Here is a 117,152-nt window from a genome sequence, read left to right as displayed (position 1 = left end):
AACCTAACCCTAAGTGTGATATAATACAGAGACTAAGTCGGCTAAGTTAATATAGAAACCCTAAGGAAGAACATAATTCACAATTAAACCAGTATAATAAATTAATTAATACTTAACTAAACCATATTACGATTAATTCAATTGCATGAAACAATAATTTGTACAAAACAATTAATTCTATTTACAGAAACAAGTAATACTATTTAAAGAACAATTACTTCACAATTACAATTAAGTCAATTAAACTATTAAAGAAACACATATGCACCTAAACAATTAAAAATGAAATTTAAACAATAAATTAAATACTAATTAAAATCCAATTAATTAAAATAATAAGCAGTTATACTATTAAATAAACACATACGCACTTAAACAATTAAAAATGCAAGTTAAACAATAAATTAAATACCAAGACAATCCTTTTAAAATTAGGGGTATTACACCTACCCTGAAAAAGAATTTTCCTCACTAGATCATCAAAGCCTCCAACTTCCGGCCTCCTCTGTAACTTTCGAACCTCTCCTTGTCTATTCATCTCGGCTCTTACTCTCTCTCTCTCTTTCTGCTCATTCTGTCTTTCTCAGCACACTCTCTCTATGTTCTCTAATTTATCTGACTTTCCCTCTCTATTTGCTTTCTCTCTCTCTCTAATTCCTCTTCTCTATATTTTTTCTATACTTAGTGTACACAATAGCTGAACAAATAATTCAAATCCGCCGACCTCAGCCAACAAACTCACGTGTATAAAGCACAATTTTGGCCCAAAAAGTCTTTAGTGGACCCCCCACTATCACCATCATCTTATCTTCTCATCATCTCGCTACAACACCCATTATCTAACCACTGACTATCACTCCAAAGCTTACAACCCACGTGAAGAAATTAAAAGCAAAAGAAATGTTGCTAAACAAAAATCCTTGAGGACCCGCCACCCATAAATTCCCATTTTCTTCTCTCATTTTCCCATTGCTGGCAGTGCATGGCAGCCCATCACTTTCTCTCTCTTCATCACTTCACCACCTTCGGCTGATGCATGCACTAAATGATACCCCACAAATATATATATATATATATATATATATATATATATATATGTATATACAAAAAACCAAATTCAACCCAAACATCATCTAGTGGTGGACCCCACTTCATTACCATTTCTATCTTTCTTCTCCTATTTCGACACCTGTTTGCATTCTTCATTACCAGTATATATGTTGCTACATATCAAGCATCCAACAATGAAACCCACTAATTTAATGAATAAAAACAATAAATACACAAAGAACAATTACTAAGCATACAAAATAATAATAACCCAAGTTTAATCCTTATAAATTCTCCAATTAAATAATCAATCTCCAATTTAAAATTAAAATGATTAATTTTGTCAACTAAAAATCATAGGATAAATATAATTTAAATTCCTAAAAATTCGGGTCATCATAATCTCCACCACTTAAAACGAATTTCATCCCCGAAATTCAGATCCAACAATTCCCGCATACTCGAAAACAATGAATCCCAACTTATCCCGTAAAGAATACACAAAACGTTAGACAAGGAATTTTGTTTGTCGTACAATCAAGCTCAAACTCAAATCTACACATCCCTATCAGACCAAGCACTCGCTATCTAACGCATAACTACATCATCACATAATTGCACCACCAACTACCAACCACACTATATGACAATCATCATACTAAACTGCTACAAGATGGCTAAATAACAAATCTCCCAACGACTATATAATCATAGAGTCACTAGAATAATAAAACGTATTATCCTGTACCCAGGACCTAAATCCTTAAAATGAGATCTTTAATAATCAACGGATTGGACACTTGGTCCTATCTAACACACCTCGTCACGCGAAACAATTCATTTGAATCTAGGAAATACCATTATCTTAAACGAAGGTCTTTGTCAGACCATTTCTACACTATCACACCGACATAAAGCATAACACCGTGCTCTCACTGTCCATGATAAATCGAGACAATCATTGACCTTTGACCTGACATTGTGCCAAAGAGGGACTGATTCAGGAATAATGGTTAGCCAAGCCATTCTCATCATCGATCCGATCTCAACACAGACATCGTTCATGTCCTTAGGTCCAAACCTCAAACACAATCTCACACAGTCCACAAAACAACAATGAGATCTACTCACTATCAATCTATCGCTCTACATAACCTCAACAACTATACAGTCATATACCTATTCTAAGAATCCCAATCATGCCTTAATCACACAATCATAACAATTTAAAAGTAACACGGCATCAAGTCCCACAATCATCGACCAACATAAAAGCTCTCTAATCTCCTCATAATACCTATACCAAGTAAATAACTCTGTAACATTACTCGATTCAATTCTTACCTCATCAAAACACACAATGCGACTATCTTATGCCTGAGATCTCAAAACCAATTTCAATCTTTCCTATTATTCCTTAACAGAATCCCACATTCACTTTCTCTAATCACGTAGTTTTAAGGCGATATCGACATTTGTCCTTAAGACACTGCTCAAATCAGACATCTATAAAAACATCCAAGTACATAACTCACATCACAACACCTAATCATCCTCGAACTTACAGTCACGACACATCCCCAAGCAATCACTGCTAGTACCAAACACCTGAAACACACAATCTCTATTCGACAACTCGTGCCTCACACACCACCGCTTAAAACCACTCTCAAAACAAGCACTACTAAAAACCAAAGACTTCATCTCCCTCTGTGGAAGTGAGTCAACCAGATCAACCAAACCTTTACCGGTGAACTCTAATAGCATAACAACCCACACACGGGTCAGCTCATCTGCGAACGCATACAACTCTTAAAATGGAGGACAAGACATACGATAAACGACGTCCTTATTAGGACCAAAAAGGGTAATGAACCCCACTCTCATAAGAGACTTACAACTCATACCTGAATGCATTTGACATGCTGTTACATGCTGCTCACCAATCGTCCAACCGTGGACACCCAATCTCACCTGAGAAGAACTGAACTCCTTATACACAAGGAGAAAAACCAACTAAATACCCGTATGGAACTATAAACTTAATCTAGGAAATCTCACCACTAACGGACCATCATACATAATTAACACTGGAACCTCGCATACGCCACCCTGTAACACCCATGCTAACCAAAACCAATCAGATAAAAACACCAATTGCTCACAGCGAACTAACACTAGGAATGATCACAGTATGTTGGACACTGTGTCCCATGCTATTTAGAATCAGTCACTCCCAAATGACAACCTTTAAGCCATAAAAAGACATTTTACCACCCATTCCATCTCTTCCTTCCCCGGCAATATTGCCTTGAACACCATGCACATAAGACTCGTGACCTCAAGCATAGCAACCCACTAACTCGTTAACTCAAGCATAGCAACCCACTAACTCGTTAAAAGAAAAAGGTGTCTATCTGGCAAAATCATCCTCACTGGCTCTAAAAACCAATCAGTCCCCAATCGCCTCAACCGATGCACACAACTATATCACCTACTTGATAACACACAACAAACAGCTCATACTCTCTAATCCACCCTTGGATCATACCTTAAACTATTCTACTCACAATACTAAGACATCACATCACAACACCTCTACTACCATCATCCTTGAATAACAACTCGAACTCATGTCCCACCGACTCAACAGGCTTCCGCCAAGCGATCCAGCATAAGCATCCCTAGGATAACACCATCACAACAAGAAAGTATGCCTCACTCTTGATACCTTTTAGACAGCCGTGCCAACGCAAAACCCCGCTCATCAACCGAGCCATGCAACCGACTCAACGAGAGTAGATTACCCATATCACACTCCCGTAGTTTCCCAGAATGGGAATCACCTCTCAACTAACCGCAACCAACACACTTTCTTAGACCGCACCAGAACACCCGCAATACACATCTACAACCCATAGACTATATTCGTGACTCAAACAACTTCTGTCACACCAATCAAGACCAGTTTGAAAAGAATCTCTGCATCAAACCGTGACCCATATCACAAACACTAACCTCCTAAGGTCATACTTTTCTCCCACGAAACCCTCACTCGCACACCTGACCTCTATGGTCACATGAACCTATCCACCGATACATGAAACTTACACACAACAAGGGCACCATGCCATGAAATATGAACCCGCTCTAAAGTCGTGCTCTAAGCACCGCACAAAATGCAACTAAGAAGATCAGGATGACTACACGCCAAATAGTTCAATCCACGAGCTAGAAGCCCACGCCATTAGTTTAACAAGAACCGACACCCAAACAACTCTAGAGCAGCCGAGCTACTCGCCTACTCAAGTCAAAACTTACACAACCCTCAATGCCGTGACAAGTACCCACCGTACTAGCAACCATCCCAATGCTTAACCGTGTAACCACATAAGAATATAGACATATACATATACATATACAAAATGAATGAAAACCACAATGCTACACAAAACATGTTTACATATACCATGCTTATTACTTGTCACATTAGCATTTAAATTAGAACTGCACACGCCTTGCCTACCACTTTTCGTCACCATACTCCTCATACACAATCAACATGCTTTCCCTTTTTCTTTTTCTTTTTCACATTTCATTTACACGGTTAGATCATCTAACTATTCCTTGTACAAGGCCATGTAACATAAACTTTAGCATATAAACATATAAACATGAAACACATAGCAAGGAAGCATGTCTTTCAAAACTGTAAACACATAAACATGTAAACAAGTAGACAGCTAAGCATGCTTTTCAATTAAAAAAACACTTTAGCAAATAGCCACATAAATGATACAAATGACTTCCCACACAACCCTAGGTAGGCCTCTACCTGTCGTCCTAATGGTATTTGAGCCATTGCTCTGATACCAATTTTGTAACGACCAGAACCCGAGGGTCTGAATCGCTAACCGGGTCTTTACCCAACCCGAGATCAACTAAGGACTCTACCGTCCTTTTCTATGTCAATACATAATATACATGTCATCCAAGGGTTTATAAATAATAATAATAATAAATAAATAAATAATAAAATGAGATCATAGCTATAAAGTATGTCAAAACGGTTTATTGACCCATTGAACCCTGTGGGGGAGCGTCGTCTGCCACTTCCTGTCCGTGTCTTGAAAAATGTTAAATATAAGGGGTGAGCAAATTACTCAGTAGGAAGTGCCTAAGACACACCTCTTATGACCCTGTAAATCCACATAGAGAATAGAAAACATGAGAACGAGATCATATCTCGGGAGTCAAGTAAAACCACTATATCATCAACAAACATACATATATCAACCAACTACCAAATGCACCAAGTATGCCAATGATGCACCATGCCATGCAATGTCACTCCCCATTTCCGAAACAATACCGATTCAAGTTCCAAACCGTTAGTGTCAAGGTGTCACGAAAGGGGGATTGGCTAACTATCCACGACCACAAGGCACCTCCAAGCCATCGCATCCGACCTAGTTAACTCAATCCCTAGTCCTCTCCATATTACACTAACACCACGGACCACTAGGCATCTCCTAGGCGTCCAGTTTTCACAAACACTTTCCAAAACAATTTTCCCAAAATTATTTCATTTCGTTTCAAAACAAATTTTCCCTATCTTGCCCAATGCAATGCATGAATGCTTTATGCTTTGATCACCATATCATGTCAAGTTCACAATTCCATATAATTCATCTATATCTCATTTGCATGCTTTTGGGAAAATTAAATTAATAAACTCTTAATTAACAATTTTGACAACATAGTATTTGACATTAAAGTATTCAAGTGCATATAATCAAAATCAATAAACAATACAAGAAATTTTTATCACTTTCAACACATTATACACCTTGTCATACTCATTATACATAAAATATCTATAACCATAAACAATACTCATAATTTAGTAACAACTTAACAACTTTTATAAGAAAACTCACAAAAGTCAAAGAAAATTGTGAATTAGAAACTCCTACCCTGAAAAAGAATTTTCCTCACTAGATCATCAAAGCCTCCAACTTCCGGCCTCCTCTGTAACTTTCGGACCTCTCCCTATTTGTTCATCTTAGCTCTCACTCACTCTCTCTCTCTGCTCATTCTATCTTTCTCAGCTCACTCTCTTTATGTTCTCTAATTTATCTGACTTTCCCTCTCTATTTGCTCTCTCTTTCTAATTCCTCTTCTCTATATTTTTTCTATACTTAGTGTACACAATACCTAAACAAATAATGCAAATCTGCCGACCTCAGCCAACAAACTCACGTGTATAAAGCACAATTTTGGCCCAAAAAGTCTTTAGTGGACCCCCCCCACTATCACCATCATCTTATCTTCTCATCATCTCGTTACAACACCTATCACCTAACCACTATCACTCCAAAGCTTACAACCCACATGAAGAAATCAGAAGCAAAAGAAATGTTGCCAAACAAAAATCCTTGTAGGACCCTCCACCCACAAATTCCCATTTTCTTCTCTCATTTTCCCACGACTGGCAGTGCATGGCAGCCCATCACTTTCTCTCTCTTCATCACTTAACCACCTTCGGCTGATGCATACACCAAATGATACACCACAAATATATATATATATATATATATACAAAAAATCAAATTCAACCCAAACATCATTTAGTGGTGGACCCCACTTCATTACCATTTCAATCTTTCTTCTCCTATTTTGACACCAGTTTGCATTCTTCATTACCAATATATACGTTGCTACATATCAAGCATCCAATAAAGAAACCCACTAATTTAATGAATAAAAACAATAAATCCACAAAGAACTATTACTAAGGACACAAATTAATAATAACCCAAGTTTAATCCTTATAAACTCTCCAATTAAATAATCAATCTCCAATTGAAAATTAAAATGATTAATTTTGTCAACTAAAAATCATGGGATAAATATAATTTAAATTCCTAAAAATTCGGGTCACCACACATTAAAATGACCATACAATATTCTCTCTCTGCTGCTACGTTTTCTCTCTCCCTCTCTAGTTTCTGTTTTCTTTTTCTTTTTTCTTTTTTTACACTGAAGTCTTGATTTCTCCTTCATCATTGGGAATTTTTGGGTGCCGTTTGCGGCAAATCGAAGAGTTCAGTGAGATCTTCAAGTGAGTGTAAGCAATTTCAATTTTGGTGCACTGTAGGGATTTTGAATTTTTGGCTCACTTTGGGGATTTTGTGGCTTTTCTACAATTAAGAGATAGGAATGCTCTAATTCATATTTTCTTTGATCTTTTGAGAGTTTACCCCTTTAATTTGATTCTAAGCATGTTTGATTTTACCAATTTTTCCTATGTTGTTGTTGTTGTGGGTAATTAAGGTCATGGATGTATTATATGTGTTAATTAAACCAATGATTATGATTTATATACTTGGTGGTGAAGATACATGCCTAGTATTGACATTTTAGGTGCCCCATGATTTTTAATTGTTAAGAAAGGTGATGTTGAAATTATGAAAATAAATGTTAGGATTTCCCTTAATAATGTGATCATGATGTAGATGGAATGTATGGGATTTATTGTAAATTTTTCTTGAGAAATTGCCATGATGCTAGATATATGATGTGTATCTCTACGTGTGTTATGTGTAAATAATATATGTGTGTATGATTTGTTGATTGGATATAGAAAACATACTTTTGTGATTATGTCCTTGTTTAATATGTGTAATTGTAGAAATTTTGTTGACTGAAAGCATGTTATAAATTCATGAGAAAATTCTTCTTTAGTATGGAACGTTGTTAAGGTTTAATGATGTGAAAATTATGGTAAATTATGAAACATGAAGCATGCATGCATCCATTGGGAGAGAAAAAGGGGAAAAGTACTTTTTTAAAAACCAATGAAATTATTTTGCGGAAAAGTCTTTGAAAAGTGTTTGTGAAAACTCGGATGCTGATAAGCACCGAATATTGCATATTCAAACGCCCTTATTTGCATTAGTTAAGTCCATTAGATGACGATAATGTATAGGTTTGCTTTATTTGTTTATTTTCGTCTACTTTCAGGTTGGTTCCCCCAAATGTAGCTAAAAGAACGGTTTTGACAATCTATTGATGAAGTAGGCGCGTTGTTGCTAGGGACCATCTTTTGGGGCAAGCCTCTTGGTCATTGTATGTGTAAAGTTAGTGGCATAATGCTTAGAATGGCAACCATGTCAACAGACCGGCTCGGAGTGGCTCACGAGAAGTTTCTTGATTTTGCAGCCACAAGGCTCCGCGGGCGCCCGCCGTTCCACCGCGGGCGCTCGCCAATCATGCCAGTAGGTCACCTTTCTCCGCGAGGCCCCGCAGTGCTCGCGGGCTCCCGCCGCCAGCTCCGTGGGCCCCCGCCAAAACCACCAGTAGTCACCCTCGGATTTTAAAGACCCAGGGGCACCCGCCAGCACCCCGCGGGCCCGCTAATCTGCAGAAAACAGATTACCTACCCCTGTTTTTGGGCTGTATTTTGTCCCCTATGCATTTTTTGTGGTCCTTATTGCTTCTAAGGTAGTTAGAACTTGGGATTGTGTGGTGAGAGGGAGGATTTTGGCTTGATAAAAGAAAGGAAGCATGTATTATTCCGTATCTGATATTTTTGCTAAGTTTAGAAAGAGAAATATTGAGTCATTGAGGGTTTGGAGTCTTGGAGCCCTTAAGCATGAAAATGGAAGGGAATATCTCTCCTTCTCCTTCATCCATTACTCATATGGGTAACTAACTCCCTTTCTAGGGAGGTGATGAAGCCCTACATTATAAGCATGCTCTAGCTTTTGGTTTATTTTGGGGAAAATGATGTATATATGTGACTACTTCATAATCTAGAGGTTACATGTGATGTAATGAATCTAATTTCTTATAAATGATTATGATGAATGTATTATCTTGTCTTAGATCTTATTTTCTCATGATTGTATGGCTTGCATTTTCATAGTGACAATGGAAATGAGATTGTGAAATGGATTTCTTGGCATGTTGTATAAGAATCTTAATATTCCATAGCTTAGGACCTCCTTTGATGGACTATTCTTGACTCTTGACTTCGTGTACTCTTCCATAGCTTAGGAACTCCTTTGATAGACTATTCTTGACTCTTGACTTCATGTGCTCTTACCATGTGATTAAAGGCTTGATAATCTCTAGCTTAGCAAGCGTGTTTAAGGCTACACCCTAGTTTAGGTAGTTCAAGCATGTGTAACTTTGATAGGTTATTCTTGCCATTAATTTCATGAATTTCTTGAAGGAATGTAGCAATTTTGTGTTGTAGCATTTCATAGTCACATATTTGTGTTGTTTCCCCTAAGTTTACCTCAATTAGCATGCTTATAAGGTAGATAGTGGATTCACTTCCCTAGTCTTCTCTACTTATATCTCTTTCCTCTAAGTTTCTTGTAAATTATTGCTTTAAGCACATTTTAATTTCAAGTGACAAACCAAACAAAACTATACCCCTTTTCATCATTTCAAAAGTGATTTAAAACCTCGATTGCCATAAACTAGCAGTCCCAGTGGTTCGACTTACCCGACCAATAGCCCTATTTTACAATGATTTGTGCTATTGCAAATGTTGATGTATAATTGACAATCGATCAGATGCCTAGGAGGCGCCTAGTGGTCCGTGGTGTTAGTGTGGTCTAAAGAGGGGACTAGGGAGAGACCCTAGTGTGGTTGAGCTAACCAGGCCAGATGCGACGCCTTGAAGGTGCCTTGTGGTCGTGGATGGTTAGCCAATCTCTCTTTCGTGATGCTTTGGAGGTGCTTTGGGTCGAATTACACTAACGGTTTGGAAGTTGAAACGGTATGGTTTCAGAAACGGGGAGTGACATTGCATGGCATAGCATATCATTGGCATACGTGGTGCATTTGGTAATTGGTTGAGATATGTATGTTTGTTGATGATGCAGTGGTTTTACTTGACTCTCGAGATATGATCCCGTTCTCCTACTTTCTATTCTCTATACGGATTCACGGGGTCATAAAAGGTGTGTCTTTGACATTTTCTACTGGGCAATTTGCTCACCCCTTATATTTAACATTTTTCAGGACACAGACGGGAAGTGGCGGACGACACTCCTCCATAGGGTTCGATAGGTTAGTAAATCGTTTTGACATACTTCATAGCTATGATCTTATTTTATTATTATTATTTATTATTATTATTATTATTTATATAAACCCTGGGATGACACGTATATTATGTAATAACATGGGACAGGATGGTAGTGTCCTTAGTTAACCTCGGGTTCGGGTAAGGACCCGTTTAGCGATTCGAACCCCTGGGTTCGGGTCGTTACAATTGACAACACTCTTTAAAAAGTTTCTCGAGGAGATTATTTCCTACTCATCCCTATGGCATCAATGTGATGATGTGACGTTAAGGAAGGGTTTTCCCCTGAATGAATTCGAGGGGAGCATATTCTTGTAGGGTATAGGTCATATATACTCTTGGAGGATTCACTTAAGTGAATGTCGTCGTGAGGCCGTGACCGCAGGAGTTGGGCTGTTCCCTAGAGCTTTCATGAGAATCAAGATACCAGCGCATGGCCATTAATCACGCTAATCAGCCAAACCAAGTCTATTGTCAATACTATGTGTGTGGTATGTTGAAGTTTGGCTCAAGGAACCGAATTCAAGACTTAGTTCATTCAAGTTCCTCAAATGGAGACTATCACACTAAGTGTAGGTTTAAGCCCAGAAAGCACCTATATCGATTGCATAGTATAAAGTTGCTTAATTATATATTTTACTTATTTTATTAAAATAGGTGGAGATTATTGGGTAATATTTTAATAAAATTAATAAATATATTAATTTATATATTAAGTTACATTATATTAAATAATATTTAATAGAATGATTTATTATATTTATTGATGAAATAATTATATTTAAATTCTCTATTTATGTTGCTATAACCGTTACATTCTTTTACATAAATAGGTTATATGTTTATCATTCTAAAGGGGCGGAGTTTGGATATGTATATCTAATATGAATGAGACTCTAAAAGAATAGGTTTCCATCTATCTATTATACTATTCCATATATGTAGTATACTGTACTTGAGAGTATTTTACCTATTGAGTTTATGAGCAACTAGACTTATATAGACTTGGTCCTAGTCTTCCTATGGTCGTGCACATGGAGGAGAAGCCGCTGCTAGCTGATTGGGTTGTATCTTGGAGCTGACTAGTTTCACCAATACCCGCACGAAGGGAAGGACTATCAGCTTTAGGTCAATGTGTCTACACATGCCTCAACAATCAGGCCAGTACTTTCTTACCTATTTTATTATTATCATTGTACTTCTTAATTTATATTTTTGAGCTAATATTACATTATATTGCTGAATTATTTATCTTGTTAATTTCATGTTTACTATTATATCCATATTGTTCAAATGACGCATTATTCAATTTAATGAAAGAATTGTTCTTAGATTATTCGGATTGGTGTCATTGTACTTCATATTTTTCTATAAATATGTGGAATTTCCACAACACTTCTCACTTTTGTACTTTGAACATGTAAATGGGGTGATCAATTTTGACTAAGTGTATGCTATGAAATCAATGGGGGAAAGAGTGGAATGGTGGTAAATTGATAAGTAAATGAATAATTTAAGCGAATCTTTCCAAATAGGATTTACAAAATAAATTTGATTGATAGGGCAGAAGTTTGGGAATCAGTAAAGTATGTTTGAGTGTTGACGTGGAGCTTGATGAGCTGAAAGACAGACGATCAGATTGTGAGGAGCGTGCTTTAGGATACCTAAACATGGACTTTATAAGCAGCTAAGTAAGGGAAAGGTTTAAATGGTTAGGCTTATTGAAAAAATCCTTTCAATGGCATCTACCAGGACTAGTGCTTTTAGTTTTCTTGAAGGTGAAGGGAAAAGACAAAAGGGGCATGGAAGATTGTTTTCAATCCACTAAGATGCACCTGCTGCTGTTGATGCTGAAGCTTTACCATCAACCGATTCCCTAGCGCCAGAACAATCAGAAAAAGGCAACCCGGAAAAGCCAAAGTCTGCTGCATCCAAGGGACACCATTGCAAAAAATCATATGCTTTTGAGGCTCGTCATTTTATGATATTGGTTGAATCTGAAGCTTTTACAAGCTTTCTTACTAATGTCCTTGAATGAGTCACAAAGGAGAAAGAAATGAAGAGTTCATCGCCAAGGTAACAAACTGGAGCACGTGATTCAGAATGATGAAACTGCATCCTGAAGCGCCCACTGATCAGGCTGCGGGGAAGGAATGGAACTCTCCAGCAAGATATCCAACTGACAATAAGATAGAGGTAGAATAAAAAGGGAAAACCATACTGGTTACTTTTGTAGAGATATTAATAGTTGTGCAATCTTAATCTACTACAACTATTGGTGGTCACTTATTTTAATATGTTTAGCATTCTTGGATAAACTGAAAGCCATATACTTTTATTCGAAGCAGCATACACTTGATAGGTTTGTAACCTAACCCAAAAAAAGAACAAGGAAATCTAGGGCAAACATTGAAACCCAACCCATATATAAATTACACAAAAACTTGGACTAAAGATTGGGAAGGGGCCGCGCGAACGTAGGCCCCCACTATCACAAATTATGACGTAGGCTCCACCACTTGAGTAGACCTTAGGCGAGCACCCCTCCTGAGTGCAATGGAGGTCACCAACCTAGACCATAAGCCTTATTGATCGCCCATTGATCCCGTCCAGGTAAGTATGTTGTCCGTTATGCTTTCAACTTAATATATAGGACTCTTTAGATACCTCACATTTATGTTTTCTCGATGTGGGACTACAAAACCAAACATTATCCCACGAGTGTTTGTTGCCAATGCATAGGTTAGTGTGGTTATGTCTCAGAAGGCATACTTAAGCTGTTGCAAACAGAATTGGATATACAGTTGAGACAATGATGGAGACCCTTTTCAAGACTAATCATTTCTATGAAGCTTTTTCAATCAATGAGGACCAAAATGATTGATGATTTGGGTTTATCAACGACTTGTAATCATTTGGATGTGTAAAAAAAAAAAAAGTATGGTTGGGCAAGCTCATTTGGTGTTTGAGAAAATGCATAAGAGAGGGATTGAAGCTGATAATTTGACATTGGGGTCACTAATTTGTGGGGTATTGACAAAGGCTCGAGTTAGAGAGGCTTATGAGATTATGGAAGGGATTGAGAAACCATATATAAGTGTGTGTTTCATGGATTGTGATCAAAGGGCTTTTGAAGTTGAGAAGGGCAAGTGAAGTTGTTGGCGGTTTAGTAAAGGCATGGATGTCTTTAGAAGCAACAAAGTATGTGGAGAGAGTGATGAATTGTTCCTAGGTTTGAATACAATAGATTTTTGCATTATTATTCAAACGAGGAACGGGTGATTATGTTTGAGGAGGTGGCGAAGAAATTGAGAGAGGTTTGGTTGTTTGATTTAGCAGAAATATTTGCGAGATATGGGGAGAAAATGGCAAGTAGAGATAGGAGGAGATACAGGGCAATTGAACAATGAGAAGAGCTTCCAAGTACCCAATTATGGCAATTATGGGTGGGACTATGATGCTTCTAATGGATCAATGTTTATAGATTTATGTTTATGCTGGAGCAGGGGAGTAACCTGTTCTTCAAGTTATACTAATTATTGAGCATTATTTGGATTTTAGAAACTGACTATAGAATAGAAAATAAATGCAATATTTAAATAGGAAATCTATAATAGTAGCAAATTGCTTACTATATATATACACATTGAATTGTCAACAGTTCTATCAGTTATAGAATTGATATATGACACACACACACACATATATATATATATTTTAATAAAAAAGACAAATGGTGAGATTTTAAGTTTTAATTGAAGGACGTTACATCTCATTTTGATGTCTATATTAATTGGTAATTGAGTCCTTAATTCATTTATGCACATGTAACTTATCACACCATAAAGTACATATCAATGCCATTTTTTACTCTCGCATTTATACAATAGAATATGAAAACTGATAAATATATGATTTTATCACGAGGTACAATGCCGAAGAACCTTGAGATTACAACGGAAAATTTAGCTATTGAAGAACAAGAACAAGAAAAGGAAAATGTATGCTCTTTAAAGAATTACCAATTATTGTATTGCACACATTAGTAGCCGTTAAAATCAATGAAGATTGCTTTTACGACAAACGTTCTAAAAGGAAAGAGAATTACTGGTTTTGGTTACATGGCTGTGAATACATATTTACTTGGTTGACTAATTCATAGCATAGAATGTACTAGACGTTTATATAGCTTTAATCAAATTTTATATTAATTGATTAATGTTATTAACTGCTGTTTACTGCACCTAGCTGTTGTTACCTATAATACATATGTTTACATTTTTATGCTAATTGCATATCTGCCATTTCCACAACAAGAAGTAGTTCTCATAACAACTCAAGTGAAGAGAATATCTAAGGGAAATAAATCACATTAGAGAAGGTTTTGTTAAACCCAGTTTTATGTCATCAATTCATTGTTCTACAATGGTAATTCGGTTTCATTGTTTCTGTATTACATTCCCCTGTAACAGTAAAATAGCAATAAATTTACTTAAGCAAAATCTTTTAAGCAATCGTCAATAGGCCATAATTGCACTATCCAACAACTAGTTAGCATCAAAGAATTATCTAATCTCATTAGATACTTACCAGCATTTACATTGACCTCTTTTCCACATTCTTATCCAATTGTCTAACACCCTCCAAACACGCCCTTCAGATCCTGAATGTAACCCACTATCCGAAAATTCAGCAATAGCATCCGAGAAAACTTTATCTTTTGAGCTGTTCGATCTTTCACCAACTCCACCACTGGTGAACTCTTTACTACTACCCTTCTCAATGTTTGGACCTTAAGAACCAATTAGTAGACAACAAACACATGTTTCTTCAAGAAATAATCAAACAAAGAAAGGAATTCATGAAACAACAATTATCACCTGGGTTATGGCTATTTCATCGGAGAGGTTCAATTGCCCGTTTCTCCTCCTATCTTTAGTTGCCATTTTCTCCCCATATCTCGCAAAAGTGTCTGCTAAATCAAACAACCCAACTTCTCTCAATGTCTTCGCCACCTCTTCAAACATGATCACCGCTTCTTCATTTGAATAATGATGCAAAAATCTATTTTTATCAAACCTAGGAACCTAAAGTCCTCTCTCCACATACTTTGTTGCTTCGAAAGACTTCCCTGCCTTCACAAAACCGCCAACAAAAATGGTGTCAAAATTCAGTAGTGGGTCTGATCCCTTCCTCCCACTCTTCCCTAGATGCCCTTGCAGTAACATTATACTATATATGTATGCATTGTAGCCTCTCTTTTATCATCTCTCCAAACACTTGAGATGCCTCTCAACTTCAAAAGCCCCTTGATCAATCCATGATACACACTTATATCCGGTTTCTTAATCCATTCCACAATCTTATAAGCCTCTCTAACTCTACTAGCCTTTGTCAATAGCCCATAAATTAATGACCCCGATGTCAAATTATCCGATTCAATCCCTCTCTTATGCATTTCTTCAAACACCAAATGGGCTTGCCCAAGCTTTCTTTTTTTACACATCCAATTGATCACAGCCCAGTACGTTGATAAACATAAATCATCCATCCTTTTTATCCTCATTGATTGAAAAAACCTGAATGCTTCGTCGAGTTGATTAGTCTTGAAAAGGGTCTCTCCATCATTTCTTCAACCATCTCAGTATCCGCCTGGAACCCTTCAGAAGCCCCAACCAACCAAGATAAGAAGAAGATATGCATTCAACATATCTTCAAGGGTCTCTCCATCATTTCTTCGAGCTTGCTTTTGTATTAGTATTTGACAATAACAAAGGGTAAGGGCCCGTTTGGCATGCACTTTATTTTAGGCGTTATGTTTTTGGCTAAAACGGAAACAGTGTTTTTGTTGTAGAAGTGTTTTAAAAAAAAAATTGGAAGCACGTTTGGGGACGATATTTTGTTGTGGAAATGTCGAGTCGTGTTGCGCTATTGTTATAGTTTTGGGCCATGAACAATTGTTAAAACAAGAAAAAAATAACTTTTTGGTGTTTTGGTTTTGGGTCACTGTTCACGAAGTATTTTAGCACTCTGTAAAATAAAATAAGGCTGCATCGAACATGCTTTTGATATCAAAATCGATACTGTAGCAACCCAAAAACAAAAAACGATTTTAACAAAACGCATGTCAAACGGGGCCTAAGCTTACACAGGTGAAGTGATCCGTCCTGATGTTCTCTTGTCCCACATCGGGAAAAATAAGTTGGAGTTATCTCGACAAGCCTATATAATGAGTGAAAGCCAAGGACCAACATACTTACCTGGACCGGATCTATGGTGATCAATGAGGCCCATGGTCTAGGTTGGTGACCTCCATTGCACTCAGGAGGGGTGCCTGTCTAAGGTCTACTCAAGTAATAGAGCCTACGTTATAATTTGTGGTAGTAGAGGCTTGCGTTCGCGCAGCCCCTGTCCAATTATTAAAGCCCAAGTCTTTTAAACTGTTTTGTTTGTGTTAGTCTGTAGACAAAGCCCAGTGTATATCCTATATAGCGTTTATTGGTTGGATTATATGGTAAGGCCCATTCTTCCTGTCTTGGTTATATGGGTTTGGACCTACGAATTGATATTTAAGATTTTGTATTTATTATTTTTGGTAAAAAGAAAATTGATTAGTGTTCAACATTGCTCCATTTAAATTAAGTAACTAATGGTGTTTCTATTTTGTTATAATTACTCTATTATGAAAACTCCTCATTGTGAATCCACCCCTTTTTTGAATTTTGAAAACTCAAACTTACAAATGAGAATATACCCGAGTCCTTTTGTAATTTGTTGTAACATGAAAATTTTCCATTAATTTTTAAAAATAAATTAAAATTTAGCTTACTTAGCAATCCTATGGACACTTCGAGGTGATAACAGGGGCGGCCGCCTAAGGCCCCAGCCAATAAAAAGGCCCCAAAATATTATAGTTACCGTGTATATGATATATTATAGTATTTGTTTCCTTATTGAATACTAATTCTAAAAAATTTATATTCTAAAATAACTCTTCTTTTTTTGTTCTCTCTCATTATATTCACGCCTTTTTAATGGAGAGAGAAATTATTTATCACCTAAAATATCTCATTTTTTTTTATTTATCCCCTAAAATATTTTTTTTACACAATTATTTATTTTTTATTTTTTACACCAGCACTATATATATTTAATATTTTTTGGGTAAGTTGCACCACAATAAATATTTAGCCGTTGGGGAAGCGAAGAAACTTTCCATATTCTCTTTTCTAGATTTTTATTTTTTTTATTTATTTATCTTTTCTCATTATGATTTTTCTCGTCTCTCAGCCATCTCAACAAGTTACTTACAACTTACAAGTCATCTCCTTTTTCAGTCTTCTCTCGTTACAACTTCGCAATTTTCTTTTTTCTCGACTCAATATTCATTAGTCTCAAATCTCAATTTGAACGCACTTTTCTTTTATTGAAGAATTTGTAACAGTATTGAATTGGGACTTTCTAAATCAGGTTATATTGTTATTTTTTCTTTAATTATTTTTTAGTTTTACTAACTTTTGTTATTATAAATTTGTATATATTTATATTTTTCATATATTTGTATATTTGTTTGAGAGTTGTGACTCTTGTGACTATTTTTACCCATATTTTTTAATATATATGCTAGAATGTATGAATCCAAATTTGAAAAACTTTAAAAAAGAAAAGAAAGAACAATAGATAAACTAATTCAATTTCAAAAGGGAGTTATTGATAAATTTGTTATAACTAATAATCAAAACCTAACAAAAAATTTAGATGAAAGTCTAGCAAATCAACAATCAAATCATCTAAAATAATTAGAAGATTAGACAATAGTGAAAAGAATTAGAAGATTATACAATAGTGAAAGAAAAAAATACCAAAGTGACTTATTCACAATAAAATCATATGTACAATCAACTATGTCACAAGAAAGATTAAATGGATTGGATATATTGTCTATTGAAAAAGATATTTTAACCACACTTAAATATAAGAATTAAATTAGTAAGTTTGCATCTCAAAAAGGAAAAAAAAAATTTTAATTAATTATTATTTAATAATCAATATATTGCATATTAGGATATGAAAAGGGCCGCTTTTTATTTTTTGCCTAAGGCCCCGAGTTACATCGAGCCGCCCCTGGGTGATAAGATAAGCTTCACCAACATTAGACCGAACTGTAATAAGAAAAATGGTGCAATCTATGGCCTCTTTTTGTACAAGGCCGTCATCTTTCTCTCCTCAATCCATGTTACATACATATATATACATACATATCATCCCTTTTATATTTTAACAATTTCCTTACAGTGCCCTATTTATGAACAAAGCAAAACAGAGTGCCCCAAAACCCCTCCGCAAAATGGGAGATGCATATGCAGATAAGTTTGAAAAGTTGCGAAACTAGACTTTTTGCATTGCCACATAATGCCAAAGAAAATAATAATAATAATAAAACACTCTTGGAAAAAGTGGTACAAATTGCAAAATGTGCACATCTAATATTTAAACACCGGAAAATATTAATTATATATTTACACATCAATTTAAAGAATATAGGAAAATTGGATATGGTTAAGTTGTTTATTGAATTTAATAAGTCTAGCTTGATTTTTTAACATTGGTAACTATATATATACACATAAGCAGCATTTTTAATTACGAGAATATTGAGACTTTTGTATCATACATTAGATTCTTTCACAAACATATATAGCCTGAGAGATTGTTGTGATAACTTTATAAATTGTGTTGATCTTTAAAAGTTGCTCCATAAATTTGCATATTTTTATATATTCCAGTAGATTTTGTTCAACGCATAGTTGTGGATGTAGAATGTGAGATAGGGTTGTGGGGGCACATTGCATTACACGACAATGCCAGTGGTGGGCTAATGTCCCCACTCACATATTTTCCCTTCAGAATCTTCTCAATTTGAAAAATGTATTTCTCTTTTATATAAATACGGGAAATGACTAAATGCATGAAGACACTATGTCTTCCACAAAGGTAGACTGACCGTGATCATATTATGCTATTGCTTAAAAAAAACCTTTGCATACATATTTGATTGGTAGGTTCACTAAATGTGAACTCCTCGTGGGTTCATTTTGGATGCATTCGTAGAATTCCACAACTTTGGCCAAACTCATGTCTTACATTTTACTAGTTATCTGACTTTATTGACAGGTTTAAGTAGATCCTATAGTAAGACTGGTATGTGGTCTATTTTATCTAATCACGATAAATTAATATATATATATATTCTTCAAATGATTACAAGTACGTTGATAAACCCAAATCATCAATCATTTTGGTCCTCATTGATCGAAAAAGCTTCAATGCATCACAAAATTGATTAGTCTTGAAAAGGGTCTCCATCATTGTCTCAACGATCTATCCAATTCTGTTTGCAACAGCTTAAGTATGCCTTCTGAGACATAACCACACTATCCTATGCATTGGCAACAAACACTGGTGGGATAATGTTTGGTTCTGTAGTCCCACATTGGGAAAACATAAATGTGAGGTATCTAAAGAGTCCTATATATTAAGTTGAAAGCCTAAGACACATCATACTTACCTGGAGGAGATCAATGGGCGATCAATAATGCCTATGGTCTAGGGTGGTGACCTCCATTGCACTCAGGAGGGGTGCCCGCCTATGGTCTACTCAAATAGTGGAGCCTACGTCATAATTTGTGGGGCCTGCATTCGTGCGACCTTGCCCAATCATTAGTCCAAGTTTTTTATTTATATGGGTTGAGTTTTTGCCCTAGATTTGCTTCTTTTGGGTTAGGTTACAAACATATATAAAGGCCATGATCTATTATGCTCTGGGCTAAAACATATAAAAATAAGTGACAACGAATGAAACCAAAGTTTGATGTTGGGTTTTGATTGTTCTGGCACTTGGGAATCAGTTGATGGTAAAGCTTCAGCGTCAATGACCGGATTGAAAACAATGATCCATACACAAATAAAAGCTATTAAACATTTATTTCAAGAGTCAAGTATCAGATCAAAGTAATTATGCAAAACAAACAACAAAGACATGAATTACGGACCTAAAGGGAAAAGGACATTTGTGTGTGTGGGTTCATGTGTTTACTGTTTAGTGGAGCTAATCCACAGCTGCACTTGAGATTGCCAGTGCTATATAAATAAAACTAAGCTGAAAGTATAAAAAGACTCGAATGAATTTAGGCCATCTAAATTGACGGTGTGCGTGTGTATTCGTGCTATTTGTTGAATGTGATCGTCATGATTTTTTGCAAGTAGATGTGGGTTCCTTATCTCCTTTGTGAACTTCATGCACAAAAAGTAACCTTGCTTATAGAGAATCAAGAACAAATATTCAAACTTCTGTCCTTCAGCAAATAACGTGGTTTTGGTAAAAGGTTAAACATAGTCTATTTTCTCATGTAGAGAAACATTTGGTTACCCCATTGATTCCAATCTTTCCCCCGTTGATTTCATAGCATACACTTTGGTAAAAATTGATCACCACAGTTACATGTTCAAATTACAAAAGTGAGATGCTTTGGTAGTTGCAGTTCTCATAACAACTCAAGTGAAGAGAATACCTAAAGGAAATAAATCAGATTAGAGACGTTTTGTTAAACCCCCTTTTAATGTCAATTCATTTATGCCAAGGAATTTTGATGACTATTGTTCTACAATGGTATTTCATTTTCATTTTTTCTATATTACATTCCCCTCTAAAACTAAAACAGCAATAAATTAACTTCGGCTGTATTTGGCGGCATGGAATTGGAATTGGAATTGGTTGAATTGGTGAAAATTTTGCTTCAATTTTCCAAGTTGCTTTTCTCCAATTCCAATTCTAATTTCATGCCTTCCAAGCATAGCCTTAAGCAAAATCTTTTAAGCAATCCTACTACCCAAAAACTAGTTAGCATCAAAGAATTATATAATCTCACTTAGGCTCCGTTTGTTTCGACATAAAATATTCTTTTTGAAAAATATTTTTTTTTTCCAGGTAAAATGTTCTTTTATTTTTACTTTGTCGGTGTTTGGTAAAGGTCTACGTCGAAGAAATGAGGTCGAGTCCATTGGACGGGGTATGTAAAATAACTTGCCGAAAATTGATGAATAAGTTATTTTTGTTAAATTTTAATATTTTTTTTCTTCGTAAACATTTTACGACAAACAAACACCAGAAAATAAAAAAATATTTTCTAAAAAATATTTTACGTCCAAACAAATAAAACCTAAATGCTTACCAGCATTTGGATTGACCTTTAGTGATTTGGTTGCTATCAAGATCACCATCCACATTCTTATCCAATTCTCTAACACCCTCCAAACACACTTCAAATCCTAAATGAAACCCACTATCTAAAAATTTAGCACAGCATCCAAAAAAACTTTATCTTCTGAGCTATATCATCTTTCACCATGGCACTAGGGCTGCAACTTGGGCTGGCTAACCCAGCCTAACCTAATCCCAACCCAGAAATTTTGAAATTTGGGCTTAAAATCCACAAATCGGGCTCATGTTCGGGTTGGGTTTTGTCAAAACGCAAACATGTTCAAGTTGGGTTCAGACTCAACCCGAACCCAACCCAAAATAAAAGAAAATTTTAATTTTTTTTCTCCTTTCTCTCTCCTCTCTCTTCTTTCTCTTTCTCTTTTTCTCTACCGCTGTTGTCATCCATCGCCCTTAGCTGCTGATCCACCGCCGCCGTCGTCCCTCTGCTGCCGCTGCCATCGCCGCCGTCACTTCCAACAATTAAAACAAAACCCATACTGTAACAACCCGAACCCGATGGTCCGAATCGCTATCCGGGTCCTTACCCGAACCCGAGGTCAACAAAAGACGTTACCAGTCTTTCCTATGGCAATACATAATATATGTGTCCTCTAAGGGTTTATAAATAATAATAATAATAATAATAATAATAATATGTGATCATAGCTACAAAATAGGTCAAACAGTCCACTAACCCATCAAAACCTGTAGAGGAATGTCGTCCGCCACTTCCTTTCCCAAATCTGAAAAAGGTTAAAATAATGGGGTGAGTATAAGCTCAATAGGAGGTGTCTAAGACACACCTCTTATGACCCCATGAATCCACGTATAGAATAGAAATCAAGAGAACGGGATCATACTATACCGGGGATACAATCCATAACCATAATGTGAAATATAACCACAATTGTCATCAAAGTCATAAGTATACCATGTATGACAATAAAGTGCAATGCCATGCCCATGTCGCTCCCCTTATCCGAAACATCTCCGTTTCAACTTCCAAACCGTTAGTGTAATTCAACCCAAGGCACCTCCAAGGCATCACGAAAGGAGGATTGGCTATCTATCCACGACCACAAGGCACCTCAAGGTGTCACATCCGTCCCAGTTAACTCAACCACACTCCCTTCTAGATTACACTAACACCACGGACCACTAGGCGCCTCATAGGTGTCCGGTTTTCGCAAACACATTCCAAAAAAATTTCCCAAAAAAAAAATTAATTTCATTTGTTTTCTTAAACACTTTTTCCCTTTCTCTTTTATTCCCAATGGATGCATGAATGCTTCATGCTTCTAAGCACAATTCAACAATAAAATTCTACATATTCTTCTACATCATCATCATTTTATTATTATATTATTATTATTTTTTGGTAGGAAATTCCAAACAATTATTTCACAACCACAACATCAATTTCCATAGTAGTTGAGAATTCACAAGTCACACAATATACCAAAATTAAGCATACTTCTTCCAAATAATGTAAATAGCCATGTATATAACCCAATTAGCATGTAAAACACATTTGTCATTTTGAGCACATACAACCACAATAGCAATGGATAAGATAATTAAAATTAAGCATGTTTAAGGTCAAATTAAAAAGGAAAATTCACAAAAATCTAAGAAGTCATGGATTAGAACATTCCTACCTCAATTTTGTAGAAAACCCTCAAATGGGTCCAAATTTTCCGAATTCCTAGGATGTACCAAAACTGAAATTGCTTACACTCATTTGAAGATCTCACCGAGCTCTTCGATTTGCCGCAAATGGCACCCAAAAATTCTCACCGGTTGAAGATTAATCAAGAGTTGAAGTTTTGAATGAAAAAGAAAATAAAAATGAAAATAAAGAGAGGAAATGAGAGAATTGCCAAGGAGAGAGAGAGAGTTAGAGAGTGAAAAGTGAGGCCAAAATGCCTTTTTACCACAAATGAATAAAGTGGTGGGTCCCACCATTTTTTTTTCCATCTAATACATATATATATATATATAAGTCATAACATCATATTCTCCCCAACTTTAAAAGATTTCGTCCCCGAAATCTACCTTCCTTAAAGAATGAGGCCCACAGCCACACACCTTTCTGAAAAACACCTTATCAAACCATAAGACTAGAAACTCAACAACCTTATTGTCTTTGACCTGGCACCAATAGGCAATCACACACTACTGCCAGAAGGACCCAATGCTCACCACCCTATGAGGGTACTCACCGTTCACAACATCATACACAAAACCTGCTGGATTTAACACTCGACTTAAAACCAACACTAGTCCCCTCTACACTACTACACAAGACTTCGGAGCCCGAAAGAAGAATGGTCACAAGACCCCTGAACATGACAATATCCTAACTTAACTCATCGTTTAAAAGATACACAAAATCCCGGACAAGGAACCCTATCAATCTTACAATCAAGCTCAAACTCAAACCTACATGTCACAGTCAAACCAATACTCACCATCTAATACACATCTACACCATCACATAATCTTACCAACGACTACTACCCCCACTATACGATAATCATTACACCTACAACCTCTTAGCAGTTGTAAAGAAAAAGGGGGGCAAGCTTGAGAGTTGAGAGATAGCGACTGAAGCTTGCGAACAGCAAACTTGAACTGGAACTGCGGGCGATGGAAATTGAAAGATATGGGTTTTGATTTTTTGAACAATCTTAAATGATATGCCGATATGGGTTTTGATGTAGGTAATAGGTTTTGACCTTTTGATTCTTGCAGACAGATAGATAAACTAAAATATATGGGCTTTGAACTTCTGATTCTTGTAGATCTTGTAGTTTGCAGTTGCAGAGAGAGAGAGAGAGTTGAGAATGAGACCAAAGATGGAAGCGATTGGGGAGGCTGAAATGATTTGCCCTAAAAAATATTTAGCATTTTAATAAAAATATAATCAAATATGTATATATATATATATATATATATAATATAAATTTTCGGGGGAAAAAAATTACCAAAAAAAAAAAAAAAAAAAAAAAAGAAAGAAAAAAAACCTCAGCCCGTCAACCCAACCTGACCAGCCCAAAAATATTCGGGCTGGGTTTTGACCATAACCCATGTTGGGTACAATTCGGGCTGGCACAACCCAACCCGATTCGGGTTGAGGTTGAGGTTGGGTTGGGATTGGGCTAGGTTGGGCCAGCCCAACTTGCAGCCCTAACCATTACTGAACTCTTTACTACTACTCTTCACAATGTTTGGACCTTTAACAGTCAATATATAAACAATAAACAAATGCTACTGCAAGAAAAAATCAAATAAAGAAAGAGAATTAATGAAACAAGAATTATCACCTGAGTTATGCCTATCTTTTTCATCAGAGAGGTTCAATTGCCCTGTTTCTCCTCCTATCTCGAGTTGCCATTTTCTACCCATATCTCGCAAATATATATGCTAAATCAAATAACCCACAACCTCTCTCATTTTTTTCTCCACCTCCTCAAACATAATCACCTCTTCTTCATTTGAATAATAATGCAAAAATATATTGTAATAAAACCTAGTAAGCTCAAGTCCTCTATTCATCACTCTCTCCACATACTTTATTGCATCTAAAGACTTCCCCACCTTCACTAAACCGACAACAAACATGGTGTCAAAATGCACATTTGAATGTTATATGGATTCCGAAGTCGTCATGCCTAATCACACCAAACCGACAACAAATATGCATTCATTTACAATAATGACTTCCATTTAAGTTCGTGTATAAAAAAAATTTCACAATTTAAGTTCACATCATGCCTAATCACAACCCTAACACCTCTCCAGTGAACAACAAACATAAAGGTACTAAGGTAGAAGTTCCATCACCAAAAAGAAAAAAAAAAAAAAAAAAAAGTGAAACATCAGATGAATAATAGACAAAAAATGAAAAAGAAACAATTAAAATCAATAATATCCAACAAGTTCCCCTACATTTTAATAGATTTTCAAAAGGACCACCCTTAATTAAGGGAGAAATAGCTTTGACCTTAGTCATTAATCTATGGCATCTTGAACTCCTGACTTGGTTCTATTCAAGTGGTGGAACCTACGTCATAATTTATGGTAGTAGGGGCCTGCGTTCAAGCAGTCCCTGCCCAATATCTAAAGCCCAAACACTTGCTCATCTGCTGGTCCTCAAAGCTTAAAAGTATTTTTCTATATTTCTTGTGTTGAACCTCTAAAGATCTCTGCTTCTATGTTCTAGTCTATTTACAAATTAATTGGTTTTTTCTTTTGTTCATTACATAAGAGAAGAAACATATATGAGATGAGGAAACTAAGTTTCTAATGTCAACCAACAAAGCCTGGAACATTATTGCAACTTAACATCCCCCGGTCTTCTACTGCCATCTCTTATAGTAGAGCACCACTTCTTCTCCGTCTGAACTTCGGAAATCAAAATCAAACGATGTATGTTTTATGTCTTATTGCTTGTTCTATTGGTAAATTCTTTTACAAGCCAAATCAAAGGTTTTAATAACTTCCTTTCTAGGAGGCTGCCATCCATGAACAGAATGAATTGTAGTAGGGCTAGAGATAGTCTGACGTGGATCCAATTTCCTCTAAGCATCCAAAAAATCGCAGAAGTGGGAGACAATTCGACCAACCACAAAACTAGGTTGCCACAACTCTCCATCAAATGAAAAATGATTACGAAATGCCATGGTATTAGAAGTGGCAGAAATCGATCCCAAACTCTTCTACACACTCTCCAATCTATCCAGTTCTCTTTGTAACTACTTAACTATTGTATTATCAGACATCACCATATTAACCTATTGAATGTTCCTTCTGAAGTCCCACATCGGGAAAACATAAGTAGGAGTTACATTGAGAGCTCTATATAACAAATTGAAAGCATATGGTATAACATACTTATCTGAACGGGGCCAATGGGTCTTCAAGATGGCCCATAGCCTAGATTGGTGACCTCCATTGCACTTAGGAGGGGTGTCCATCTAAAGTCTACCCAAGTGGTGGAGCCTACGTTATAATTTGTGATAGTGGGGGCCTGCGTTCGCGCGGCCCCTTCCCAATTAGCTCAAGTTTTTAAAATAATTCCAGTTTTAGTTGTCCAACAAGATGTCTGTGTTTTTTTTTTTTTTTTTTTTATCTGCAATCTGAGCTCTGACTCAAAATTCCCTTGATTCATAAATAGCCAAGTCTTGAATTCTAAAAACAAGAGTATGGTGTAAGATAATGAACAATAACCTTTTTTATTAACTACCTTATGTCATTGAAAAATAAATAAAATAGATTAAATTTTTAGTTGATTATGATGGTCACCAAAACCCAAAGATTTTTAAAAGGACCACTATAATTAAAAGAGAAAGAACTTTGACCTTGAATCTCAGAAAGCTCTGCTTTTGACCTGCACGGGAAGAGCAACAAATGATACTTGTCAACACCAAAATTTCAACCCCACATATAACAACAAAGACTAACAAACAAATGAGCAATGCATATGCAAATTTGAAAACATAATTTCGGAAAGCCCCAAAAAATCAGAAGAGCAAAAAGCAAACTAAGCAAGACCCATCAATAGTAGAATTTTCCAACTAACAGATAATGAACCTTTAGAAGAAAGAATAAACTCACAAAAAGTTTAGCATAATATAAGAATAAAGTATATATAAAACATGACTGAGGAATAAGTTTTATTGAATAACTTAAGCAATAAACCAACAATCAAATAAACTCAAACGCACCAATATGTGATTGAATCCGTGTACAACATCTCTTGGGTGCCTCCAAAATGACCTAGTCATGACGAGTAAGGTGTGATACCCCTCAAATCTGAGACATGGGTTGATCAGGCCCAGGCCCAAACCCGAGAGAATATTAAACAATCAATATATAACTGAACACAGAATACAAAGTGAAATAAGAAAAAAATAATAATAAACTGAAGGAATGCTAATTTAAAATCCTCAAAATAAAATTATTAAAATTCGATACTCCAAAACTCCATAAGTTTAACAACTCGGGAATCCATCCAATGGACCCCTTATTAAAAATCCCAATAGAAACTAAAACATCAGAAAATAGAATCTAAAGCTAAACATAGAAAGGATTCCTACGTAGTCAGAGGAATGAATGTCTGTAATCGCACTGCACGTCCAAGCTCTAAACCTCGAATTGACGAACACCTAAAAAATAAAAGAGTGGGTCAGGCCTACATGCAAGTCCTATTCTACTACAATCCATACAGTAATTCGATACGCAGATACATCCTAGATAACCCAACAATATCTAGAGTAGTCCATATGTATATCTAGTACACACTATAGGACGCTCGCTAGTCCAATAGGTCTGTCTCATCCTGAGTAGAGATACCATGCAAATCGCATAATGTGGTCATGTGTACCTAGACCTACCAGGGAACAACACCTATGTCCAGTTATTCATCCTAGGCAATATACGCACCCTAACCATGGTCCTGAGACTCAAGCTCATACCATGACACCATATAATAAATATATAAAGTCCGCACTCCTCCTAATACAAAATACCATCCATCTGTGTCGTGGTCTGATATATGTATAATCATCCGTCCTGAAACCACATTAAGTCATTCAACTATTTTGTTGACATGACACAAGTAGGTGATGGACTTAACCTATATGGTTAATCCATACCTTAATCCAAATTAGGTAGGACTTAGTATTTGAACTAGTCCATACCTAGTATGTCACCGGCCCATATCGGTACATACAATCCTTTAGTTGACAAAACAGTAATAGATACTTATCAACCATAATCCAGAATTAGCATAAATATAGTCCAACATGTATATGGCCAATTAATGCATTTAGTATAAGATTTAGAAATCACATTCCAGTTCTTTATATAAACGAAATAAGACTGCACAATTAACTCCTCCAAATAGTACCACAATTGATGCAACAATCAGTGGACGTAAGCATCAATTAATTCCAACTAACCATGCTTGTTTTTCCAGATAAATAACTATATGCTTGTAACACAGCTGAGACATGTTTAATGATTTTAAATTATGCAAAGTATCCAAATTGTTTTGGAAAAATAGTAAAAACAGTAATCCAGTTTCAATTCCTTCATCCAATGTTCCACAAACAGGTTTATTGTTGAACCTTATATTATTGCATGCTTCAACATAATAAATTCAAAATGCTTCCCAAGAGTTTTTACAAGTCTATAACAAGTATATAACCCATTCACAGCCACTGGAACCTTTTAAACCAACCCCTACTGTCCAACTCAAGCCCAGAACATGAAAAATCAAGAAAAATAGGGTAGAGCAGCCTCCTAAAACAAAGGAGCCAGCTCTCCCCTTGGTAGAGCTACCTCCACCTCATGTGGAGCCAACTCTACCCCTTGTAGAGCCGGCTCTCCAAGCCCTAGAGCCGGCTCCTTCTTTTGGTGAGCCGGCTCTCCTCCTTTGAGAGCCTTATCCCCTAACCTATTTGTCTTCTTCGCCTCTGGCGAAGTTCAAAGTCACTGTACAGTTTTTATAACTTATTTCAAGGTTCAATTGATGTCCTAGAATTAATTATAAGTATGCATCCAATCCCAAATATACCAAGGTTAAGCAAGATTAAAACCAATGCAAATAGATTCTTAAGCGAGAACAACTTTCAACACAAAACAGATTTATGCAACGATTTAAAAGTTGATTCAAACATGCTTACAAGATTAATATTAACTTTAATTTAATCTATTTTAATACTTGATTAATCCCTGGAGTCTAACTAGGCATGCACAGAACACGAATTAAAGGGAAGGAATAGAATAGAGACTTGCCTTGAGTTTCAGTTTTCAAACTCTAAACCACAGTCTCTGAAGCTTTCGTCCACGTCCGAAACTCCTGTTCTACACCTCCGGTGCACTTGGTTCAACCCAAAAGCACTCTATGATACCCCTCGGATCCGAGACACAGGTTAATCAGGCCCAGGCCCAAACCCAGGGGAAATATCAAACAATTAATATTTTAATGAACACAGAATATAATATGGAATAATAAAAAGTAAATAAAATGGCTGAAAAGAACTCTAGCTGAAAATCCTTAAAATAATAATATAAAATCCAAACTCCAAAACCTCCAATTAATTGACAATTCGGGAATCCATCTAGTGGACCCCTAACTAAAAATCCCAACTATAAATGAATCCATTGAAATAAAAATCCAAAATTGATAAGTAAGTAGTCCTACGTAGTCGGTGGAATAGAAGTCTGTATCTGCTTTGCACGACCAACCTCTAACCCTGGAACTGACGAGCACCTGAAAAATAAAGAGTGGGTCAGGCCCACATGCAAGTCCTGATCTACTACGATCCAAACAAGAATCCGATACGCAAATACATCTTAGATAGACTCAACAATATCTAGAGTAGTCCATATATATATATTACACACTATAGGACGCTCACTAGTCCAATAGGTCTGTCTCAGCCTGAGTAGAGATACCATGCAAATCGCACATTACGTGGTTATGCATACCTAGACCTACCAGGGAACAGCAACTACTGTCTAGCTATCCATCCTAGGCGATATACGCACCCTAACCATGGTCATGAGACTCAAGCTCATACCATGGCATCATAACATAAATATATAAAATTCGTGTCCTCCTAATACAGAATATCATCCATCTGATGTAGTGGCGTGATATATGTACAACAATTCATCCCAGAAATCCAATTATATCATTCAGTTATTTATTGATCTGTCACTCACAGAAGTCAAACTTAACTTTTATTGTTAATCCGAACTTCAATCCAGATTAGGTAGGCTTGTTGTCTGAACCAATCCATACCTAGTATGCCACCGTCCCATACCGGTGCATACCATCCTCCAGTTAACATAGTTGACAAAAATAGTATAATTATCTATCAACAACATTCCAAAATACTCAAAAGTATAGTTTAACTTGTGAGTCACTAAACCATGCCTCCACTGAAAATTCAGAATTCAAGTTTCAGTCCATTAGATTGATAAAACAGGTTTATGCAATTTGCTTCTCCAAATAGTACCATAACTGGTGCATTTATATACAGATTTAAGCATCAGTTTATTCTAACAAAGCATACACATTATTAATTAAAAATATACTTTAAAACACAGCTATAAAACATGATTCAAAATTTAAGATCACGCAAAGCATCAAATCTCCTCCAAACAGTGTAATAACAGATGAGATATATAACAGATTTAATTATCAGTTAATCCCAACCAAGCATACATGTAATTACACAATAGAATGCTTATAACTCAGCTACAAAACATGATTCAAAACTTAAGATCATGCAAAGGCATTAAATTTCCAAAACAGTCTGCATTTCAAGTCAGTTGCTCAATCTTCCACATACAGACCTTTGTTCAAACTTATGTTAATTCTGTCATAAAATCCTGAATGTAAGCTTGCTTCCCAATCTTTTTATAAGTCTTAAACAATGTATTAAATCACCTAGAAGCCTTTAAACAATTTTAGGAAACACAGTCCCAGCCAAACAAAACATAAAAAACTCAGTTCTACGCAATTTTAAGAGAAAGAGAAGGCTCTGAGTTTCAGAGAGCCTTCTCCAAACAAGGAGAGCCGGTTCCCCTTCCTTGGGAGCCAGCTCTAGATGGTTGAGAGCCAGCTCTCAACCTTAGAGAGCTGGCTCTTGTGTTTTGGGAGCAGGCTCCCTCCATCTTTGGAGCCTGCTATCACTTCTAAGAGTCGTGGCTATTTTCTGTTGTCTTCTCCGACTCTGGTGGTTTCCAGTCTTTCAATTTAGTTTTATTATATGTTTTAAGGTCCTATCCTCCTCCTAAATTGATCACAAAGCAAAGTTATACATCTATGAATTGAATTACAGATCAATGTTTTAAGCAACGATAAACATATAAAAACTGAACTTGTAAAAACTGAGAAACAGATTATAATCCAATGATGTTAGAAACTAATTTAACATGTTTAAACAATGTAATTAAAACTTAGTTTAATTCCTAGAGTCTAACTAAGCATGCACAGAACACAAATTCCTAGGAAAGAGAAGAACAGAACTTGCCTTTTCAGAGTTGAAACACAAATTCCACGTCTTTGAGTTTTCCCTTGCTCTGCTTTGCTATGCCCCCTTGCTCACTCTCTGTTTCTTAGCAGTCCCTTGTGTTGCATACATAAACTTATGTATTTCTAAAACCCTAAACCCCAGTAAGCGTATGTTTTTATGGGCTTAGACATTAACCCTAATCCATACATAACTCGGCCCGTAGAACAATCTAGGTTAAATTACAATGTCGACTGAGCTTAAACCTAATATAACTCTATGTGTCACCTTCCATACAGTCATGTGGAAACAAAATTAACTATAAATAAAACAATTCATTTTAAACAATTAAAGTAAACTCATTAAACCATTTAAGTTAAGTAAATTAAGTTAAGTAAAGCAAACCAACTAAATAATTAATTTTAATTACAACAATTAAATAAATTAAACAAATGAAATTAAAACAAGTAAGTAATCAAATACAACTAAAACAATTAAATCAAACCAAAGAATTAAAACAAGTAAGGAATCAAATGCAACTAAAACAATTAAAACAATGAAAAGAAATAATCAAAAGCAATTTTAAACAATAAATTAAATACCAGGACTATCCTTTTGAAATTAGGGGTATTACATTCTTCCCCCCTAACAAAAGGAATTCTGTCCTCAGAATTCGCTCTTACTGTCTTCCAAAATTTCAGGAAATTGCGAGCGAATGACGTCCTCCCATTCCCAAGTAGACTCAGCCTCATTGTGATGACTCCACTGGATACGAACTAAAGGAATAACCTTATTACGAAAGATTTGATTCCGATGGTCGACAATCCGATATGGTGGCTCCAAATAAGTTGCATCCGGCTGCAACTCAATCTCCCCAACATCGATATGCTGATATCGATCTTTATCTCGTATAAATTTCCGCAACATGGAAACATGAAAGACGTTGTGTACGCGATCCAAATTATCCGGAAGTGCCAACCGATAAGCAACAGCTCCAACTCAATCCGTAATCATGAATGGAACGATAAACCGGGGTGACAACTTCCCCTTTCTTCCCAAAGTGCATTACACCCTTCATAGGCGACACCTTGAGTAGAACCTGGAACTCCAAAGCACGTGTGCGACGATCCACATAACTCTTCTGCCTACTCTGGGTAGTGTGCATGTGATCCCTAATAAGAGCTATCTTCTCAGAAGTATCCTTGATGAACTCAGGACCCAAGAATCTGCTCTCGCCAACCTCTATCCAACAAACAGGCGATCGACACGGTTGGCCATATAACGCCTCAAATGATGCCATCCCAATAGTCTTCTAAAAACTATTGTTATAAGTAAATTCCACAAGCAGTAAGTAATCCTCCCAGTGGCCCTTGAAATCAAGAACACACAACCGAAGCATATCCTCCATGATCTGATTCACCCTCTTAGTCTGTCCATCAGTTTGAGGATGATAAGCAGTACTAAAGTGCAACTCTGCACCCAAAGCCTGCTGGAAACTCTTCCAGAATCCAGAAACAAAGCTCGAATCCCTGTCTGATATAATAGACAATGGAATGCCATGTAACTTCACAATCTCGGTAATGTAAAGTTTTGCCAACTGCTCCGAAGTGAAGTCAGTATGAATAGGTAAGAAATGAGCTGATTTCGTCAGTCTATCCATGATAACCCAAATAAAGTTGTGACCCTTGAAAGAGTTTGGCAATCCCTCTACAAAATCCATAGAAATGCTCTCCCATTTCCACTCCGATATCGGCAATGGTTATAGAGCTCCTGGCGGCCTCTGATGATTAATTTTGACCATCTGACAAGTACTACATCATGAGACAAAAAGAGCAATGTCCATCTTCATACCTGCCCACTAAAACTGCCGCTTAATATCCTGATACATCTTGTCACCTCCTAGATGAACAGAAAACTTAGAGTGGTGAGTCTCAATCATCACATCCTTCCTCAAATCATCAGCAGAAGGTACCACCAAATAGCCCTTGTACCTCAAACCTCCATCAGTCCCAACATAGTAAAATGGAACCTTTCTGGAAGCTATCTTTGCAACCTTGTCAATGCACTGCTGATCCGTGAGTTGTGCCTTCAAAACCTTGTGAATGATAGAAGGTATAACTACCATACAAGCCATGAAAGCATCCAACAACTCATCCACCGTCCTCAAAGCATTCCACTCAGTAGTGAATAAAGCAGAAAGACTACCAACAGGTCGGTGATTGAGTGCATCCGCCATCACATTTGCTTTCCCTATATGGTACTGTATAGAAAAGTGATAGTCTTTCACAAACTCCAACCACTTGCGATGTCTCATATTCAGCTCCCGCTGAATGAACAAATACTGCAGACTCTTATGATTGCTGAATAATCTGAAGGACTCACCCAATAGATAATGCCTCCAAATACATAAAGCAAAGACCACAACTGCCAACTCCAAATCATGTGTTAGATAATTAAGCTCGTGAGGCTTAAGCTTCCGAGATCCATACGAAATCGGTCGCTCCTCCTGCATCAAAACACATCCAAGACCCTGTAAAAAAGCATCTGTGTAAACTAGATACTCTATTCCACTCTGTGGGGTAGACAAAACCAGTGCAGAAGTCAACTTAGTCTTCAGCTCATCAAAAGCTTTTTGACAATGTTCATCCCACACAAACCGTACATCCTTCTTAGTCAGATGAGTGAGTGGTCCTGCTATCTTTGAGAACCCCTGGATAAACCTCCTGTAATATCCTGCCAAACCGAGAAAACTCTGAATCTCGGTAGGTGATATAGGCTGTCCCCACTCAACCACCGCTGAAACCTTGGCAGGATCCATCGCTATTCCCCTTTCTAACACCACGTGACCCAGAAATTTCACTTCCCGCTGCCAAAATTCACATTTCTCAAACTTAGCATATAACTGGTGCTCACGAAGAATTTGTAAGACTATCCGAAGATGTCTAGCATGATCGTCTTCTAACCTCGAGTAAATCAAAATGTCATCTATGAAGACAATGACAAATTGATCCAAGTAAGCCCTGAAGACTCTGTTCATTAAATTCATGAAAACCGCTAGTGCATTAGTCAACCCAAACGGCATCACCTGAAACTCATAAGATCCATATCTAGTGAGAAACGCTGTCCTCGGAACATCCTGCTCCCGAACTTGAAGTTGATGATATCTAGACCGCAGATCAATCTTAGAGAAATAGGTAGCTCCCTTTAACTGATCAAACAAGTCATCAATCCTCAGCAAATGATACTTGTTACGAATCGTAACCTTGTTCAACTCCCTGTAATCTATACACAGGCGGAGTGAACCATCCTTCTTCTTCACAAATAGCACTGGTGCTCCCCAGGGTGAAGTACTTCTATGAATAAAACCCTAGCTAAGTAATTGCTGAATCTGATCCCTCAGCTCTCGCATCTCCACTAGTGTCATCCTCTATGGTGCCCTAGCAATAGGCGTAGTGCCTGGAGCTAAGTTTATCACAAAGTCAATCTTGCGACTAAGCGGCAACCCTGGAATCTCCTAAAATACATCCATGAAATCCTGTAGAATTGGTATGTTATCTAATGATACAGTAGTCCCCTCTTCTGTTTCCTCCTCTATATGAAACAAATAGGTGCTAGTGACCCCGCTAGAATGCGGCATAGCGACGACGTACATGTCCTGACCAGGTATGGTAAAAACAACTGACCTATCATAACAATCAACTTGAGCATGGTAATGTGATAACCACTCCATCCCAAGTATCACATCATAAGTGTGTATGTCCAGGACCAAAAAATTGGCTAGAAATCTGAGTCTACCAATATCTAGTGTCACTGGCCCATCACTCTCAAGAAGAATGGTTGTATTGCCTAACAGTGTAGAAATACCATGAGGTCTACTGTATACCCGAGTCGTCATCCCTGACAAAGCAATAAAAGTCCTAGCTACAAATGAGTGTGTAGCACCCATATCAAATAAAACACGTCCAAGTAAACCATGAATAGGAAACTTACCCTCAACAACCTGAAGTGCCTGCATATCCTGTGGCATGGGATTATACACCCTGCCATAATGTAACTGCTGCGGTGCCTGTCCCTGAGGCTGCGACAATGCTAGTAAAGCTGGATATGTCTGTCCCTGAATCCATGGAACCTGTGGAGCTGGTAAAGGCACTCGCGCCCTCTACCCCTATTGCACATGTTGTCCCTGTCCCTGTCTCTGTCCCTGCCTTGCTGTAGGACACTGCCTGGAAGTGTGACCATATTCTCCACAAGTGCAGCAACTACCCTGGAAAGTACCAAATGACCTCCTCTATCGGTTAGCCTATAGCTGACCCTGTCCTGCTTGTGGTCCCCCATTCTGCTGTCGCTGAATAGGTGCCACATCCCAGGGAACATTTGAACCACCCTTGTGCTTCTTCTAAGGCTGTTGTCCTTAGAATTTGCCCTTGTCATTCTTTCGATGTCCATTTCCATTCTCTTTCTCAGCTGACTGGTTAGTAGAGTCTTTGTCACCCTACTTCTCACCCTTGGCCTATCTGAAGTCCACGGTCAACTGGTACTACTGTAGAATGGCTTCTACCACCTGAGCATAGGTAGTATAGGCTGGACTACCTGTAATAACTCTCTTGATAGACCACATCAGTCCTTTGACGAAACTGTTGTGCTTCTTCTCCTCTGCATCCACCTCATCTGGTGCAAAGAAAGACAAACGTGTGAACTGCTGCTCATACTCTGCTACTGTCATGTTCCCCTGCTGCAGGTTAAGAAACTCAGTCTTCATGGCTGCCCTGACTGCATAAGGGAAGTACTTCTCTTCAAAGCGTGCACTGAACTCATCATAAGTCAATGACATCCTCTCCTCTATGGTGGTAACTGACTCCCACCATTGCAGTGCATCCCCAACTAGCTTGAAGGTAGCAAGCATCTGCTTCTGAACCACCGTGCACTGAACTAAGAGAAGATGTCGCTTGATGTCCTGTTTCCACTAATGAGCTGCTCTCGCATCGGTGGAGCCTGTGAACTCAGGTGGGCTCCCCTTTGTGAAAGAACTCCTAGCCTTTTCCCAAGTATCAGTCTGAACAACTGGTGCTGGTAATGGTGCTAGTAACGGTGCCGGCTGTACCTGAGGCTGATTCTGGAGTACAGCGGTTACCCCTGATTCTGTAGCCCGAGCAATAAAGTCATTGAGGTAAGGAGGAAACTCTGGATCTCCTCCCTAATCCCGAGTCTGCTGAACTTCCTCCTGATCCTCATAACACTAACCCTCATCCTCCTGACGCTTCCTACGAGCCGCTTCCCTTCGTTGCCGATTGTTTCGTCTGGTTCTTGCATTAACCATTCTGTCAACACAGAAAAACAGACATTAGCACGATTAAACCGAACCGTAAAGAATACAATGAATCCTAAACTTAAGCTCTAATCAAGAGATAACGCTACGCGGAAGTCTTAATACGAAACATCCTAGAGACACTTAAACCTGGAGTGCTCTAATACCAACTGTGATACCCCTCGGATCCGAGACATGGGTTGATTAGGCCCAGGCCCAAACCCGAGGGAAATATCAAACAATTAATATTTTAATGAACACAGAATACAAGATGAAATAATAAGAAGTAAATAAAATGGCTGAAAAGAACTCTAGCTGAAAATCCTTAAAATAATAATATAAAATCCAAACTCCAAAACCTCCAATTAATTAACAACTCGGGAATCCATCTAGTGGACCCCTAACTAAAAATCCCAACTGTAAATGAATCTACTGAAAGAAAAATCCAAAACTGATAAGTAAGCAGTCCTACGTAGTTGGTGGAATAGAAGTCTTTATCTGCTCTGCACGACCAACCTCTAACCCTGGAACTGACGAGCACCTGAAAATAAAGGAGTGGGTCAGGCCCACATGCAAGTCATGATCTACTAAAATCCAAACAGGAATCCGATACGCAGATACATCGTAGATAGACTCAATAATATCTAGAGTAGTCCATATATGTATATATTACACACTATAGGACGCTCACTAGTCCAATAGGTCTGTCTCAACCTGAGTAGAGATACCATGCAAATTACACATTACTAATGCATTTATATACAGATTTAAGCATCAGTTTATTCCAACAAAGCAAACACATTATTAATTAAAAATATGCTTTAAAACACAGCTATAAAACATGATTCAAAATTTAAGATCATGCAAAGCATCAAATCTCCTCCAAACAGTGTAGTAACAAATGAGATATATAACAAATTTAATTATCAGTTAATCCCAACCAAGCATACATGTAATTACACAATAGAATGCTTATAAATCAACTACAAAACATGATTCAAAACTAAAGATCATACAAAGGCATCAAATTTCCAAAACAGTCTGCATTTTAAGTCAGTTGCTCAATCTTCCACATACAGACCTTTGTTCAAACTTATGTTAATTCTGTCATAAAATCCTGAATGTAAGCTTGCTTCCCAATTTTTTTATAAGTCTTAAACAATGTATTAAATCACCCAGAATACTTTAAACAATTTTAGGAAACACAGTCCCAGCCAAACAAAACATAAAAAAATCAGTTCTACGCAATTTTAAGAGAAAGAGAAGGCTCTGAGTTTCAAAGAGCCTTCTCCAAACAAGGAGAGCCGGCTCCCCTTCCTTGGGAGCCGGCTCTAGATGGTTGAGAGCTGTCTCTTGTGTTTTGGGAGCAGGCTCCCTCTATTTTTGGAGCCTGCTCTGCCGCGGCTGTTTTCTGTTGTCTTCTCCGACTACGGTGGTTTCCAGTCTTTCAATTCAGTTCTATTACATGTTTTAAGGTCCTATCCTCCTCCCAGATTGATCACAAAGCAAATTTATACATCTATGAATTGAATTACAGATCAATGTTTTAAGTAACGATAAACATATAAAAACTGAACTTGTAAAAACTGAGAAACAGATTATAATCCAATGATGTTAGAAACTGATTTAACATGTTTAAACAATGTAATTAAAACTTAGTTTAATTCCTAGAGTCAAACTAAGCATGCATAGAACACAAATTCTTGGGAAAGAGAAGAACAGAACTTGCCTTTTCAGAGTTAAAACACAAATTCCACGTCTTTGAGTTTTCCCTTGCTCTGCTTTGCTATGCCCCCTTGCTCACTCTCTATTTCTTAGCAGTCCCTTGTGTTATAGACATAAACTTATGTATTTCTAAAACCCTAAACCCCAGTAAGCGTATGTTTTTATAGGCGTAGACATTAACCCTAATCCATGCATAACTCGGCCCATAAAACAATCTAGGTTAAATTATAATGTCGGCTGGGCTTAAACCTAATATAACTTAAACCTAATATAACTCTATGTGCCACCTTCCATACAGTCACGTGGAAACAAAATTAACTGTAAATAAAACAATTTACTTTAAACAATTAAAGTAAACTCATTAAACCATTTAAGTTAAGTAAATTAAGTTAAGTAAAGCAAACCAACTAAATAATTAATTTCAATTACAACAATTAAATAAATTAAACAAATGAAATTAAAACAAGTAAGTAATCAAATACAACTAAAACAATTAAAAAAATTAAATCAAACCAAAGAATTAAAACAAGTAAGTAATCAAATGCAACTATAACAATTAAAACAATTAAAAGAAATAATCAAAAGCAATTTTAAACAATAAATTAAATAGCAGGACTATCCTTTTGAAATTAAGGGTATTACACACTCCATCCAGTTGTCCTTGAACCTCTCTGGGAATCTCTCAAAGTTCTCTCTGTCTCACCGTAGTGAATAAGGTTTTGTTTGTAACCCTAAACCAACGTATTGTTCTATATATATAGAGACGTGAATACAAACCTATTCCCAGTATGATTAGAGACAGAGCCCTAATCTTAACCCTAGTCGGCCCATATAACAACCTACATTTAAAATCTATATCGGGTATAAACTATAACCCTAATATAACTATATGTGTGCCACCATACAGTCACGTTAAAACCAATTAAATTTAATTAACTTAATTCAATTAAAACAACTAAATTAAACCACTTAAATAATTTAACTATAATTAGATCAATTAAATTAAAGCAAGTAAATAATTAAATTCAATTAAATCACCACAATGAAAACAATTAAATTAACACATATGCACGTCAACAATTAATGCAAATATAAACAAATAAAACAACCAAAACAAAAATTAATAATAAATAAATACCAGGAATATCCTTTTTAAATTTAGGGGTATTACATTCTTCCCCCCTAACAAAAGGAATTCCGTCCTCGGAATTCACTCTTATCTTCTTCCAATATTTCAAGAAACTACGAACGAATGACATCCTCCCGTTCCCAAGTGGACTCAGCCTCATTGTGATGACTCCACTAAACACGCACCAAAGGAATAACCTTATTACGTAGGATTTGATCCCGACGGTCGACAATACGACACGGCGGCTCCAAGTATGTTGCATCCGGCTGCAACTTAATCTCCCCAACATTGATATGTTGATACCGATCCTCATCTCGCAAAAATTTTCGCAACATGGAAACATGGAAGACGTTGTGAACGCAATCCAAATTATCCGGAAGTGCCAACCAATAAGCGACAGTTCCAACGCGATCCGTAATCATGAATGGACCGACAAACTGTAATACCCCTAGTTTTCAAAAGGATAAAATGGGAATTTAATTTTGATTTTTATAGCATTTTATTTAATTGTGTGACTTATGTGGTTTATTTGCTTAGTTGATTTAGTGTGAATTTATTTTAAATTAATTGGTTACTTGTAATTATTTATTTGTTTTATTTAATTGGTTAATTGTAATTATATATTGGTTTTATTTCATTGTTTAATTGTGATTAAATTTACTTATTTGATTTATTGGTTTTAAATGACGTGTATCAGAGTATGCTTTGTTATTAATGATATTAGGGTTTTGTTCTATGAAATTAGATTAGCCGACAGATGGTTAGACTAGATTAGGATTAGGGTTGTTCATAGGTTTATATATATATAGAACATTATATGTCAGCAAGGGTTTTTGGTGAAACACCTTATTCACGTATTAGGAAAACAGAGAAACAGAGAGGTGAGGGTTTAAAAATATGAAGGGAAACTGGGAGAGGTTTCCAGCCATGGATTGAAGCTCATGTCAAGGAGGAAGGTGGGGTTTACTGTGAGATAGAACTGAGCAGTAGGAAGGTTGCCGGTAGTCGTCCGTTCGTCGAAAACTCCATAAACAGCGTTGTAAGGTTTCAAACCGAAACCTAAAGGCAAGTTTCATTCTATCTCCTTCTTATAAACTTGTGTTCTGTGCATTCTATATGGTCTCCAGGAATTAATTAAAATTTAAAACTGGTGTTTGATGCATATTTACCGGACTATAAACTGATTAATGTATAAATAACTGAAGTTTGCTTTCTTTGCATAAACTGTTTGGATTATGTTTTAAAGTCTTGTAAATTAATTCATAAAGGAATGTAAGGAGTTTCTAGGACTTTTGGTACTTATCTTGCACCTTAAGAACTTTAAGAAAACTTTTGGAACAGAGGATAGAACTTTACCGGAATCAAGGAAGATGAACAGAGAAAACATAAACTGTTTTTGTTTTCGGTTTAGATTTTTGTCAATTAATTCATAATGGAATTGGAGAAGTTTCTAGGATTGTTAGGACTTATCTTGAACCTTAAAAATCTTTAACAAATATTGGACAGAGGACTGAAGTTTTGCCGGAAGCGGAGAAGGCAAACAGAGGATGAAAAACGGAGGCTAAGAGAGTGGAGGAGGCTCCACCTTTCAATGGAGCTGGCTCCATTGAAGTGGAGCAGGCTCCACACTCTTGTGGAGGTGGCTCCAAGAGGGTAGAGCAGGCTCCACACTTTTGTGGAGCCAGCTCCTCTTTTGGAAATGCACAGTAAGTGCGTTTTGTTAATTTTTCTGATTACGAGGGCTTAAATGAAATTAATGGAAAGTGATGTGAGGTTTTAAATGTTTAAAATTAACCTATTAAAACCTTAAAATAGTTAGTATATGCTAGTGTGTTAATAGTAATGGACATCATGGATTTTTAAAGATTAATGTGCATGTTGTCCAGGAAGGAGGAAGTCTTAAATGTCCAGTTTGGTTAGCCAATTGAATGGACTGAAATGAAAGATATTTTAGGGATGTTGTATCAAAGATATTTATGATATATTTAAGTTCCATGAGGGTTGGTTGGGCTATGGTTGTGGACTTCATGTAATTTAAATACATTGTTGCATGCTGTCAGGAGTGGAGGAGCTTTTATTTGCCGGTTTGTTTTATCCAGTTTATTTGGGTAAGTATAAAATACCATTGGGGTTTTATATAATGTGCAGTGAGACTTCTTAGTTGACATATTATGTTAGGCACAAGTTTTAAGATGGAGGATTAAAAAGGACGTCATGTAATGAAACAATAATTTTCATGCCATCAGGGATTAAGGAGGATTTTCATTACTAGTCTTTGTTTTAATAATTTAAATGAACTAGTATGAGAGTTTGGTTGGGGATGTCTAGTATAATGTGTTCAGCTCATATTTCTGATAATCATTATATCATGTTGTGGATGATAATTGTTGAACTGTTACATTGTCTGTTCTGTCAATTATATGGAAATGGATAGTTTAAATTATTTACCACTATTCTAGCAATTTAAACGAATGTTTCGTGATTTTAATCATGTACTGTATGCATAATAGAATCTTGCTTATATCTGGTTACTATTATGTCGGACTCTGGATGTATTTGATGTTCTAATGAATGTGTATCATTTGTGGATCATTTGCATTATATTTACCGGTATGGGACGGTGACATATCAGGGATGGATTAGATCAAAAAGCTAAGTCCTACCCCTTCATACATACGGAATGGATTAACTAAAACAGTTAAATCCTACATGGATGCATGTCCTGTCAACTAAAACAGTTGAACGACATAATGGATATTTGTTTTATCTTTCTGCACTATGAAGGAATTTATATATATACTTATGGTACCGTGATACGAGCTTGAGTCTCCCGATCACAGTTAGGGTGCGTATATCACAAAGGTTGCGTAGCTAGATATAGCTGATGTTCCCTGGTAGGTCTAGGTACTAGGCCGCTGGAAAGCGTGTTTTTATGTCACCTTCTACCCAGGCTGAACTTTGTTATAGGCTAGTGAGCATCCTATAGTGTGTATATATATTTATGGACTTTTTTAGATATTGCCAAGCTATCTAGGATATATCTGTGTATCAGGTTTATGTACGGATTGTAGTAGGATGGAACTTGCATATGGGTCTGACCCACCTTTATCTTTCAGGTGTTCCTAAGTACCAAGCTTAAGGCTTGATCGTGGTGATGCAGATATAGTCACTCACATTTTTTACTACATAGGATTTCTTTTCTTATTTTAGCTTTGGATTTTTATTCTGTAAATTTATTTATCAGTTGGAATTATTAGGGGTCCACTGGATGGATTCCCGAGTTGTACGGTTTTGAAGGATTTAAATAATATTAATTTTATTATTTAAAGTTTGAGGATTTTTATTTTAGATTTCTTTCAGCGCATTATTAATATATTCTTAATTCAGTTTTTATTCCTGCTTGTTTACATATTGATTGTTTGGTATCCCTCGGATCTATGCTCGGACTTGATCACCCGTGGCTCTAGAATCGAGGGGTATCACACAGACCGCGGTGACAACTTCCCTTTCTTCCTAAGCGCATTACACCCTTCATAGGCGACACTTTGAGTAGAACCTGATCCCCAGCCTGAAACTCTAAAACACGTGTGTGACGATCAGTATAACTCTGACACAAAGCTCGAATGCCTGTCTGATATAATAGACAACGGAATTCCATGCAGTTTTACAATCTCTGAAATGTAAAGTCTCGCCAACTGTTCCGAAGTGAAGTCAGTGCGAATAGGTAAAAAATGGGCTAATTTAATCAATCTGTCCACGATGACCCAAATGGAATTGTGATACTTGAAGGAATTTGGCAATCCCTCCACAAAATCCATAGAAATGCTCTCCCATTTCCACTATGTTATCGGCAGTGGCTGTAGAGCTCTTGGCAGCCTCTGATGATCAATCTTGACCATCTGACAAGTACTACATCGAGAGACAAAAATAACAATGTCCCTCTTCATACCTACCCACCAAAACTACTTTTCATATCCTGATACATTTTGTCACCTCCGGGATGAACAGAAAACTCAGAATGGTGAGTCTCAGTCATCACATCCTTCCTCAAATCATCAGCAGAAGGTACCACTAACCATCCCTTGTACCGTAAACCTCCATCAGTCCCAACACGGTAGAATGGAACCTCTCCGGAAGCTATCTCTGAAATTTTGTCAATGCACTGCTAATCTGTGAGTTGTGTTTGCAGAACCTTGCGAATGATGGAAAGTGTAACCACCAAGCAAGCCATAAAAGTATCCAACAACTCATCCACATTCCTCAAGGCATTCCACTCAGTGGTGAATAAAGCAGAAAGATTACCAATAGGTCGACGACTGAGTGCATCTGCCACCACATTTGCTTTCCCTGGATGATACTGTATAAAAAGTGATAGTCTTTTACAAATTCCAACCACCTGCACTGTCTCATATTCAGCTCCCACTGAGAGAACAAATATTGCAGACTCTTATGATCGCTGAATAATTTGAAGGACTCACCCAACAGATAATGCCTCCAAATACATAAAGCAAAGACCACAACTGCCAACTCCAAATCATGTGTTGGATAATTAAGCTCATGAGGTTTATGCTTCTGAGATCCATAAGAAATCGGTCACTCCTCCTGCATTAAAACACATCTAAGACCCTACAAAGAAGCATCTGTGTAAACAAGATACTCTATCCCGCTCTGTGGTGTAGACAGAACCGGTGCAGAAGTTAACTTCCTTTTGAGCTCATTGAAAGCTCGCTGATAATGCTCATCCCACACAAACTGTACACCCTTTTTAGTTAGGTGTGTGAGTGGTCCAGCTATCTTAGAGAACCCCTAGATGAACCTCTGATAATATCCTGCCAATTCGAGAAAACTCTAAATCTTGGTAGGTGAAGTAGGCTGTCCCCACTCAACCACGACTGAAACTTTGGCTCGATCCACCGCTATTCCCCTTTCTGACACCACGTGACCCAGAAATTTCACTTCCCGCTGCCAAAATTCACATTTCTCGAACTTGGCATACAACCGGTGCTCAAGAAGCGTCTGCAACACAATCCAAAGATGTTTGGCATGATCATCCTTTGACCTAGAATAGATCAAGATATCATCAATGAAAACAATGACAAACTGATCCAAATAAGCCCTAAAGACTCGATTCATTAGGTCCATGAAAACATCAGGTGCGTTAGTCGTCCAAAACGGCATGACACGGAACTCATAAGATCCATATCTTGTAAGAAATGTTGTCTTAGGAACATCTTGCTCCCTAACCCTTAACTGATGATATCCAGAATGTAGATCAATCTTGGAGAAGTATGTGGCTCCCCTTAACTGATCAAATAAATCATTAATCCTGGGTAAAGGATACTTGTTACAAATAGTAACCTTGTTCAACTCCCTATAATCTATATACAGGCGAAGCGAACCATCCTTCTTCTTCACAAACAAGACCGGTGCTACCTAGGGTGACGTACTCCTACGAATAAAACCCTAGCTGAGTAATTGCTGAATCTGATCCCTCAGCTCTCTCATCTCCACTGGTGCCATCCTATAAGGTGCCCTAGTAAAAGGCGTAGTGCCCTGAGCTAAGTTAATCACAAAGTCAATCTCGTGACTAAGCAGCAACCCTGGAATCTCCTGAAAAACATCCAGAAAACCTTGTACAATTGGTATATGATCCAATGACACAGTAACCTCCTCCTCCGTTTCCTCCTCCACATGGAACAAATAAGTGCTACCACCCCCCTTAAAACAAGGCATAGCTACAACGTACATATCCTGACCTGGTATGGTAAATACAATAGTCCTATCAAAACAATTAACTTAGGCATGGTAGTGTGATAACCAATCCATCCCAAGTATCATGTCATAAGTGTGCATGTCCAGGACCAATAGCTTGGCTAGAAATCTGAGTCTGCCGATATCTAGTGTCACAAGCCCATCACTCTCATGTAGAATGGCTGTGTAATCCAATGGTATAAAAATACCCTGAGGTCTAGTGCATACCCTCGTCCTCATCCCAGATAAAGTAACAAAAGTCCTAGCTACAAATGAGTGTGTAGCACCCGTATCAAATAAAGCACGTCTATGTAAACCATGAATAAGAAACTTACCTTCAACAACTTGAGGTGCCTGAACATTCTGTGGCATGGGGTTGTACACCCTGCCATAGTGCAACTGCTGTGGTGCCTGTCCCTGAGGTTGCGGCGGTGCCGGTAAAGCTGGATATGTCTGTCCCTGAATATTTGGAACCTGTAGAGCTGGTAAAGGCACTGGCGCCCTTTGCCCCTACTGCACATGCTGTCCCTGTCCCTATCTTGCTTTAGGACACTGCTTCGAGGTATTACCATGCTCCCCACAAGTGTAGCAACTACACTGAAAAGTTCCAAATGGCCTTCTCTGTCGATTAGCCGGTGGCTGACCCTGTCCTGCCTATGGCCCCCATTCTGCTGCCTCTGAATAGGTGTCCTATTTCGGTGAGCATCTGAACCACCCTTGTACTTCTTCCAAGGCTGCTGTCCCTGGAATTTACCTTTGTCATTCTGTTGGTGTCCATTCTCATTCCCTTTTCTCAGCTGACTGATTAGCAGAGTCTCTGTCACCCCACTTTTCACCCTTGGCCTGTCTGAAATCCACGGTCAACTGATACTGTTGCAAAACGGCGTCCACCACTTGAGCATAGGTAGTGTAAGCTGGACTCCCTGTGATAGCTCTTTTGATAGACCACATCAGTCCCTTAACAAAACTGTTGCACTTCTTCTCTTCTGTATCCACCTCCTCCGGTGCAAAAAGAGAGTAACGTGTGAACTGCTGCTCATACTCCGCTACTGTCATGTTCCCCTGCTGCAGATTGAGGAACTCCGTCTTCATGGCTGCCCTGACTGCATAAGGAAAGTACTTCTCTTCAAAGCGTGCACTGAACTCATCATAAGTTAATATCATCCTCTCTTCTATGGTGGTAACTGACTTCCACCACCGCAGTGCATAACCCAACTAGCTTGAAGGTAGCAAGCATCTGCTTCTGAACCTCTGTGCACTGAACAAAGCGAAGATGACGCTCAATGTTCGGTTTCCACTGATGAGCTACTTTCGCATCGGTGGAGCCTGTGAACTCAGGTAGGCTCCCCTTTGTGAAAGAACTCTTGGCCTTCTCCCAAGTATCAGTCTGAACAACCGGTGTTGGTAACGGTGCCGGCTGTACCTGAGGCTGATTCCGAAGTGTAGTTGTTACCCCTGCTTCTATAGCCCGAGCAATGAGGTCATTGATGTGAGGAGGATACTCTAGACCTCCTCCCTGATCCCGAATCAGCTGGACGTCCTCCTGCTCTTCATAGAACTAACCCTCATCCTCCTGACGTTGCCTATAGGCCGCCTCCCTTCGTTGCTGATTATTCCGTCTAGTTCTTGTGTTAACCATTCTGTCAGCACAGAAAGACAGACATCAGTACGATTAAACCGAACCGTAAAAAATACAATGAATCCTAAACTTAAGCTCTAATCAAGAGAAAATGCTATGCGAAAGTCTTATACAATAGAATCCTAGAGACACTTGAACCTGGAATACTCTGATACCAACTGTGATACCCCTCAGATTCGAGACATAGGTTGATCAGGCCCAGGCCCAAACCCGAAAGAATATCAAACAATCAATATGTAACTGAACATAGAATACAAAGTGAAATAAGAAATAAAAATAATAAACTGAAGGAATGCTAATTTGAAATCCTTAAAATAAAATTATTAAAATCCGATACTCTAAAACTCCATAAGGGAAGCCATCCAATGGACCCTTTATTAAAAATCCCAATAGAAACTAAAACATCATAAAATAGAATCTAAAACTAAACATAGAAAGGATTCCTACGTAGTCGGAGGAATGAATGTCTGTATCTGCACTGCATGTCCAAGCTCTAACCCTGGAACTGATGAACACCTGAAAAATAAGAGAGTGGGTCAGGCCCACATGCAAGTCCTATTTTACTACAATCCATACAGTAATTCAATACGCAGTTACATCCTAGATAGCCCAACAATATCTATAGTAGTCCATATGTATATCTAGCACACACTATAGGATGCTGCTAGTCCAATAGGTCTGTCTCAGCCTGAGTAGAGATACCATGCAAATTGCACATAATGTGGTCATGTGTACCTAGACCTATCAGTGAACAACACCTATGTCCAGTTATTCATCCTAAGCGATATACGTACCCTAACCATGGTCTTGAGACTCAAGCTCATACCATGGTACTATATAATAAATACATAAAGTCCGTACTTCACCTAATACAAAATACCATCCATTTGTGTCATGGTCTGATATATGTATAATCATCCATCCAAAAACCACATTAAGTCATTAAACTAGTTTGTTGACATGACACACGTAGGTGATGGACTTAACCTATATAGTTAATCCATACCTTAATCCAAATTAGGTAGAACTTAGTGTTTGAACTAGTCCATACCTAGTATGTCACCGTCCCATACCGGTATATACAATCCTCCAGTTAACAAAGTTGACAAAACAGTAATAGATACTTATCAACCATACTCCAGAATTAGCATAAATATAGTCCAACATGTATATGGCCAATTAATGCATTCAGTATAAGATTTGGAAATCACATTCCAGTTCTTTATATAAACAAAATAAGACTGCACATTTAACTCCTCCAAACAGTACCACAATTGATGCAACAATCAATGGACGTAACCATCAATTAATTCCAACTAAGCAAGCTTATTTTTCCAGATAAATAACTATATGCTTGTAACATAGCCAAGATATGTTTAATGATTTTAAATTATGCAAAGTATCCAAATTGTTTTGGAAAAACAGTAAGAACAGTAATCTAGTTTCAATTCCTTCATCCAATGTTCCACAACAGGTTTATTGTTGAACCTTATATTATTGCATGCTTCGACATAATAAATTCAACATGCTTCCTAAGAATTTTTGCAAGTCTGTAACAAGTAAATAACCCATTCACAGCCACTGGAACCTTTTAAACCAACCCCTACTGTCCAACTCAAGCCCAGAACAAGAAAAATCAAGAAAAATAGGGTAGAGCTGCCTCCTAAAACAAATGAGCCGGCTCTCCCCTTGGTGGAGCCACCTCTACCTCATATGGAGTCAGCTCTACCCCTTATAGAGCCGGCTCTCCAAGCCCAAGAGTCGGCTTCCTCTTTGGTGAGCCGGCTCTCCTCCTTTGAGAGCCGTATCCCCTAACCTGTTCGTCTTCTTCGCCTCCGGCGAAGTTCAGAGTCACTGTACAATTTTTATAACTTATTTTAGGGTTCAATTAATGTCCTAGAATTAATTATAAGTATGCATCCAATCCCAAATATATCAAGGTTAAGCAAGATTAAAACCAATGCAAACATATTTTTAAGCGAGAACAACTTTCAACACAAAACAGATTTATGCAACGATTTAAAAGCTGATTCAAACATGCTTACAAGATTAATATTAACTTCAATTTAATCTATTTTAATATTGATTAATCCTTGGAGTCTAACTAGGCATGCACAGAATACGAATTAAAGGGAAGGAATAAAACAGAGACTTGCCTTGAGTTTCAGTTTTGAAACTCTAAACCACCATCTCTAAAGCTTTCGTCTACGTCCGAGACTCCTGTTCTACACCTCCGATGCTCTTGGTTCAACCCAGAAGCACTCCGTCCAATTATCCTTGAACCTCTTTAGGAATCTCTCAAAGTTCTCTCTGTCTCACCGTAGTGAATAGGGTTTTGTTTGTAACCCTAAACCAACGTACATTTAAAATCTATGTCGGCTATAAACTGTAACCCTAATATAACTATATGTGTGCCACCATACAGTCACATTAAAACCAATTAAATTTAATTAACTTAATTCAATTAAAACAACTAAATTAAACCACTTAAATAATTAACTATAATTAGATCAATTAAATTAAAGCAAGTAAATAATTAAATTCAATTAAATCACCACAATGAAAACAATTAATTAACACATATGCACGTCAACAATTGATGCAAATATAAACAAATAAAACAACCAAAACAAAAATTTATAATAAATAAATACCAGGAATATCCTTTTTAAAATTAGGGGTATTACATAAGGTTCGTGTCTAGTTTGAAAGTGAGATAGATTGAGAGATGGTTCGACGTGCTGCAGTTTTGGGTTATGCATTAAAAAGGAGTGAAAAGGTATGTTAACTTTTAAAAAATGAGTGGGAATGCAAATTTTGTATTGGAAAGGTCATTGAGTGTGGTCTCTTCAAATTCTATATTTTGATTAAAAAGAAAAAAGAGAGTAAAAAATGTATGGAAAAAATCAAAATTCTATACACTTTGTCACTTTTATAAATAGTATAGATAGATAGATACAGATCTCTATATTTGATGTAACCCCAAATCATCATGTTTCTAGCTGAGGTTTACCAAGAGGCTTGCATTGCCATCAAAAGAGCCATCAAATGTATGAACTCCATCAAAGCAAGAAATTCAAAGTGCACTTGAATAAACAATCTACATTTTGCATAGTGTTACCACTTGCAATCAATTTTTATCCTTTAATCTGCAAAGAAATAAACATGAATGTAACCTTTATGTTTCAACAAGCAGAGTAGTTCAGACTTTGGGATTATGTAGAGTGTGGAAATTATAATTGTTGAATCTGAATCTCCAGTGTGTAATGACACTTGGTGATGCTTCACTTGCCCTTCTCTTTTTTTTTTTTTTTTTTTAATTAGTTGCTTCACTTTCCCTTCTCAACTTCAATAGCCCGTTGATCAATCCATGAAATACACACTTATATCTATTTTCTCAATCCCTTCCACAATCTTATAAGCCTCTCTAACTCTAGGATTTATCAGTAGCCCAAAAATTAGTGACGCCAACGTCAAATTATCAGCTTCAATCCCTCTCTTATGCATTTCTTTGAACACCAAATGAGCTTGCCCAAGCTTACTTTTTTTGCACATCCAATTGATCACAAACCAAAATCATCAATCACTTTGGTCCTCATTGATTGAAAAAGTGTAATGTTTCTTATTTTCGCCATTTTTCATTTTTTTTAGAATTTATTATTTAATTGGAGTCTTACCCAATTGAAGATTTATGTTTCAGTTTATTGGACTTGGTTATATTGCATTATATATATATATATATATATATATATATATATATATATATATATTGATAAATGTATATATTGTAGCATCTGATGGAGGAAGCAAGAAGATGCACTGCTGAAATGAGATATTTATTTTCTTTTTCACGTGGGACCCACCATTATTCAATTATGTCATAACCCAAACCATCAATTCTTCCATCTCTCTCTGTCTCTCATGCAGCATCCCCCTCTCGCCCTTTTCTTTTATTTTTTTTCTTTTTCATCCAAAGCTTTAAATCTTGATTAATCTTCAACCGTTGAGAGTTTTTGGGTGCCGTTTGCAGCAAATCAAAGAGCTCGGCGAGATCTTCAAGTGGGTGTAAGCAATTTCAGTTTTGGTGCACTCTAGGGATTTTGATTTTTTGGCTCACTTTGGGGATTTTTGCATCTAAGTGAGGTAGGGGTTCTAAATCACATGTTCTTGAGCCTTTTTTTGAATTACTCTTCTTAATTGGTGATTAGCATGCTTGATTTGTAGAAATTTCATGCTATGTTATAAGTATATGTTGTGCCAAAGTTGTGACTATGTATTGCTTGATATACATGATGATGAAGTATGTTTAATTATTAATTTATTCAAACCATTTGTACCTTTAGTGCTAAGTTTGTGATTAGAAAGCATGAAATATATATTTTAGAATTTTTTGTTGCAAAGTATGTATATTGTTGAATTCTAATTTGATGAGCATGAATTTCTTTATTTGCACAACATTGAGATATATGAGACATTCATGCATAGCATTGGGCGAAGAGGAAAAAAAAAAAAAAAAAATTGGACAGAATTGTTTTAAAATGAAATAAAATGAAATAAAGGAGTTTTCGGAAAGATTTTTGATAAGGGGTTTTGGGAAAGATTTTTGATAAGGGGTTTTGAGAAAACCCGGACGTCGAGGAGGTACTGAGGGTTCGTGGCGTTAATGTAATCTAGAGGAAACTAAGGAAATCACCCTAGGGTGGTTGAGCTATCTAGCCCCAAATGACGCCGCGGGATTACCAAGGGTTAGGGACCATAGCCAATTTTTCTCTCGTGTCGCCGAAGAGTCACCGAGGGACGAATTATGTTAACGGTTTGAAAAGTGGAGAATGGAAGTGATTTTAAAAATGGGGAGCGACATAGCATGGCATAGCATTCCATAGCATCACATTATCCATTTTGGCATTGTAATTTGTTGTATTTTCTCCCGGCATAGCATGATCTCGTTTTCTATATTTCTATTCATTATTTGGATTCACAGGGTCACAAGAGGTGTGTCTTAGGCGCCACCTACTGAGCAATTTGCTCACCCCTTCATTTTAACATTTTTCAAGAAATAGGAAAGAAATGGCGGATGACGTTCCACCACAGGCCTAGTATGGATTAGATGATCATTTTATTATTTTTGTATCTATGTCCCACTATTTTTGTAAAACTTAGCATATTGTATTCTGTACTGAGACTTATAGACTCTTGTTATTGTAATTATATTCATGGGCTGTGTAACTTTACTATAAGTTGTCTAAACATTGTAAGACATGGACTTTTGATCTTAGCCATGATTTTGGGACTATAATTATAATATTTGGATTAAATGGTATGTGGTCGTTTCACCATGTGATGAACTATGTTGATACATAATGAATGGATGAAAAGAATGTTGAAATGTATTATTTGCAGTGTGTTGAGGCAGGTTAGATAAGTTTTGAAAGTCCAAGAAAGGCCATTGTATTTTTATGCATTTAAGCAGGTTGTTGTAGGACCCTCCTTAGCAGAGGTCATGCCGTATTTTTTTTTATATATATAATAGGTATCATTTTAGGGTCGTTACAAAAAGCTTCAATGCTTTATCGAATTGATTAGTCTTGAAAAGGGTCTCCATCATTGTCTCAACCGTCTATCTAATTCTGCTTGCAATTGCTTAAGTACATGCCTTCTCAGACATAACCACACTAACCTGTGCATTGGCAACAAAACACCTATGGGGTAATGTTTGCTTCTGTATTCCCACATCGGGAAAACATTTAATGTGAGGTATATGAAGAGTCTATATATTAGGTTGACAGCCTCATTCACAACATACTTACCTGGATGGGATCAATGGGCGATCAATAAGGCCCATGGTCTAGGTTGGTGACCTTCATTGCACTCAAGAGGGGTGCCCGCCTAAGGTCTACTCAAATAGTGGAACCTACATCATAATTTGTGATAGTGGGGGCCTGTATTCGCATGGCTCCTGACCAATTATTAAAGCCTAAGTTTTTTATACAATTTTGTTTGTGTTAGCCTGTCGACAAGGCCTAGTTTATATCCTATACCGTTTATGGGTTGGGCTATATAATAAGGCCCAGTCTTCGGGTTGTGGATCCAAGGCCCAGTTTATATCCTATACCTTTTATGGGTTGTGCTATATAATAAGGCCTACTCTTCGGGTTGTGGGTCCAAGGCCCAGTCTTCGTGTTGTGGGTTTGGACTTTTGTTATCAAATTTAGCCTGTAGACAAGGCCCGTATATCCTATACCGATTGGGTTTGGACCTATGTTATCAAATTTATTAGTATTTATTGATATTTAAGATTTTGTATTTATTATTTTTGGTAAAAATAAAATTGTATACTGTTTAGCATTGCTCCTATTTTGTTATAATTACTCTATTATGAAAAATCCTTAATATAAGGCCTTCGTTAATTTGTGGTACCATGTTCACGAACATGAAAATGTTCCATTAATTTTTAAATCTAAATTAAAATTTAGCTTGCTTAGCAATCCTACGGACACTTCAACGTGATAAGATAAGCTTCACCAACGTTACACCGAACTGCAATAAGAAAAATGGTGCAATCTATGGCCTCTTTTTCTACAAGGCCATCATCTCTCTCTCCTCAATCCATATTACACAATATATATATATATATATATATATATACATATCATCCATTTTATATTTCAACAATTTCCTTACAATGCCCTCTTTATGAACAAAGCAAAACAGAGTGCCCCAAAACCCCTCAGCAAAATGAGAGATGCAAATGCAGATAAGTTTGAAAAATTGCGAAACCAAACTTTTTGCATTGCCACGTAATGCCAAAGAAAATAATAATAATAAATATAAATAATAAATAAAACACTCTTGGAAAAAGTGGTACAAATTGCAAAATGTGCACATCTAATATTTAAACACCGGAGAATATTAATTTTATACTTCCACATCAATTTAAAGAATATAGGAAAATTGGATACGACTAAGTAAGAATTTCATAAGTCTAGCTTTATTTTTTAACATTGGTAATTATATATATACACATAAGCAACATTTTAATTATGAAAATACGAGACATTTGATTCTTTCACAAACATATATAGCCTAAGAGATTGTTGTGATAACTTTATAAATTGTGTTGATCCCTAAAAGTTGCTCCATTAATTTATATATTTTTATATATTCAATAGTCCAGTAGATTTTGCTCGACGCATATTTGTGAATGTAGAATGTAAGATAGGGCTGTGTGGGTACATAATGCTAGTGGTGGGCTAATGTCCCCACTCACATATCTTCCCTTTAGAATCTTCTCAATTCGAAAAATGTATCTTTCTATTTTATATAAACACAAGAAATGACTAGATGCATAAAGACACTATGTCTTCCATAAAGGTGGACTGACCGTGATCATATTATGCAGTTGCTTAGAAAAACCTTTGCATAAATATCTAATTGGTAGGTCCACTAAATGTGAACTTATAGTGGGTTCATCTTGGCTGCATTCCTAGAATTCAACAACTCTCTGACCAAACTCATGTCCTACATTCCATTAGTTATCTGACTTTATTGATAAGTTTAAGTGGATCCTACTTATATATGGTCTATTTTACCCAACGATAAATTGATATATATATATATCTTATTCTTTTTTGTTTTTTGTTTTTTTTTTTTTGGGGTATATTATATAACTATTTAATTTTTCAGTAAGTATACATATCAACTCTTTTTTTGTTCTTTTTTGTTTTTTATGTAAAATATGAGCTCCATTTCAAGACTTGTGGCTGCGTAATTCCCGGAGTCGAACACAAGACCTCTCGGTAATCCCCGGAGTCAAAGACAAGAGACCCTCCTCTGGAGCTAAACGTTGCGGCCTTGTTGGGTTAATTAATTGGATTAAAATTTTCAACTTACTAATCAAGTTAAAATCGACTAGAAGAGCAAACAACCCAATTCAAAGCGCCATGTTAGTTACCAACCTACAATTAGAATCTGGTCTCTACTTTAGAAGGTTACGAACCTTATGTTTGATTGGAGAGGTTTTTTTTTTTTTTTTTTTTTTTTTTTTTTTTTTTTTTTTTTAACGCTCAATTACAAGGATAAAATGGCTACAAAATTCATAAAACGAGTTATCAAATCAAAAAGTGGAGTACATTTTCATAAAGTAGAGAAAGAAGGAGATGGTATGGGTAAAAAGTGGAGTAGCAAATCAGTGGTCCCCACCGGTGATAATTCCACATTTGGATAATGCTATAGATAATATATAAATATGTTTTATATACTAGTATTTTTAACCTTTCTGTAGTGCTTTTTGGTCACTTTTCTCTTTCCCTCACAATAGCTATATTCATTTGTAATATACATAGCTCAAACAAATAATAATAAAATAGATAATGAGGTAAATGTACCACACCATTGCATGCACTTGCCAAAAAAAAAAAAAAAAAATTAGAATACCATATCAGCATTTTCAATTTTTTAAATAATGTTGATGCGACATTCTACTTTTATAAAAGTAGATAGAGTATGTAATGTGATCCACACCGAATGCTCTTAGTTGTGATCGTCCTTGTCTTAAATCGAGTCAAATTAGACCTATGAAGTATTGTTATTCTCATTGCATTCCATGAATGCGGTGGATCTGCTCTTAGTTGTGATCGTCCTTGTCTTAAATCGAGTCAAATTAGACCTATGAAGTATTGTTATTCTCATTGCATTCCATGAATGCGGTGGATCTTTCTTATTTTTTTATTTTTTTATTCTTCAACAATTTGTTTCTAATAAGTAAACACTGATGGATGAATATGTAATAGTCTAGTGAGAGAAAATGAGAAACATTTATAAACACACAAACATTGAAATTAAACCAACCAGGGAGGAAAGTAGAACAAAATGCCAAAATATATATATATATATATATATATATTACTAGTATCCCACAACAAGTATAATCACCTTAAATCTAACAAAATTAATCCAACAAAAAATGAACATTTATTCTATTGATTTGAAAACATGTTAAAAGACTTGAGACACTTAATTCAATCAATTCTACAAGGACCATGTCCTAAACTAAGTAAGCTTTGCGCAACAAAGGTATCTTTTTCAAACATGGCACATCTGCTCGAGGAGCTCCGTAACAAAGATATCACTCTGTCAAAATTATTTATCCACCATCCATACCTATCCAAACTCAGAATCGAAAATTGTTGGATTTCCCTTACATTTGTTCCTTATTTTCAAACTCTTCATGACTGGTATTTATTTATGTCCTAATTGCTAACAAAGATCAGATATGCATTTACCTTTTATAATATACTACTATACCAGTACTTGACAAGAACAAAAAGAAAGAAGGCTTATAGCTCGTGAAGGGTAAAAGGTCTGTCTGTATCTATCTTGGGGTTGGGTGTAATGTTTGGTTGTGCTGGGGGGTGCGTATGCGTTGTTGTATCCCACTCTTTGTGAATTTTCGATGTATTGTTTAAATTTGCATCTATATGTAGTTGCTTCTGTTGTCCCACATCGAAAAAACATAAATTGAAGTTATGTAGATAGGCTTATATAATGAGTTGAAAGCACAAGTTTCAACGTACTTACCTGGATGGGATCTATGGGTGATCGATAAGGTCCATGGTCTAGGTTGGTGACCTCCATTGCACTGAGGAGGGGTGCCCGCCTAAGGTCTACTCAAGTAGTGGAGCCTACGTCATAATTTGTGGTAATGGGGGCCTGCGTCCGCGCGGCCCCTGCCCAATATTTGAATTTAATGTTTTTTATATTGTTAATGTGTACGTCATAATTTGTGGTAGTGCGAACGCAACCCTTGCACAATATTTGAATTCCAAGTTTTTTATATTGTTAATGGGTTGCGCTATAAATATATATGGCCTCGTATGGAGATTATGTTGGTTATTATTACTGATTTGGGCCTCATAGAATGAAATCTATTAGTATTATTACTAAATAGATTTTTTATTTATTTTATCAATTTGAGACTGCTATTTTTATTTTTAAGTTCGTCACTCACAGCATAAGACGTCCAGTAGGATAGGATAATAATATAATTGACCATAAAACTCCCATTAGGATAGGAATTTGAAAATGGAATTGGTACCAATCCTTGAGTTTGAGCTCAAGAACGACCCTACAACTATAGGCCGTTGTTCCGACATACTCATACAAATTACATCAAAACAACTCCAATGTCAAATTATCAGCTTCAATCCCTCTCTTATGCATTTCTTCGAACACCAAATGAGCTTGCCCGACCTTGCTTTTTTACACATCCAATTGATCACAATTAGGTCCTTATTGATTGAAAAGGCTTCAATGCTTTCTTGAAAAGGGTCTCCACTTTCTTAAGCATCTCAAAACCCTTCATCAACCATCAAATTCTGAACTTTAGAAGCCCTCAATGAAATCATTACAATTTGCAACAATCAAATCAGTAAATGCATAAAGATATTACGTCTTCGATAAAGGTGGACTCACCGTGATCATATTATACGATTACTTAGAAAAGTCTTTGCATAAATATTTGATAGGTAGATCCACTAAAGGTGATCTCTAAGTGGGTTTATCTTGGCTGCATTCCTAGAAGACTAACCGTGATCATATTATACGATTGCTTAGAAAACCCTTTGCATAAATATTTGATTGGTAGATCCACTAAAGGTGATCTCTAAGTGGGTTTATCTTGGCTGCATTCCTAGAAGACTAACCGTGATCATATTATACGATTGCTTAGAAAACCCTTTGCATAAATATTTGATTGGTAGATCCACTAAAGGTGAGCTCCTCGTGGGTTCATCTTGGCTGCATTCCTAGAATTCTACAACTCTGGCCAAACTCGTGTCCCAGATTCTACTAGTTATCTAAGTTTATTGACAGGTTTAAGTAGATCGAGTAATAGAACTTGTATGTGGTCTATTTTAATATATATCTTGATATATATCTTCTTCAAATGATTATGAGTACGTTGATAAGCCCAGATCATCAATCATTTTGGACCTCATTAATTGAGAAAGCTTCAATGCGAATTGATTAGTCTTGAAAAGGGTCTCCATCATTGTCTCAACCGTCTGCCCCAATTCTGTTTGCAACAAAGTATGCCTTCCGAGACATAACCACACTAACCTATGCATTGGAAACAAACACTCGTGGGATAATGATTGGTTCTGAAGTCCCACATCGGGAAAACATAAATGTGAGGTATTTAAAGAGTCCTATATATTAATTTGAAAACCTATGTGACAACATACTTACCTGGATGGGATCAATGGGCGATCAATAAGGCCTATGGTCCAGGTTGGTGACCTCCATTGCACTCAAGAGGGGTGCCTGTCTAAGATCTACTCAAGTAGTGGAGCCTATGTCATAATTTTAATTTGTGGTAGTTGGGGCTTGCGTTCGTGCGGTGGGGCTATAAATATATAAGGCCCAGTATGGAGTTTATTATATATTGTTAATGGGTGGGGCTATAATTATATAAGGCCCAGTATGGAGATTTCGGCCACCAATCAAATATAAATGAGATCATGGTGTCACGGACTGAAATCCATCAATTATTACTAGATAGATTTTTTTATTTATTTTGTCAAAATGCATTTTTATGAGGAAATGAAACTTTATTTAGAAATACTTTCAATTGATATTTAAGTTTTCATATTTATTATTTTTGTAAGAACAAAATTGTCTTGTTATTGTTCAACATTGCTCCATTTAAGCTGTTCTCTTACTCTTGAAGGCTTGATTATCAATTTGAGATTACTATTTTTATAATTTTCCGACACCATCTCCCAAAAATGATGTAAATACGTCCTAGTGAAATTGGTACAAATGGAAAGATAACAAAAAATCCTTGAGTTTGAGCTCAAGAATGACTCTACAACTATATATTGTCAATGGGTGGGGCTATAAATATATAAGGCCCAGTATGGAGATTTCGGCCTCCAATCAAATATAAATGAGATCATGGTGTCATGGACTGAAATCCATCAATTATTATTACTAAATAGATTTTTTTATTTATTTTGTCAAAATGCATTTTTATGAGGAAATGAAACTTTATTTAGAAATACTTTCAATTGATATTTAAGTTTTCATATTTATTATTTTTGTAAAAAGGAAATTGTCTTCTTATTGTTCAACATTGCTCCATTTAAGCTGTTCTCTTACTCTTGAAGGCCAGAAAATTGATTATCAATTTGAGATTACTATTTTTATAATTTTCCAATACCGTCTCACTAAAATGATGTAAATACGTCCTAGTAGGATAAGATGACAAAAAAATCCTTGAGTTTGAGCTCAAGAATGACCCTACAACTATAGGCCGTTGTTTCGACATACTCATACAAATTACATCAAAATGACCCCAATGTCAAATTATCAGCTTCAATCCCTCTCTTATGCATTTCTTTGAACACCAAACGAGCTTGCCCGACCTTGCTTTTTTACACATCCAATTGATCACAGATTGGCCCTAATAAGCTTCAATGTTTTCTTGAAGAGGGTCTCTATCATTTTTTCAAGCGTCTCAATATCGGCCCGAACCCTTCATCAACCATCAAATTCCAAACTTTAGAAGCCCTCAATGAAATCACCCACATTCACAAAATCCAAAAATCAAGTACTTTTAAGTATCCCCACTTGGCTGGAACCTTTCTTTCAACTTGGTAACTATGTGCTGAGCCTCAATAACAAGCTTAGACCCACACAGAGTCACCACCACCTTATTCAAAGTCTCTACACTAGAACAACAACCATAGTCATTCATCCGATGAAAAAACTCAACACAAATTGGCTCTCAGCATCCAAAAATTCTCAGAAATGGGAGACAATTTGACCAACCACAAAACTAGTCTCCCACAACTCTCCATGGTATTAGATGTGGCATAAATCGATTGTTGCAAATTGAAATGTTTTCACTTGTCCCACATCGGGAAAACATTAGTGGGAGTTATGTGGTGAGGTGTATATAACGAGTTGAAGGCATATTGTATAACATACTTACCTGGACGGGATCAATGAGTGATCAGTGAGGCCCATGGTCTAGGTTGGTGACCTCCATTGCACTCAGGAGGGGTGCTTGCTTAAGGTCGACTCAAGTAGTGGAGCCTACGTCATAATTTGTGGTAGTTGGGGCCTGTGTTCACGCAGCCCCTGCTCATCTTCCTTTAGGTTGGCTTAGCCCGTTCATCTTCGACCCTACGAAAGAGCGTGGCTTGCTTTTACGATAAAAGCCCTTTTCCCTCAAATTGCTTTTGTTTGGCCTTAAAAAAAATTTATAATCTCCCCAATCCTTCCCAATGATTAAAAAAACAAATGTAATGTTTGAGAGCTCAATTTTCTAAAATTATACTGGTGTAAGATGCAAATTAATAAGAATTATTGAAAAATAAATAAAATTGATTACCTTTTTAGTTCCATTCTGATGCTCACCAGTGAAAAAAACATGAAGCAGGGCAAGTAACCAGGAATAAAATGCCAGGAGAAGTCCACAAAATTTGTGGCCATATCATCCATATTTTGATTTTCCAGCACGGCTGAAATGTTGCTTTTTTAGAGCTGTAATTTGGGCTACTGATTTTTTAATGAACAAATGGCGGTGAAAGAGGGGATGGTCACTTCAAAAAGCGCGGGATTACAGTAACAAACGGCAGCATGCCAGCAAATGATATTGCAGATGATATAATTGCAGAAAACCAAAATGCACGTTAGATTGAACAAGACATCTCCAGTGAACAACAAACACAAAGTTAGAAGTTCCATCACAAAACAATAATAATAATAAGTGAAACAGCTTATGAACAAATATAGACAACAATCTCAACTGTTTTACACCAAAATTTTATATTATCCCACTTCAACACAAAATGAAAAAGAAACAATTGGAACCGATGATATCCAACAAGTTCCCCAACATTTTAATAGATTTTCAAAAGGACCACGCTTAATTAACGGAGAAATAACTTTGACCTTGGTCATTAATCTACCGCGTCTTGAACTACTGACTTGGTTCTATTCATTAGCAACCCAAAGAAACAAGTAATGCTACGATGCCCAAATTGGTTTTTTGGTGACTCCAATATACAGTCTCCAACAAGAACAGTATAAAATAGAGTCTCTCTTTCTACTTATATCATTTTCCAAATCAAAAGATCCCAGAACTACAATTCTTCCAGTCTGGTTGTTTTAATGGGGAAGAAAAGAAAAGAATACAACAAGAACATAACATAGTTCAAAATCACTCATTTTGTGTACTATCAAATCATTGCCAATTCTCATGACATGGCTAATAGAAGCAAAGGCAAAGCTCGGAATGGCTAAGCGAATATCAAACAACACAACTTTCTATCTCCAATGGCCCGGGATTCTCCCCAACAACAGCATTTACAACAAGTGTGATTCTCAATACATACTTGACTGAGGCCACATTAATGTGTCCAAAAAATCGGCTTGTGCAAACAAAAGAATTCGGAAACACTGCACCACCCCACTACCAGCAATATGGGGTAAGGGGTAGAAAGCAGCCTAAACATTGAATTTAATAACTCCCTCTCTAGGAGGCTGCCATCCATGAAGACAATGAATTATATTAGGGCGAGAGATAATCTGACCTGGATCTAATTGCTCGACATTACTGCGTGCGTGCAGGGCTGATAAGCGCAAATGATGGCAGCTCTTGCATTTCATCCTAAAGGGTTCTGCAAGACTGATATTTTTTGGAGATTATTTTGAAAACAATTTATGTCTTAACCATTAACAAGATAAGAAGATATGCATTTAGCTTTTGTATCATTTGACAATAACAAAGGTAAGCTTACCTCGTGAGGGTGAGGTGAAGTTTATGTACTGATGTTGTGTAATGTTTGCTTCTCTGTAGTTCCACATTGGAAAAACATAAATGTGAGTTTTCTGGGGAGTCCTATATATTAAGTTGAAAGCCAAATTCACAACATACTTACCTGGACGAGATCAATGGGTGATCAAAAAGGCCTGTGGTCTAGGTCTGTGACCTCCATTGCACTCAGGAGGGGTGCCCGCCTAAGGTCTACCCAAGTGGTGGAGCCTACTTCATAATTTGTGGTAGTGGGGACCGCGCGAATGAAAAGTTGTGTTTCCTATATTTCAACTCCCTCTATTTAATTTTTTGTGTTTTTTCAAATATGAGAAAGATTTCATTGCAAAAAATCAAACATTACAATCTTGATCAACTTCTAGGATTAGAAAAGTGGAGATAATCTAAGAGTCTATATCAAATGACCAAACTAATTCCTAATGTCAACCAACAAAGTTTGGATTATTACTGGAGCCACACTACATGAATAAAACACTAGATTAACATCCCCCGGTCTTTTACTGCAATCTCTTGCAGCAGAGGAAGTCGAATCACTACACAAATGCACCATTTCTTCGTCTGAACTTCAGAAATCAAAATCAAACGATGTATGTTTTATGTCTCACTTCTTGTATTAGTAAATGCTTTTACAAGCCAAATCAAAGCTTTTAATAACTCCCTTTTCTAGGAGGCTGCCATTCATGAATGGAATGGATTGTAGCAGGGCTAGAGATAGTCTGACCTAGATCCAATTGCCTTTGAGCATCCAAAAAATCCCAGAAGTGGGAGACAATTCGACCAACCACACAACTAGGCTGCCACAACTCTCCATTAAAAGGAAAATGATTATGAAATGCCATAGTATTAAATGTGGCAGAAATCGATCACAAACTCTTCAACTGTGATACCCCCTGATTTCGGAACACGGGTTGATCAAGTCCGCGCACAAAATCAAGGGATATCAAAACAATTTAAGTATTTAACAAGCACAGAATACAAAGATGAATAATAAAGAATAAATAAACCGCTGAAGAAAACTAATAAATAAATATTACTTAATGATTCTCTAACAATTACAATTCGGAAATCCCATAACTCAAGGACCCCTTAAAACATTATCCAATAATCCAATACTATTTAAAAGTACACAAGATGAATAGACGAATGACAGTCTCCCAGTTGCGGATCCTCAACCTCGAGACTGGAACCTCTAATAACCTGAAAAATAAATCGTGGGTTAAACCCTACGAGCAAGTTCACTCTACCAGGCCTCTGAAAACCAATAAGCAGATCATCTCTGATCAAAACCAAACCTAATAAAGTTTTAACTTTAATAAAGTACGATATACATGTCTATATATAATTATATATACTATACTAATCACATCCATTAATAGGTTTATTAAATTTCCATACATATTAAATAATTATTAAAATAATATTCATACCTAGACCAATCTACCATTTCATTTTATAAAAACTCCTTTGACCTTAATCACATCCTAGTCAGTTGTTTAATCATTTAAACAACAAATTATAATAAAAGAAATACTCTATTTAATCCCAACCCGATAATGATTTTAATTGTTTAAATCACATATCCAAAATTCAAGTTTTGACAAATCATCCACGTCTTCCCCAATATTATTTTATTAATGTAAAATAATACACTGACCAGTAAGTACTAAAATATTCTCATTTAAGAATATCTAACCCTAATCCAATCCATACATACAACAACCATAGATGATATTTTAATCATCTAACACATAACAACGTAATTATGCTTTGGCAAATCAACCATGCCATTGTAAATATTTTTATTTATATATTGGCAATTCAACCATGCCTCCATAAGTATATTTATTTATACATTGGCAATTCAACCATGCCTCCGTGTATGTATATTTATACATTGGCAATTCAACCATACCTCCACAGGTATATTTATTCATACATTTAATTAGCAATTCATCCATGCTTTCCATATATGTATTCTATTCATACAAATATTTAGGTAATATATTTAATCATTTGACAATTCATCCATGCCCACACTTTAACCATGAATTAACTTTAAAATTAACAATACGCTAAATCATACATAGCCATCACATGCATATTATACGCATATCATTAATTTAACAACCAGCCTATTAAGATATGCCAAATAAGAATGATAATATTAATCATCTTAAATGATTTATATATATATATACCTACACATATGTTATTTAATGTATATATGTGTTTAACACCTTCTTTAATAATCCTTGATTATTTAAAATCAATATACATACATACATACATATATATATATATTCATCCTTCCATACAACTCATAGACAAATTAAACTATATATACACATATATAAATAATTTTTCCATACAACTCATAGACAAATTAAACTACATATACACATATATAAATAATTATATATATATATATATATATATACACTTCCTTCCATAACAAATTATTAATTTATTATATTTACACAAATTAGTGCAACTAAATATGTCAGAAATAGTTTCCTTTAAATACTCCATATTGGTTTAAATAGTTTTCCGACACTTTCTCACTAAAACATAAATATCTCCTAGTAGGATGGGAATCTGATAATGAAATTGGTACCATTGGAAAGAAGACGAAAAATCCTTGAATTTGAGCTCAAGAATGACCCAATTTCGATTTAAAATGACTAAGTTATGACCGTTTTAATTTCTAGTGTCGAATTAGGCCAACATAGTTTCCCACGCGCGCCCACGTGCTTACTATGCACTTGCACGCGCTGGATTCAAGCCTCCTTGTGTGCTGGTATTGGCTAAGCTCTTTCAGCTACCGTGAGCTCACCACACTGAAGCCATCACTTCCTTTATGCCGCATCCAATGGTCATAAATGAGTGCGCAAATGAACACGCTCACACTAGATTATTTTCTATTAACTATAATAGATCTAAGGTCCAGATCAGCGAGTGCACCATCTTCTCATGGTCTGCAATACACCAAATAATCCCATAGTTGACCAGACCACTTCTATGGTCCAGATACACTTGCGCACCAAACTTTTATGCGCCGCGATGCACCATATCAATTCACATAAGTTTAATTAATCAAATGGCCCTAATTGGCGTATACACCCTATTATCCTACACCGCGCTGCACTGGATCAATTCTTTATTGTGCCGCCGCTCCACATGCGCCAGTTACCTAGTATATATATATATATATATATATATATATATATATATATATAATTATTTTCCTAACAAATAATAGGAAAATAAATCCTAATAAATTCCTAAAAATATAGAAAAATTTCAGAAAATTACAGAACAATTCTAGAAAATAAAGAAACCATAATTAACTCTCTTGGGTCACAAATCCACCTATAGATTGATTTTAAAATATACATAACACATATATATATCAATTAAAATCCAATAATCTAAAAATCAAATATAATAGTTTATACTTTTTAATTATTCCGATCTAACCATAATTTTTAAACAAATAAATTTAATTAAAGCCTTGATACTCAAGGTGAAATCCTTATGAGTTCTAAGAGGAAAGTTAGAGAAAACTCGCCTGAAGGTTTCGAAACGAAACCGACGCTTTAAGCTTTAATTATCTCTTCCAATTCCGACGTCCTCCTTTTCAGATCCGACCTCCTCCTTGTCAGCCCTTCTTCTTCCTCTCTCTCTGTCTGTTTTATTTTTCTAACGTGTAAAACCTTTAACCCTAAAGCCTTATGTGTATTTTTACACACCTTAAATTCCAAATCCTATTCCAACTAGTATTATGAATTAAAATAATAATCTTTAAATAATTTATATCTATAAACATATATATATATAAATATATATTCCTTCCATAATTAACTCATTAGTTAATTAAATCATATATACTTATAAATATCAATAAATATATATCTATATATATATATCTTTCCATAACAATTATTAATTAATTATATTTATATATAATTATATATATATATATATATATATATATATAATTGATACAAAAGTGATCATTTAAATAATTAAATAACCACGGACCTTCATTAATTAACCCAATAAGGTTTCATACAAGCCCAAGACTACATCTTTTGGTCCAACTTTCCTTAAGTCCAATCCAATTAATTTAAATAAATAAGATAATTAATTAAATACAGAAATTAAAATAACTAATTACATGAAGCACATAAACAAACAAGAATTTACAACTAAGTCATATAATACCAATAAAATCAACACACCAATAATTCAATCAATAATCAACCACACAAACAATCAATCATCATACATAATCACGAAATATAACTTAATTAAAATAAGATAATTAATCTAGCACTCAATAAAATAAAATAAATCATTGAAAAATAAAATAAAATAATTAATCCTAATTAATGAATCTTTTAAAATTATCGGGGTATTACATCAACACACTCTCCAATCTATCCAGTTCTCTATGCAATTGCTTAACTATTCCTCATTAGACCACCACATTAACTGTCCATGAGTACTGAATGTTCGTTTCTGCAGTCTCGCATCGGGAAAACACAAGTAGGAGTTACATAGAGAACTCTATATAACAAATTGAAAGCATATTGTACAACATACTTACCTGGACGGGGTCAATGGGTGATCAAGAAGGCCCATGACCTAGATTGGTGACTTCCATTGCACTTGGGAGGGGGGCCCGTCTAAGGTCTACCCAAGTGGTAGAGCCTATGTCATAATTTGTGGTAGTGGGGTGTAACGACCTGAACCCGAGGGTCCGAATCGCTAACCGGGTCCTTACCCGAACCCGAGGTCAAATAAAGACGGTACCTTCCTTTCCTATGTCAATACATAATATGCATGTCATCCCAGTGTTTTTTTTTATAAAAAAAAATAGTAATAACAATAATAATAATAAGATATCATAGTTACAAAATATGTCAAAACAGTCCACTAACCCATCGAACCCTGTGGAGGAGCGTTGTCTGCCACTTCCCTTCCGTATCCTGAAAAATGTGAATCCATATAAGGAATAAAGTACAAGTAAGTGGGGTCATACCTCGGGGAAAACAAGCAAAACAACGATAATACCAACAATGCATACTCAAGTCATCTAACCACCAAATGTACAATGTATGCCAATGCAATGCAATGTCGCTCCCCATTTCCAAAATGATACTGTTTCAATCCTCCAAACTGTTAGTGCAATCCGACCCAAGGCACCTCCAAGGCGTCACGAGGGAGGGATTGGCTAGCTTTCCCCGAGCACATAGCACCTCCATAGCGTCGTCTGGGCCTAGGTAGCTCAACCACACTAGAGTCTCTCTCTAGCCCCACTCTAGATCACACTAACACCACGGACCACTAGGCGCCTCCTAGGCATCCGGGTTTTCACAACACTTTTCAAAAACTTTTCCCAAAAACAATTTCATTTGTTTTTAAAACAAACTTTTCCCTGTTTACTTTCCCAATGATAAAGCACGAACTATGCAAATCCTTCAATGCCATGACAATATAGATATTTCCTACATGTCATTCACATCATTCAAGCATGCTTAAAATATGAATTCCCACACAATATCACATTTTCATACTTTCTAAAACATGGCATTTTACATACTTTCAATTAGCAAATCCAACAACTTAAATAGATAAAGCAAAAAAATATAATTATTCATTTTCATAATTACTACAGCACTTTTCATGGCAATTTGAAACCATAGGCATACAATACATCAACACTAAGCATGCTTATTCACCACAAAAAGTTTAATCATATTTCTAAGCTCACTTAACACATAGCATGCCTTTATCACTTAAAAACCAACAATCACAACAAACATAATCAAGAAAAATTGAATTTAAGCATGCTTAGAGTCTAATTAAGAGAAAACTTCACAAGAAATCCAAGAAATTGTGTATTAGAGCACCCATAGCTCACTTAGATGCAAAAACCCCCAAATGGGTCCAAAAATTCAAAATTCCTAGGGTTGGCCAAATGAGGAATTGCTTACATCAATGCGTTGATCTCGCCGTGGTCTTTGTTTTGCCGCAAACGGCACAACAAATTTCCAAAAGGTTAGGCTTGAATCAAGCCTTGAAGATGGAAGAAAGAAAAAAGAAAAAAAGAAAAAAAGAACTATCAGGGAAAGAGAGAGGAGTCACGCAGAGAGAGAAAAATGGGTTAACAAATGACCCCTTGGTCATTTGTAATGGCTTAAAAAAAATGAGGTGGGTCCCATTTACTATCTACACAATCTCATTTTCCTTTCCCTTTAATTTCGTCTGCCAGCTTCTCCATCCTTAGGACATTATATATATATATATATATATATATATATATATATATATATATATATGCAACAACCACATTAAATGGGACCCACAATCACATCATCAGACCAAACTAACATATTTCACTTTCTTCTCTTTTGCTTCCCATTTCGGCTGCCTCACATATTCCTTCAACTAATGCAATATGTCTATATATTATATAATATGTAACAAAAATCAAATAAACTGTCTCTAATTAATCAATCTCCAATTGATAAGTCTCCAATCATAATTAATTATGATAACAAAAATTATAATGAAATAAATTAAAATCTTAAAAAAAAATTCGGGTTGTCACAGGCCTACGTTCTCGCGGCCCCTGCCCAATAATAGTCCAAGTTTTTCCTCAAATTGCCAAAATAAAAAAGAAAAGACCAAGGGCTTATTTTTTTCCCTGGAAAAAAAAATATATATATCTCTATCTCATTATAATGGTGTCTTATCGGTTCTTCATAGTTTCTTAATCCTTCCTAAAAGAAATTCTTTCACTTCACACAAGGCCATGCACATATTCTAGATGGGATCTCTGTTCAATACATAATAGAAAGCAAAGTGAGGGAGACTCCATAAAATTCTAGTTCCTATATTACAGTTGTTTGCTATCTGAAGCCAGCCAGCTTTTAAGGCCTACTATTTTTTTTTTATCCTTACGGCATCCCCTTTGGGAGGTAGATGAGATACTACTAGGCTACACGGCTTTTGCTTTTAGGGCCTGCTTTTTGTTTTATCCCTACGAAGACTCGAATCCTCACCATCACTCTTGGGAGGTAGATGAGATAACACTGAGCTACACGGCCTTTGGTTTTAGGACCTGCTTTAGTCTGCCCATCAAACTAAGAAGTAAAAAGGCAAACTCAAATTGAAAATTAGCAATTCTGGTGGAGTAAACTCCAAGGGTACAAATATGGTAAATAGCCAATTGTAGCTCTTCAACTCTAAAAACACAAGAGTACTAGTGTAATGTGATGAGTGCTGAAAAGTGCGTATTTAAACCCCTTAAGCTTGAGCATTCTAGCACCTTTATCTATCTTACTTTACCATTTTAGATTGATTTCGTATTATTTCCATTTTCAGGCACTTATCCCGAAAATAAGCTAACTCATCCAAATAAGAGCTTAATTGAAGTAATTCTAGGATTAAATAAAGAAATGAGCAAAGTGGAGAAAGAAGGAAGCAAATGAAGCCAAAGGTGACAAGTAGCAAAGTTCGATCGATCTAAGTTCAAGGTTCGATCAATCCAAGTTCAAGGTTCGATCAATCGAACAATGATCGATCTCAGCACTTTAAGATAGATCCAAGCCTTGGCCCAAAAGCATAAAGTCCAAAAGTTCGATCGATCCAACACCACCTTTCGATCGATCCAACACTTTTGTCTTTATTCAAATGATTAATCCTATCCACAACTGTACCACCCACTAACCACTTTTGTCCTTTTCCCATAAATATCTCTCCAAAATATCTCGAATTTGTCTTTTTCCAAAAAGCTCAACTAATTGGATCGATCCAGCCTAAGTTTGATTGATCTCAGCCAGTTCGATCCATTCAAGTCTAAGGTTCGATCGATCGAACTTCCTCTAGTGCGAAAAAGTTAAAATTCCAACTTGTGCAATCTGTCCTTTATCCAATCATTAAAGAATATTCTTTGCACGACCCCAGCTCATTTTGTGTGCCACTTGACCTACCTATAAAAGGAATATGATTCACTTTTTGAGCATATAGACTATTCTAGGGTTTAATCTCTTGGAGAGGAAGTTGAAGAGGAGGAGGAGGCTAGAGACACCATTGGAGACTCTTCATCAACCAAAGAGCAAGCCTCTTCCGTGGAGTTAGCCTTTGAGGGTTGGAGCAACATCACCATGAGTGGCTAGACATCCTCTTGGGGCTAGAGTTAGCCCCAAGCATGCTTTCTATACCTTAATCTTGTGTATTGTTGAGGGATTAGTGTTGTAATTGATGTTTTGACACTTTGATATATATAGATCTTGTTTATTCAATGATTTATGTGGTTTAATGCTTCCAATTGATCATTTCATTCTATCCATATGTCTATGTATGCTAGAATAGATGTTCATGTGCTTGTCTCTAGATTTTATGTTATTGATGCATGCCTATGTGTATTGATGCTATAAATTTGGAGATTGTCAAAACATAGTGCTTAAAGGAATGCTCTTGTGATTCTCTTGATGGTTCATACTTATTCCTTGATGGATTGTGCCTCTCCCCTAATTTATTTTCATGCTAATAGTGTAGTTGTAGTGTAGTGTTAAATGGGAGGACAATCCATGTTTGTTATTTGATGATCCAAGCTTTTGAATGCAAGTAGTATATGTCTCAACCTTGTGTTGTATTTGGATTCTGAGCTTAATGAAAGGATTAATGACTTGTTTTGATCTATTGTACATTTCACATGTTGTTTAGACAATATATGTTTTATTGCTTAGATATATTGTGCCTTTCACATGATGTTTAGACAATACATGCTTAACTAGTCATCCTTGCTTGTTGAATCAACCAAACACACACACACCAATATTGCAACACACCATTTGCCTTCATTAATCACTTGTCAATGATATAGAAATGCATTACTTGGTGGTGATCTCTAAACCCCAAGATCTCTCTCCATTACTTACTCTTAATTGCATCTTTTGCTATCACTTAGTTTAATTTAGTTGTTCTTTAATCAACTAACCAACCAATTGTTTGATCACTCGACCTACTAGCCCTAATAACGATTCCACGACATTGCTCGATTCCCTCCAATTCCTTGGGACGATCCCTACTCGCCCTAGCTATATTTATAGTGAAAGGTAGTAGTGGCTTCTATAAATGTAAAACTCTTGGCCCTTGCCTTAAAATTCACACTCTTAAGCTCATGGTAGGATGACAGACCAACACAAATGAACAAGAACCTTTTTATTAGTTACCTTTGGTTTTTGAAAAATAAGTAAAATTGATTACATTTTTAGTTCATTCTGATGGTCACAAAAACCCAAAGCTGAGTTTACTTATCATATTAAAAGTAAAACGTAACTAATTAAGATCCTGTTCAGATTACTACATTTGATAATCACACACATTGAAAAATAAAATGAAGTGAAAAGGTGTTTTATCTTAAAACTTTTTTACACCAAAATTTTATATTATTGCACCTCAACACAAAATGAAAACAACAATTGGAATCAACAAGTTCCTCAACATTTTAATAGATTTTAAAAGTACCACCATAATTAAAGGAGAAAGAACCCTCACCTTGAATCTCAGAAAGCTCCTTTTCTGACCTGCATGGGAAGAGCAACAAATAACACTTATCAACACCAAAATTTTAACCCCACAAATAACAAAAAAGACTAACAAACAAATGAGCAATGCATATACAAATTTGAAAACATGATTTCGGATAGCCCCATAAAATCACAAGAGCAAAAAGCAAACTAAGCAGGACCCATCAATAGTAGAATTTTCCAACTAACAGATAATAAACCCTTTAAAAGAAAAAGAAACTCACAAAATTTTTAGCATAATATGAGAAAAAACTACATACAAAACATGAGTAAAGGAATAAGTTTTATTGAATAACTTAAACATTAACCCAACAATCAAATAAACTCAAACCCACCAATATTTTGATCTGAAGGGCATATTTGTGTGGTGAAAGTTGTTCTGTCGGTGAAAAATTGCATATAAAGTAAGTGTCTTGTGCACTAATTGAGGTACAATGATACAGTGAAATATTAAGGACAGAGAAAGAGAATTAGAGATATAGAGAAGGAAAGAAAAATTTGAGGACAGACAGAGCAAACAGCCGAGAGTCGGCCCAAGGCCTGGACTTGAGGCTTTGATATTCCAATGCTTTATTTCTTTTACAGTGGATTTAGACTCTGCCATTGAAGGCAAAGTCAGTGAGTGCGTCGAGATCTACGTTTTGATCGAAGCAAAGTCCCATTTGGCCACCATTGAATTTCAAAATTTTGGGCATATTTTGGGGCTTTTCTTCAATTAAAATGTAGGAGTTTCTAATTCACATTTTTCTTAAATTTTTGTAAATTATTCTTAATGAATTGTTGTATAGTATGCTTAATTCATGTGGATCCTTGCAAAAATGATTTATTTGTTGTATATGTGATATGTGATTATGTGTTAGTTGCCATTTTATGAGAAAACATGCCATAAATGATTATATTCCATGCCTTATGTATTGAGTTGCCGGAGATATAGTAAGAAGCATGATATGTGTATTATATAATTTTTCTCCCAAATTGTGTTTATGATTAAGAATTCAAATGTATAAAGAATTATGATGTTTAAGAGGCATGGTGCATTTATGCATTTTTATTGGGCATGGAATGGGGGAAAAGTTGTTTTAAAAAGGCAATGAAATTGTTTTGGGAAAACGTTTTTGGAAAGTGTTTGTGAAAACTGGAAGCCTAAGAGGCACCTAGTGGCCCATGGTGTTAATGTGATCTAGAGGGAAATAGAGAGAGACTCTAGTGTGGTTGAGCTACCTAGGCCCAGACGACGCCATGGAGATGGCATGTGGTCGGGGAAAGCTAGCCAACCCTTCCCTCGTGACGCCATAGAGGTGCTATAAGTCAGGTTGCATTAACGGTTTGGAACAGTGAAAAGGAATTGTTTTGGAAAATGGAAAGCGACATTGGCATGACATTGCACTTTATTTGCATATTTGGTGTATTTGTGCTACAATGACAATTATGTATAAGCCTTGTAGTTGTGGTTGATGATGTGCATTCCTATGAAATTATCTCGTCTACTTTTTGCCTATTCTTTGCGTGAATTCACGGGGTCATAAGAGGTGTGTCTTAGACACCTCCTACTGAGCTTATGATCACTCCATTATTTTAACATTTTTTAGGTTTGGGAAAAGAAAAGGCGAGCGACAACCCATCGCAAATTAAGACTGGACTAGAACTCTTATTTTGTTATCTTTTTTTATAGAAACATGATCATGTACCTTTTAAAAATAAAAAATAAAAAATTAAGTGTAACTTGTATAGTGTTGTAATGGTAGAATTTGTGTAAATAAATATATTTAATGGACTGTAACTTAATATAATTAAATAGATTCATTGTTTGGAGGAGATGGAGGAACAGGACATTTTGCATATATGTATTGATTTTGGGGATGTTGTATATTATTGCATTGTGCATTGGGACATGATAGATTAATTTTGAGGCCAGGTGAGACCATTGCATTTTATATGTATTTCAGCAGGTCGTAGTAAGACTTTTTCTGTAGAGGTCATGCCAAAATTTTTATTTTTTTTATTATTATTATTATTTTGGGTCGTTACAAAAGAACCCTCACCTTGAATATCAGAAAGCCCCTCTTCTGAACTATACGGGAAGAGCAACAAATAACACTTATCAACACCAAAATTTCAACCCAACAGATAACAAAAAACACTAACAAACAATTGACCAATGCATATGCAAATTTCAAAACATGATTTCGGATAGCCCATAAAATCACAAGAGCAAAAAGCAAACTAAGCAAGACCTGCCCATAAAATCACAAGAGCGAAAAGCAAACTAAGCAAGACCCATCAATAGTAGAATTTTCCAACTAACAGATAATAAACCCTTTAAAAGAAAAAGAAACTCACAAAATTTTTAGCATAATATGAGAATAAACTACATATAAAACATGAGTAAGGAATAAGTTTTATTGAATAACTTAAACATTAACCCAACAACAAAATAAACTCAAACCCACCAATATTTTGATCTGAAGGTGAATCCGTGTACTCAGACGAATGTCGATGGAATATCGCCACGTCTCTGATGAGAAAATGATGGAGACCCTTTCCTGAGGCTGCATCTGGGTTTATCCAGGGTGCATCTAAAATGACCTTGTCATGACAAGTAAGGTTCGGGTCTAGTTTGAAAGTGAGACAGATTGAGAGATGGTTCGACTTGCTGCAGTTTTGGACTATGCATTAAAAAGGAGTGAAATATGTGTTATCTTTTAAAAAATGAGTGGGAATGTAAATTTTATATTGGAAAGTTCATTGAGTGTGGTCTCTTCAAATTCTATATTTTGATTAGAAAGAAAAAACAGAGAGTAAAAAATGTACATAAAAAATCAAAATTGTATACACTGTCATTTTTATACAAAGTATAGATAGATATATATATATAGATAGATTTCTATTTTGATGTACCCCAAATCATCATGTTTCTAGCTGAGGTTTACCAAGAGGCATGCAATGCCATCAAAAGAGTCATCAAATGTATGAACTCCATCAAAGCAAGAAATTTAAAGTGTACTTGAATAAACAATCTACATTTTGCGTAGTCTTACAAATTGCAATCAAGTTTCATTTAATCTGCAAAGAAATACACATGAATGTAACCTTTAGGTTTCAACCTGCAGAGTAGTTCCAACAGACTTTGGGATCTTGCAGAGTACAACTTAAAGAACGGGTTACTCCCCTGCTCCAGCATAAACATAAATCTATAAACATTGATCCATTAGAAGCATCATAGTCCCACCCATAATTGCCATAATTGGGTACTTGGAAGCTCTTCTCATTGTTCAATTGCCCTGTTTCTCCTCCTATCTCTAGTTGCCATTTTCTCCCCGTATCTCGCAAATATTTCTGCTAAATCAAACAACCAAACCTGTCCCAATTTCTTCGCCACCTCCTCAAACATAATCACCCATTCCTCGTTTGAATAATAATGCAAAAACCTATTGTAATCAAGCCTAGGAACTATTCATCACTCTCTCCACATACTTTGTTGCTTCTAAAGACTTCCATGCCTTTACTAAACCGCCAGCAACTTCACTTGCCCATCTCAACTTCAAAAGCCCTTTGATCACAATCCATGAAACACACACTTATATATGGTTTCTCAATCCCTTCCATAATCTTATAAGCCTCTCTAACTCGAGCCTTTGTCAATAGCCCACAAATTAGTGACCCCAATGTCAAATTATCAGCTTCAATCCCTCTCTTATGCATTTTTTCAAGCACCAAATGAGCATGCCCAACCATACTTTTTTTTTACACATCCAAATGATTACAAGTCGTTGATAAACCCAAATCATCGATCATTTTGGTCCTCAATGATTGAAAAAGCTTCATAGAATTGATTAGTCTTGAAAAGGGTCTCCATCATTGTCTCAACCGTATATCCAATTCTGTTTGCAACAGCTTAAGTATGCCTTCTGAGACATAACCACACTAACGTATGCATTGGCAACAAACACACGTGGATAATGTTTGGTTCTGTAGTCCCACATCGGGAAAACATAAATGTGAGGTATCTAAAGATTCCTATATATTAAGTTGAAAGCCTAATGGACAACATACTTACCTGGACGGGATCAATGGGCGATCAATAAGGCCTATGGTCTAGGTTGGTCACCTCCATTGCACTCCGGAGGGGTGCCCGCCTAAGGTCTACTCAAGTAGTAGAGCCTACGTCATAATTTGTGATAGTGGGGGCCTGCGTTCGCGCGGCCCCTTCCCAATCTTTAGTCCAAGTATTTATGTAGTTTATATATGGGTTTGGTTTCAATGTCTGCCCTAGATTTCCTTGTGCTTTTATTAGGTTAGGTTACAAACATATCAAGTGTACTTCAAATAAAAGGTATGGCTTTCAGTTTATCCAAGAATGCTAAACATATAAAAATAAGTGACCACTAATAGTTGTAGTAGATTAAGATTGCACAACTACCAATATCTCTACAAAAGTAACCCAGTATGGTTTTCCCTTTATTTTCTACCTCTCTTTCTTATTGTCAGTTGGATATCTTGCTGGAGAGTTCCATTCCTTCCGCGGCCTGATCAGTGGGAGCTTCAGGATGCAGTTTCATCATTCTGAATCACGTGCACCAGTTTGTTACCTTGGCGATGAACACTTCATTTCTTTCTCCTTTGTGACTCATTCAAGAACATTAGTAAGAGATCGAAACCACCCAGCTTGTAAATGCTTCAGATTCAACCAATATCATAAAATGACGAGCCTCAAAAGCATATGATTTTTTGCAATGCCCTTGGATGATGCAGCAGACTTTGGCTTTTCCGGGTTGCCTTTTTCTGATTGTCCTGGCGCTAGGGAATCGGTTGATGGAAAAGCTTCAGCATCAACAGCAGCCAGTTCATCTTACTGGATTGAAAACAATCTTCCATGCCCCTTTTGTCTTTTCCCTTCATCTTCAAGAAAACTAAAAGCACTAGTCCTGGTAGACGCCATTGAAAGGATTTTTTCAATAAGCCTAACCATCTAAACCTTTCCCTTACTTAGCTACTTATAAAGTCCATGTTTAGGTATCCTAAAGCACGCTCCTCTCAATCTGATCATCTGTCTTTCAGCTCATCAAGCTCCACGTCAACACTCAAACATACTTTACTTCTGCCCTATCAATCAAATTTATTTTGTAAATCCTATTTGGAAAGATTCGCTTAAATTATTTATTTATTTATCAATTTACGACCATTCCACTCTTTCCCCCATTGATTTCATAGCATACACTTGGTCAAAATTGATCCCCACATTTACATGTTCAAAGTACAAAAGTGAGAAGTAGTTCTCATAACAACTCAAGTGAAGAGAATATCTAAGGGAAATAAATCACATTAGAGAAGGTTTTGTTAAACCCCATTTTATGTCATCAATTCATTGTTCTACAATGGTAATTCGGTTTCATTGTTTCTGTATTACATTCCCCTGTAACAGTAAAATAGCAATAAATTTACTTAAGCAGAATCTTTTAAGCAATCGTCAATAGGCCATAATTGCACTATCCAACAACTAGTTAGCATCAAAGAATTATCTAATCTCATTAGATACTCACCAGCATTTGCATTGACCTCTTTTCCACATTCTTATCCAATTGTCTAACACCCTCCAAACACGCCCTTCAGATCCTGAATGTAACCCACTATCTGAAAATTCAGCAATAGCATCCGAGAAAACTTTATCTTTTGAGCTGTTCGATCTTTCACCAATTCCACCACTAGTGAACTCTTTACTACTACCCTTCTCAATGTTTGGACCTTAACAACCAATTAGTAGACAACAAACACATGATTCTTCAAGAAATAATCAAACAAAGAAAGGAATCATGAAACAACAATTATCACCTGGGTTATGGCTATTTCATCGGAGAGGTTCAATTGCCTGTTTCTCCTCCTATCTCTAGTTGCCATTTTCTCCCCATATCTCGCAAAAGTGTCTGCTAAATCAAACAACCCAACTTCTCTCAATTTCTTCGCCACCTCTTCAAACATGATCACCGCTTCTTCATTTGAATAATGATGGCAAAAATCTATTCATATTTAAGAGATGTGACTGTTGTCATATAACTACAATTTATTTACAGAGGGGTGTGTTGGTTGATGGAACCAACATGTCTCTTTTTGGTAACGTTTAAGAAACGGTCCAGCCCTCTGTATATATAATACGTGAAAGAAAGTCTAAATCCTTCTTCAGTTTCACAGGAAAAGATAAAGGGTTGAAGAGTGTTTCTGATACAGTTCATCTCAAATTCAAACTGCTAAAGATGGCAGGTATGATTCTAAACAATATTTATACATTAGAACCATGTATTTTGCATTAGAACCATGTATTTATTATCGTTGAATTGCTTATATGTGGTATCAGAGCCAAATATAGACTCTGATACATAAATCTATTTTATTTTCATCAGTACTCTGTATATATATATTTTATATACTATATTTAATTATATAGTACTCTGTCTCTGGTGTGTGTGTGTGTGTATATATGCATCCATAAAAGTGATAGAAACAATATGTATATGTACGGCACTGTGTATAAAATGTATGTCTCGTATATATATCCCGTTTTCAAGCTTGTAATTTGAAGGTAAGCGTGTTAAAATATCACTGCTACTGTCATATTTGAAGTTCATTTTTGAGCTTTTTGTACTGGAACAGGCAATAAATGAATAAAAAAAAAATGGGAGGTCATAAAGATTATTAATGAATTTGATCCGTTCTATTTGGGTTATTATATTTTATTTTGACATTTCCTAATAATGATTTCTTTTATAATCTGGATTTAGTGAAATATGGTGCCCCGTATGTTAGGGATGTTAGCTATTTTGATTTTTCAATCATAGAATTGATTGCTTACTGACTAGATCCATAAGCGATTATTTTATAGTAACCACTATGGCATGCATCATGACTTGGTTATCTTTTATATAGATAAGTATTGTTAGGGGCCGTACGTATTTTCTATGAAGGTAAATATTGTTTTCAATAATTGATTTAAACAAGTATAATAATGACAAGTATAGTAAAAATAAATAAATATAAAATAATGTATCAAAGAAACTGACCAAATAGATCTTTTAATGTGGAAATATTTGATTTGGGAAATTCCTATGCCACACTAAATGGTATCATTATTATGTAAATGTATTGATATTGGCATAATAAATATAATTATGCATATTGCCTCATGTTTAATATTGATGCATATTTGTATACTAGGCAGATTCATTTGAGGTATTAAATTGAATCATTTTAAAATCCTAAGCACGAATGTTAATGAAATTAGATTAGGTGTTTAGTCACCAAAGGGACACACTCATGATAATTTCAATAGTATGCTAGTGGTAAATTTATGTTTTTGCTAAAGTTAAAGGATTGGAATTGCGTTTAGTTGAGACGAGCAATAATCTAACCCAAAAGTGGATTATTGAGATTTGTCCAACTAAACGGATTGAGATAATTAATGTAGAATATATAATAGATAATATACTGTTCCCAAAGAAATTTATTATTGATATTGTATTCTCTATGCTTAATTAGTCTCAAAGGTGAAATTTGTTTCACTAATGGGAGACTAACATTTAACAATCTTGGCCCAAAGTATAATATTTTCGAATTTTGCCATTCTGCATTTTTTTTAATTTAATGTTTTCGCAAGGGCATTTTAGTCTTTTTATGTGTTGCGTGCCGGACACCGTGGGGTGTGCTGGAAGTGTTAGAGAGTTATTTGGGGCATTTCATTGAGTTTAGGACACTTCAAAATGCAAGGGTTGTCATTTTTTCATTTTTCCATTTTTCGGGCCGGACGGTCCCGTGTGGAACCCGCTACCAGAATTGTTGCATATGGGGATTTTAGTTGAGTCTATTTACATCACATATATTTTATTTAATGTGTTTATGTGGGTTTTATATCGTTGTATGCATGTATATAATTTTGTGGTGGAAAAATTAGAAGGAAAATAAATCAAAAAGTATTTTAAAGTGGTGGGACCCACCACTACCATTTTTAGTGATCAAAGAGACCACATTTGGTCTTTCATCTTCTCTCTGCCCGTAAGATCTCTCTCTTCCTCACTTTCCTCTTCTTTTTCTTTTCTCTTTGTTTACAAACTTCAACCTTTGATCTCTTCCTCATTACTTGGAATTTTTTAGTGCCGTTTGTGGCAATTCGAAGAGCTCGGTAAGATCTTCAAGTCTATATAAACAATTTCAGCTTTTGGCCACTCTAAGAAGTCCAAAAATTTGGACCCATTTGAGGGTTTTCTACAAAATTGAGGTAGGGGGTGTTTAATCCATAACTTCTTGGAGTTTAGTGAATTATTCTTCATGTTTTGTTATGTAGCATGCTATAATTGTAATGCATTTCTTTAATATGATTCAATTGTTGTATATGAAAATTATAATTACGTATATTGTTATTGTTGTGTGAGAAAAGCATGCCTAATGTGTTAAATTTCATGCCATGGTGCTTAATAATTTGCTAGAAATTGCTATATGAAAGTATGTTGAATTATGTAATATAAAATCTCTGAATATGTGTATTAATTGATTTATATGAAAAGTGTGCCTAATGTGTTAAATTATATGCCTTGGTGCTTATTAATTTGCTAGAAATTTCTATGTGAGTATATTGAATTGTGTAATATAAAATCTCTGAATATGTGTATTAATTGATTTGTATGAAAAGCATGCCTAATGTGTTAAATTCCATACCTTTGGTGCTTATTAATTTGCTAGAAATTGCTATGTGAAAGTATATTGAATTGTGTAATATAAAATCTTTTATTGTCATTACATTGGAAAAGTATGTGATGTTCATGCGTAGTATTAAGCATGAAAAATGTGCAAATTGATTGGAAGTAAATAAAAAACAGATTTTGGGGTAAAGTTTTGATTAAAAATGGTTTTGTGAAAAACCTGGTCGCCGCAGAGCTACCAAAGGGCCGTAGAGTTAATACAACCTAGAGGGAACTTGGGAAATCACCCTAGCGTGGTTGATCTATTTGGGCCCCAAATGACACCGTGGACGTACCAAGGGTCAGAGACAGTGGCCAATCCTTTTCTCGTGTCGCCACGGAGTCACCAACGGATGGGTTATATTAACAGTTTAAAAAGTGATGGATGATTTTGAAAATGAGGAGCGACATAGCATTTCATGGCATGACATTAATTGTTTTTAGCCTTGAAATTGTATTGTATTCTTCATCAATATAGCATGATCCCGTTCCCTCTATTTCTATTCATTGCCTGAATTCACGGGGTCACAAGAAGTGTGTCGTAGGCACCACCTACTGAGCAATTTTACTCACCCCTTATTATTAATATTTTTCAGGACACAGAAATGAGGTGACGAACGACCATCCACCATAAGTTTAGACGGGATTGGAGATTTATATTTTGTTATTTTTGTTTTAGAATTTTAATATTTTGTAAATGTAAATCTTGACTATTCTGTAAAACTTTAGTATAATTTGTATAATGTTATAAATTATGGACTTTTGATTTCAGCTGTATTTCATAGACTGTAAATTGATGTAATTAGATTATGTTCCTTGTAAAGGAGTATGGGACTAGGTAGTGGACTGGTGCTTTCATATTTTTTTTATTGAAGGAATTGGAGGAAATGGACTCTTTTTATATGTATATTGTTGCTTTGGAAATGCTTTATATTATTTGCATTGTGCGTTGGGATATGATAGATTAGTTTATGGTCAAGTGATGCCATTACATTTTTTTATGCATTTCAGCAGGTTATGGTAGGACCCTTTTTAGCAGAGGTCATGCTGAATTTTTTTATTTTTTTTTATTTTTTCTGACTGGTATCATTTTAGGGTCGTGACAAAATTGGTGTCAGAGCAATGGTTCGAATACCATTAGGACGATGGGTAAAGGCCTACTTGGGATTGCATGGGGAAGTTGAATTGCATGATTATGTGTTACGTGTTAAAGTGTTTAAATGTTTGAGCAGCATGCCTACTTGCTTACTTGTTTACCTGTTTATTTGCTCACGTGATCACATGCTTATATGTTTACAGTTTTGAAGGCATGCCTATTTGCTATGTGCTTACATTTCTAGATGCCGGTATATGTAAATGAAGCGTATATGTTAAGTGAAAGCATGTCTGTTTGTTATATGTTTCCATGTTAGGAAATTATGACTTGATCACCCATTATAGGCTTAAGTTATGATGATGGTGTCATACGTCATGTATACTTAGAACTGGTTATTATGCAACTTTGTATAGGATTTTGTGATAGGTGTACACGCTTGGTAAGGGTACGGTTTTATGGGGTAAGTTATTTGGTGTGTTCTTAAGTGTCATGTCCCGGTTTCGAGTTATATGAGTGTTCAAAGCTTTGAGTCAGGGTCACATACTTGTGTTGTATTTAACTTCCTTCTTGTCATTTTTAGAGCTATGCCTCCGAAGAGACGTAAAGAGGCAGATGATGGTGGGGAGCAGGACTTGCTCTTTGATTGGGATTCTTTGGTTAAGAATTTGGTTGAGGCCATGACAAACTTTGTACGTACAGTAGTCATAGAGACTCAGAGGTCAATGGTACAGTCGGAGAAAACTGAGGTTACAGACAGATAGGGAGATGGGGGCTCATGGAGTCAGGCTAAGGAGGTGGAGATGTTGTTCGAGAGTCATGTACAAAAGATGCTAAAGGGTGATTCATCTCGTTCTCCCATTGTTTTTACGTCACCGCTGGAGATGTCCCCTAAAGTCAAGAGGGTTTGTTATAGGTGTAAATAGACAGGTCATTTAAAAGCAGAGTGCCCTTGAAGTTGGCCTAGTTCTGGAGTTTGTTTTAAATGTGGTCAGCTGATCATAGGAAGAAGGATTGTCCCAAGAGAGGTGGAACTCCAGTTGGTGGGGTAGGTTCAGGGCAACAACCGACTCGACCTTTAGTATCACATATTGGTGTTCAGCTTGGAGAGTCACAGGAATAGGAGACTCAGGGTCATATAGTCAGTCTGGTTGTCTCTCCTGTTGAGTCACCAAAGGACCCCTATAGTCAAAGGTATGTAATTGCATTTATTTCTAGCATTTTATTGGTGTTTTCTTTTGGTAAGTGTTCAGTCTAACGGGTAATGGGGATAGTGATGGTAATGGCAATAATGTCGGAAAAGGAATGAGGAGAAATAAAGATGCTGAACTTAGGACATGAAGTTTTCTTGTTTAGGTATGTAGATCGCTTTGGAAATAGTGGTTTAAGTAATTGGTTAAGTATTAATGATTGATTACATAGTTAGTGGTTTTGAGGAGACTATTGGGTGTTGAGCATTCAGAGATTGTGCCTATTTTATTTTGAGGATTTGTTGGTATGGCATTGCCATATAGAGGTTCTTTCCTAATGGTAAATAGTGGTTGTTGTGGGGGGAGTATCGAGAGGAATGGTTATTTCTTATTTTAATGATTAATGATGTTACTTTAAGGATGTTTGAAGAAGAATCGCTTAGTTGTGGCTTAATGGTCTAGTGGGGTGATAGGCTTAAATCGTTGTTTCAAATGAGTGGCAGTAGAAGCGTTGATGAGCATAATGGTTTCAGGTATGATCTGAGGATACATTAAAATTATGAGTATTGTTGTATGTTGTCAGGTAGGTGATGGGATTGTGCGTCAGTTGAGGCGATTGTGGACGGCTTAGTTTTTAGAACCATTGAGAGCGTTATTGCCGGATAAACACCTTTTCTTTTGAGGAATCAGTGGACTGTTGTGACTGAGGTCACGGGTCTTGTGTGCATGGTGTTTGAGATAATGTCTTTTTGAAGGGTGAAGGTGGAATAGGTGGTAAAGTGTCATTTTATGGCTTTGAGGTTGTCATTTGGGAGTGACAGTTTCCAAATGGGACGGAACACGATGTCCAAAGTGCTATGATTATTTCTAATGATCGAGTGTCGTGAGCATTAGTGCTCTTATCTGGTTGGTTTTGGTTAGCATGAGTATTGTGATGTAGCGTGTGTGAGGTTCTGTGTTTATGTTTGACAGTCCGTAAGCGGCGAGGTCACCTAGAATTACTTTCGTAGTCCCATATGTGTTTCCGGTTGGTTCTTCTCCTTGTGTGTAAGGAGTTCATTTCATCTCAGGTGAGATTGGGTGTCCACGGTTGGATGATTGGTGAGTAGCATGTGACAGGGTGTCGGGTGCTTTCAGGTATGAGTTATCAGTCTCTTGTGAAAGTGGGTTCGTTACCCTTTCCATTTGTTCTAGTCCTGGTAAGGATGTCGTTTGTCGTGAGACTTGTTCTCCATCTAGGAGTTGTGCGTGTCCGGGGGCAGACGGATTTGTGAGCGGTTTGTTACGCTGTTAGAGTTTATCAATTAAGGTCCTGATTGAAAGGGTCGACTCACTCCCACAGAAGCAGGTGAAGTCTTCAGTTTTTGTTGTGTTTGTTTTGAGAGTGGATTTGACTGGTAGGATGTGAGGCACGGGTTGCTAAATAAGGTTGTGTTTCTGATGTTTAGTACTAACGGTGATGGCTAGGAAATGTGTCATGAATCACAACTTGAGGATAATTAGGTGATGTGATGTGACTTATGTATTTGGATATTTTTAGAGGTGATTGATTCTAGCAGTGTCTTGAAGACAAGTGTTGGTATGGTTTGAATGTTTTGCAGTTAGAGCGTGATTATAGGATTCCGTTGAAGAACTGCATGAATAATTGACCTTGGTTTTGAGGTTTCATGCATAAGATAGTCGCATTGTGTGTTTTGATGGGGTAGGAATTGAATCAAGTAATGTTATAAGTTGTTTACCTGGTGTGGATGTTATGAGGAAATTAGGGATCTTTAGTGTTGGTCGATGATTATGACGTTTGGTGTTATGTTGCTTTTAGCTTGTTATGATTGTGTGATCGAGGAATGATTGTCATGTTGCTTTTAGCATGTTGATATGTGACTGTATAGTTGTTGAGGTTATGTGGAACAATGGTTAGATAATGAGTGGATCTCTTGGTTGTTTTATGGACTGTGTGGGGATGTGTTTGAGGTTTGGACCTAAGGACATGGATGACATCTGTGTTGAGACCGAATTGAGGATGAGAATAGCCTAGCCAACCATTTCTCCTGAATCAATCCCTCTTTAGCACGATATCGGGTCAAAGGTCCATGATTGTTTTGGTTTGTCAGGAATAGTGAGAGTACGGTATCGCGGGTTGAGTCGGTGTGATAATGTGGATTCAGGTGGTTATCTCGAGTAACGAGGTGTGCTAGGTAAGACCAAGTGTCCAATAATGGGGTTTTTGGTACAATCATTGATTATTGAAGATCTTGTTTTGAGGATATGAGTCATAGGTACATGATAGTATGCTTTATTGATTGGTGACTCATGATTGTATAGTTGTTGGGAGATTCATTATTTAGCTATCTTGAGGTTATTAAGTGTAATGATTGCTTAGTGGTGTGGTTAGTGGTCATTGTGTCATTATATAGTGGTGTAATTGTGTGTTGGATGGCAAGTGTTGGTCAGACTGAGAAGTGTAGATCTTAGTTTGAGCCTAATTGTGTAATGAACAAGGTTCCTTGTTTGGAATTTTGTGTGCCCTTTAAAGGATGGGCTTAGATAGGATGTTGTCATATTCAGGGGTTTTGTGACCATTCTTCTTTCGGGCTCCGAAGCCTTGTGCAGCGGTGTAGAGGGGATCAGTATTGATTTTAAGTCGAATGCAAAATCCAGCAGGTTTTGTGTATGATGTTGTGAGTAATGTTGCGAATACCCTCATAGGGTGGTGAGCATTGGGTTTTTCTGACGACTGTATGTGATTACCTATTGGCATCGGGTGTCAAAGGCAACAAAGTTGTTGAGTTCTTAGCTCTGCGGTTTAGTGAGGTGTTTCTCAGGAAGGTATTTAGCTGTGGGTCTCCTTCTTTAAGGATGGTAGATTTCAAGGACGAAATCTTTTAAGGAGGGCAGATTGTAATATTTTCGAATTTTGCCATTCTTCAGTTTTTTAGAATTTAATGTTTTCGCAAGGGAATTTTCGTTTTTTCAAGTGTTGCGTGCCGAACACCATGGGGTGTGCTGGGAGTGTCAGAGAGTTATTTGGGGTATTTCATTGAGTTTAGGACTCTTTGAAATGCAAAGGTTGTTATTTTTGCATTTTTTCATTTTTCGGGCCGGACGGTCCCGTGTGGGACCCGCTACCAGAATTGTTGCATATGGGGATTTTAGTTGGGTCTATCTGCATCTCATACATTTTATTTAATGTGTTTATGTGGGTTTTATATGATTGTATGCATGTATATAATTTTGTGGAGGAAAAATTAGAAGGAAAATAAATCAAAAAGTATTTTAAAGTGGTGGGACCCACCACTACCATTTTTAATGATCAAAGAGGCCACATTTGGTCTCTCATCTTCTCTTTGCCCATAAGATCTCTCTCTTCCTCACTTTCCTCTTCTTTTTCTTTTCTCTTTATTTGCAAACTTCAACCTATGTTTCTTCCTCATTACTTAGAATTTTTTAGTGCCGTTTACGGCAACTTAAAGAGCTCGGTGAGATCTTCAAGTCTATATAAACAATTTCAGCTTTTGGCCACTCTAAGAATTCCAAAAATTTGGACCCATTTGATGGTTTACTACAAAATTGAGGTAAGGGTGTTTAATCCATAACTTCTTGGATTTTAGTGAATTATTCTCCATATTTTGTTATCTAGCATGCTATAATTGTGATGAATTTCTTTAATATGATTCAATTGTTGTATATGAAAATTATAATTATTTGTATTGTTATTGTTGTGTGAGAAAAGCATGCCTAATGTGTTAAATTTCATGCCTTGGTACTTATTAATTTGCTAGAAATTACTATGTGAATGTATGTTGAATTGTGTAATATAAAATCTCTTAATATGTGTATTAATTGATTTGTATGAAAAGCATGCCTAATGTGTTAAATTCCATGCCTTGGTGCTTATTAATTTGCTAGAAATTGCTATGTGAAAGTATGTTGAATTGTGTAATATAAAAATATGTGTATTAATTGATTTGTATGAAAAGTATACCTAATGTGTTAAATTCCATACCTTTGGTGCTTATTAATTTGCTAGAAATTGCTATGTGAAAGTATGTTGAATTGTGTAATATAAAATCTTTTATTGTCATTACATTGGAAAAGTATGTGATGTTCATGCATAGCATTGGGCATGACAAATGGGCAAAGTGATTGGAAGTGAATAAAAAAGGGGTTTTGGGGTAAAGTTTTGATTAAAAATGGTTTTGTGAAAAACATGGTCGCCGCGGAGTTACCAAAGGGCCGTGGAGTTAATATAACCTAGAGGGAACTAGGGGGAAATCACCCTAGCGTAGTTGAGCTATCTGGGCCCCAAATGACGCCGCGGAAGTACCAAGGGTCAGGGACAGTGGCCAATCCTTCTCTCTTGTCTCCGCGGAGTCACCAACGAAAGGGTTAGATTAACAGTTTACAAAGTGATGGATGATTTTGAAAAAAGGGAGTGACATAGCACGGCATTGCATTTCAAGGCATGACATTAATTGTTTTTAGCCTTGAAATTGTATTGTATTCTTCCTTGGTATAGCATGATCCCGTTCCCTTTAATTCTATTCATTGTCTGGATTCACGGGGTCACAAAAGGTGTGTCTTAGGCACCACCTACTAGCAATTTTGCTCACCCCTTATTATTAATATTTTTCAGGTCACGGAAATGAGGTGGCGAATGACCATCCACCACAAGTTTAAACGGGATTGGAGATTTATATTTTGCTATTTTTGTTTTAGAACTTTAATATTTTGTAAATGTAAATCTTGACTATTTTGTAAAACTTTAGTATAATTTGTATAATATTGTAAATTATGGACTTTTGATTTCAGTTGTATTTCGTAGACTGTAAATTGATGTAATTATATTATGTCCCTTGTAAAGGAGTATGGGACTAGGTAATGGACTGGTGCTTCCATATTTTTTTTATTGAAGGAATTTGAGGAAAGGGACTCTTTTTATATGTATATTGTTGTTTTGGAAATGTTTTGTATTATTTACGTTGTGCGTTGGTACAGGATAGATTAGTTTATAGCCAAGTGAGGCCATTACATTTTTTTATGCATTTCAACAGGTTATTGTAGGACCCTTTTTAGCAGAGGTCATGATGAATTTTTTTTTTTTTTATGACTGGTATCATTTTAGGGTCGTGACACAAAGGAAATACTGTTGAATGTAATGTTGATCCCATTTGGAGTCAATTATTTTGAGGCATTACTTATTGATTCTGGAAAGTTTGATTATTTTCCCATCAATTAAACTATTTAATTAGGGCCTTAATTGTTTTGATTTTATGTTTGAATTATATTTTATGTTATGGCAGTTGGTTTATTACCATGTGTGAAGGCCCTGACTGGGTCTAATTTCTCGGACTGGAAAGATGAAATAATTTTTAATTTGGGACTTGGGGATTTAGACTTAGCCATTAGATCAGATGAACCGCCTAAGCCTATAAATACTAGTAGTGCAGAGGTGAAAAAGGAATGGGATAAATGGGACAGGTTAGAAAGACTTAGTCTAATGTATATAACGAATAATATTCCTAAATACATTAGGGGTGTCGTTCCTGATAAACCATTGGCTAAGGATTACCTTATGGCTCTAGAAAAACATTTTACTATTTTGACTAAGTCACTGGTTAGCACTCTTATGACCCAAATAGTAACCGTAAAATATGATGGTCTTAGTGGTGTGCATGAGCATATCATGAAAATGACTGATATTGCATGTCAATTGAAAAATCTGGATATGGAAGTTAATGACTCTTTTCTAATTCACTTTATTATGACTTCTCTTCCTGCGCAATTTGATATTTTTAAAACTAATTATAATGCGCAGAAAGATAAGTGGAAACTAACAGAATTAATTTGTATGTGTGCACAAGAAGAAGAGTGAACCCGACACAATAAGCTCGATATGGTACACATTGTGGATTAAAAAACAGTCAAAAAAAAATAATAAGGAAACTAGGAAAAGGGATATAAAGGTTAATAATGTTAGACCCAGTCAGACACATAAAGTGGGGAAAAATAAAGTTCAATACTTCTAATGTCACAAGCGAGGCCATATCAAAAAGGAATGCTTTAGTTACAAAAACTAGTTAGCAAAGAAAGGTAGCACCATTATCTGGTGTGTTCAGAATCTAATTTAGCCATTGTTCCACTAAATACTTGGTGGATTGATTCTGGGGCTACTATTCATATTTCTAATTCCTTGCAGGGATTCATAAGGAGCCGGAAAATCAATCCCAACCAAAGGACACTCACCATGGGTAATGGGGTAGAAGCACAAATTAAAGCTATGGGAGTTGTTCATCTTGTCCTTAGTAGTGGTTTTGTATTAGAGTTAAAAGATGTTTTGTATGTTCCTTCAATGTCCAAAAATTTGATCTCTGTACCAAAACTTGATATGTTGAACTATGAATTTCGTTTTAGTAATCGTAATATCAATATCTTTTATAATTTCAAATTTATTGGTTCTGGGTTATTAGTTGATAGTCTTTATCTTCTAAATCTTGACCCAAATTTTTCACAATCTCTTTTGTCTTTTAATGTGAGTACCAAACGTGGTCTTACCAATGATTCTTCTTCTATGTTGTGGCATAGGCGTTTAGGTCATATTTCTAGAGAGAGATTAGAAAGATTGGTTAAAGAAGAACACATTAGATTTTTCAGACTATGGCATATGCATTAATTATGCTAAAGAAAAGTTAACCAAGTCTAGACATAAGGGTGCTACTAGAAGTAATGGCCTCTTAGAGCTTATACACACAAACATATGAGGTCTTTTCATTCTTGCTACACTAAACGGGAAGAAATACTTTATTACATTTATTAATGATTATTCGCGTTATGGTTATGTGTACTTGATTGGTGAGAAATCTAAGGCACTAGATATTTTTCAAATTTATAAGACAGAAGTCGAGCGTCAGCTTGATAAGAAAATTAAAGTAGTATGATCTGATCATGGTGGTGAATACTAAAGAAGGCACAATCATACAGGTCGTAATCCAGGGCCATTTGCTAAGTATCTACAGGAGTGTAGTATAGCTGCGCAGTACACCATGCCGGGTACCCCTGAGTAAAACGGTGTAGCTGAACGGAAGAATCGCACTCTTATGGATATGGTGCGAACTATGATGAGTAATTCATCTTTACCAAATTTTTTATGGGGTGAAGCTCTTAGGATTGCTACATATATCCTAAATCGAGTGCCGTTTAGGACAGTCTCAAAGACTCCTTTTGAGTTGTGGATAGGAAGAAAACCCAATTTAAATCACTTGCGTATATGGGGATATGCAGCAGAGGCTAAATTATACAATCCATATAAAAGGAAACTTGATCCCAGAACAGTCAGTTGTTATTTTGTAGGATATCCAGAAAGGTTTAAAGGTTATAGGTTTTATTGTCCATCATATAGTACCAAACTTATTGAGACCCTAAATGCTAGGTTCATTAAGGATGGTCATACCAGTGGGAGTATAGAGCCCAGGCACATGGTATTTGAGGAAAATCAAAATATAAATTTAGTTCCTCGAGATGACGTAGTTGTCTGACTCACTACCATGCAAGATGGTGATTTAAGTCATCAAGAGCCTGAAGAGCAAACACCTCACATAGAAGAAATCTCAAATGAACCAATAGCTGACATACCATTACGAAGATCAAGGAAAGAAAGGAAAAGTGCTATTCCAGATGACTATGAAGTTTATCTACAAGAGATTGAGTTCAACATTGGTAAAGAAGATGATCCACTATCATTTTTAGAAGCCAAAAGTAGCATTTTTGCTCAATAATGATCAGATGCAATGAAAGATGAGTTAGATTCCTTGAAAAATAATAAAGTTTGGGATCTAGTTGACTTACCAGAGGGAGTCAGACCCATTGGCTGTAAATGAGTATTTCAAACTAAACGAGACTCAAAAGGTAAAGTTGAAAGATATAAAGCCCGACTTGTTGCTAAGGGTTTTACTCAACAAAAGGGTATCGACTATAAAGAAACTTTTTCTTCTGTTTCAAAGAAATACTCTTTTAGAATTATAATGGCATTAGTAGCTCATTTTGATTTGGAGTTACATCAAATGGATGTAAAAACTGTATTCTTAAATGGTGACTTGCTCGAGAAAGTTTATATGGAACAACCCGAGGGTTATGAAATTGAGGGCAAAGAACATATGGTGTGCAAGTTAAAGAAATCTATTTATGGGTTAAAACAAGCATCAAAGCAATGGTACATAAAATTTGATGAGATAATTACTTCATATGGGTTTAAAGAAAATATTATTGATGAGTGCATTTATATGAAAGTCAGTGGGAGTAAGTTCATTTTTCTAGTGTTGTATGTTGATGATATCTTATTTGCTAGTAGTGACATTGGCTTATTACACGAGACTAAACATTTTTTATCTCAAAGTTTTGAAATAAAAGATCTTGATGAAGCCTCATTTGTCATTGGCATTGAGATTCATCGAGATAGATCTTGTGGGATTCTTGGATTGTCACAAAGAGCCTATATAGAAAAGGTTCTTAATAGATTTGATATGTAACACTGTAAAGGTGGAATTGCCCCTTTAGTAAAAGGTGATAAATTTAGTAAATTTCAGTGTCCTAGAAATGACCTAGAGCGGGAGCAAATGAAAAACATTCCCTATGCATCTGCAATTGGGAGTTTAATGTATGTTCAGGTTTGCACACGGCCAGAAATAGCATTTGTTGTTGGTATGCTAGGCAGATACCAAAGTGATCCTGGCATGGATCATTGGAGAGCGGCAAAGAAAGTAATGAGGTACCTACAAAAGACAAAGAACCATTTGCTTATATATAGAAGGACCGATAGGCTTGAAGTGGTGGGTTATACAGACTCTGACTTTGCTAGTTGTCAGGATAGTATGAAATCCACTTCAGGATTTATCTTCATGATGGCTGGAGGAACAATTTCATGGAAAAGTATTAAACAAACACTAACAGCTTCATCCACCATGGAGGCAGAGTTTATTGCATGTTATGAGGCCACCTATCATACATTATGGTTACGAAACTTCGTCTCCAGACTTATGGTGGTAGATTATATTTCTAAACCATTGATGATTTTCTGTGACAATTCTGCTGCAGTTATGTATTCAAGGAACAACAAGAGTTCAGGAAAATCTAGACATATAGATATTAAATACGTTGTTGTAAAATAGAGGATTCAGAACCAGCTTGTGTTTATTGAGCACATTAGTATACAACAAATGATTGCTGATCCCATGACCAAGGGGTTGCCGCCTAAGCTATACAGTGAGCATGTTACTCATATGGGTATTATTAATAGCTTTGATTTAATTAGTTAGTGGGAGGTTGTTTTTTGACTCAGTTGTAGACACATTTGTAATTGTGATCACAGTTACTTATATTATATTATCCTCATTTATTTACTTTTCCATATTGGTGCACGTGTGTATGGAAAATTATAAGTGTCATTTATGAGACATAGTGTGTCCTTATTGAGACACGGTAGGACCGAAGCATGGCATAATACTTTATTGTTTAGCACATGCGGTATTTATGTATAAACTTGAAGTTGAGTGTATTAATGTTTGTGACCATTGATGTCCTATATTATTAAATAATATAATGACGTCCTTAATCTAATATTGCTATACTTGTAAGGACTTCATGAAAGTTGTTTGGTACAATGATTCTCTAAATATAGATAATTTATTTAAAGTGTGCACACCAACATTGTTTCAAAAATATTTTTCAAATATATATATATATATATATATATATATATATATATATATATATAAGATTAATTATGATTATAAGACCAAGTGGGAGAATGTAAGAAAAATGGTCTTATTATTATTAATCTTAACTTTTATTTAAATGATTTTATAATATTCATATTTAAGAGATGTGATTGTTATCATATAACTATAGTTTATTTAGAGAGGGGTGTGTTGGTTGATGGAACCAACATGTCTCTTTTTGGTAATGTTTAAGAAACGGTCCCAGCCCTCTATATATATAATACGTGAAAGAAAGTCTGAATCCATCTTCAGTTTCACGGGAAAAGATAGAGGGTTGAAGAGTGTTTCTGATACAGTTCATCTCAAATTCAAATTACTAAAGATGGCAGGTATGTTTCTAAACAATATTTATGCACACACTCTCTCCACATACTTTGTTGCTTCGAAAGACTTCCCTGCTTTCACTAAACCGCCAACAAAAATGGTGTCAAAATTCAGTAATGGGTTTGATCCCTTCCTCCCACTCTTCCCTAGATGCCCTTGCAGTAACATTATACTATATATGTATGCATTGTAGCCTCTATTTTATCATCTCTCCAAACACTTGAGATGCCTCTCAACTCCAAAAACCCCTTGATCAATCCATGATACACACTTATATCTGGTTCTTAATCCATTCCACAATCTTATAAGCCTCTCTAAATCTACTAGCCTTTGTCAATAGCCCATAAATTAATGACCCCGATGTCAAATTATCCGATTCAATCCCTCTCTTATGCATTTCTTCAAACACCAAATAAGCTTGCCCAAGCTTTCTTTTTTTACACATCCAATTGATCACAGCCCAGTACATTGATAAACACAAATCATCCATCCTTTTTATCCTCATTGATTGAAAAAACCTAAATGCTTCGTCGAATTGATTAGTCTTGAAAAGGGTCTCTCCATCATTTCTTCAACCATCTCAGTATCTGCCTGGAACCTTCATCAACCATTTAATTCCAAACTTTAAAAGCCCCAACCAACCAAGATAAGAAGAAGATATGCATTCAACATTTTAGCTTGCTTTTGTATTAGTATTTGACAATAACAAAGGGTAAGGGCCCGTTTGGCATGCGTTTTATTTTAGGCGTTTTGTTTTTTACTAAAACAGAAATAGAGTTTTTGTTGTAGAAGTGTTTTGAAAACAAAAATCAAAAGCACGCTTGGGAACGATGTTTTGCTGTGGAAATGTCAGGTCGTGTTGCGCTATTGTTATGATTTTGGGCCATGAACAATTGTCAAAACAAGAAAAAACAACTTTTTAATGTTTTGGTTTTGGGTTACTGTTCATGAAATGTTTTAGCACTATGTAAAATAAAACAGGGCTGCACCAACCATGTTTTTGTTGTCAAAATCGTGTAATGTTTTCGATTTTCACCATTTTTTATTTTCTAGAAATTTCTGGTTTTTTGAGGGTATTTTTGTCTTTTCTCGTTTTGCATGCAGACACCGTAGGGTGTGCCGGGTGTGTCTGAGAGTTGGTTGGGCATTCCATTGAGTTTAGAACTCTTGGAAATGCACTGGTTGCCATTTTGGCATTTTTCTATTTTTCGGGCCCGCCGGGTGGAACCCACTACAAGGATTTTGTTTGAGTCCATTTGCATTTTATTCATTTTATTCAATGTAATTTATGTGGTGACATGTTTGTTTGTATTGTAATTTGGTTAAGGTGTATATATATAACTTTGGTGGTGGAAAAATAAATTGAAAAGATATTTTTTTAAATGCTGGGACCTACCACTTCATTTTCTAGTGGCCAAGAGGCCATCTTTGGCCTCATTTTTTCCTCTCTCTCCCATAAGCTCTCTCCCTCCTTCTCTTTCTCATTTTTTCTTTCCCTTTTTGAGCAAATTTCAAGCTTTGATTTCTCTCTCATTTTGGAGAGTTTGTTGGTGTCATTTGCAAAAAATCGGAGAGCTCGTCGAGGCCGTCATTTTGATAGGAGCAATTCACCACTTTGGCCAACCCTTGATTTTCAAATTTTAGGCTTCAAATTGGGGGGTTTTTGCATTTTTGGAGGTAGGGGTTCCTAATCCACAAACTTCTTGCACTTTTGTGAATTATCCTTCTTGATTTGTTGTCTAGCATGCCAAATTGTATTGATTTTCCTTTAAAATGACTTAATTATGTATATGAAACATGTGATTATGTCTGTAAATTGATGTTGTATATGAAAGCATGCCTAGTGGTAATTTTCTATGCCTATGTATAATTTTGCTAGATTTTGCAATATGAAAGTATGTTAGTTATTATTAGAAACTTTCCTTCAAGGCTTGTTATATTGTGAATATTTGACTTGTATAGTATGTGATTTCTCTTATATATATTGTTGAAAGGTATGAGACATCCATGCATGTCATTGGGTATAGAATGGGGATGATTTGATTTAAAATAAAAAAGAGATTTTTGGGAAAAAGTTTTGATAAAAAGGGTTGTAAAAACCTAGACACCTAGGGGCTACCTAGGGTCCATGGCATTAATGTGACCTAGAGGAAAATAGGGAAATCACCTTAACGTGGTTGAGTTATCTAGCCCCAAATGACGCCACGGGGTTATCATGGGTCAGGGACAGTAACCAATCCTTCTCTCGTGTCGCTATGGGGTTGCCATGGGGTCACCAAGGGGCGGGTTATGTTAACGGTTTGAAAGGTGATGAATAAAATGGATTTTTAAAGTAGGAAGTGACATAGCATGGCATTACATTTCCATGGCATGATATTGTTACTTCTGACCTTGAAATTGTTTGGTATTTTCCCCGGCATGGCATGATCCCGTTACCTTTACTTCCATTCATTGTTTGGGTTTACGGGGTCACAAAAGGTATGTCTTAGGCACCACCTCCTAAGCAATTTGCTCACCCCTTTATTATTAACATTTTTCAGGACATGAAAAGGAAGTGGCGGTCAACAATCCACCACAAGTTTATAAGGATTGAAAGGAACTTGAATCCCCACTTGTGACTAATGTATTTACTTTTAATTTTGTTGTAAAAATTTATTAAGATGTATAGTTTGTGAAGTTTGGTCTTAATATATTTATTTGTAATGCAATGTATTTATTTAGGGTGGAAATGGTTTTGAGACCCTTGGCATCATATTTTAAGGTCTCATTAGGATTTCTACCTTTTTTTGAGGGTTGTAGCTTCTCATAATGTAATTTAAACTCAATTGGTTTGTGAGCATTGTAGCCGGATAAAGATGATGAATGTATGATGAGATCAAAGTTTCTTTGCGTCACCATGTTGTGGAATTCCTTAAATTAGCTTACCAAATTGTTTATTGTTACCATTCATGTATGTTGGGTTGAGAAGATGGAATGTAAAGCTTAGGAATGCATTTGGGGTAGAAAATTTCAGACCTCCCAAGTGGAGAGCCAGCTCTCCCTCTTTGGGAGTCAACTCTTTTTGGTCTAGTAGCCAAATTTCATCAAAAACGTGGAGTGGAGCCTGCTCTTTTGAAATGGAGCATGCTCCTTTAGGGTGGAGTCTACACCTTTGGAATGAAGCATGCTTCTTTGGTATGAATAGAGCCTACTCCTTTTGAGTGGAACTAGCTCCTTTCACAGAAAAGAGGCGGCTCCATCAAAATGGGAGCCGACTCCCTTGTTATTGTCTTTTTTTTTTTTTAATTCAGACTTTGGATGGCTATAACTTTCTCATTTTAAATCCAAATGGGTTCAGTCTAGAGTTAAATTTCAAGTATTTTCAGTTAGCTTTCCAATGAAATTAATTTCACTCAAAAATTCAAATCGTAGAGAGAGTTATGACTTTTTTAGTGTGGACTGCCCTGGGATTCTTTGGAAAAAAAAAAAAAAAAATGAAGAACAATTACGTAAAATCTTCATTCTTATGTCCGGGTCTTTATGTCATGAGTTCAAATGACCCTTATGACTTATGTTGACCTATTTAGACACATTTAGAATTATATAATTAATTTATATACCCTAGTTAACTATTTTACCCTCGGGTGTTTTTCGGTTTGGGTAAGGACCCAGTTAGTGATTCCGACCCACGAGTTCGGGTCGTTACAAATCGACACTGTAGCAGCCAAAAAAAAAAAGTATAAACAAAACGCATGCCAAACGGGGCCTAAGCTTACACAGGTGAAGTGATCCGTCATGATGTTCTCTTGTCCCACATCGGGAAAAACATAAGTTGAAGTTATCTCCACAGGCTTATATAATGAGTTGATAACCAAGGACCAACATACTTACCTAAACGGGATGTATGAGTGATCAATGAAGCCCATGGACTAGGTTGGTGACATCCATTACACTCAGGAGGGGTGCCTGTCTAAGGTCTACTTAAGTAGTAGAGCCTACGTCATAATTGGTGGTAATGGGGTCTGCGTTCGAGGCCCAGTCCAATTATTAAAGCCCAAGTCTTTTAAACAGTTTGTTTATAGGTTATCATGTAGACAAAGCCCAGTATATATCCTATAGCGTTTATAGGTTGGATTATATAATAAGGCCTAGTCTTCTTGTTTTGGTTATATGGGTTTGGACTTATAAATTGATATTTAAGATTTTGTATTTATTATATTTGGTAAAAAAAAAAAATTGATTAGTGTTCAAAATTGCTCCATTTGAATTAAGTAACTAATGGTGTTTCTATTTTATTATAATTACTCTATTATGAAAAATCCAAATTATGAATCCACCCCTTTTTTGAATTTTGAAAACTCAAACTTACAAATGAGAATGAACCCGTGAGTTCTTTTGTAAATTGTTGTAACATGAAAAAATTTCATTAATTTTTAAAAATAAATTAAAATTTAGCTTGCTTGGCAATCCTATGGACACTTCAAGGTTATAAGATAAGCTTCACCAACATTAGACCGAACTGCAATAAGAAAAATGGTGCAATCTAAGGCCTCTTTTTGTACAGGGCCATCATCTTTCTCTCCTTAATCCATATTACATACATATATATACATACATATCATCCATTTTATATTTCAACAATTTCCTTCCGGTGCCCTCTTTATAAAGAAAGCAAAATAGAGTGCCCCAAAACCCCTCAGCAAAATGGGAGATGCATATGCAGATAAGTTTGAAAAATTGCGAAACTAGAATCTTTCTCAATTCGAAAAGTGTATCTTTCTGTTTTAAATAAACACGATAAATGACTAAATACATAAAGACACTACGTCTTCTACAAAAGGGACTGACCGTGATCATATTATGCTGTTGTTTAGAAAACCCTTTGCATAAATATCTGATTGGTAGGTCCACTAAATGTGCACTCCTCGTGGGTTCATCTATTATGACCCAAAAAATAAATAAATAAAAATAAAAATAAAAATTTCGGTATGACCTCAACAGAAGAAGTCCTACTACGACCTGCGGAAATGCATATAAAATGCAATGGCCTCAGTTGGCCTCAAAACTAATCTATTATGTCCCAACGCACAATGCAATAATATACAACATCCCCAAAATTAACACATACATACAAAATGACCCATTTCTTTATCTCTGCCAAACAAGGAATCACTTTAATTACATTAGGTTACAGTCCATGAAATATATTTATTTACACAAATTCTACCATTACAACACTATACAAGTTACACTTAATTTTTTTTTATAAAAGATACATGATCATGTTTCTATATAAAAGACAACAAAAATAGAGTTCTAGTCCAGTCTTAATTTGCAATAAGTTATTGCCCGCTAATTCTTTCCCCAAACCTGAAAAATGTTAAAATAATAGGGTGAGCATAAGCTCGGTAGGAGTTGTCTAAGACACACTTCTATTACCCCGTGAATCCATGCAAAGAATAGGCAAAAAGCAGACGATATCATGTTATAAGGAATGCACATCAACAACCACAACTACAAGCTTATAAATAGTTATCATTGTAACACAAATACACCAAATATGCAAATGAAGTGCAATGTCATGCCAATGTTGCTCCCTATTTTCCAAAATAATTTCTTTTCACTGTTCCAAACTGTTAATGCAACCCAACCAATAACACCTCTATGGCGTCACGAGGGAAAGGTTGGCTAGCTTTCTCCAACCACATGGCACCTCCATGGTGTAGTCTAGGCCTAAGTAGCTCAACCACACTAGAGTCTCTCTCTATTTCCCTCTAGATCACATTAATACCACAGACCACTAGGCGCCTCCTTAGCGTCCGATTTTCACGAACACTTTCCAAAAACGTTCTCCCAAAACAATTCCATTACCTTTTTAAAACAACATTTCCCCCATTCCATGACCAATGAAAATACATAAATGCACCATGCCTCTTAAATATCATAATTCTTTATACATTTAAATTCTTAATCATAAACACAATTGGGAGAAAAATTATATAAAACATATATCATGTTTCATGCTATATCTTCGGCAACTCAATTACATAAGACAAGAAATATAATCATTTAAGACATGTTTTCTCATAAAATGACAACGAACACATAATCGCATATCACATATACAACAAATAAATAATTTTTGCAAGGATCCACACGAATTAAGCATACTATACAACAATTCATGAAAAATGATTCACAAAAATCTAAAAAAAATGTGAATTAGAAACCCCTACCTGAAAATAGATGAAATGCCCCAAATTAGACCCAAAATTTCAAATTTCAAAAGTGCTCCAAACTAGAAATTGCTCTGATCAAAACAAAGGTCTCGACACGCTCATCAACTTTGCTTCAAGCACCAATATCAAATTCCCAAAGGTTATGGCAAGATCAAGCTTGAATTGTTGTAGAAAAAAAAAAAAAAAAAAAAAAAAAAAAAAAAGGGAAACAGATATTCTTATGAGAGGGAGAGAAAGTGACTGACTGTGTAATGGCCATTACAATTGTAATATCATCTTTTTGCGTGTTCAACGACTTTTTAAAAAAAAGTCTTTTAACATAATACTTGTTTATATACTTACTAATTAAATCACAACCACTAATAAGCATAACACCAAGTAAATGAAAAAAAAAAAAAAAGCCAAGACCATTACAATCTACCATCCTTAAAAGATTTTATCCTCGAAATCTACCCTCCTTAAAGAAGGAGGCTCACAGTCACACACCTTCCCAAGAAAATCTCATAAAACCTTAAGACCTTGAACTCACCAACATTATTGTCTTTGACATTGGGCGTTACTAGGCAATCACACACTATTGCCACAAAACACAATGCTTCCCACCATATGAGGGTACTTATTACTCACAACATTACAACACGAGACCAACTAGGCCCTACACCCGACTCTCAATTGACATAAGTCCACTCTATACTGCTACGCAAGACTCTGAAACCCGAAAGAAGAACAGTCACTAGACCACCAAACATGACAACATTCAATCTCAACTCCTCCCTAAAAGGACACACAAAATCCCAGACAAATAACCACGTCCATCTCATAATCAAGCTCAACTTTAATCAACACATCTCTGTCAGACCAAACACTCACTACTTAACACTTAACTACACCACTACATACCCATACAATGACCACCAACTATACCAAGCGGCAATCACTAAACTTATCATCCTCAAGATGACTAAATAATGAATCTCCCAACGACTGCATAATCATAAATCACCAGAATAATAAAACAAATTATCATGTACCCAGGTCACCATTGCTCAAAACAAAATCTTCAATAATTAATGATCGAATCACAAACCTTATACCAGACACTTAGTACAACCTAACATACTTCATCACCCAAAACAAATCATCCGAATCCACACTGTCACACCGACACAACACGCAATACCGTGCTCTCATTATCCCTGACAAATGAAACAATCATTGAACTTTAACCTGACATCATGCTAAGAGGGACTGATTTAGGAGAAATGGTTGGCCAGGCCATTCTCATCATCGATCCGGTCTCAACACAAATGTCGTTCATGTCCTCATGTCCAAACCTCAAACACACTCTCACACAGTCCACAAGACAACCATGAGATTCACTCACTATCAATCCATCATTCTACATAACCACAATGGCTAACAGTCACATACTTACTCTAAAAATCCCAATCATGCTTTAATCATACAACCCTAATAAGCTAGTAAGAGCACAACATCAAACATCACAATCATCGACCAGCGTAAAAACTCTCTAATGATCTCATGGCACCCATACCAGATAAACGACTCCATAACATCATTTGGTTCAATTCTTACTTCTTCAAAACACACAATACAACCGTCTCATGCCTAAAACCTCAAAACCAAAATCAATCATTCTCATTATTCCTCAATGGAATCCCATATTCATTTTCTTTAATCACGTAGTTCTAAGGCTACATCGACACTTATCCTCAACATACTACTTGAATCAAACGCCAATAAAAACATCCGAGTACAAGATTGACATCACATTGCCTAACCATTCTCAAGCTTACAATTCACGACACACCCCTAGCCATCACCGAAAGTACCCGACACTGGAAACACAATCCCTATTCGGCAACTCGTGCTGTCAAAACTACCCTCAAAACAAGCACTACTAAAAATTGATGACTTTATCTCCCTCCGTGGGAATGAGTCGACCAAATCAACCAAACATTTACCGATGAACTCGACAACATAACAAATCACACACAGTTCCGTCCACCCACGGACACGCACAACTTCTAAATGAAAGACAAGACTTACAATAATCGACGTCCTTGCCAGGACTAGAACAAATGGGAAGGGTAACAAACCCCACTCTCACAAGAGATTGACGACTCGTACCTGAACGCACCCGACACCTTGTCACATGCTACACACTAACTGTCCAACCATAGACACCCAATCTCACCTGAGATGAACTAAACTCCTTATACACAAAGAAAAGAACCAAATGGATACCCATACGGAACTACGAACTCAATTCTAGGCGGCCTCGCCACTAACAGACCGTCATACACTATCAACATAGAGACCTCACATACGATACCCCGTAACACCTATGCTAACCAAAACTAATAAAATCCCTACCTCCCATTCGTCGAGTACTAAGATACAACTCACAACACAACCATCAGATAAAAGCATCAATGCTCACGACATACTAACACTAGAAACGATCACAGCCTATCGGACACTGCATCTCGTCACTCCCAAATGACAACCCCTATGCCATAAAATAACACTTTACCACCCATTCCATCAATACCTTCCCAGACGATACTACCTCGATCACTATGCACACCCGACTCGTGATCTCAGTCACAATAACCCACTGACTCGTTAAAAAAAAAAAAAAAAAAAAAAAAGCCTCCTGGCAACATCGTCCTCACTGGCTCTAAAGACTAAGCTGTTCACCATCATCTCGACTGATGCACAACCCCTATCACCTACCTGATAACATACAACAACAACTCATACTCTCCAATCCACCCTCTAATCATTCCCCAAACCATTCTGCTCATCAATACTAAATATCATGCCGTAACGCCTCCACTACTATCATCCTCGAATGACAACTCAAACCACTCATCTCACCAGATCACCTAGTCACTACCAAGTAATTCTTCCTATGACACCATCATAACAAAAGAATAAGCATTACTCTCGATACTTCCCACAATAGCCACTACTTGCCACTAGAAAAGAATCTCTATACGGCAATACCATTCCAACAAATCCCAAAGGAAAAATAAGCGCAAAAACCAGAATGCTCAACATCCAAATATCTCCTCAAACCATCTACAACACAATTAGTCATTAACACTTAATCGACTACTCTAACCATTCTTCCCAAGACAATCTACGTGCCTAAGTAAGATAACTTCACACCATTGGTTCATCATCATTACCTCTCCCCTTCACCATTCCTCAGAACACTCTTTACCCTGACAAAAGTCAAATAGAGCTACCAACAAGACCTACGTGATCACCCTATTCCCAATCATTCCAATCATCAGTCTATCTCTTTGAATCCTTAAACAACAAACACTACCTCCTCATACCCCATACGCAATGTAAAGTTAAACTCCAGTCCACAGCTTACAATTTCTAAAACACGGTTCATTTGGTAACACAGTACCTACCATCTATCACTTCATCCACAACCACCAAACATACCAATGACTACATAATACCTGTCTTATCGTGCAATCCTACACTACGCAGCTTAAATTAACCACTATACACCACCTCGAGACTCTCTCGACAACTATGACAACCCATAACTTCGATTATCTACCGAGCCACACAATCAACCCACCGAGAGTCTATTACCCATAGCACACTCCCGCAACATTTTGAAATGGAAAATCACCCTTCAACCAATCATAACCAACACACTTTCTTAGACCACACCGAAACACCCGTAATACACATCTACAAACCACAGACTACATTCGTGACTCAAATAACTTCTGTCGAACCTACCATGACCGGTTCGAAAAGAACCTCCGCACCAAACCGTGACCCAAGTCATAAACACTAACCTCCTAAGGTCATACCTTTCTCCCTCGAAACCCTTACTTGCACACCTGACCTCCACGTTCACAGGAACCCATCCACCGATGCATAAAAATCACACACAACAAAGACACCATGCCATGAAATATAAACCCATCCTAAAGTCGTGCCCTAAGCACCGCACAAAATGTAACAAAAAAAAAAAAAAAAAATCAGAATGACTACACACTGAATAGCTCAATCCACGAGCTAGAAGTCGATATATGTCATTCGATAAGAACCAATACCCAACAACCCTAGAGCAACCAAGCTCCTTGCCTACTCAGGTCAAAACTAACATAACCATCCCATCCCATGCACTGAAATCAAATTTGTAACGACCCAAAAAAATAAATAAATAAAAATAAAAATAAAAACTTCGGCATGACCTCGATAGAAAAAGTCCTAGTACGACCTACTGAAATGCATATAAAATGCAATGGCTTCAGTTGGCCTAAAAACTAATCTATCATGTCCCAACGCATAATGCAATAATATACAACATCCCCAAAATCAACACATACATTCAAAATGTCCCGTTCCTCCATCTCTTCCAAACAAGGAATCACTTTAATTACATTAAGTTACAGTCCATGAAATATATTTATTTACACAAATTCTACCATTACAACACTATACATGTTACACTTAATTTATATATATATATATATATATATAAGGTACATGATCATGTTTATATACAAAAGACAACAAAATAAGAGTTCTAGTCTGGTCTTAATTTGCGATGGGTTGTCGTCCGTCCCTTCTTTCCCCAAACCTGAAAATTGTTAAAATAATGGGGTGAGCATAAGCTCAGTAGGAGGTGTCTAAGATACACCTCTTATGACCCTGTGAATCCACGTAAAGAATAGGCAAAAAGTTGACGGGATCATGTCATAGGGAATGCACATCAACAACCACAACTACAAGCTTATAAGTAATTGTCATTGTAACACAAATACACCAAATATGCAAATGAAGCGCGATGTCATCACAATGTCACTCCCTATTTTCCAAAATAATTCATTTTCACTGTTTCAAACCGTTAATGTAACCCGACCAATAGCACCTCTATGGCATCACGAGGGAAGGGTTGGCTAGTTTTCCCTGACCACATGGCATCTCCACGGCGTCGTTCGGGCCTAGGTAGCTTAGCCACACTAGAGTCTCTCTCTATTTCCCTCCAGATCACCACGGACCACTAGGCACCTCCTAGGCGTCTAGTTTTCACAAACACTTTCCAAAACGTTTTCCCAAAACAATTCCATTGCCTTTTTAAAATAACTTTTCCCCCATTCCATGCCTAATGAAAATGCATAAATGCACCATGCCTCTTAAACATCATAATTCTTTATACATTTGAATTCTTAATCATAAACACAATTGGAAAAAAAAATTATATAATACACATACCATGCTTCTTACAATATCTCCAGTAACTCAAATACATAAGATATGGAATATAATCATTTAAGACATGTTTTCTCATAAAATGGCAACTAATACATAATCACATATCACATATACAATAAATAAATCATTTTTGCAAGGATCCACACGAATTAAGCATACTATACAACAATTCATGAAGAATAATTCACAAAAGTCTAAGAAAAATGTGAATTAGAAACCCCAACCTGAAAATAGATGAAAAGCACCAAATTAGACCCAAAATTTAAAATTTCAAAAGTGCTCCAAACTAGAAATTGCTCCGATCAAAACAAAGGTCTCAACGCACTCATTAACTTTGCTTTAAGCACCAATATCAAATTCCCAAAGGTTATGGCAAGATTAAGCTTGAATTGTTGTAGTAAAAAAAATATATCTATAGGGAAACAGATATTCGAACGAGAGGGAGAAAAAATGACTAACTGTGTAATGGCCATAAGGCCATTACAATTGTTATATCATCTTTTTGCGGGTTCGACGACTTTTTAAAAAAAAAAAAATCTTTTAACATAATACTTATTTATATACTTACTAATTAAATCACAACCACTAATAAGCATAACACCAGGTAAATGAAAAAAAGAAAAACAAAACAAAAAAAAAAAAAAAAAAAATCAAGACCATTACAATCTACCCTCCTTAAAAGATTTTGTCCTCGAAATCAACCCTCCTTAAAGAAGGAGGCTCACAGCCACACACCTTTCCAAGAAAATCTCACAAAACCGTAAGACATTGAACTCACCAACATTATTGCCTTTGACACCGGGCGTCACCAGACAATCACACACCACTGCCACAAAACACAATGCTCACCACCCTATGAGGGTACTCATTACTCACAACATCAGAACACGAGACCAACTAGGCCCTACACCAAACTCTCAACGGACATAGGTCCACTCTATACTGCTACACAAAACTCTGAAACCTGAAAGAAGAACGATCACTAGACTACAGAACATGACAACATTCAATCTCAACTCCTCCCTAAAAAGACACACAAAACCCCAGACAAAGAACCTCGTCCATCTCACAATCAAGCTCAACTTTAATCTACACATCTCTGTCAGACCAAACACTCACTACCTAACATTTAACTACACCATTACATACACGTACAATAACTACCAACCACACCAAGCGGCAATCACTAAAATTATCATCCTCAAGATGACTAAATAATGAATCTCCCAACGACTACATAATCATGAATCACCAGAATAATAAAACAAATTATCATGTACCCAGGTCACCAATGCTCAAAACAAAATCTTTAATAGTTAATGATTGAATCACAAACATACTAGACACTTGGTACAACCTAACATACTTCGTCACCCAAAACAAATCATTTGAAGCCACACTGTCACACTGACACAACGTGCAATACCGTGCTCTCACTGTCCCTGACAAATTGAAACAATCATTGACCTTTGACCCGACATCGTGCTAAGAGGGACTGATTTAGGAGAAATGGTTAGCCAGGCCATTCTAATCATCGATCCAGTCTCAACACAGATGTCGTTCCTGTCCTCAGGTCCAAACCTCAAACACACTCTCATACAGTCCATAAGACAACCATAAGATTCACTCACTATCAATCCATCGTTCTACATAACCACAACGGCTAATAGTCACATACTTAATCTAAAAATCCCAATCATGCTTTAATCATACAACCCTAACAAGCTAGTAATAGCACAGCATCAAATGTCACAATCATCGACCAGCGTAAAAACTCTCTAATGATCTCATAGCACGCATACCAGGTAAACGACTCCATAACATCATTCAGTTCAATTCTTACTTCTTCAAAACACACAATACGACCATCTCATGCCTGAAACCTCAAAATCAAAATCAATTATTCCCATTACTCCTCAACGGAATCCCATATTCACTTTCTTTAATCACATAGTTCTAAGGTGACATCGACACTTGTCCTCAAGATACTACTCGAATCAAACGACTATAAAAACATCCGAGTACGTGACTCGCATCACATCGCCTAACCATCCTTAAGCTTACAATTCACGACACACCCCTAGCCATCACCGAAAGTACCAGACACTAGAAACACAATCCCTATTCGGCAACTCGTGCCGTCAAAACCACCCTCAAAACAAGCACTACTAAAAATTGATGACTTTATCTCCCTCCATGGGATTGAGTCGACCAAATCAACCAAACATTTACCGATGAACTCAACAATATAACAAATCACACACAATTTCGTCCACCCATGGACACGCACAACTCCTAAATGGAAGACAAGACTCACAATAATCGACATCCTTGCCAGGACTAGAACAAATGGGAAGGGTAACAAACCCCGCTCTTACAAGAGACTGACGACTAGCACGTGAATGCACCCGACACCTTGTCATATGCTACACACTAACTGTCCAACCATGGACACCCAATCTCACCTGAGATGAACTAAACTCCTTGCACACAGAGAGAAGAACCAAATAGATACCCGTACGGAACTACGAACTCAATTCTAAGCGAACTCACCACTAACGGACCGTCATACACTATCAACATAGAAACCTCGCATATGCTACCCCGCAACACCCATGCTAACCAAAACCAATCAGATCCCTACCACCCATTCGTCAAGTACTAAGATACAACTCACAACACAACCACCAGACAAAAGCATCAATGCTCACGAGATACTAACACTAGAAACGATCACAACCTTTTGGACACCGCATCCCGTCACTCCCAAATGACAACCCCTATACCATAAAATAACACTTTATCACCCATTCCATCACTACCTTCCCAGACGATACTGCCTCAAACACTGTGCACACCCGACTTGTGACCTCAGTCACAATAACCCACTGACATGTCGAAAAAAAAAAAAAAAAAAAAAAACAAAACCTATATGGCAATATCGTCATCACTGGCTCTAAAGACTAAGTTGTTCACCATCATCTAGATTGATGCACAACCCCCATCAGTTACCTGATAACATACAACAATAACTCATACTCTCCAATCCACTCTCTGATAATACCCCAAACCATTTTGCTCATCAATACTAAACATCACGCCATAACGCCTCTACTACCATCATCCTCGAATGACAACTCAAACCTCTCATCTCACCAGATCACCTAGTCACTACCAAGCAATTCTTCTTATGACACCATCATAACAAAAGAATAAGCATTACTCTCAATACTTCCCATAACAGCTATTACTTGCCACTAGTTTAGAATCTCTATACGGCAATACCATTCCGACAAATCCCAAAGGAAAAATAAGCGCAAAAACCAAAATGCTCAACATCCAAATGTCTCCTCAAACCATCTACAACACAATCAGTCATTAACACTTAATCGACTACTCCGACCATTCTTCCCAAGACAATCTACGTACCTAAGTAAGATAACTTCACACCATTGGTTCAATATCATTACCTCTCCCCTTCACCATTCCTCAGAATACTCTTGATCATGACAAAATTCAAATGGGGCAACCAACTAGACCTACGGGATCACCCTCGTCCAAATCATTACAATTATCAGTCTATCTCTTTGAATCCTTAAACAACAAGCACTATCTAATACCCCTAATTTTAAAAGGATATTCCTGGTATTTAATTTATTATTTAATTGTATTTTATTTGTTTATTTGTTAATTTTGTTTGTTTAAATGATTATTTGGCTTTTTTTTATTAATTGACTTAGTTGAATTAACTGTCTTAATTTAATTATTTGTCTATTTTATATGCTTAGGTGGTTATTTAATTATTGAATTGTTTTACGTATCGTAAGTTAGGGTTTTATTTGTATGTTTCCCATTAGCCGCCATAGACTTATGTTGCCTTTTGAGCCGACTGGGATTGGAATTGGGGCTTAGTCTCTAAGTATACATGAACTAGGGTTATTGTTTTAAGCCTATAAATATACACATTACGGTGGTTTTAGGGTTTTAAGAAAATATAAGCATAATTCACGTATCAAAGCTACAGAGAGATACATTGTGAGGTTTAAAGAGAACAGAGCACGTTCGGTGTGGGATTTGACTGAGGCTTCAAGGTCGGACCTAGGAGAAGGGAAGAGCAGAAGAAAGAGGAGGATAGACAGTAGTTCAGTGTTGCCGGAACAGTGGACACGACACCGAGATTTCAAAACTAAAATCGCAGGCAAGTTCTTTTCTTCTTCCTTCCCTCTGGCTTGTATTATGTGCATCTAGATAATATCTAGGGTTTAATTAATCATTAACTAAGTGTTACATGTATATTAGATGCTATATTGATGATATATATATATGTGCAGAAATCTGTTAAATTATGGTTCGTGCATGTCTGATTTCAATTGTATTCTGAAAGCATACTTAGTCTATAGAACTTATAGCTTTTGTATTTAATTTCAACTACTGTAAACACACCATAGGGATTATACTGGACATAGTTAGGACCCTTAGGAATAGTTTAAAACCAAATAGATAGGTTGGGATCGACCAGAGATGAAGTAGAAGGTCGCAGAAGTTGCAGCGGTTGAAGACGGCTCTCAGAGGAGGTGAAAGCCGGCTCCATAGAAGTGGGAGCTGGCTCCCACACATGTTGAGCCGGCTCCAAGGTTATTGGAGTAGGCTCCAGGCTGATTGGAACCTGCTCCCAAAGTTTTGGAGCAGGCTCCCTCTCAAATTGCTTCATGAATGTGTTTTTAACCCACTTTTTGAAGTTGTTGAGTGTCTGAACTGTTTTGGAAAAAATTTGGGACTCTGTAGAGTGATTAAGAAGTTAATTTTGGGTGTTAATAATACTTTTAAATGATTAAATTTTACCTCTAAATTAATGGAACAAACCGTATAAATTTTATGCACATTGTATACGGTTAATGGATGGATGAAAACTTAATTGTTTAAGCTTACTTTTGGGCATTCCAATGGGATGTAATATGTTTATAAAATTGTTTTAAATGCATGATAGGGTTAGGTATTTATTAGTTTTGACCTATGCATGTTTTGGACTTTGGTTGCTAAGCTATTGTTCATAATTCTGTAGTTTACTTGGTTTTCTTTAAATTGGATTATACTTTGGATTTAATTGTTGTAATGTCACACACTACTTTGCAATTAACGGGACTTTAGATTTGGACTGGATAATGGTTTTGAAATTTAATTGCTAAAATATTAAATCTTATTTTGTAATTAACTGGAGTATGTTTTTAACTGAACTTGCTAAAATATTATACCATAGTCTGCAATTACTTGAGTTATGGTTGTTGACTGGATTATGAATTTGGATTGAAGTTGCTGAACTGTTATCTTGGTTCTATAATTTATATGGATATGGAGGATTGTACGCACCAGTATGGGACGGTGGCATACTAGGGATGGTTTAGCTCAAAATGCTAAGACCTAACCTATCGGATTAAAGAAATGGATTGTAAAATATTGAATCCTAAATTGCGTTAAGTCATATCAACTAAATAAGTTGAGTGACTAGCTGGACTGTGTTTTATATGTCACCTCAATGAATAATTGAATGACATACTCTGGATTTGGACGGACTTTAGATATATGGTTATGGTACCACGAGATGAGCTTGAGTCTCAGGCTCGTTGGTTAGGGTGCGTATATGCAGTGGATGCATAGCTAGATATAGTAGGTAGGTGAACCATGTTAGGTCTAGGTACTCATGCCCACCTTTGGGTGCTTTTTCGCATGTTGCCTTCTATTTAGGTTGAGACCCCTATTATACCTTTCTCCCTCGAAACCCTTACTCGCATACCTAACCTCCACGTTCACAGGAACGCATCCACCGATGCATAAAACTCACACACAACAAAGACACCATGCCATGAAATATGAACCCGTCCTAAAGTCGTGCCTAAGCACCGCACAAAATGTAACAAAAAAAAAAATCAGAATGACTACACACTGAATAGCTCAATCCACGAGCTAGAAGTCGATGTATGTCGTTCGATAAGAACCAGTAACCAACAACCCTAGAGCAATCGAGCTCCTTGCCTACTCAGGTCAAAACTCACACAACCATCCCATCTCATGCTCTGATATCAAATTTGTAACGACCCAAAAAATAAATAAATAAATAAATATAAAAATAAAAAACTTCGGCATGACCTCGATAAAAAAAGTCCTACTACGACCTGCTGAAATGCATATAAAATGCAATGGCTTCAGTTGGCCTCAAAACTAATATATCATATCCCAATGCACAATACAATAATATACAACATCTCCAAAATCAACACATACATACAAAATGTCCTGTTCCTCCATCTCCTCTAAACAAGGAATCACTTTAATTACATTAAGTTACTATCCATGAGATATATTTATTTACAAAAATTCTACCATTACAACACTATACATGTTACACTTAATTTATATATATATATATATATATATATATATATATATATATATAAGGTACATGATCATGTTTCTATGCAAAAGACAACAAAATAAGAGTTCTAGTCTGGTCTTAATTTGCGATGGGTTGTCGTCTGCCCCTTCTTTCCCCAAACCTGAAATGTTAAAATAATGGGGTGAGCATAAGCTCAGTAGGAGGTGTCTAAGACACACCTCTTATGACCCCGTGAATCCACGCAAAGAATAGGCAAAAAGTATACGGGATCATATCATAGGAAATACACATCAACAACCACAACTACAAGCTTATAAATAATTATCATTGTAACACAAATACACCAAATATGCAAATAAAGCGTAATTTCATTCCAATGTCGCTCCTTATTTTCCAAAATAATTCATTTTCACTGTTCCAAACCGTTAATGCAACCCGACCAATAGCACCTCTATGGCGTCACGAGGGAAGGTTGGCTAGCTTTCCCCGACCACATGGCACCTCCATGGCGTCGTCTGGCTTAGATAGCTTAACCACACTAGAGTCTCTCTCTATTTCCCTCTAGATCACATTAACACCACGGACCACTAGGCGCCTCCTAGGCGTCTAGTTTTCACAAACACTTTCCAAAAACATTTTCCCAAAACAATTCCATTGCCTTTTTAAAATAACTTTTCCCCCATTCCATGCCCAATGAAAATGCATAAATGCACCATGCCTCTTAAACATCATAATTCTTTATACATTTGAATTCTTAATCATAAACACAATTGGGAAAAAAATTATGTAATACACATATCATGCTTCTTACTATATCTCCAGCAACTCAAATGGATAAGATATGGAATATAATCATTTAAGACATGTTTTCTCATAAAATGGCAACTAACACGTAATCACATATCACATATACAACAACTGAATCATTTTTGCAAGGATCTACACGAATTAAGCATACTATACAACAATTCATGAAGAATAATTCACAAAAATCTAATAAAAATGTGAATTAGAAACCCCTACCTCAAAATAGATGAAAAGCCCCAAATTAGACCCAAAATTTGAATTTTCAAAAGTGCTCCAAACTAGAAATTGCTCAGATCAAAATGAAGGTCTCGATGCGCTCATCAACTTTGCTTCAAGCACCAATATCAAATTCCCAAAGGTTATGGCAAGATCAAGCTTGAATTGTTGTAGAAAAAAAAAAAAAAAAAAAAAAAAAAAAAAAAAAAAAAAAAAAAAGGAAACAGATATTTTAATGAGAGGGAGAGAAAACGACTGACTGTGTAATGGCCATAAGGCCATTACAATTGTTATACCATCTTTTTACGGGGTCCCACGACTTTTTAAAATATATATATATTTTAACATAATACTTATTTATGTACTTACTAATTAAATCGCAACCACTAATAAGCATAACACCAAGTAAAAAAGAAAAAAAAAATCAAGACTATTACATCATCTTGGATGCATTCCTAGAATTCCACAACTCTGGTCAAACTCATGTCCCACATTTTACTAGTTAGCTGACTTTATTGACAGGTTTAAGTGGATCCTATAATAAGACTTGTATGTGGTCTATTTTATCTAACCATGATAAATTGATATATATATATATATATTCAAATGATTGCAAGTACCTTGATAAACCCAAATCATCAATCATTTTGGTCCTCATTGATTGAAAAAGCTTCAATGCTTTACAGAATGGATTTGTTTTGAAAAGGGTCTCCACTATTGTCTCAACGGTCTATCCAATTCTGTTTGCAACAGCTTAAGTATGCCTACTGAGACATAACCACACTATCCTATGCATTGGCAACAAACATTGGTGGCATAATGTTTGGTTCCGTACTCCCACATTGGGAAAACATAAATGTGAGGTATCTAAAGAGTCCTATATATTAAGTTGAAAGCCTAAGGAACAATATACTTACCTGGACAGGATCAATGGGCGATCAATAATGCCTATGGTCTAGGGTGGTGACCTCCATTACACTCAGGAGGGGTGCGCGCCTAAGGTCTACTCAAGTAGTGGAGCCTACGTCATAATTTGTGGTAGTGGAGGCTTGCGTTCGCGCGGCCCCTGCCCAATCTTTAGTCCAAGTTTTTTATTTATATGGGTTGAGTTTTTGCCCTAGATTTGCTTCTTTCGGGTTAGGTTACAAACATATAAAGGCCATGATCTAGTATGCTTTGGGCTAAAACATATAAAAATAAGTGACAACGAATGAAACCAAAGTTTCATGTTCAGTTTTGACAGGGGCGGCTCGAGCCTTAGGCAAGTTAGGCGGTCGCCTAAGGCCCTAACTAATAAAAAGGCCCCAAAATACTATAGTTGTCTTGTATATAATATATTGTAATTGTTTCCTAATTGAACACTAATTCTAAAGAATTTGTCCCCTAAAATAACTCTTCTTTTTTTGTTTTCTCTCTCCTTATCCGTTCACGCATTTTCATTCAAGAGAGAAATTATTTATCTCCCAAAATATCTCATTTTTTTTCACATTTTCTCTCTCCTCCTCATTCACAGTTGTTGAGTAAACCAAACCCTAACCATTACACACACTTAATATGGGCCCAAATATTTATATTCTTAAATAATATATTTTTTCTTTGTCTATCTTATACACCGTTATCTTTTACACCAACACTCTATATATATATTTTGGGTAAGTTGCACCACAGTAAATATTTAGCCATTGTATTGGGAAGTGAAGAAACTTTTCAGATTCTCTTTTTTTAGATTTTTTTTTTTTTTTTTTCTTATTCCTAATCCTCACGTTCATTCTCTCATCTCTCAGCAAACTCAACTACAAGTCATCTCCTTTCTCAGTCATCACTTATTACAACTTTATAATTTTCTTTCTTCTCAACTCAATATTCATTAGTCTCAAATTTCAATTTGAGCACTTTTCTTTTATTGAAGAATTTTCAAATTTCTAAATCAGGTTCTTTTTCTTTAATTATTTTTTAGTTTTACTAACTTTTGTTATTATAAATTTGTATATATCTATATTTTTCATATATTTGTATATTTGTTTGTGAGTTGTGAGTCTTGTAATTATTTTTACCCATACTTTTTAAAGCAATGATGATTTTTAATTAATTATTATTTAATAATTAATATATTGCATATTATGATATGAAAAGGCCAAATTTTTTTTTTTTTCGCCTAAGGCCCCGAGTTGCCGCCCTGGGTTTTGATTGTTCTGGCACACTAGGGAATCAGTTGATGGTAAAGCTTCAGCAGCGTCAATGACTGGATTGAAAAAAATGTTCCATACACAAATAAAAGCTAATAAACATGTATTTCAATAGTCAAGTATCAGATCAAAGTAATTATGCAAAACGAACAACGAGGACATGAATTACGGACCTAAAGGGAAAAGGACATTTGTGTGTGTGGGTTCATGTGTTTACTGTTTAGTGGAGCTAATCCACAGCTGCACTTGAGATTGCCAGTGCTATATATATAAAACTACGCTGAAAGTATCAAAAAGACTCGAATGAATTTAGACCATCTAAATTGACAGTGTGCATGTGTATTCGTGCTATTTATTGAATGTGATCGTCATGATATTTTGCTAGTAGTAGTAGATGTGGATTCCTTATCTCGTTTGTGAACAACATGCACAAAAAGTAACCCTGCTTATAGAGAATCAAGAACAAATATTCAAACTTCTGTCCTTCAGCAAATAAGGTGGTTTTGGTAAAAAGTTAAACATAGTCTATTTTCTCTTGTGTAGAGAAGCATTTGGTTGTACCAGTTACCTTCCAAACTCTCAGTTTGACTAGTTGAATGGACTAAGATATCAACTGCAGAAACACCAACATGTTGCTTGGTGAGGTTGTTGTAACCAAAAGATCAGAGCTAACACTATAAAACACATCCACCGACGTTCCTGTACTGATTATCTTCAGCATTGTCAGAAATTTTAGTAATGAATTCAGAATCTACAGGCAAATTAAGGTTCTGGTTCTTTCAAATTGAAGTCCCCTGAAATTGTGTGCACTACTCCAACATCACCAGAACGATTTAATTAAGCAGCCATACTAACTGAACTAACACTTTCCTCTAGTACTTCACTGTCATTATTCTTGCCACCCCCCTAAAATGATACCAATTCTATAAAAAAATTGGCATGACGTCTACTAAAAAGAGTCCTACCACAACCTGTTGAAATGCATAAATAAATAAATAAATAAATGTAATGGTCTCACTTGGCATAAACTAATCTATCATGTCTCAACGCACAATGCAAACAATATACCAATTCCCAAAATAACTATATACATATAATCAGAGTCCATTCCCTCCAATTCCTTCAAAAATAAAAATAAAATATATATATATATGGAAGTGCTAGCCCACTACTTAGTCCCATACTCCTTTACAAGGAACATAACCTAATTACATCAATTTATAGTTCATGAAATTCAACTGAAATCAAAAGTTCATAATTTACAACATTATACAAATTATACTAAAGTTTTACAGAATAGTCAAAATTTACATTTACAAAATATTAAAGTTGTAAAACAAAAATAGCAAAATATAAAATTTCCAATCCCGTCTAAACTTGTGGTGGATGGTCCTTCGCCACCTCCTTTCCGTGTCCTGAAAAATATTAATAATAAGGGGTGACCAAAATTGCTCAGTAGGTGGTGCCTAACACACACCTCTTGTGACCCCGTGAATCCAAACAATAAATAGGAATAAGAAAATTGGGATCATACCATGCCGGAAAAAAATATATCTATATATATATATATAACACCACAATACCACATCATTAATCCGATACCACAATTGAATATGTCATGCAATGATATGTCATGCCATGCAATGTCACTCCCCATTTTCCAAAACCATTTCCATCATCATTTTCAAACCGTTAGTGAACCCGTCACATGGCAACTCCATAACGGCACGAGAGGAGGATTGGCCACTGTCCCAGACCCATGGCAACTCCATTGCGTCATTTGGGGGCCAGGTAACTCAACCACACTAGGGCGATCTCCCTAGTCCTCTCTAGGCCTCACTAATGCCGCGGTCCCTAGGCAACTCCCAGGCGGCCTGGTTTTTCACAAAACCCTTTTCAAAATTCTTTCCCAAAAATCCATTTCATTTCTTTCAAATCAATTTTTCCCATTTCTTTTCCAATGAGTGCATGAGTATTTCATACATTTCAATACCATGCCAATGGAGAAATTTATTCCTTACAAGTCAAACATTTAAATTATACATGCCTCATAAAAGATTCATAAATATATATATATATATCATGCTTCTAAATCCCCAAATTCAACACTTAGCACACAATAGGCATGGAATTTATCATTTAGGCATGCTTTCTCATACAACATCAACTAACACATATAAACATATACTTCATTTTGAACAATTAAATCATGCTAAGAAAAAAAAAAAAAAAACAACAACAACAACACAAATTAGCATACTATGCAACAAATCAAATAGAAATTCACCAAAGTGCAAGAAATTGTGCATTAAGAACCCATACCTCAAAGGAGGAGATAACCCCCAATTCACATGCCCTAGATTTGAAAATTCAAGGAGGCGCCAAAGCTGAAATTGTTTACATCTATGTGAAGATCTCGCCGTGCTCTTCGTTTTGCCGCAAATGGCTTCTAAAAATTCCAAGTAATGAATGAGGAATCAATGTTTAAAGTTTGAAGTATAAAGAAAAAGAAAAAGAAAAGTGAGCGAGAGGAACCAATGAGAGAGGAACCAAAGAGAGAATTGAAACCAAGAATGTGGTCTCATGACCACTTAAAGTGGTGGTGGGTCCTACCTCCAAAATAATTTCTTTTTCCCTTAATTTTATTTTCTTTTTATACCACACACATACATATATACACATTTAATTCACAATCACTTTAAACACAATAAATAAAATAAATATGATGCAAATGGACCCAACTAAAATCCTCGTGTGCAACAATTCTGGTAGTGGGTCCCACACAGGACCATCCGGCCCGAAAAACGAAAAAAATGCAAAAATGACAACGTTGCATTTCAAAGAGTCCTGAACTCAATGAAATGCCCCAATCAATTCTCAGACACAACCGGCACACTCCACAATGTCCGGTACGTAAAACGGCAAAAGACGAAAATGCCCTTATAACGACAAAAATTTATGAAAAATGGAAAAATGGTGAAAAATGGAAACATCACAATCTACCCTCCATAAAGAGATTTCGTCCTCAAAATCTACCCTCCTTAAGAAGAAGGCCCACAGCCACACACTTTCCAAGAACAACTCACAAAACCCCAAAACTATGAATCCACTGACGTTATTGCCTTCGACACCGGATGTCACCAGGCAATCACACACCACTACTACTAAAACCCAATGCGGATACCCATCTCTCCCTTCATCATAGCACAAGACCAACTAGACCTTGCATCTGGCTTAAAACGGGCATTAGCCTACTCGACACATTCACGAAGGCTCTAAGGCTCGAGAAAAGAACAGTCATCAGACCACCGAATAAGACAACATCTAACTTCAACTCATTCTTCAAAGGACACACAGAATCCTAATTCTATACATCCCCGTCAGACCAAGCACTCGGTATCTAACACGTAGCTACATCATCACATAACCACACCAACAACTACTAATCGCACTATACGACAACCATTACACCCACAAGTTCAAGACGATTAAATAATAAATCCCCCAATAACTATATAAA

General features: G+C 36.2%; 13 non-coding genes and 1 pseudogene across 13 annotated transcripts; 12 read left to right on the top strand and 2 right to left on the bottom strand.

The window, feature by feature from the left end:
- Positions 1–12,613: 12,613 nt before the first annotated feature.
- LOC132297566 (U1 spliceosomal RNA) lies at positions 12,614–12,774 on the bottom strand. The gene has a single exon (XR_009479270.1). It is a non-coding gene; the product is annotated as a U1 spliceosomal RNA (small nuclear RNA).
- A 2,106-nt stretch (positions 12,775–14,880) lies between these two features.
- Positions 14,881–52,835, bottom strand: LOC132296133 (putative pentatricopeptide repeat-containing protein At1g26500; annotated as a pseudogene).
- On the top strand, positions 16,406–16,565 carry LOC132297595 (U1 spliceosomal RNA). The gene has a single exon (XR_009479299.1). It is a non-coding gene; the product is annotated as a U1 spliceosomal RNA (small nuclear RNA).
- LOC132297597 (U1 spliceosomal RNA) lies at positions 19,714–19,867 on the top strand. Its single transcript, XR_009479301.1, has one exon. It is a non-coding gene; the product is annotated as a U1 spliceosomal RNA (small nuclear RNA).
- LOC132297576 (U1 spliceosomal RNA) lies at positions 26,306–26,466 on the top strand. The gene has a single exon (XR_009479280.1). It is a non-coding gene; the product is annotated as a U1 spliceosomal RNA (small nuclear RNA).
- On the top strand, positions 52,793–52,952 carry LOC132297583 (U1 spliceosomal RNA). The gene has a single exon (XR_009479287.1). It is a non-coding gene; the product is annotated as a U1 spliceosomal RNA (small nuclear RNA).
- A 3,609-nt stretch (positions 52,953–56,561) lies between these two features.
- Positions 56,562–56,722, top strand: LOC132297582 (U1 spliceosomal RNA). Its single transcript, XR_009479286.1, has one exon. It is a non-coding gene; the product is annotated as a U1 spliceosomal RNA (small nuclear RNA).
- Positions 56,723–58,229: 1,507 nt separating this feature from the next.
- Positions 58,230–58,390, top strand: LOC132297601 (U1 spliceosomal RNA). The gene has a single exon (XR_009479305.1). It is a non-coding gene; the product is annotated as a U1 spliceosomal RNA (small nuclear RNA).
- Positions 58,391–59,976: 1,586 nt separating this feature from the next.
- LOC132297575 (U1 spliceosomal RNA) lies at positions 59,977–60,137 on the top strand. Its single transcript, XR_009479279.1, has one exon. It is a non-coding gene; the product is annotated as a U1 spliceosomal RNA (small nuclear RNA).
- Positions 60,138–61,930: 1,793 nt separating this feature from the next.
- LOC132297589 (U1 spliceosomal RNA) lies at positions 61,931–62,098 on the top strand. The gene has a single exon (XR_009479293.1). It is a non-coding gene; the product is annotated as a U1 spliceosomal RNA (small nuclear RNA).
- A 4,335-nt stretch (positions 62,099–66,433) lies between these two features.
- LOC132297584 (U1 spliceosomal RNA) lies at positions 66,434–66,590 on the top strand. Its single transcript, XR_009479288.1, has one exon. It is a non-coding gene; the product is annotated as a U1 spliceosomal RNA (small nuclear RNA).
- An 8,893-nt stretch (positions 66,591–75,483) lies between these two features.
- On the top strand, positions 75,484–75,644 carry LOC132297558 (U1 spliceosomal RNA). Its single transcript, XR_009479263.1, has one exon. It is a non-coding gene; the product is annotated as a U1 spliceosomal RNA (small nuclear RNA).
- A 20,752-nt stretch (positions 75,645–96,396) lies between these two features.
- LOC132297610 (U1 spliceosomal RNA) lies at positions 96,397–96,553 on the top strand. The gene has a single exon (XR_009479310.1). It is a non-coding gene; the product is annotated as a U1 spliceosomal RNA (small nuclear RNA).
- Positions 96,554–112,355: 15,802 nt separating this feature from the next.
- LOC132297579 (U1 spliceosomal RNA) lies at positions 112,356–112,516 on the top strand. Its single transcript, XR_009479283.1, has one exon. It is a non-coding gene; the product is annotated as a U1 spliceosomal RNA (small nuclear RNA).
- The last annotated feature ends 4,636 nt before the right edge of the window (positions 112,517–117,152 follow it).

Source organism: Cornus florida, unplaced genomic scaffold (genome assembly GCF_030987335.1).
Source record: "Cornus florida cultivar Cherokee Brave unplaced genomic scaffold, ASM3098733v1 CherokeeBrave_3.0.0_Hap2_Chr02, whole genome shotgun sequence".
In the NCBI taxonomy this organism is placed as follows: Eukaryota; Viridiplantae; Streptophyta; class Magnoliopsida; order Cornales; family Cornaceae; genus Cornus; species Cornus florida.
The sequence above is the reverse complement of the archived record's forward strand: the minus strand, read 5'-3'. Positions and strand labels throughout refer to the sequence as shown.